At 36.6% G+C, this 125476-nt stretch overlaps 12 protein-coding genes and 1 long non-coding RNA gene across 23 annotated transcripts; 6 read left to right on the plus strand and 7 right to left on the minus strand.

The window, feature by feature from the left end:
* The first annotated feature begins 1887 nt into the window (after positions 1–1887).
* On the plus strand, positions 1888–2783 carry LOC140819885 (protein MIZU-KUSSEI 1-like). The gene has a single exon (XM_073180138.1). The coding sequence runs from the start codon at positions 2043–2045 to the stop codon at positions 2766–2768; it is 726 nt and encodes a 241-aa protein (XP_073036239.1). The 5' UTR covers positions 1888–2042; the 3' UTR covers positions 2769–2783.
* A 12971-nt stretch (positions 2784–15754) lies between these two features.
* Positions 15755–24338, minus strand: LOC140820113 (pseudo histidine-containing phosphotransfer protein 6-like). 2 transcript variants are annotated; one of them, XM_073180433.1, is made up of 4 exons: positions 24054–24338; positions 23823–23953; positions 16102–16245; positions 15755–15920 (listed from the first exon to the last, which is right to left on the minus strand). In XM_073180433.1, exons 1-4 carry the CDS (start codon positions 24120–24122, stop codon positions 15779–15781), a joined length of 486 nt encoding a protein of 161 aa, XP_073036534.1. In that variant the 5' UTR covers positions 24123–24338; the 3' UTR covers positions 15755–15778. The 2 variants fall into 2 exon arrangements, with proteins under 2 accessions (XP_073036534.1, XP_073036533.1); XM_073180432.1 differs by having other exon boundaries at positions 15761–16245.
* Positions 24339–35685: 11347 nt separating this feature from the next.
* On the plus strand, positions 35686–38102 carry LOC140819311 (protein POST-ILLUMINATION CHLOROPHYLL FLUORESCENCE INCREASE, chloroplastic). 2 transcript variants are annotated; one of them, XM_073179332.1, is made up of 8 exons: positions 35686–35884; positions 36197–36329; positions 36478–36562; positions 36641–36719; positions 36966–37079; positions 37157–37269; positions 37359–37469; positions 37795–38102. In XM_073179332.1, the coding sequence occupies exons 2-8, from the start codon at positions 36277–36279 to the stop codon at positions 37912–37914; spliced, it is 675 nt and encodes a 224-aa protein (XP_073035433.1). In that variant the 5' UTR covers positions 35686–35884; positions 36197–36276; the 3' UTR covers positions 37915–38102. The 2 variants fall into 2 exon arrangements, with proteins under 2 accessions (XP_073035433.1, XP_073035434.1); XM_073179333.1 differs by lacking the exons at positions 35686–35884; positions 36197–36329 and having other exon boundaries at positions 36449–36562.
* A 403-nt stretch (positions 38103–38505) lies between these two features.
* On the minus strand, positions 38506–40770 carry LOC140819310 (phosphatidylcholine:diacylglycerol cholinephosphotransferase 1-like). Its single transcript, XM_073179331.1, has 3 exons — positions 40260–40770; positions 39711–39848; positions 38506–39036 (listed from the first exon to the last, which is right to left on the minus strand). Exons 1-3 carry the CDS (start codon positions 40656–40658, stop codon positions 38737–38739), a joined length of 837 nt encoding a protein of 278 aa, XP_073035432.1. The 5' UTR covers positions 40659–40770; the 3' UTR covers positions 38506–38736.
* A 513-nt stretch (positions 40771–41283) lies between these two features.
* On the minus strand, positions 41284–43649 carry LOC140819012 (DCC family protein At1g52590, chloroplastic). Its single transcript, XM_073178997.1, has 5 exons — positions 43358–43649; positions 43074–43131; positions 41895–42002; positions 41631–41723; positions 41284–41553 (listed from the first exon to the last, which is right to left on the minus strand). Exons 1-5 carry the CDS (start codon positions 43632–43634, stop codon positions 41472–41474), a joined length of 618 nt encoding a protein of 205 aa, XP_073035098.1. The 5' UTR covers positions 43635–43649; the 3' UTR covers positions 41284–41471.
* A 562-nt stretch (positions 43650–44211) lies between these two features.
* On the minus strand, positions 44212–46506 carry LOC140819014 (uncharacterized protein At2g34160-like). The gene is made up of 5 exons (XM_073179000.1): positions 46232–46506; positions 46096–46144; positions 45250–45312; positions 45061–45125; positions 44212–44627 (listed from the first exon to the last, which is right to left on the minus strand). Exons 1-5 carry the CDS (start codon positions 46346–46348, stop codon positions 44538–44540), a joined length of 384 nt encoding a protein of 127 aa, XP_073035101.1. The 5' UTR covers positions 46349–46506; the 3' UTR covers positions 44212–44537.
* Positions 46507–46689: 183 nt separating this feature from the next.
* On the plus strand, positions 46690–53842 carry LOC140819013 (transport protein particle 20 kDa subunit-like). Its single transcript, XM_073178998.1, has 6 exons — positions 46690–46868; positions 52489–52613; positions 52723–52808; positions 52904–52964; positions 53302–53388; positions 53617–53842. The coding sequence occupies exons 2-6, from the start codon at positions 52533–52535 to the stop codon at positions 53707–53709; spliced, it is 408 nt and encodes a 135-aa protein (XP_073035099.1). The 5' UTR covers positions 46690–46868; positions 52489–52532; the 3' UTR covers positions 53710–53842.
* An 875-nt stretch (positions 53843–54717) lies between these two features.
* On the minus strand, positions 54718–55469 carry LOC140819583 (MAPK kinase substrate protein At1g80180-like). The gene has a single exon (XM_073179734.1). It carries the CDS (start codon positions 55213–55215, stop codon positions 54904–54906), a length of 312 nt encoding a protein of 103 aa, XP_073035835.1. The 5' UTR covers positions 55216–55469; the 3' UTR covers positions 54718–54903.
* A 9330-nt stretch (positions 55470–64799) lies between these two features.
* LOC140819847 (uncharacterized) lies at positions 64800–88391 on the minus strand. Its single transcript, XR_012115297.1, has 2 exons — positions 88268–88391; positions 64800–67111 (listed from the first exon to the last, which is right to left on the minus strand). It is a non-coding gene; the product is annotated as an uncharacterized lncRNA (long non-coding RNA).
* On the plus strand, positions 82596–85722 carry LOC140819846 (uncharacterized). 2 transcript variants are annotated; one of them, XM_073180085.1, is made up of 8 exons: positions 82596–82968; positions 83753–83878; positions 84364–84451; positions 84739–84822; positions 84985–85067; positions 85153–85207; positions 85304–85396; positions 85570–85722. In XM_073180085.1, the coding sequence occupies exons 1-5, from the start codon at positions 82858–82860 to the stop codon at positions 85059–85061; spliced, it is 486 nt and encodes a 161-aa protein (XP_073036186.1). In that variant the 5' UTR covers positions 82596–82857; the 3' UTR covers positions 85062–85067; positions 85153–85207; positions 85304–85396; positions 85570–85722. The 2 variants fall into 2 exon arrangements, with proteins under 2 accessions (XP_073036186.1, XP_073036187.1); XM_073180086.1 differs by having other exon boundaries at positions 82597–82968; positions 84739–84823; positions 84987–85067; positions 85304–85722.
* A 7571-nt stretch (positions 88392–95962) lies between the features above and the next one.
* On the plus strand, positions 95963–99712 carry LOC140819845 (uncharacterized). 4 transcript variants are annotated; one of them, XM_073180082.1, is made up of 10 exons: positions 95963–96315; positions 96922–97047; positions 97528–97615; positions 97900–98015; positions 98097–98285; positions 98458–98597; positions 98749–98907; positions 98997–99077; positions 99163–99217; positions 99351–99712. In XM_073180082.1, exons 1-10 carry the CDS (start codon positions 96205–96207, stop codon positions 99534–99536), a joined length of 1251 nt encoding a protein of 416 aa, XP_073036183.1. In that variant the 5' UTR covers positions 95963–96204; the 3' UTR covers positions 99537–99712. The 4 variants fall into 4 exon arrangements, with proteins under 4 accessions (XP_073036183.1, XP_073036184.1, XP_073036185.1 ...); XM_073180083.1 differs by having other exon boundaries at positions 97900–97985; XM_073180081.1 differs by having other exon boundaries at positions 95965–96315; positions 97900–97985; positions 98067–98285.
* Positions 99713–113105: 13393 nt separating this feature from the next.
* Positions 113106–113940, plus strand: LOC140819785 (uncharacterized). 2 transcript variants are annotated; one of them, XM_073179994.1, is made up of 3 exons: positions 113106–113276; positions 113396–113760; positions 113794–113938. In XM_073179994.1, exons 1-3 carry the CDS (start codon positions 113220–113222, stop codon positions 113852–113854), a joined length of 483 nt encoding a protein of 160 aa, XP_073036095.1. In that variant the 5' UTR covers positions 113106–113219; the 3' UTR covers positions 113855–113938. The 2 variants fall into 2 exon arrangements, with proteins under 2 accessions (XP_073036095.1, XP_073036094.1); XM_073179993.1 differs by having other exon boundaries at positions 113396–113940.
* Positions 113941–117281: 3341 nt separating this feature from the next.
* LOC140819919 (uncharacterized) lies at positions 117282–121681 on the minus strand. Of its 4 annotated transcripts, none has more exons than XM_073180193.1 (10): positions 121524–121681; positions 120900–120972; positions 120309–120423; positions 119228–119264; positions 119029–119098; positions 118819–118923; positions 118297–118447; positions 118028–118110; positions 117689–117782; positions 117282–117607 (listed from the first exon to the last, which is right to left on the minus strand). In XM_073180193.1, the coding sequence occupies exons 1-10, from the start codon at positions 121602–121604 to the stop codon at positions 117535–117537; spliced, it is 882 nt and encodes a 293-aa protein (XP_073036294.1). In that variant the 5' UTR covers positions 121605–121681; the 3' UTR covers positions 117282–117534. The 4 variants fall into 4 exon arrangements, with proteins under 4 accessions (XP_073036294.1, XP_073036293.1, XP_073036295.1 ...); XM_073180192.1 differs by having other exon boundaries at positions 120900–121042; positions 121519–121679; XM_073180194.1 differs by having other exon boundaries at positions 120900–121042; positions 121524–121628.
* Positions 121682–125476: the final 3795 nt, after the last annotated feature.

A 125476-nucleotide genomic window follows, 5' to 3' on the forward strand; every position in this document is an offset into this window, starting at 1 on the left:
ACTATGATTCATCACTAATTTCTATCAGAATTCTATGTTCTCAGCATTTTAACATAATCTGATATTGCATCAAGCAGCATTGCTTTACTGCAGCATGATTGCGCAACGAGATAAGCGAAAAGAAGTAGACAAATATTAAGAATAAGACGATAATGTTGTTATCTACCCATGTATAACTTTAATCATATGAGTTCTGTTGGGATGCAACTAAAGTCCCACATTGGAAGATCTAGAGAAATATCATGGGTGAATAAAGATGGAATGATATCTCCATTGGTATGAGACCTTTTGAGTGGTTCCAAAAGCAAAACCATGAGAGATAAAACTCAAAGTGGACAATATCATATCAGTGTGGAGATATCCGGATTCCATTGGTCATAACGAGTCCAAAAATCAAAAGCCTCATGAATCTTCAATCATATGTTTGTTTTATTGTATTAATCAAAATGTTTTTGCGGACATTCGAAGGAATACATACATGCATGTTCTCAAACCATTAACGCAAAATAGAAGCACAAGTCTCGAACTAATTGCTGTAGCTCCGGTGAAAGCATTGTTACCTCCTCCTTCCTTTCACACAGGAAAGATAACAGGAAAAAAAAAGCCAATTTCCTATGTTTCCGGAGCATCTCAAATTCCTTGCACGATCTGATCAATAGGCTAAATCGGCCCGTAAGGATACTAAATTAAGAAATACAACATACTCGAGTTGACAATACTAAACCTAAATAGAGAGTTAAGTCATCGAGAACTAAGTAAGAGAATAAATTGAGCTTATATACAGTTATAACAAGTCAAATGATAATATCTCAGTGCAATAATTCAATATGAAATGACATATCTATAATAACATATCGTTATTGAAATATCTTTGCTCCCACCAACACGTGTAACACTTTTTCTCATGTATTCAAATAAGATTCCGTACAATCGATCATTAACGAGTCAATGTGAAATAATATTTTCGAAAAAAAGTCACGTTATTCAAATAACCATATACTCGGTTTAATTGTTCATTGAACTCACTTTTCGCACCAAAGTCACATTTTCCAGTGGACTAGCAATCTGGTACATTGATCGTTGTCCAGGGCTCTAGTCATGCAGTCATTTAGCGAGTAAGTAGTTGATCGGTAATTATTCAAGAACTAATAACATTTCGGAATTCTAATGTGCAGAACAATATGTTTAATAAATGTGAGATCCACAATATGGCTCAATAGATACGAATAAATCGATAGTTATGAAATTATACAGTAAATTTTGAGTCGAATATCAAAAAGACCATAATTGAAAGGAAACCGATGATAAACCTGACGATTGAAACTTCCTGGTATAAATCATTCATTAATAACAATGTAAAAAGTTAATGCAAGGCTGATATTTTTGGACTTAGTGAAAATATGGTCCAAAATTAATAAGATAAACAATTATAATAACATTGTATGACTTATATTTAGATGTGATATTAATTATAAGACAAAAACTTGTGTGAGACGGTCTCACGGGTCGAATTTGTGAGACAGATCTTTTATTTGTGTCATCCATGAAAAAATATAATTTTTTATGCTAAGAGTATTACTTTTTATTGTGAATATGAGTAGGGTTGACCCGTCTCACAGATTAGTATCCGTGAGACGGTCTCACATAAGACCCACTCTAAATATAATATATGTGAAAAAATATTGTTAGGAAATAATATGGTAACCACTATATATGTGAAATATGTGAAATATATATATATATATATATATATATATACATATATATATATATACATATATATATATATATATATATATATATATATATATATATATATATATATATATATATATATATATATATTGAACCATGCATGTAGAGGATATATATCAAAAGAATAGGAACCATAAACTTGATCAGTTGTGGATCCTCCCTCGATCTTACCCCGAATTTCTTGGAACAATCAAGAAACAAAGCAACAAGTTTCATTTCTTCCCTGATGTAAAAATTCATTAGCATTCATCTCATGGTTGGGATCATCCTCCTTCAGGTCCCGTGACATGGGAGATCAAACTCCACCACAGACGCCGACCTCGTCCTCTTCCTCCTCGTCCGCGGCACCACCGCCCCAGGCTTTGACTCTCCTTCAGCCCTCTTCCAAGAAGAAAACCAAGCCAGTCAAAGTATTCCGCGTCTTCCGCTCCGTCTTCCGATCTTTTCCCATCATAACCCCTGTCTGCAAACTCCCCTCCCTGCCAGGCGGCCGCCTCCCAGAAACACGCGCCGCCGCCGCTGGATCCAGAGTCACCGGGACCCTCTTCGGATACCGTAAAGGCCGTGTCAGCCTCTCCATTCAAGAGAACCCCCGAATTCTACCTATGCTGGTGTTGGAGCTGGCAATGCAGACCCAGGTTCTGCAGAAGGAGATGAGTTTAGGCATGGTGCGCATCGCCTTGGAATGCGAGAAACGGTCGGAGAAAGACAAGACGAAGCTGGTGGATGAGCCTTTGTGGACGATGTTTTGCAACGGGAAGAAGATTGGGTACGGCGTGAAGCGGGAGGCTACGGAGGAGGACTTGCATGTGATGGAGGTGCTGAAGGCGGTGTCCATGGGGGCGGGGGTTCTTCCTGGGAAGTCGGAGGTGGAGGGACCCGACGGGGAAATGGCGTACATGCGGGCTCATTTTGAGAGAGTGGTGGGATCCAAGGATTCAGAGACGCTATACATGTTGAGTCCAGATGGTAATAATGGACCTGAATTGAGTATTTTTTTTGTAAGGATATGATGATTTTATAGTTAATATATATATATATATATATATATATATATATATATATATATATATATATATATATATTATATATCTTGAACATTTATTGTAAATCATAACATATTAAAACAAATTTTTTTTGTTCGGAAATTAGGATATCAGCTTGAGGAAAAAATTATTAAATTTTGAGAAACCATGTATATGGTTTCTGTCCACCTATTTTTTTTTAAGTAGATATCTTGTGAGACAGTATCACGAATCTTTATTGTTAGACATGTCAATTCTATCGATATAACAATAAAAAGTAATACTCTTAACATAAAAAGTAATATTTTTTCATGGATAACCCAAATAAGAGATACGTCTCACAAAATACAATATGTGAGAACGTCTCACACAATTTTTTACCTTTTCTCCTTTATAAATATGATTTGAAAAATATTTAACTCGATCATTATCATTAATATTCATTCAGAAAAATTAGGAGTTAATAATATCCAATTGATTTTTAAATCTGAATTGGCGAGATTTGATTGCTAATTTTATTAGTGTGTTGCCACGAAAAAATGAGTGACTTAGGATCCAAGTAAAGCAAAAATAAAATAAAATAAAGAAAAAAGGTACTAGTCCGTTACAATAATAATAATAACATAATGTTGCATTTGATTGGATTTGAAATTATGGATTTGAAATTCATACTAATATATGTATTGGTAAGTGTAAGCAAATTCACTTAAAAAAATATTGCAAATCCCAAATTTTAATTTTTTGGGTCTTTGCAATTAATTTCAAAATTATTTCAATACTAAGTCATTTCAAATTCTCAACTCAAGTATTTCTTAAAGTCCAAAGTTTTCAATTCAAACACAACCATGGATTATTGAAAACTTTCAATATTAAGATCGGATTGAAACTTAGTTACTCCATGCTATATAAAGTATTAGATTATGTTTAGGAAAAATATTTTTTCGGTCTCTTATGTTTATACGCTTGCGATTTTATTCGGCTATATAGTCAAATTATATTTTTAGTAATGTATGTGTTAGAGTAAGGATTGGTGTCTCAGATTGGTATGCATGCCATAAGTGATAAGTCAATGGGAACTCTAAGCTGTTGATTTAGTTAAGTCTGTTGTTCTCAGGCAGTTGAGGGAGTTAGCCGTTATCTGTTGGGGAATTGCTTCGGCTGTGAGGAAAGGATCACAGGAGAAAAGCTACTGCCAACACATATATATAGACATATATGGGAGGGAACTTCGGAACTGGAGATCGAGAGATAACAACAAGAGAGAAAGACATCAAACCAGCAAGGACTTACGAAGAGGTTCAAGCACTCGGATAAAGAAGTGATCAAGGATTGTAAGCTTGATTGTAAATCTTTCTGGAGAGTGATCCAAAACTCTGTAAGTGTAATCTCCTGGTGAATCAATAAAGCAAGTCTAATTTCTTCCCGTGGATGTAGGTCATTTTACGGCCGAACCACGTAAACTTGTTGTCTTGCATAGTTTTCTTTTCTTTCTCTGTTATATGATTGATCCTGGAATGCAACTAAAGCTAGAACTCGAAAGGGCTTCATCAAAATGAATTGTGATTAAGCCCAACAAGTGGCGCCGTCTGTGGGAAGCAATTCTTACACATAATCCACTGATACATCTAGAAGATGGGGTCTATGAAATATGACATTGAGAAATTCACCGGCAACAACGATTTTGGGTTATGGAGAATCAAGATGCGTGCAATCTTGATTCAGCAAGGACTTGCTGGAGCACTGGAGGGGGAAGAATCACCTGATGTAGACTCAAAGGAGAAGATGGTAAATGCAGCGAAGGCACAAAGTGCCATAATTCTTTGTTTAGGTGATAAGCCTCTTCGTGAAGTCTCCAAGGAAACCACAGCATCTTCTATGTGGGGAAAACTTGAGAAGTTATACATGACCAAGTCGCTAGCTAACAGACTCTACCTGAAACAAAGACTGTATTCATACAAAATCGAAGAAGGCAAAGGGATCTCTAATCAAATGGATAATTTCATCAAGATTCTTGATGATCTTGAAAATATCGAGGTTAAGTTGGAAGAAGAGGACAAGGCACTGATATTGCTGAATTCCCTCCCAAGCTCTTATGAACATTTCAGAGATGCTTTGTTGTATGGAAGGGAACAATCCATCACCTTGGAAGAAGTTCAATCTGCCATCAAAGCCAAAGAATTACACAGAAGTGTTCAGACTCAAGGGCAATCTCATGGTGAGAGTCTGAATACTCGAGGAAGGACTGTAAGAAAACAATACAATGACAAGAGAGGCCGATCAAGATCCAAAAGCCAGATCAGATATAAGTGTTATATATGCCACAGAGAAGGACATTTTAAACGTGACTGTCCAGAAAGGAAGAAGAAGGGTCCAGAAAGAATTAAGGATGATGGTGAAGCATCAGTGGTTTCTGATGGGTATGAATCGGCTGAAGCCCTCACCATATCAGACCAAGATAACTTGAATGAATGGATTTTAGACTCAGGGTGCACATTTCATATGTGCCCCACAAAGTCTTGGTTCGAATCCTTGCAAGAATCAGATCTAGGACTGGTTATCTTGGGCAATAACAAGTCATGTAGAGTCAAAGGAATTGGGACTATAAGGCTAAGAATGCATGATGGGGCAGATAGGATATTACAACAAGTGAGGTATGTCCCCGAACTCAAAAGGAACCTCATATCACTAGGTACTCTTGAATCCAATGGATATGCTTTCAAATCCGACAATGGAAACATGAAAATACTTAAAGGATCCCTAGTTGTTATGAGAGCTACAAGAAAGAACTCCTTGTACATTCTATCAGGAAATACAGTGCTAGGAGGATCTTCACACATTGAAAGCCAAGTCAACAAAACTAAACTTTGGCACAATAGACTTGGACACATAAGTGAGCATGGATTGGTTGAACTGTCAAGACAAAATCTACTCTGTGGTGATCAAATACAAGGTCTGGATACTTGCGAATTCTGCATTATGGGTAAGGCAAAACGAGTGAGTTTTGGAATTGGAAATCACACCACAACCAGACCCTTTGAGTATGTACACTCGGATGTGTGGGGACCCTCAAAAACAGTCACACATGGAGGTGGGAGGTATTTTATGTCTATATTGGATGACTACTCAAGAAGGCTGTGGGTGTATGTGCTCAAGTCCAAGGATGAAGCATTCCTTAAATTCAAGGAATGGGTGATAATGACCGAAAATCAGTTGGACAAGAAACTGAAATACCTTAGAACTGACAATGGACTTGAGTATTGTTCAGAACAATTCAAAGAATTCTGCAAAAGCAAGGGAATCATAAGGCATAAGACTGCCCCTGGAACCCCACAGCAAAATGGATTGGCAGAAAGGATGAACCGAACACTACTTGAAAGGGTAAGATCCATGATAATAAGTGCGGGTCTACCTAAATCTTTCTGGGGAGAGGCAGTGACTACTGCCTGTTATTTAATCAACAGAAGTCCTTCAAGTGCTTTAAAGTACAAGACACCTATGGAATACTGGAATGGAAAACCAGCGGATTATTCAAACCTAAAGGTATTTGGGTGTCTAGCCTATGCACATGTAAAGCAAGACAAACTAGAACCCAGAGCCTATAGGTGTATATTCATCGGCTATCCCACAGGTGTTAAAGGGTACAAGGCATGGAACCTAGAATCTGTTGGCCCAAGGTGTATCATCACAAGGGATATAACGTTTGATGAGTCAAAAATGGGATACTCCCACATCAGAGGCAGCACTTCTACGAGTCAAGAAGAAGTAACACCCCCTGATTCCCAAGTTGAGGTGGAGAATATAGAGAATTCAATAAGCCTGCCTCAAAACCAAACAGAAACAGATCAAAGGACCTCACAACTTGAACAAGATACTGATTGTGAAGAAGAAGAAGAACAATACATGTTAGCCCGAGATAGGCAAAGAAGACAAATAAAACCACCAAAAAGATATGCTCAAGCAGACATGATATCTTATGCACTTACCATAGCAGAGGAGGTGGAGACCTTTGAACCTTCAACATTCAAAGAAGCCATGAGGTGCCAAGACAGAAATAAATGGCTGGAAGCAATGGATGAGGAGATGAAATCTCTGAATAAAAAACAAAACTTGGATCCTGGTTGATAAACCAAAAGGGCAGCGGGTAGTAGGCTGTAAGTGGATCTATAAGGTGAAGGAGGGAGGAACAGGCAGCTCTGATACAAGATACAAGGCAAGATTAGTGGCAAAGGGATACACACAACTAGAAGGAATTGATTTTAATGAAGTATTCTCTCCAGTTGTAAAACATTGCTCCATCAGACTCATGCTAGCCATCGTCACTCAGCTGGACTTAGAATTGGAGCAGCTTGATGTTAAAACCGCCTTCCTCCATGGAGAACTTGAGGAAACCATATTCATGGAACAACCTGAAGGATATTCAAGGGATGCAAACAAGGTGTGTCTGTTGAAGAAGTCACTATACGGTCTTAAGCAGAGCCCTAGGCAATGGTATAGGAGGTTTGATGAGTTTATGACAAACATACACTTTTCAAGAAGCAAATATGATAGCTGTCTTTATATGAATGGAGATAGTACTCAACCGAGTACATTCTTGCTAATATATGTTGATGACATGTTAATAGCAAGTAAGAAAAGGGAAGATCTGGAATCTCTCAAAAGATTGCTGAGTTCTGAATTTGACATGAAAGAATTGGGGGAAGCAAAGAAAATGCTTGGAATGGAAATAGGCAGAGATCGAGGAAAGGGGACACTCTTTCTAAGCCAACATCTGTACATCAAAAGAGTGCTTAAACGGTTCAGAATGCACGAATGTAAGGATGTTAACACCCCATTTGGACAACACTTAAAATTGTCCAGTGACCAGTCTCCAACAGACAATGAAGAAAAGAGTCTCATGGAAAAGGTACCTTATGCCAGCGGGGTGGGTAGCTTGATGTACGGGATGGTCTGTACAAGGCCTGACCTGTCATATGCCATGAGTGTGGTCTCAAGATTCATGACAAATCCAGGAAACACACATTGGGAAGCATTGAAGTGGATTATGAGATACTTAAAGGGACTGCCCAATCAGGGGTTACTGTTTAAAAGGAAAGATGAAACAGCTCAGCCCTTGGTCGGTTTTGTTGACTCTGACTACGCTGGAAATCTAGATACAAGGAAGTCTATGTCGGGTCTAATCTTCACCTTGTATGGGACTGCCATAAGCTGGAAAGCTTCCCTTCAATCTGTGGTGGCTTTATCCACAACCGAAGCGGAATATATAGCTTTAACTGAAGGAGTAAAGGAAGCAATGTGGCTAAAAGGAATTCTAACAGAACTTGGGATTGAACAAGAAACCGTATCGGTGCATTGCGATAGTCAAAGCGCGATACACCTAACAAAGCATCAAGTGTATCACGAAAGATGTAAACATATCGATGTAAAGTTACATTTCATACGAGATGTTATAGCAGAAGGGAATATCAAGGTGGAGAAGATTTCGACACATGAAAATCCAGCAGATATGATGACAAAAGGATTACCACAAGTCAAGTTCAAGCTATGTTTGGACTTGGTAAACCTGGTGACAGTGAATTAATCCCAAAAGGGAGGAGGAAGGGGGTGATGACATGCTTTTTTGGTGAGACAAGGTGGAGATTGTTAGAGTAAGGATTGGTGTCTCAGATTGGTATGCATGCCATAAGTGATAAGTCAATGGGAACTCTAAGCTGTTGATTTAGTTAAGTCTGTTGTTCTCAGGCAGTTGAGGGAGTTAGCCGTTATCTGTTGGGGAATTGCTTCGGCTGTGAGGAAAGGATCACAGGAGAAAAGCTACTGCCAACACATATATATAGACATATATGGGAGGGAACTTCGGAACTGGAGATCGAGAGATAACAACAAGAGAGAAAGACATCAAACCAGCAAGGACTTACGAAGAGGTTCAAGCACTCGGATAAAGAAGTGATCAAGGATTGTAAGCTTGATTGTAAATCTTTCTGGAGAGTGATCCAAAACTCTGTAAGTGTAATCTCCTGGTGAATCAATAAAGCAAGTCTAATTTCTTCCCGTGGATGTAGGTCATTTTACGGCCGAACCACGTAAACTTGTTGTCTTGCATAGTTTTCTTTTCTTTCTCTGTTATATGATTGATCCTGGAATGCAACTAAAGCTAGAACTCGAAAGGGCTTCATCAAAATGAATTGTGATTAAGCCCAACAGTATGTTTATATTTTTGGCAAATTCGGCCTTAAAAACAATGTTCGTTGGAGTTTGATGATTTGACGTTGAAGCTTGCCTACGTGGTAAAAAAAATCTAGTATCTTCCAAGAAATACTTCAAACTGATTCAATAGCATATTCTTTTCCAAATCAACATTTCTCAACCCCAATTTGAAAGATCCTCAAATTTTTTGCCATACATATGCAAATTCTGATGTCAAATCATCAAACTCCGATAAGTCTGGGTTTTTCTCATCAAAATTTCCAAAAAAAATAAATGTACATGACTAATACTATAATTTGACTATATAACAGAATAAAATCGCAAGAGAACAAAATAACAGAAGAAATTTTTTCGCCTTATTTTTATTAATGGTAAGAGGCGGAACTTGTTTATTATGTTTCATTATAATCTCAAATAATCGTTAATAAGTGATTAAGTTTAAATTAATTATGATTTGATGTCACTTTTTAGGAAACGTTCATTTGTTCAGTGGGTGGCGAGGCATAATTAATGCATTGACCAACCAACCATTCATATCCATCTGTATCAGTTTTTCCACGGAAAATTTGGCAGTCTGAAAACCAATTTTTTTTACACGAAAACTCTTGTATGACCGTCTTACGAATCAATTTCGTGGGTCGTATATCTTATTTGAGTCAATAATGAAAAATTATTACTTTTTATGTTAAGAGTATTACCTTTTACTGTGAATATCAATATGGTTGACTCGTCTTACAGATAAAGATTCGTGAGACCGTATACAAGACTTACTCTTTTTTTTTATTCTATTTGAAATTATTATATGAACAAACCTTAGTTTCAACACTGATGCATCGCATCATTTCACAGATTCGTGGTGTGCAGTCAATTTTAATTTGAGCTTTCATCTCTTCTATATATATATATATATATATATATATATATATATATATATATATATATATATATATATATATATATATATATATATATATATATATATATTATATATTTTAAATTGATCTACCTGATCTAATATCATATTATTCCAAAATTATACAAAATTTACATACAATTTTTTTAAAAATATATTTTTTTAATATTTTAAATTGACCTACCCGATCTAATATCATATTATTCCAAAATTATACAAAATTTACATACAATTTTTTTTAAAAAAATTGGATCACTCGAGCTATATGTATGTGGCTCCGCCCCTGCGCACAATAATAAGAGTTAGTTTTTGCTAATATCATGAATAAATCTCTCAAATTTTTATAAAAATTGAAATATATGTTAATGATTCAAGTACTAAAATTTGATCATATCATAGAGGGAAGAATAATAATACTTTTAGGCTATGTTTGGTGTGTAGGATATTATAATTAATTGGATTGATGTCAAAACTCAATGTAAGGATATACAATTGGATTGTCAATCCCTCCAAAACAATGTGATATCTTTTCAAGCAAGTATGTTTTTTTTATCATGAACTTCTTGATTAATTGGACCCATAAAAAATGAGACAAACATAAGTTTAATAATCTATTCTTTACTTATCACACACACCAAACATACCCTTGTGTTATTAACACAAGAAAGATATCATCTCCTAAATGATTTGTTCGCTGGGTGGTGTAATCTCCTCTTGAGTTTATAAGACACTTTTTTATTAGTTTAATATGTACAATTGTAACAATACTTCTTACTCAAATGATATTTATTACACACTACTAAAGAGAAGTCATTAATGTTTTGATTTTTCCGGCGTTACAATTCGAACACTGGATAGTTGAATCTCTGGTAAAGAATCCCTCGATGCAAAACTGTTGAGTGTTGGTTAGTTAGCTTGTTAGTTAGATAAGAAACGTGTTTTGATTACTTTGCATTTTTTCCTTTCTATCAGCGACTTTACGGTTATAGGAATAGTATTTGTATACGATACTTTGGACGATTGTTCATTCAATTCAATTCAAGAGATTTCATCTCCAGTTCTTTCTACTTCATTTAACATGGTATCAGAGCGGGATCGATTCGATCTTTAGATACGCTCGAGGATTTAGCATAATCAGCTGGAATCATCCTTTGTGCAATCGTCACAGTTGCATATCAAATTTGAGGAGATAAACAGGGATCAGAATTGAAGCAACATCTAGCGATTAGCTTAATCGATCTGTGCCTAATTCAATCTATGGCGAATTCATCAGGTAATTTCAATGATCCTTTATTTTTACATCCCTCTGATACACCAGGAATGAATCTGGTGAACGATCACCTGCTTGGAGTAGAAAATTACGGAATTTGGAGTCGAGCTATGATCATTGCATTGCGAGCTAAGAATAAAATTGTATTCATTGACGGATCGTATCCACGACCTACGATCGGACATGGTTCTCTACCACAGTGGGAGAGATGCAATGCTTTGGTGCTTTCATGGCTCATGAATACTGTGTCAAAAGAAATCTATGGAGGAATTGTATACTCGACAGATGCGTCGATGGTATGGAGTGATTTGAAGGAACAATTTGACAAGGTGAATGGTTCACGTATTTTTTCTCTTCATCGGGATATCAGTCGCTTAACACAAGGCAATAGCACGATTTCAGCTTATTATTCGAAACTGAAGCATCTATGGGATGAGTATGCTTCGTTGGTGACACTTCCTTCTTGCGAGTGTGATACAGCAAGGAAATATGTGAATCATGATCAGCAACAGAAACTACTCCAATTTCTCATAGGGTTGAATGATAGCTACATGGCAGTTCGTAGTCAAATCCTTATGATGAGTCCACTTCCAAGTGTAGGACATGCATTCTCTATTATTTCACAAGAAGAATCACATAGATCGTTGATATCAGTAGCTTCGCAACCTGCATCCGTGTTCTATTCTACACAACGCAAACCAGAGGAATCAAAGAGAAATCCGCCTTATTGTGAATATTGCAACTGGACAGGACATACCAAGGCCACATGCTACAAACTTGTTGGATTTCCTCCTGGACATCGCTTATATGGGCAGCAACCTCGTGTGGACTATAAGAACTACTCAAAAGGCTTTGTGAAACCGAAGAAACCCACTGTGGCTGTGACCTTAGCTGAAGAAAGTGTTAATGCTGATGCTCCTAAGGAATTATCGACAGGGGATAATATTTCTCCTGCTCCAGTCTTTACTCAAGAGCAATATGCTGAGATAATAAAGTTGTTGGGAGGCCATAATATGAATAACACAAGTACACCAGTCGCCAATATGGCAGGTAATGTACGTTCAAAAGATTGTGCAAATTGGATAATAGATACCGGTGCAAACGAACATATGACTGGATGCCTCTCATTGCTACAAGATGCTAAAACCATGGCTAATCCATCTAATTCTGTTAAGTTGCCAAATGGTAATACGCTGCCCATCAGTCACATAGGATCAGTGTTTATATCTCCTTCCCTTACCTTGCATAATGTGCTTTGTGTTCCACATTTTCAATTCAATCTCTTATCTGTTTCCAAGTTTACCACATCCCATAACTGTTCTGTTACTTTTTATCCTCGATTTTGCTTGTTTCAGGACCTAACAAATGGGAGGATAGTTGGGATTGGTAAAGAAAGGAATGGGTTATATCATCTTGTCGGTCAGCTGCTTCAACACTTCAACTTTTCTCATATTGTAAATTTGTTGCCATTTTCTGTTCCTAGTTGTAATACCTTACATTACCAGAATAATCTTGTGAGTAGTAGCTCATTCTCGGTTGATTGTGATATTTGGCACAAACGGTTAGGACATATGTCTATCTCTAGGATGCAATTGTTGCCTTTTTTGACAAAGAATATGTCATTGAAGCATTGCTCAATTTGTCCTTTGTCAAAGCAATCGAAACTCTCATTTCCCAAGTTAAGTTTGACAAAAAGCCTGGTGCCCTTTCAATTAGTGCACATGGACATTTGGGGTCCTTTTAATACACCTACATATAATGGGGAGAGGTATTTTTTAACCATAGTTGATGACTTCTCTAGAGGGACTTGGGTTTTTCTGATGCAATCAAAGCTGGATATATTTAGAATTCTCCAACATTTTTTTGCCATGATAAATACTCAATTCTCAGCTCAGATTAAGTCCATTCGGTCGGACAATGCATTAGATTTTTTCAAGACCGAATGTAGCAATTTTTTTGCCTCACACGGTGTTATTCATTTCAGCTCTTGTCCTTACACTCCACAACAAAATGGTGTGGTTGAACGTAAGCATAGACACATTCTTGATATAGCCCGCTCACTAAGATTTCAAGCCTCTCTTCCTCTAAGATTTTGGGGTGATTGTGTGATGACATCGGTTTATCTCATCAATAGAACACCAAGCCCTTTACTGGGAAACAAAACACCTTTTGATATCTTGTTTCATAAAAAACCAGCATATGATCATCTTAGAGTCTTGGGGTGCCTTTGCTATGTTGCATCTCCCACCATTGAGCATAAATTCGTTGCCCGGGCAACAGCTTGTGTCTTTCTTGGATACTCAAATGTCCAAAAGGGATACAAAGTTATGAACCTTCAAACCAAGAAATTTCTTGTTTCCCGAGATGTTGTATTCCATGAACACTTATTTCCTTTTGCTGAGAATGTACCAGCTGCTCCTCCATTCCCTCATTCATCTCCTTGTCCAGACACCTTCACTGAAAATGAGTGTCAGTCTCAATCCACAAGTGAGTCTTCAAATTTACCCTCACAGCCTCTTGATCAGGCACCATCAATTAGAAGATCTTGTAGAACTAAAACCATCCCTCGGTGGACCAAAGATTTTGCTTGTCCTACATTACCTCAAAGTAATGCCTCTCATTGTCTATATCCTCTCTCTCAACATATTTCCTATTCCAGATTTTCACCAGCTTATCAAGCCTTTGCAGCTGCACTTTCTTCTTTTTCAGAACCCCGTTTTTATCATGAGGCAATTAAAGATCCTAGATGGCTAAAAGCTATGGAATTAGAACTTGCAGCTCTGGATTCTAATCACACTTGGGATGTGGTTAATCTGCCTGCTCATGTCAAACCCATTGGCTGTCGTTGGGTGTACAAAGTGAAGCATCATTCTGATGGTTCAGTGGATAAATTCAAAGCCCGTTTGGTTGCCAAAGGGTATACTCAACAACCGGGAGTTGATTTCCATGACACGTTTTCTCCTACTGCCAAGATTGTCACAATTCGTTGCCTCCTTAGTATAGCAGCAGCCAATAACTGGCCATTAACACAAATGGATGTGGCTAATGCTTTTATTCAAGGTGATTTGGATGAGGAGATCTATATGACGCTTCCGCTTGGTTATCACATTCAAGGGCCTCAAAAAGTATGCCGTTTGCGCAAATCATTGTATGGTCTTAAGCAAGCCTCGAGGCAATGGAATCATAAATTTGCCGGAATAATGAGAGATGCTGGATACACACAGTCTCATCATGATCACTCCCTCTTTACTAAACGTGATTCTCAGCATATAACTATCTTAGTTGTCTACGTGGATGACATTGTCATCACTGGAAGTGATTCAGATTTGATTACTGACTTGAAGAATTTCTTGCATTGTCATTTACAAATCCGTGATCTTGGTCAGCTGAAGTACTTCTTGGGCATCGAGATTGCTCGATCACCTGAAGGCATATATCTCAATCAACGCAAATATGCGTTGGAACTTATTGAGGATTCAGGCATCGCTGGGAGTAAGCCTTTTGAGACACCAATGGAACAAAATAAGAAACTGACTACTACGGAACTCGATTGCATTATTAATCCAGACACCCATAGTAATGCAACTCCTCATGATCCTTTGCTGTCCACTCCTGATTCTTATCAGCGGTTGGTTGGTCGATTGATCTATCTCACCATCACAAGGCCTGATATTTCTTATGTTGTTCAGCACCTTAGTCAATTCATGCATTCTCCAAAAAAGTCTCACATGGATGCAGCTATTCGCGTAGTGAAATATCTGAAATATTCTCCTGGTTTGGGCATCTTATTAAAGGCTCACAATTCTATGGTTCTTTCAGCCTACTGTGATTCCGATTGGGCTTCTTGTCCCATGACCAGACGCTCTTTAACTGGATTTTGTATCAAACTTGGGGATTCCTTATTATCTTGGAGAACCAAGAAGCAAAATACAGTGTCACGTTCTTCGGCCGAAGCAGAATACCGAGCCATGGCGACTACTACATGTGAAATCGTTTGGATTCGTGGTCTGCTACATGACATGGGAGTGACACTTCACCAACCAACAACTCTTTATTGTGACAATCAAGCCGCACTTCACATTGCAGCTAATCCTATGTACCACGAACGCACTAAACATATTGAGATCGATTGTCACGTGGTCCGTGAAAAAATCATGTTGGGATTTCTGCAAACCGCTCATGTTTCTACTACTGATCAACTTGCAGATATCTTCACCAAAAGCTTGGGCAAGGATCAGCATTTTTACTTACTCTCCAAGCTTGGTACTCGAAACTTGTACCAAGCTTGAGGGGGGTGTGTTGAGTGTTGGTTAGTTAGCTTGTTAGTTAGATAAGAAACGTGTTTTGATTACTTTGCATTTTTTCCTTTCTATCAGCGACTTTACGGTTATAGGAATAGTATTTGTATACGATACTTTGGACGATTGTTCATTCAATTCAATTCAAGAGATTTCATCTCCAGTTCTTTCTACTTCATTTAACACATTAGAAAAACTATTTTAAAGAAACTAATTAATGTGGGATATCTTTTTATTGATTCTTTGGAGATCGCTTCAGCACTTTTTCCCTTGGTATTAAAATGCATGTCTCCTGCTGAGGGATCTCTGTGAGTTAAGTTGTAGGGTTATTTGGCTGCATGGGGTATCTGACTGCTGATGCCAGGATTCTGTGCTGTTCAATCTGAAAGAGTTCATGCAGTTTGCTCTTGAGGTAGCAGTACTCGTGTTCCAAAATTTCCAATGCTCTCAAACACCTGGCAATACCAAATCATTAATGTATCAGTTCTTTCTGACAACGTATGTAGTTGCCAAAAAAGAAAGCGAACTCTAGTGGAACACCATCTTTCATGGTAAGAAAAATGCAAAGATATGTATAATTCTGGTAGATGATACTTAATAATAGGAGTATTTTCTAATGCGCAAAGAGGGAACAACCCGGGTCTGTTATTTTGCTGGGAAATGGCACGGAAGGCGACGCACACATTTCGAACTCTTTTGGCACCAATGCTGGAACTGCTCCCCACCAGCTGATTCAAATGGATTCCTATTTTCTTGTAATCCAACAACTCTATATCCACCCTGTTTGTGCTAAAAATAATTACTTAGGAAGCCCGACTTAATCATAGGCCCAATTATATTATATGGGCCCATGAGCTGTAGCAGATTAATTTGTATCGATTCAAACTGATCACGACGTGGGAGAAAAGAAATGGAAATCGTGCTAAGGTGGTGGGAAAAATCATGGGCTCATGGGGGAGTGGAATAAGCTACCTTTCACAGCGAAGAAAAGAAGGGATCGGCAAGAACAGAAACACACACACAACACAACTCTTCAACACAGACAAATCTGCAAATACTCTCTGCAAAATTTCCAATATTCAAGCAATAGTCTTTTTCAAGCTTTCAAGCATATTTCTATTTACGTCTTCTCGTTTGTAGATTTCAGCAACTTCATATTTTATATTTTTATGTCTTGTAAATTTCTACAGTTTATTGAAAATATAAACGATGTCAGAGATTTATTCCTCAAATCCCAATAGTTTTCTTTATTTTGGCGTTATAGTTGTTTTAGGAGATTAGAACCGACGATCAAATTTAGAATTCACAATCGCTTGTTTTTAGAAGTTAGATTTTATCATTTTTACACAAATCGGTGCACTTCGCACCTGGCACGCCCGCAACACCAAATATTGTGCAAACATATTTTTGGCACGCCCAGTGGGACCATCACTATGCCGCCAAGAAGGAAAGAAAACGTCAATCAAAGAGACGGAAAGTTTCTACCAAGCCAGGAAGAGACTCATGCTCCACAGATAGAACAATCGGCTTCTGAAGAGCCGACCAGGGAGTTGGATTTGCATCCAAGTCATGTTCCAGAGGTATATGCTCATATTTCAAATGATTTGGTTGAAACGTTGGCTGCGATAAAATTTGAAGAAATATCAGAAGCACTGTCCAAAGCTGTGTCTGATTGCTTGAAGACAGTATTGGGTAAACCGAACCAATCAACCAACAAAGAGCAAAATACCATTGTTAAAGAGGCTGATCAGGGGAGTAATCAATTCACTGAACTCGACCAGGGAGCAGGACACTCAATGGCTGGCGATCCTCGCCGCCCAGAGTTGGCACTCCCAAACCAACGGGAAGGAAGTTACACACTATCACATAAAAAGGAGAAAACTTTAGGTGGAAGAGTTCGGCCATATCCACGTACAGATGGAGCAGGGAGTTTGAAACAACCTGTCAACCAAGTCCATGCGATTACTAATCCTTTGTATCAACCAGGAATGGATGATGATATACCACACTTGGGTTATCATGGAGTTGATGGAAGTTTCCAAGGATGTAATGCTGGTTACAGTACAGAGGCTCAGACTCGGGGGGCAAACTATTATCACCATCTGCTCCCCAACAAAAACGCAGCAATGATCGATCTTGATATGGTGAGAGAAACTGTGCAAGAAATGTATGGGCCGGCTTTGAGACAAATTGGCCGCCCAGAATTTCACAAGCCATACCCCAACCACATAGATATCAACAATCCATTTCCCAGATGTTACAAAGTACCAGATTTCAGCTTATCTTCTGGAGAAGATAGTCAATCTAGCCTTGAGCACATTGCTAGGTTCACTATAAGGTGTGGGGAGCTGGCGAACTTGGAAAACTTTATTACTTTGAATTTGAGATTGTTCCCAAATACCTTTACTGGCACGGCATTTTCGGGGTATGCCGCACTTCCTCGAAACTCAATCTTAAGTTGGAAAGATATGGAGAAGCAATTCCTTACTCAGTTTTACCGAACTGAGCCTGAGGCGTGCATAGCTGATTTGTCAAAGATATCTCAGAAAAAAGGAGAAACAGCTGATATGTTCATTGATAGGTTCAAGAAAACAAAGAACAAGTGCAAGGTGTTTCTGCCAGAGACTGAGTTTGTCAAAATAGTACAAAAGGGGCTAGACTTTGAGCATAAGAAGAAGTTTCAAGATATGGAATTCAGAGATTTCTTTGAACTTGCAGCAAAGGTTGGGGAGTACGAGGAACTATTGACAGATGAGTCGTCTAACAAGAAAACAACAATGGAATCTTATTACCAGGAGGTGGAAGATGTTTTGGCAGAAATTCGATCAGCTGGTTCATACACGGTTCCCCTGCTAAAAATGAAGCTGACAGAACCTGAAAAGAAGAATAGCTCCCAACCTCCCAAGGACATGCAGTACACATTCAATATTTCCAAAACAGATGACATATTTGATTTTCTGGTTAAAGAAAAGTTCATCGCTTTTTCACCTGATCATCGGATGCCTACTAAGGATGAGCTGAAAAGTCGAGAATACTGTAAGTATCACAACTCATACAATCATTCCACTAAATTGTGTTGGGCTTTCAAGAATGTTCTGCAGGAAAGAATCAACAAAGGAATATTGAAATTCCCTAACAAGCAAGAGTACATGGCAGTGGACAATGACCCATTTCCTCCTGCGGCATCGGTAAACGTGAACGTCACAAATTTGAGAAATTTGTTGAATGACAAGAGAAGAAGCCGATTCTTTGCAATGAAAGACCGAATAATTAAGAAATGTTGGATTCCGAAAGGTCAACTATTTGAGGCCGCTGTAAGGTATAGTACTAATCAACTAAGAACATTTCAGCAGCGTTTTCCCAGAAGTGTTGGTGGATCTGCGGCCTCTAGGCCGAAGAACCAATATTTATTCAAGAGACCAGTGCTTGAGAATCAATTGTTTAGAGGGGAGTCGTCTCGCAATCAGCACCAGAGATACTCGAACAGGAGGAACGTGAACAGAGTTGAACCACGAAAGATAGAAATCAGGAAGAAGTCACTTTATCATGATAAAAGTCAGCGTGTGAATGAAGCTCCGGTGAGAAAGACTGTAGAGGTCAGGGAAGTTCGACCCAGATTTGTACGTCCAGCCAAAAAAGAATTCACCCACGAATGGAGAGTGGCCCAACACAGAAAATTCCCTAGGCCACCAACTCGAACCCAGAAAAGAAGGCTGTTGAGGGAAAAAGCGGCTGCAAAAAAGGAAGAACTTTCTAAGGTAGACAATAAACCCATACATGATATGCCAGTCATCGAATCACAAGCGGGAAGTAGGTCAAACTTTGGTAGGTCCGCCACTGAAGATAAGTGGGTCGACGAAGACGATGATTTACCGAGTGATTATGAGAATCAAGAAAGGAAAACATTCAGTTTCTGTATAGGGAAGTTCCACATATCAGTGGACTGTGCCACAGGATTGACGATACTACCAGAAAGGTTCAAACTTGTCGAGGAAGAATGCGGGGAGTCAGTGTCTGAAGTAGCTGTTGAAGAGATGAAGGTTTGCAACAAACTCCTCGAAAGAGGTTCAGGAGTTATTATCAGAGAAGATCACCCTAACAAGCCTAAGCATGTGATTTTGGAAAAGACAACAGCCGATATGACTAATGACATAAGGTCTTTATACATCAAGGCTCATGTGAATGGCAAGCCAGTGTCCAAAGTGTTAATCGACAATGGCTCGGTAGTGAATGTCTTGCCAGTGAGGATGTTTAAAAATTTGGGCAAAAATGAAGAGGACCTAATCTCCACAGAAGTTTCTGTTGCTGCGTTTACGGAAAAAACCACCAAGAACATTGAGTTTTTCCCAGCTGATGTTGTTGTGGGGAGTATTTCGTCTATTTGCGCATTTTTTGTTGTGAACTCATCTGCCAACTTCCAAGCTTTGTTAGGCAGATATTGGATCCATGCAAATCAGTGCATCACATCCTCAATGCACCGGTTCTTTTTATTTTGGAAAGGAGATTACGTGGAGATTGTGGAAGCCGATGCACAGCCTTTCCAAGCTCATGCCAACACAGTGGAGGCCAGATACTATAACGGGGATTTCGGGCCCATAAAAGTCTGTGGCAAGGATAGAAAAAAGAGTCTAGTTTACATGCAGTCCCTAACCCCAAGTTCAGTGTTGAACCAGATACTTAAACCTACTGTCTTCGGGCCATATAGGCCGATGATTCAGCCGACGATCGAGGAGATCGATGATTGAATACAACCAAATGGAGAAAGAGGTGGCTGCAGCCTTCGTGTGGAAAGTCTACATGCAGCAGGTTTCGGATAGAGTATGCGATGAGGAACAATGGAATATCCATGGGACGGAAGTGGTTTATGAAGATGAGTTCGAAGAGGAGCATGAAAAAGATGAGATTCAAGTTGACGAGTTATTAATGGCATCATCTCAACTGGAAGATGGCCAACATGAGGTACAAGACCCGTTAGAAGAACCAGAGGAGCTGAGAATCCAAGCGTACATTGCTATAATGTTACAGAAATATAAAGTAGCGAGAATCTACAACAAAAGAGTTAACAAGAAAAGCTTCCATGAGGGGGAAGTAGTGTGGAAGGCTATACTGCTTTTATGAACAAAAGATAGGAAGCTGGGCAAGTGGTCTCCCAATTGGGAGGGACCATTCAAAGTACATAAGGTGTTGGACGGAAACGCATATTGGCTATCAAGTCTAGATGACCAATCACACAAAAGATGCATAAATGGCAAGTATCTCAAGCCTTATTTTCCAAGTATGAGGGAAGAAGTAAGAAAAGCTTGCCAGTAAAGCAATCACGAAGGCTAATCTTCATTGGGGAGTTGGCATTCTTCAGTGGGGAGTTGGCCTTCGGGGCCACTTTTGTATATATTAAGTTCCTGATTTCAAGGTGTCATGTGATGTAGGCCCTAGGGCCACTGAAATAAACATATTTTGTTTATGATTCAACAATAAAATTGATCGGGGAGAGTGGGACAATAAGCCACCTTCATTCATTATGTTGAAGGTCCATTATTTCACTAGGGAGTCGGCCTTATGGCCACTTATTTCCAATGTTTTTATTGTACCAAAAATCATGGTGGAATAGACCATACTGCCATTATAAATTGGTTGTTTGCATGTGCAGTGACAGATTCATAAAGTAGGCCTTGAGGCCACTTAGAATATGGGAGGAAAGGAACACAACGAGCGGGGAGTTGGGATCACCGAACGGAATAATGAGTAATAAAAGAAGAACTGAAGAGGACAAAGGCAATATGTAAACCCCAAGAGGACCCAGAAGTTGACTTTGGAAGAAAAATAGGCTGACCAGCCATTTTTGTATGTTCTAGCTTCATGTTCATGTTGTACGATTTTATTTGAAGTAGGCCTTAGGGCCACTAATGTAAATATTTGTTGGTTATGATTCAAAAATTACAACGATCGATTAAAGTTGGCCAGTAGGCCACTTTTATCATACTGGATCCATTGTGTTTCGATAGCCAATGAAGGGAGAGAATAATCTCGAGTGGGGAGTTTTAAGCCAACATATGGTTTTGATTGAAGCTTTCGAAAATGAGTTGGGTTAAGTGAATTAAGAACGAATAGAAACTCTTTCCCAACATCCAATACACAACACCCCATACAAATCCACCTTCGTACCACACCCATCACCCAACAACCACAACATCAAACCAAGAGTCAACAAATCAAAAGCGGAGTCACCGCATGCAAGAACAGTAAGTAAACGTGTATGCGGGATAAGGGGTCTGACTGAAGTGCAAATGCATATACGTGTATGCGGGATAAGGGGTCTGACTGAAGTGCATATGCATATACGTGTATGCGGGAAAGGGATCCGACTGAAGTGCAATGCATAATGTAAAGGAGAAGGGAGTTGTCTTGAGTGGATGCAGCACGTAAGAGCACATAAGAGCACTTAAGGGTTAAGTCTTACCTGTGTTTCAAAAAGCCTCAAACGACACCAAGGCTTAGGTGTCGAATACACCGGAAAACTGAGGCCAACTCATGGCCAATCCATGCTACCTGCTAAGAATAAACATGCCAATGTACACGAAAAGAATGAACCAGCAAAAGGAGATACATGGGAATAGCAGCAAAGATAGAATCGGAATCAGTAGATCGATTGGGGTCAAAAACCACTGCATCTACGCAAGAAAGATTCAGAAAACCAATTGATATTGTGTATACTACAGGGCCAAATAATGGCCACGTTACTGCACCTACAACGCCAAAGCCAATGTATGGCCAGATAACACCGAAAGTTAAGCGTAAATGTTTATTGTGCCACTCCTCAAATACAAGACCGGGGAGTCACCCTCTTTTCTCGAACAATCAAGGTTAACCGCACAAAGCAAGAGATAGAATCGCGAATCAATCAAAACGACGAATAATATTTAAGGAATCAAGAAACACTGAGTAATTTTTCAAGAAGATGAATGAGGAGATACCCATGGCCATCGTGGGGTTCTGTCCCGAGCCGAGGAGAGCACTCGCCCTTGCGGAAGAAGGCTGGCCAAAACGCGATGGTACACCTGTGGATAACCCAGAGACGACGGCGAATGAATTGGGGCCAAGGTTGGAGCCGGCGAACGCCACGGATGATGTGACAGCGGCGGTGCAAGGAGCAGAAGCTTCGATTGGGGAAGAAGCAACGACCGCAGCGCTCGGCTCGGATGAACTCGCCGGAGAAGAGTCTTGAACCATTGTAAAACCATCAGGCAGCGACAGCGACGGCGGCGAAGCGAGCGGGGAAAGTTTCAGAGCACAAGAACGCGAACGAGCAACGCCGCAGTGAAGCAATCGGACGAAGCGGCGTCTTCCACACTCGTGATGAGAGCAATCGGGCGGCGCGGCGGTAGAGAAAAATTGAACATCGTGAGGGAGATGACCTTCCGATGACAGCGGGGAGTGAGAAGCGGGGAGTGAGAAGCGGGAGAGAAAGGGCCAAAGATTGGGGATTTGAATTGGAGAAGAAATCAGACGTAAAGAAATCCAAATTGGTATTGGCCCAAAATTGATAGCCCACTTCACAATAAAGGCTTGTGGGTGACTCCAAATAAAGAAGATGGAATGGGTTTACGTTCAAGCATATTGGCCCAATGGGCCAATGCTTGCGGGGGGCAATTGTTTGTGCTAAAAATAATTACTTAGGAAGCCCGACTTAATCATAGGCCCAATTATATTATATGGGCCCATGAGCTGTAGCAGATTAATTTGTATCGATTCAAACTGATCACGACGTGGGAGAAAAGAAATGGAAATCGTGCTAAGGTGGTGGGAAAAATCATGGGCTCATGGGGGAGTGGAATAAGCTACCTTTCACAGCGAAGAAAAGAAGGGATCGGCAAGAACAGAAACACACACACAACACAACTCTTCAACACAGACAAATCTGCAAATACTCTCTGCAAAATTTCCAATATTCAAGCAATAGTCTTTTTCAAGCTTTCAAGCATATTTCTATTTACGTCTTCTCGTTTGTAGATTTCAGCAACTTCATATTTTATATTTTTATGTCTTGTAAATTTCTACAGTTTATTGAAAATATAAACGATGTCAGAGATTTATTCCTCAAATCCCAATAGTTTTCTTTATTTTGGCGTTATAGTTGTTTTAGGAGATTAGAACCGACGATCAAATTTAGAATTCACAATCGCTTGTTTTTAGAAGTTAGATTTTATCATTTTCACACAAATCGGTGCACTTCGCACCTGGCACGCCCGCAACACCAAATATTGTGCAAACACACCCTAAACACATACACATAAACAATAATTTACACAAAACCCACATTCAAGAATCAAATGACAAGAAGGGAACGAATTAATACGTACAGCAACTCTCTGAGGTTTCTCAAGAGTTTCTCCGTCTCGTGAAAATATATGTTGACCACCTCAGAAACGAAGTCCGGAGACGATTCATCTTGCAGCTGTTGCAACTGCAAGAACTGCTCGTCCAACACTCCCTGACAAACATCAAGATTTTTTGAATACAGTTCAATCATACATGTATACCGAACCCAAGAAAGAATAGATTTTGACGATGAGTCAACAAGGAAAATAGACCTGGTGGAAGAGTAAATTGAGAAGCCGGTTCATGTCAGCCCGTAACAGCTCCTCATTGAGACCCAACATCCACAGCGGTAGACCCGTCTTGTCTGGTTTCTAAATTTGAATCCCACAAGCCTATCTACGCAGAACAAGTCAAAGATGAAAAGAAACAGAGATCACGATCAAATTTTCGTTCTTCTTTTCACCTTTCCTCGAGGTTTATTAATGGAGAATTTGCCGTTCTTCGCCGGTTTAGGAGTTGGTTACTCGTGGTGATGTAATTGCAAGCTAAGGGGCGGTTAACTTAAAGAGTGGGGATGGATTATAGCACCAAGTTAATGATTTAGTCTGGCATATTTTAGTCGATAGGGTATTTGTATAAGAGTAGGTCTCTTGTGAGACGATTTAACGAATCTTTATCTGTGAGACAGTGAACCTTACCGATATTCACAATAAAAATTAGTACTCTTAACATAAAAAGTAATATTTTTTAATGGATGATCCAAATAAAAGATCTGTCTCACAAAATACGACCCATAAGATCGTCTCACACAAATTTTTATCTTTGTTATATTGATTAAAAGGTCTTGTGATCGAATCCTATTGTTTCTGTCTTCTCATTAATTGAGTTTGTTGCACTTAACTTATAAGTACAATGTAATAGTTCAAAATGATTTACAAGTTATTGTGTTGATATAATTGATTTACTCAAAATGCGGAAAAAAATTTAGCGAAAACAGTGTTTCGTGTTTCGGAGAAAAAAATAAATGATTTAGTCTATGTTATAATATTTTTTTAGATTTTTTATTTATCATTACTATTAAGGAATAAATAAAATGTTAAAATAGTTAATTTGAATACAATAAACGTTTTTATTTTAATATAAAAACATGTTTCTTAATTTAATTTAGCTCCCACATTTATTAAATTAAATTCACGTTCAAATTATATTATAGTGTAGGAAGTTATTAGCAGGGGTAGGGGGCGTGGTGGAAATCGAGATGAATGTGGGGAATCTACACGACCAAAGTTGGTATTTAGTCCTTTCAAATTTAGTGGCAGCTACTAGGTTAGGATGTCTCCAATTATTTTAGTAAAATGAAATTCCATTTCAAATTTGTAGGTTGGTAGTTTATATTTATCTAGATTCGATAACTAATCTTGTCAAATTTAAATAATCTATATGCAATTTTTGTATATATATAAAAAAGTAATTTTCCTAAGGCGTTGATATGACATCAATGAACCATCTTACAATACCATGTCAGAATCCCAATTAAAGACAAAAACTTATGTGAGACGGTCTCACGGGTCATATTTTGTGAGACAGATCTCTTATTTGGGTCATCTATGAAAAAATATTACTTTTTATCCTAAGAATATTATTTTTTATTGTGAATATCGATATGGTTGACCCGTCTCACAAGAGTCCTACTCCCATTGAAAATGCCTAAATTATATATATATATATATATATATATATATATATATATATATATATATATATATGCACCCCTAAAACTAATTATATATATAAAATCAAGAATGGAAAAAAGATATAAATCAAAAATACAATTTTTTCGTTTATATATATTGAAGTTTGAAATAGTTATATAAGAACTATTTGAGCTCGATGTAATCAAACTTGGATCTAAACCAGCTCTGAATTCAATTCTAGAGCAAGTTAAAGCTTTACCGGTAGAATTTTTTTTCAAACCAAGGTCGTGTAAGGGAGTGCTCGCTCGACTTTGGTTAGAATCAATAACATGACTGCCTCACCCATTTTGAAAATGATAATGTATAATAATTATATTTATTCATATAAAAATAATTGAAAATTGAAGAAAAAAGGTTTCATAATATAATATTATGAAACTATTTACGAAGCCTGGGTGATATATAAATAGATCAGTAGCCAAAAAGGTTGGCGTGCATTTAGGCAGCAACCTGGCTGCAGGAGTGCGCGGCGGTAATGCCTGACTCCCATCCCTCCCGACAGATGCCTGTGCATGCAGCCATTGCCCATTCGTTCACTCATTCACATTTCTGCTCTTAATTAAATTAACCCCACCTGACAGACTTTTCCCACACACGTCCCCCCTACTGAACGAAGCATTGGTTTGTCCGGTATTGTTATTTTATAATATATAATCGTAAACCTTTTAGCATCGTAGTTTGAGCACAGGTTTCATGCGCCTGGTGAAAGAAAGGAGGACTGGTAATGAATTTTGACAACGCAGGAGAGTTAGTGGACACGTAGCGGGCATGGTGGTGCTGGTGCATTTTCATTAGTTTTCCACCTTCTCTTTTCGTTTCTTTTTCCATTTCTTTTATAAAAAGGTTGCATCACTTTTCTTTCTTGGAGAATTTCTTTACATTATGGATGTGCTATATATATATTGAGATACAGTAATTTTCTTTAGGTGCAGCGCCAAATGAACAAAAACTCAAATGTATTGGAAAACAAATAGGAACCCGCACTACAAGAAAAGTGGGTTTCCGCAGCGTGTAATATGCGCAGCGGAAAGGTGCACGTTGCGACGCACGCTGTAAAGTTGAAAGCCGTCTTAAGTTTGACACTATTGGCGGCGTGCGATTTACGCTGTGGTTTAGTCTAATAACGACGTGCAGAGTATGCTGTTGATAGTTAAACTATTGGTCGCGTGCATATGTACGCTGTTAATACAACTTTTTGCAGCGTGCACATATACGGGCGTTTAATGCACGCTGTTGATCGATGACGTGCTACGGAAAATCATTTTTGTTGTAGTGCCGTTAGCCTAAGGATGGACTGATCCAAAAGCCCATCTTTGCTTGTGGTTTGTGGTGGGCAACTTGACATCGGAGGCCAACCCTATGGCTTGAAGAAATCAAAACCATGTCATATCGCTTTGCCACCATTTGATCCCATGCCTTGCCGAGTACTCGAAGGCGTGGTGATTATTATGCTAACCCTCACCAAACGCAAGCAATGTACCCACCTAGAAATTCAAATTCAATTCAGTAATGGAGATGATCAATTAATTGTTTCCAAGAATGATAATCCCGCAAGCAATGGACAATTGACGATTTCATTTCCGGTTCCGGACTTCGCTACTTTAAAGAATAGATAGAAAATAAATAAATAATGAACGGCCAACTACAGTTTTGTCGATTCTACCCGTTCAGGTAGGATTGAATAGGATGACGACAGATTTTCAAAGTCAATGGAACAAAATTTATATTCGAGTGTGAAAGTGAGTCTCATATTGCATGTTATTTAAAGAAACTTGTAAAAGAGTTGTTTCTCCAAATCACCAACATTGTAACCAACTTACCATTCCCCACACAATGTAGGGGAACCTCCGAGTGCATATAGTAGAGCCCCAAGAGCAATCGGATGGACTACATAAGTTCTTTGAAGAAACTTGTGCAAGGGTTGTTTCTCCAAATCACCAACATTGTTGGGATTCCCGCATTGCAAAATATACCTATGAACACTCGCGAGAGATTGTTTATATGTTTGTATTCAAACAATTGCAATACTGAAAATACCCTTTCAGTTATACTGCGCTGGTGTGAGGTATGGAAAGCCAACTCATGTTGCTGAACCAGAATCCTTCGAGGGGGCTGTGAGGGTATTTCTCTGTATCACAGAACTGATAATATTGGTGGTACGTACCGATGTGTGCTCACTCAGTCAGTTGGATTTCAAGACAAAAAACAAAGCGCAAATCTTTATCTTTTTTTTTTTTTTTTTTAATCTTTTTTAGTGATTCTACATCATGCGAAATCTTGGTTTTGTTGTACCAGCCAAAAGAATCCAACTTGAAGGGCTTGAACACCACAGTACGCGAAGAAGTACTCCAGCAATTTGGAAAGCTTGAAACTCCGGTGAGAAAGATTGCTCGGAAAGAAAGAGTGATGTCCAAAAGGCCCGAGATGGCATACAATCTACGGCAACAGAAAATGCTCCCCAATTGAATGTGAATATGGAGTGGCAATACACAGCAAATGCATAGCCACAACTACCCCAACTGTGGCCATATCCAAAGAATTCCACTTTCTGCCCAATTAAATATTCTTCCTCCCCTTAACTACAACATCGGATAGCAAAATCATGCCAAAGCTAGAATCTTTTTCATTTCCCGAAATTTGAATTACTTATTTGAATTTTTTTTTTATATTTTTAATATGAATATTGATAGGCTCGTAATAGTTTGTGGCGCCGTCTGTGGGAAACTTGAGCTCGAGACGAAGATATGGTTTTCATTCAAAAACAAGTCCAACCTTGCTCGGCACCTCAGTAAGCCCAACTCTGTTTGGCAAACATACAAGTCCGACCAGCGCGTCACTCAGATCTTGTATGTAGATTTTATATGGGCTCAAAGCTCAGCAGCTATCCCAGATTGGCGTGGAAAAGCATTTGCTATGCACTCAGTAGCATACAGCTATATTAGTCAACTAATTTAGCTCAACCAGAGAAGTTTCACTCTACCGAGAATGAATTCTGATTCAGTATTTCCAGGTTAGTGATTTGGTTTTTAATAAAACTAATATAACAGGAGAAGAGGAAAAATTGAAAGTCCGGGAGACATGAGGCCCCGACACATTCCAGAGAGCCCGGGCAGACCATGCAGACAGCCCGGGCAGACCATGCAGACAGCCCGGGCAGACATCCAGACAGCCCGGGCAGACCATGACACAGCCCGGGCAAACCATCCAGACAGCCCGGGCAGACCATGCCACAGCCCGGGCAGACCATGCAGACAGCCCGGGCAGACCATCCACAGCCCGGGCAGACCATCCACAGAACCCGGGCAGACATACCAGAGCACCCGGGCATACCATGCAGGCCACCACAGCACCTTCTTGAAAGTCCGGGAGATATGAGGATCCGGCACATTATCTTAAAGTCCGGGAGAGACGAGGCCCCGGCACAGTATCTTGAGTCCGGGAGATATGAGGCCCCGGTATTCTTATTTAAAGACCGGGAGGCATGACGCCTCGGCACCCTTATCTAAGCCCAGGGAACTACACCCTGGCTCGGGGCCACACACCTCGACCATTCCCAAGTCCCGGGACATGCTCCCGGCCCAAGGCTCCGCACCTTGGTTCTTAAAAGCCCAGGGAACTACACCCTGGCTCGGGGCAACACACCTCGACCATTCCCAAGTCCCAGGACATGCTCCCCGGCCCAAGGCTCCGCACCTTGGTTCTTAAAAGCCCAGGGAACTACACCCTGGCTCGGGGCAACACACCTCGACCATTCCCAAGTCCCAGGACATGCTCCCCGGCCCAAGGCTCCGCACCTTGGTTCTTAAAAGCCCAAGGAACTACACCCTGGCTCGGGGCAACACACCTCGACCATTCCCAAGTCCCGGGACATGCTCCCCGGCCCAAGGCTCCGCACCTTTGTTTTTAAAAGCCCAGGGAACTACACCCCGGCTCGGGGCAACTCATCTCGACCATTCCCAAGTCCCGGGACATGCTCCCCGGCCCAAGGCTCCGCACCTTGGTTCTTAAAAGCCCAGGGAACTACACCCTTGTGGGGCCCTTAACTCCTAATCGTTATTACAATGCAATCTGATTAGGGTTTAATTAATCACAGCGGAAAACGGGTTTAAAATTTCTTTACAATGAGCCCAAAATATCTCTTCTGATATTTAAATACTAAAAATAGTATCTAAATTCAAATCATAAACACGCCCACACGTAATCAATCACATACAAACATCTCATATCCTCGGGACATGCCCCGGTATATAGATATATATACATATATATACTGGGAACAAGACATAAACATAAACCTCAGCCCAAGCTGTGGCTCCCACCAGAAGTACCCTCTCTGGTCTCCTGATATCCTGGAGTACCTGCCATTGTCCACACACAAAGACAACAACAGCCCCCCTTGGGGGTGAGCAAAGCTCCGTATGGAACAACCACAATATATACCACAAGTATCTAAACAATGATATATGGTATGCAATGCATGTATGTCGTGGAGGTATAGGGTCAAATGCCCATCCACTGAGCACATGTCAGAATCAATCGAATCGCTATCAAATCAAATCAATGCTCGAGCTGGCACACCGGCCGATATGGGAATACACATATGATAGCGTCGACGAAGCGCCATCAATCCCACATCTCATATCCAATCATATGGGGCCACAATTGTCTTTGCTTTACGGGTCATATAATACCGGCATAGCGATTGTGTTCACAAACCCCGGAATCCAATCAAATCATATCAGGGTATCCAAGGATCATAGCTCAACGTGCATGTCATGTATCGATGTATGCATAAAATGATGTGTGTTAACAAAACATTTATTTTATACATCGACACTCCAATCTCCATGTCATGTATGCCACATTAAATCAACAAATAGGCACATAGACACGTATTCCAATCCAATCAATCAAATCAATCCAACATATATCATATAATACAGATACCTGTCGTATGTTACCCGGTCGCAACATACCTTAATTCTTCGTTCCAGTTGATGTAGCCTGAAGATATTGATATAATACTTTATCTACATCCATAACATATTCATTCCAGTCAATAACATACTCCAAAATCAATAATATGAGTTTCAAATATCATTTGAAACTTCAATAATTCATATCAAATCAAAATCATATCATAATTCAATTCCGACTTCGAATATGAGTTTCTTGTCGGTTATTCTACTACATATCAGAAATTCAACTTCAGATACATGCTATTCCAGCACTTGGATATTTAAAGCTGCTGAAACCAGAAGAAAATTACCTCAGTCAGAAGCCTTCGACGCGACGATAACAAATATATAATTTGTTTCGCGTTTAGACAACGTTTAAAAGTCGAATCGGACGAAAGAAATCGAATTCTCTAACTTTCCCTCGAAGTTATCGTATAAGAAATGGCGAAGGAAAGAGAAAAGAAAGGATTCTTATCCTCACCGCTCTCGCGCTCGGGCGGTAGAATTCTCGCGCCCGAGCGCGAGACATTCTGTCCCCGAGAGTTGCTTGTACCGCGCTCGAGCGGTCAAACATTACCGCTCGGGCGCGGCATGTTCTGTCCCATGCCACTCGCTTCGCGCTCGGGCGGTCACAAACTACCGCTCGGGCGCGAAGTGTTCTGCCCGAACATCAAGTTTTCATTCCTTGGCGCTCGGGCGGTCATTTTCTACCGTCCGGGCGCCACACGTTCTGTACAAATAGTTATGTTTGTACTAAATTGGCGTCCGGCCTCTCAAATCAATTCGTACAACCTCAATTCATATACAATATTCATTTTCTCAATTCATTGTCACGATATACATCAAATACATAATCCATGACAATTTCATTAATTATCGATAATCATATAAGATTTACGATAATACGATACACGGTCCTTACAACCCTGGCTCGGGGCAACACACCTCGACCATTCCCAAGTCCCGGGACATGCTCCCCGGCCCAAGGCTCCGCACCTTGTTTCTTAAAAGCCCAGGGAACTACACCCTGGCTCGGGGCAACTCACCTCGACCATTCCCAAGTCCCGGGACATGCTCCCCGGCCCAAGGCTCCGCACCTTGGTTCTTAAAAGCCCAGGGAACTACACCCTGGCTCGGGGCAACACACCTCGACCATTCCCAAGTCCCGTGACATGCTCCCCGGCCCAAGGCTCCGCACCTTGTTTCTTAAAAGCCCAGGGAACTACACCCTGGCTCGGGGCAACTCACCTCGACCATTCCCAAGTCCCGGGACATGCTCCCCGGCCCAAGGCTCCGCACCTTGGTTCTTAAAAGCCCAGGGAACTACACCCTGGCTCGGGGCAACACACCTCGACCATTCCCAAGTCCCGTGACATGCTCCCCGGCCCAAGGCTCTGCACCTTGGTTCTTAAAAGTCCAAGGAACTGCACCCTGGCTCGGGACAACACACCTCGACCATTCCCAAGTCCCGGGACATGCTCCCCGGCCCAAGGCTCCGCACCTTGGTTCTTAAAAGCCCAGGGAACTACACCCTGGCTCGGGGCAACACACCTCGACCATTCCCAAGTCCCGTGACATGCTCCCCGGCCCAAGGCTCCGCACCTTGGTTCTTAAAAGCCCAAGGAACTGCACCCTGGCTCGGGACAACACACCTCGACCATTCCCAAGTCCCGAGACATGCTCCCCGGCCCAAGGCTCCGCACCTTGGTTCTTAAAAGCCCAGGGAACTACACCCTGGCTCGGGGCAACTCACCTCGACCATTCCCAAGTCTCGGGACATGCTCCCCGGCCCAAGGCTCCGCACCTTGGTTCTTAAAAGCCCAGGGAACTACACTTTGGCTCGGGGCAACACACCTCGACCATTCCCAAGTCCCGGGACATGCTCCCCGGCCCAAGGCTCCGCACCTTGGTTCTAAAAAGTCCAGGGAACTACACCCTGGCTCGGGGCTCCGTACCTCGACTATTCTTAAGTTCAGAAGATATGAGGCCCCGGCATCTTATGCAAATACCGGGAGGCATGATGCCCCGGCATCTTATTTCAAGTCCATGAGACACGAGACTCCGGTATTTCATCTCATTTCTGGGAGACATGAAGCCCCCGATGCTTTTATAGAACAAGATTAATTATCTTTCCAGTGAAGTCCAAGCATGACTAATCGGGAAAGCGAGTATGACTCTAGTCCGACTATTTAAGGAGGGAGTGATGATACCCTGGAAAGGGCTCGGGTCATTCTTGGACTCGTGCGGAAAGAGAACTTACACGAGTCAAATTCCAAAATTGCTGAAAAGAGTAGAGCATGGGTAAAATTTGACCAGGGTAAACAGGGCCCGACCAGGGTAACCAGGGTTCTCCAGCCCGACCAGGGTAACCAGGGCCCGACCATGGTAACCAGGGTAACCAGGGCCCGACCAGGGTTCTCCAGGGCCCGACCAGGGTAACCAGGGTTCTCCAGCCCGACCAGGGTAGCCAGGGTTCTCTAGCCCGACCAGGGTAACCAGGCCCGACCAGGGTAACCAGGGTTCTCCAGCCGGACCAGGGCGACCAGGGTTCTCCAGCCCGGCCAGGGTTCTCCAGCCCGTTCTCCACAAGACCCGAACAGTGTCTATGCACTATAATCGAGGTCATCTTCTTCAGCAGCCGGGCAGGGAGATGCCTGGGCTCTACTCATCCCGGGCAACCAGAAGCTCGGGCTCTCGTGCAAGCTCCCGGGAACTTTCTACTCGGGCTACCTCGAGAAGGGCACCACACTCGAGTGTATCGGTATGAGCAGTCTTATCTGTCAGAACTACAGGGGTTTGGTGTGTCAGAGAAGCTATCAGAAGTAGGATGGCTTGACAGGAAGTCAACATCAAAGGCTATGAGTGGTAGGTGTACACGCAAGTCGAGGTAATCATCATTATTTCTCCTACTATAAATGGCAGATATGTTTCTCATTTAGAGGGGGCTGAATCTTGAGTATTGGCACTCACATATGTTAACACACATATTTACACCAGTAGTCTTTATTTCTCTAAAAGCTACACTGGTTATCATCTTATAACCTGCTGACTTAAGCATCAGAGTGGTCACGTCGGACACCCCTCCGGCGCCCATTCACGAGTTCTTTTCATTGTTTGCAGGTCACGATTGAAGCCATCTACCTTGTTCATTTTCCTAAACAACACTATAAATTGTTGATTTGATCCGTTGGAGCTCCTTACCCGGCTCATCCATTTCAACTGGATCACATCAGTTCATTGTTACCACTACCAGCGTGCTTAATTGACACATTTTTGTGTGATTTTATTGTAGGAGGAAGTTTTCTGCTCTTGCGATAAATTCGGGCTAAAAAGAGTGATTTTATATCACAATTAAAGTTGCCGATATAATCTTAGTGGAAGACGTGGAGCAGAAAAATTCAGAAGATGTTTTTACATAAGGCGTGACCACGCCTTGTGACTACTTCTCGGCTGCCTAGTGAGAGTTGAGGAATATTCATAACAAGGAATAAATAGAAGATAGAGTTTTTTCCATAACAAAACTCTATATTCTTAATAGGATATCTCCTAAGATCTTTTATTTTTTAGTGATTAGGTTTAAATTTAGATTATTAGACTTTTATAATTTTGGGCCCAATTTGTCTTTTAAACCTACAAACTAACGTGAAAGAGGGGAGGCGGCAGATTTTCACACAATACACAATTCCTTCCACTAATCTCACGTGAAGAGAAGAAAAGAAAGGGCAAAGATTTTCTCTCCAGTTCTCTCCACAACTTAGGATAAGTTTTATTTCTATTCAGGGGATATTTTTACCATTTCAATTTATCACTGTGAGGCTTTTGTGATTTAATTTAATATTCGTGTTTTGTTCAAGTATTTGTTGATTTATGATTTATTTATACGAAAGTTGTATCTTGGTTAATCTGACAATTTAATTCAATATATAATTTTCTACTGCTATCCATGAATTCAGTGATCCGTAATTGTCATGAACGATTGGTACATGAGTAGCTATAGATTAGGCGTGTTGTGCTATAATAACATATTTAATTTAAATAAATCAACGAAACTCGATCTATCAATTGCAGCTATCTCGATTGTTAGATTTTAGGATTAATTGTTTTCACAAAACGAAAAATGCTATTTTTTATTAATATGGAACGCTATCGTGCCCAGTTAATTATCAATAAGTTTTGACTGGATGCTGGGTTTGGTCAATTAAATTAGGAAAACACAAGGATTTTAGCGGCTATCCCTATAATTCTAAGGTTAATTACTTGTAACTGCATGAATAAATATATGTTAGCCGATGAACAGTGATACAATTGAATAGTATAAATCCCTTGAATCGAGCTTGGTAATATTAATTTACATTTAATTAGTTATTCATCTTGATTTGTTATTTCTTCTTGCATGTTAAATTAGTTCTAGTATTTTATTAGTTTTTATCAAACAGAAACCCCCTTTATTTGCATTTTACTCGAAAGAAATAAATCTCCCGTTCTCTGTGGATTCGACCCTGCTCACCATTACACTAATTTTATTTAGAGAGTAGGAATTTAAGTTTGGTGGCACAACGACAACACACCAAATATTCATTTATTAAAAAACATAAATTAGAAAGAAAAAAATACGAACATTTGATATTAAATAAATAATACAATACAAACACAAAATTATTGATCCAAATCTGCTTGAATATGCTAAAACTCAACAACAAATAATTTAGCAAAAAAAACTTGAAGCGGAAAACGCATTAATAATTTAATTTGGTTGTTCGTTAAATTCATAGCTTTTATAGTTAATTAATTTCAATTCAAAGTCTTAAAATTTTTATAATTAAAATCTTATAATTTTCAAATAAATTAATTTAATATTTATTTATAATTACAAAAATAAAAATAATAATATAAAATTTATTATTTAATTAAAATATAACAAAACTACATGTAGGCAGCAAATTTTTTTTTCTCATTTTTAAAATAGTTTTTACAATGTTGCGCCACATGTTGCTCCAATCCAACGTCAAATGTGCTGCTTATTCTTTAAAAAAATAATAATAATAACAATAAGGCGGCAGCAGGTTTTGTGGGGTTGAATTGGAGACTTTGCATGTATCTTGTGAGGCTGGTGATGGAAAGATCAAGATTTTTTAGGTTCACACAAGATATATGCAAGTCGCTCGAGCCTTTTGTCCTTTTCTGTTTGCTTAGAGATATTTGGGAGTGCAAAGTTTGTGTTGTGTGGTTGTGTTTATATCTCTAGGAACTTCATCTCTCCTTCTTTATCTAAGTCCTCACTCCCCAGACAGATACATCTGTACATTGCTTGAGAAATGGCTGCGACATCTGCTACAAGTGCTGCTCTGTTTAATTCTTCCAAACAAATTGTATCAAACTCTACTTCTTCAGGTACCCTTTTTTTTTGTTGAAAGAATAATGATCTCTATGCGATCTTGATTCGTTGTCTGATGTAACAAAGCGTATAACTAGTCTGTAATTGCTTGGATTGGAATTAGATCAAGGTCTTAGTGAATAGGATTCATGGTTGTGTATCGAATAAATTTCATGTTTTTTATGGTTGAAGAATGCTAAAAATCACATTTTTAACGTAGGAGTTTGATAAAATTTTACTAATCATTACCACTATTTTTTCTTAAGCTTCATATTCATCAGTAATTATCATGAGTATCTTATCTTATCGAACATAAAATTTTCTTGTAGCCACTAGTTTTTGGGGGAGTTCTTTGCCTAGAAATTATCCAAGTAAGAGAGATTAATTAAGATTAGAGGGCAAGTAATTGATGCTGCCTGCTACTACTCCAGTTGCAGATGCCCCCATTATCGAAACTAAAGAGTAAGTTCACTATAAATTTGCACGCCTCCATTTTTTTTACAAGATTAGAATGTCAGTTTCGAGTTTTGTTTAACTCTTTATCTGTCAAGACAATCGCATTCGTGTCCATGAAGTCTCATGGTATAGTTTCTTGAATGCTGTTTTATAGTTATGTGCTTCCTAGATGGGCCACCTTTGATCTTGGAAGAGCTCCAGTCTACTGGAAGACCATGAACGGCCTTCCCCCTGCTGCTGTATGTTAAATGTTTAGCTCTCAACTTTATTTCCTCTGTATTCTGTTCATGTGTGTGATTTCTTGAGAAAATTAACAGGGAGAGAGACTAAAGTTATTCTATAATCCTATGGCAAACAAACTTGTTCCCAACGAAGACTATGGAATTGCTTTTAATGGTAATTTCTCACGCTCCATCCAAAGTTGGCTTCACTAGACTTTGTTGCGTGTCATTCGCTTTCCAATAAACCATGCAGCTGGGTCAGTATTGTTGAAATGCAAATTCAATTATTGATGTCGTACGTGCTCGAATATATAAGCTTGTGAATGGTGCATTTACCACTCCATTGTCTTTCACTCTATCTTGAATTATGTGCTGTATCTTTGCATGTGGCCGGCGTTCTGTTAATCGACGCATTCTGTAGGAGGGTTCAATCAGCCCATCATGTGTGGTGGTGAGCCACGAGTAATGCTCCAGAAAGTAAGAGGAAAGGCCGATCCTCCTTTTTACACAATCCAAATATGCATCCCAAAGCATGGTATACCCCTTGCACAAATTCATTCTAGTTTATAAATTGCGGCGTATTTCATTCTCTTGATGTTCTCTATTTTTCAGCATTAAGTTTAATATTTTCATTTACGAATGGAGTCGATTGGGACGGTCCCTACAAGCTACAATTTCAAGTGCCAAAGGCTTGGCGGAATAGACCAATGGACTTTTTCTCTGAGGTGACAAACTGTTCTTAATCCTGTTTAGGGAATATTTACCTGCCTTAATACCAACTATTTCATCGTAAACATTTAATTTTTGTTCGCAGGGTCTTGCCAAGGAGCTGAGTAAAGAAGGTGCATGTGACAAAGCAATATTTCCTGATAATAACATAGTGGTCACTAGATGTGCTATGATCGGTAACTTAACTTTGGAAGGAGTAAGTTTTCTTTTTCTTCCCTATTTTACATCACATTGTTGGGTAATATAAGTTACCCCTACTGTTCGGTGTGGCTGCCTATGTAGCACAACTACCGAAAGTGGTGCTTTTGGTTCTGTATCAGTAGCTTAAGTAGAGTACATACATGCTGAAGATCAACTCCACTGCCCCTATTTCGAAATGCAATATAAACTTTTTTATTGTCTATGAAATCGAGAGGGTGATTTAGAACGTCTAAAAGATGCGTAGATGATTCTTGGTTTGTTAAGCATCCAAAAGATACAAGCATAAAAAACCTGAAACTAAACTTTTGTCATGGATACAGGGTGACCGCTGCAATCTTGATCTCGTACCTGGATGTACTGATCCAAACTCGCTCCTTTTCAACCCACTGGCCAATGTGGACGATGGTTCTTGCCCTCCTTACTTAGATTCCGAGGACTAGCCACGACACATAGGATTCCAGCTCGTACACCAGACGCTTTTTGCTGTTCGTAATTCTTAAAGGCTTGTCTGTAGAACACATCGAAATTGGTGACAGCATCAGTATATACATGTAACTTCTATTGGTTGGGCTGTGCTTGTATATAAAGCAACTTGGGATCAAATAAAGGCGTAATTTTATGTGATACATCTCAGATTGTCAATCTTTGCAACTCAATATTGCATGTGAACATAAGACTGGTGATTGCTCAATCAACCCTTTGAAGGGTATTTTTGCTGTTCCTTAAGTTTCTGGATTTGTTGATCAAAACTCATTTTCAGTTTAAGACATGTTGGACTGAATTAGTCGCACAATTAGTTGTGTGATGTTCAGCAAAGCAAAGGTTTTAAGACTTGTCCGAATCCCTAAATGTTAATTTGCATCCTTGTTGGAGACAAGATTCATATTTAATAGTAATAAAGAAACTATTGGTCAAGATTTTATTTACTGGTGGCAGGGAGCGGCCTAATTAATAGGATGCTCAATTGGATTTGGCTGGAAAATTAGGCCAGGTTAAAGTCAAATCACCCATTTAGTATACCAGATGATAGCCATGAAACAAAAATACTAGCAACTTTCTGGGGAGAAAACTCTTGCCACCTATTTACATGGTTAGATACATACATATACCTAAATCCTATTTCCAACTTCCCAGAAAATCACAAGCATCTTTATAAATCACACGAATTTAACGTTTCTAAACATTGCATTGCACATATTTTCAGGATTCTTTTTCAAGCATAACAGCTGAATATCTTGTGTTTGGGGAATTACATGAGCCACTTAAATCATTTCATTACAGCTCACGCCATTTTCTTTCTTATGTTCATACTTTCCGGCCAGAGAATCGAAGAGTATCCCAGCCCCAACACCAACTGCCAAGTCGATCGTGTAGTGACCTCTAGTAGTTAGTAACCTAATGACTTGCAAGATGTTTAGGGCATCAAATGTGTATGCGAATTCCCATCTTTGCATCCGTTTCATGTCTAAAGAAGCGATCACTGAGGCAGCTACATGGCCAGAATAAAACAAGAAAAATGACACATTCCCCACAGGAAAATCTGCACCTGAACCCAAGAATTCCTGTCAAGAAACGATCAAAACATCACAAATGCTTGTTTAGATCACATATGTAACAGATAGACAACACTGTGCAAGTTATTGATTCTGGATCGAGGTTGTGCCCTTGTCCTTAAATATATACTAAATTGGCAATCTGACAACTAAGAACAATCTAGTTGTCCTAATCCCTACAGATGTTCAACTCTCTTATACCAGTTGATTGTAAACCTTTTGTTAAATAACTAATGTTTCTTGTTTTAAAAGTATTAAAAAATCCATGCTTGTCCCGTGAACTGGTTGACCTATAAGATATTTGATATCATATTTCCATCTATGCAATGAGATCACTCAATTATCGACTCAAACTTGATTCTGATGGAGCTCAAGCTGTTTGAACCATTGTTTAACTTGAGCTCGAGCATATGTAATTTAAGCTCGAGTGTCCTCTGAGTTACACAAGTCTTGTAGATAAGAGTTTAGTTACTTCAAGTTTTGTAAAAAATATGAACTTTTCATTCTTGACCAACTAGATCCAAGTAATCGTGGATTGGATTTGAATTCACAACTCATGCATGGAACTCGACTCCATTTGTATTCAACCCGGTCAATATCTCAGTTATGCGAATAATCTTCCACAAATTTGCATAAAAATTGAATTTTGAACATAGTTTCAAGGAACATATATAAATAAGAACCTGGGGCACTGGAAGCTGTGTGACATATCCAAGAATTCCTCTACATGTGAACATGAATAGCGCTGATAAGGTAGCTCTTGGTCTACCCTCAATCACAAAGGTACCTATTATGTAGGCCGTTTGCATGCCCACAAACACCTAAACCACAAAGATTCGAAATTTGGAAAATCTCATTAAACAATTCAATTTTATAACTTGGTATACATTTTTTTTAGTATGAACCATCAACTCCAAAGCAAGTCCATACTCAATCCTAATCCGTGGGACCATTTCCATTCAAAATATATTATTATATGTAGCAAATCTAGATATAATGTAAATGGAGCTTGTATCATATGTCAACATCAAAATTCAAAGGTAAATGCACCACCGCACTTTCTGCCATTTGCAATCAGCAACATCAACTGCAATGTGCAATTCACACATCGAATTAAAGTCAAAGCCACCACTCAAAATTATTTACAAGTGAAAAAAATCCCATGAATAGTCTAAAATGGAAAAAGTAGTAATATTTTTAATGGAGGGAATGAAATGCAATATTAAATTTACCGTATTAAGCCCAGCAAGAAGCGTATTGAGGTCGGGCTTGGAGGCGAGAGACCGGTGGAGAGCTGCGGTGGCGACAAAGCCCAGATCAAACGGCGGAGCAGTCGACGGAACCATGTTTAGCGTGTACTCAACCACCATGAAGAACAGGACGCAGGCAGCGAAGGCGAACGGCACGGGGTGATTCCTCGCAGTGACGTACACGTCCCCCGCCGTCCATTTCAAGAAATGAGCGTTGCTCACGTGGCAACGGAGATTTTTATCGAAGATCGAGGACGAGGCGAATCTTTTCTGGATCATGTCGGGAGAATCCGAGGGTTGCTTGTGGACGCCGTTGGTGGGTGCGGACTGTGTGGGTCTTTTGTTAGTAGAGAAACGGAGGCGGGTGGTGGCTCCGTTCATCTCCGGTGGTTGCTCCGATTGTCATGTAGAATAAAGGGGATGGCACTAGTTTGTGTGTATTTATGCGTGTGACGGATTATACAAGGTGGTGGTGGGGTTGAATGAATGGTTGTGGAAATGGGAAATTTAAGTCAAAATAAATTGAAATATGTACTGATTAGTTCCCATTACTTTTCATTTTCTTTTATTTTTTAACAAAAAATCATGTGAAACAATCTCACGGACTGTATTTTATGAGACGAATATCTTATTTGGATCATTTATGAAAAATATTACTTTTTATTGTGAATATCGGTAAAATTAACTCGTCTCACAGATAAAAATTCATTAGACACATCTCATAAAAGAACTACTCTTTTTCTTAGTGGCATACCTCCCTAAATTATGTAAATTATTAGTTACTAAATTGCATTATCCTCCACCAAACGTACCGTGACATACGCTTGTGTTCCGTTTATAATATGAAGAAGAAAGTAGATATTTTATAAAAAAAATTAGGTCTTTGATTTCTTTGATTATTTTGGTTAAATACACAAATGTGATGAGTTCTTTGATTATTTTGTTATCAGCCTGACCAGAAAATGTTTGTATCAGATTAGTGATTGTGTGTTGTTATGTTCTCTGGTAAATATGAAGTTTTGCCTCTTTTGAAAATCCGAGTGATCCTTTAGCCGAGTAAGCGCTGATACTGTATCCGGTTCTAAGAAAAGATGCATAAATTCTTCTGTAAGGGAACTTCTTTCAAAAGGGAAAGGAGGTTCTGAGTTATTTATAGGTTAAGTGATACATGTGGATCATATGGTAGCATGCTAGCTACAAGTCACATGAATCCGAGCGGCCGAAAAAACTGTATCTGTTATCTGCGACGTTGTCATATACAAAATCTCGAATGAATCTGCAAAAATTAATAGCAAGAATGAAGTAAAACGAGAGTGCTTATTTGATTCTTGGAAATGGAACAACACTACTTACAGTGGTATGAATTGCAGAAAGAGAGCAAGCTGGGGAAAGGGCAAGTTGATGTATTGCATTATCTTTAGTACAGCTTCTGACTTGATATATGACCTGAAATCAATGCTCAAATACTACTGAGTTACCCCCTGGGAACGTGACTTTGCTTGCTGGGGAAAATCTTTTTTGATCGAAGTGTTTTGCTTGGAAGGAAAATGTGAAGCTAGCTTGAATATTGCTTTCAAATGCCAACTTTAATAGTAAAAGGAGTGTTGGGAGATATACCTATCTTTATCAACAAGTACAACACTTGAAATATCATCTGGTGCTCTTCCAGATCTCTGCAACAGTTTTTTGCCTGCGTCACTCTGTAGAGCTTCAAATCTAATGTTCCTGGAAAATAATTTCATGCAAAGTGATGGGAAGAAAGTCACTTGAATGGAGAATCAACATACCTTAGTCCAAGAGGGGTCAAATATGAAACAGATCCATCATAAGGGGGTGGTTTAAATCAAATCCAACTATTTACCAAGATACTACCTTTTTCCTGCAGATAATCATAGAGAGCCGCCGATGCACCTCTATAAGTAATCACTAGCATGTCATTTTTAAAGTTTATAAGGATATTTAAGCGAATCCGAGTTGTCTCATGGAATTGTCTTGATAGACATGGTTTTAGAAAGTCTGAAGATCACATACACAACTTCAGATAAAAAACAAAGTCAAGATATGGATGGTTATGTTTTTTAGCAACAGATATCAAGAAAGTGAAGCCCACAAAACAGAATTAAATTCAGCAATTCTTGGAATGATTTATCAATACCAGCACCATCCAAATCCAAAAACAGATGGAAGAAGAATCCAAGGACAATACTTGCTGGTACACTCTTTATTTTCGTACATCATACTTACAATCCAGCTGTATGACGGCGAGTTACCAGTATAGCACAGTAAAATAATGATTCTAACACAAAGACCTATCCTCAAGCAATTAAACCGAAGGATCAACAGCAGTGCAGTCACCTCTCTTGGAAAATTCGATCATGCCCTCCGTTACTATGCGAAGGCAAAATCCACAACCCATGTGTTGGCCATGGGCCTGATCAATGTTGATCAATCCTTAACACTTGGGACACTGCTAAGATCGAATTTATCCATCTCTCTTGTACAAACAAATTCCAAATATATTACCCAAACTTCAATTTAAAGAACTGCATATTATAAGCCACTGAGCAAGATATAATGACAAGTATCACTCCAACTTATCTAGATTTAAACAAGCTTACTCTACAGAGTCAGATTCAAAATATTATACAATTCTCAGCACCTGGCAAAGATGAAATTATCAAGAAAGATAAGCTTTTTCATGTGCAGCCAGGTCAATGATTAAAAGGGCATATTCCTAAAATTACAAAATAACCGCATTTACATTCAATGTTTCAAAAGAAGGTGAGGTGTTCCAACCTTTTTCGATCATTGTTTCGGACAAACTTCACGCCTTCATTACATAAATTGCAAACACCTGCCACCCAACAAAAGAAAATTTACGAATCCCATATATTTTATCTGTAACCTATCTAGTGATATCTTGAGTTTTACTGAGAAAACCCCAAAGAAAAATCTAATCTTTAGCAGGAACCTGAAATCTTATGAGAACAACTATAACAAAAAACACTACGATGTCGTACACCAAAAATCTATTGCGAATTTTTTTTTTTACAGCAATCGTTCACTAAATTGGACAGTACCGTCGAACAACATGATCGGTCGAGGGTCCTTTTCAAAGAAGCTCGAAGTTTCTTTTAACCAGTCCACCTCCGTCGAAGGCGACAAACTAGCGGAGAGGATAATCCCGCGACGGCGCGGGCTAAGGTGCGGTAGAAGGGGCACTGCCACGCTCGAGCACTTGGCAGGGGAAATGAGCGCCATACCAGTAAGGGAACTGTTGAGGTTCGTTCGTTCACAGTATCTGATTCTGCGAATGGAGAAGAAAGCAGCAGAAATTGAAATGACTACAAGCACCATGGGAGGCCGAAGGGAAGTGCGTAACATTTGGAATTTCTCAGGGGTAAAATAGTAGTTTCAGCTTTCTGAAGTTAAGTCACTCGACTTGTGCGACGTGGAGTTTCCTGCAACTCTACTTGTTAAACAAATAATAATAAAGAAATTCTAATCAAGCTTTGCTTAAAGAAAAATGGTAAATAAAATAATCGAGCCACGCTATTTATATTTTATTATCTTCTTTTAGTAAAGATCTTTTTTAACAATAAAACTAAGTACATTTTTAATATAAAAATGAAAATGTCTCAAGATATAATAAAAAAATCTCATGTTCTTTTTTTTTTTAATGACAACACACACGGAGAGGAAGGATTGAACTCAGAAAAGGGAGCCACCTAAAGGTATATTGAGTGCACTTAAAAAAATAACAATATTGAGTTTCATCGTCATAAAAATAAAATAAAATCTTGAATTTTCTATCAAGTCTCCTCCCCTCAAGTGGATAAAATTCTCTTCTTTAGGTGAAGTTTCTGAACACAACACTAGAATTGTTGGGCATCGGTAGTGGGTCAGTTCTTTCTTGTGTATGAACTATGATGAATCACGTAGTAACTATCCAATTACATTACACATGACCAACGCTTACCACAAGTGCAAAAGAAGACAAGATCCCCCGTTCACACCACATTTAATTTGATTTGCAAACAAATATAAAATAAACTATGTTCAGGACAAACATACAGCATTTTGAAAAGGAAAACAAAAACATGAGTCCTAACATCAACAGTGTCTCCAACAAGAGCGCAATTTGTAATAATATTAGGACACAATACCGCTACTCTACGTGGACTCAAAACTAAGGTAAACATTCAAAACCATACACCTATGGAAACATGATGGTCTGCGATTACATTTTCGCAGCTAGCTCTAATCGTCACCATGGCCATTCTCGCCATCCTCCTGCGCAGCAGCCATTAATTCGTCGAAGTTTGCTGTTTTTCCCAACACTATTTCAATCTGCAGCAATGAGCTTTATTAACGCGAAAACTCAATAAACAGTATATTTAGCCCATGATTTTGCTAATCAACCATCTTATTACTCTGCAATAGTGCCATACAGAAACCGATGCAGGCTTTTGATTATTGATTAGATATGCAGTGTCAAATAACTTGCACCAGTTGGGAGCTGCTGTACTTAGAAGTCATTTTTTATTATTTGGCAGTCGGTGAGATTGAGATATTATATTTCCTTCTACTTCCATGAGAAAGCTGCTATAGCTAGCGTCCATGAACTATAAAATATTAAACAAGAAGCATGAAACTAACTCTATACATGCAAAGGTCAATATAAACCTAAGAACTCGTGCATTTCACCAACTTAAAAGATTTTTATTAGTCAAAATAATTCTGAACCAACTAAAAATGCTCTATTGTAAATAAGGATATTTACCTTCGCTTTTTGAACGGGCCTGCCCCTTGAATCATCCTTTATCTCCACTGTGGATGTCATGATTTCTGAACATGGTAAATTAAAAAGTGTAAAATACATCCGAAACTTATGATATGCTTCACGATTTAAAATCTCTACGGAGTTAAAGAGCCAAAAAAAATGGCAGGGCTGTATGTACTGAAAACTCACTCTTCTCAACAGCAAAACCATTGTTTTTCAATATTTCAGCTATCGAGATAACTGTTGAAATTGCTGCAATAATATAACCAAAATAGAGAATCAGTACATGTATACCAAATAGAACAATTAAAATCGTCATTCAGAAGCTCAAAAGAGAGAGCCTTTGACAATCAGCAGCGATACACAAACAATGGGTATTCATTCCAGTTACTCATTGTTGGAGGGCTGTGTTGCACAATCTGCATTAATAATCCGCATGAAATTTTTACAGTGATCGATTCATTAGTTTACGAGGCAGGATCAACAACTGGAATGATATTGTTTCATATATTTATGACAATATCATAAACAAAAGAGTCTTAAAATCCTTCCCTTCCCTTCATCCTTCCACATAGCTCCATCCATGATTCATGTATCAGCATTTTCATTTACATATCCTAGGTTACCACAGAAGGTGGAACAATCGTATATCCTATGCACACACATGAATTGACTTGAGAACATTTCTCAAATTGTTGAAAAAGGCCTTTTACTCAGCTCAGATTCAAGAACAATACCCAAAAAGAAAAGTTTGCTTCCGCTTCCTAAAAATAATACTAAACTTAAAAGAGCATACTTAAAATCTATGAACATCTTCTGTTAACCAGCATATTTTTCCTACGAGGCATCATGTTACATTGTTTAACATCAGCTAAAGAATTTTGATGGTGGCGTCATTAGACATGTCATCCAAATCCGACCAGAACTAAAAACTTTAACTCGGTAACCAATCATTAGCTTCTAATCAGCCAAACTCACACTAACTTAACATAACGAGCAAACAAATACACAATAAGTACGAGCAATCGTAATTACCCATTCCAAGAGCCGAAAGCTCCACCTCATTGTACTGTTGCATGTATCTCTACACATTTATGAAAGGAAGACACAAATTAATAAACCTAATTTCGATAGGATTCACATTTGATCACAGGAGCTGAGATACCAATACCTTGGTGAGATTGACGTAAAAGAAAAGAGGCTTCTTGGTATGGGAGACTTGAATCCGGTTCTTCTTCTGGAATTCCACGATGTTCATCTTGTTCACTCCCTCCGTTATCTCCTCCATTAAATTCTCGATTTGAAATCAAAAATTCAACCGCTCAGACACTGGAAGATAGCGCTAAAACTATGCACCTCAGCTTGCCCCCGGTCTTCCTGCTCAAAGTTTGCGGCTGAGATATGATGATGCTAGGGTTTTTTTAAAATCAGAATTGGGAATTTGCACCAGTTTTACGGGATACTTGGATACAAGGGAAACCCTGCCTATTGGGCCTTTCAGCCCAATATCTATTTGACACTTTCAATTTTTTTAGGCTGTGGACCAATTTATATCTGGGCCATATTAAAAACCCATATTTACTTTAGGCCCAGTAAAGCGAATACGGAAATGTAGCAGGCCCACCCCACTGCCACGTAGTCTTACACATCCGTTTTCAGCTGAATTTTCGGGGAGAGCTTCCAACTCTCGCAAGCCAACCCGGGAAGTGAGTCCGGTTCTTTCCAAATCCCGACCGGGCGTGAGGAAGCACACTAGAACGAAGGGCGGAAAGGTACGGCCCAAGGTGGTGTTGGCAAACCCATTTCAGGTGAGTTTTCGATTTGTGGTTTCTTTGTTTAGGGATTTATGATCAATGAGGACTTGATTCGGGTGTATTGGATGTTATAATCGGGAGAAATGGTTGATTTTATGGTGTAAAATGGCTTTCGAAGTTATAGTCGTCATTTGCATTTGATAAAGATTCGTGTTTGTTTGCTGAGTAAATATTTTATGTTTTCAGCAAGATTTGGAAATGAGGAATCTTTGAATTGAGGTTTTTACCAATATTTTTTTAATTGAATAGATACGCGGAATCCTAGTTTTGATAGTGCCATGGTTGAATGAATAGATTAAAAACATTATAATTATAATATCTAAAATGGGTGTTTGAATTAAACAATGGCTTAGCCAACAACACCATGGTGGGAGGGGGATTAAGAAAGTTGAAATGGGATGCTGTTAAATAAATAGATTACTTGTAGATTACTTGGTAAATAAGTAGTCAATGAGCTAATGCTACGAGTCACACACATATACAATATCTCGTGTATATATACGGAGTCAAAATGTAAAAAATAAAATTCAATCATTTTACAATAATACAATTCTGATATTTTCCCTGAGCTCTGTGTTCATCAATGGCTGCCTAATGCACATCAATGGCTGCCTAATTCAAACTCTAACATGGTATCAGAGCTACAATTCCGCATCTAACTGAATAACAGAGCCTCCTTCTTCATGGCAAATCATGCCGCTTCGTTTGGATTCAATGATCCACTTTATCTTCATCCTTCGGATGCTCCGGGGATATCTTTGGTTCAGGATCCGCTCATTGGCGCGGACAATTACAATGTCTGGAGCAGAGCAATGTTGATTTCTCTGCAAGCGAAGAACAAATTGGGATTTATCAATGGATCTTGTGTTCGTCCAGCAATTGCGCACCCGAACCTGCATCAATGGGAGCGATGCAATGCAATTGTTCTCTCCTGGATCATGAACTCAGTTTCGAAGGAAATATTCCGCGGTATTATCTACTGCACCGATGCTTCCAAAGTTTGGGGCGATCTGAAAGAACGGTTTGATAAGATCTGTGGATCCAAAATATTTTCTATTCATCGAGAAATTGCGCATCTTACTCAAGGATCTTCTTCCATTTCTGTATATTTTTCTACACTCAAGCGCCTATGGGACGAATTTACCTCATTAGTAACACTTCCTTCTTGTGAATGTGCAAGTGCTAGGGCGTATATGGAACATGAGCAACAAATGCGTATTCTCCAATTTCTGATGGGATTGAATGATAGTTATGGACACATTAGAAGTCAGATCCTCATGATGAATCCATTGCCTTCTGTCAATCAAGCTTACTCAATTATTAGTCATGAAGAATCCACACGTCATGTGCTTTCTTCACAACCTGTTATTGACATTCCAACAGCTGCATTCTACTCTTCATCTACTAAGAAATATGAGTCAGTGAAGTGTGACAATTGCAATATTTTAGGTCACACCAAGGAGAATTGTTTTCGGCTGGTTGGATATCCTCCAGGCCACAAATTACACAAAAAGTTTCCTCAAACAAAAGGATTCAAAAGCCATTATTCATCTCCTAAGGTTGCTGCTCATTCTGCCTTTGAAAAGCAGTCCTTACTGCCTTCTTCTTCACATGAAGACTCACGAGCAGATAGTGCCTTGCCTAGACATTTTACTGATAACCAATATCAGCAGATACTGAAGCTTTTGGATCATAACTCATTAAATGCACCACAAGGGGATAATGAAGTCTCGGCAAATCTTGCAGGTAACTTCATGAGTTTAATGACTATCAATGATGCTAATGAATGGATTTTAGACAGTGGAGCAAATGCTCACATTGCAGGTTCTTCTAGTGGCATGAAAGACTCGCAACCATGTGACTCCGCCACTGGATCTATCAAGCTACCAAATGGTAACACCACTCAAATTTCATCCATTGGTTCCATCCATATTGCCCCCTCTGTTGCTTTGTCCCGTGTCCTTCATGTCCCTGATTTTAATTTCAACCTCTTATCTATTTCCCAGTTCACTAAAGACCATCGATGTTTCATTAGCTTCTACCAACATTTTTGCCTTTTTCAGGACCTTTTGACTGGGAGGATTATGGGGATTGGTAAACAAAGGGCTGGACTGTACTACCTTCATCAATTTTTTTCAGCTAAAGAGCCAACTCTATCTACACAATCTGATAAGCAAGCCAATAACCGATACAAGTCACATATACCAACTTCTTTAAATACCTGTACACTTTCTCATTGTAGTGACATTGACATTGATATATGGCATAAACGATTTGGTCACTTATCGGTGTCTCGTTTACAATTCTTGCCCTTTATTAAGCAAAAATCTCTCACACATCATTGCACGGTTTGTCCCTTATCTAAGCAAACCAGACATGTATTTCCCCCAAAAGCTAGCTCATTATCCCCCCATGTTTTTTACCTCTTACATATTGACATCTGGGGTCCCTATAAACATCCAACTTACAATGGATTCAAGTACTTCCTTACGGTAGTTGATGATTTTTCCCGAAGCACTTGGGTTTTTCTCATGCACTTCAAATCAGACACTCTACAAATACTTAAGCAATTCTTCGCCTTTGTTTCAAACCATTTTGATAAACCCATAAAGCACATTCGGACTGATAATGGTTATGAATTTTTCAGTACTGAATGTCGAACATACTTCTCTTCAATGGGCATCATTCATCAAAGCTCATGTCCCTACTCCCCACAGCAAAATGGGATAGTTGAGCGTAAGCACAGACACATCCTAAATATTGCTCGAGCCATAAAATTCCAAGGTTCGATTCCAGATTCGTATTGGGGCGAGTGTGTTCTTCATGCAGCTTACCTAATTAATCGAACACCAACTCCCTTACTTACCAACAAAACACCTTTTGAGTGCTTATTCAACAAACCACCGAACTACTCACATCTCAAAGTTTTTGGTTGCCTATGCTATGCATCCAATCTTAAGCCTAGTCACAAATTCGATGTTCGTGCCAAGCCGTATGTGTTTATGGGTTATCCTGCTAATCAGAAAGGTTTCAAACTCCTTGACCTCTCTACTCAAGAATTCATTGTCTCTCGAGATGTTGTGTTTCATGAGGACATGTTTCCTTTTTCCTCACAACATCATGACAATACACCTTTTCCATCTTCATCACAGGTTGATACTGATTTTTCTTCCCTTGACTCTACTCTGCTGAGTTCTACACCAGCACATACTCCCACAATGGATGTACTTCCAACTCCCTCTACCTCTTCCTTAAGACCTACCAGATCACATCGTCCTCCCCAATGGACTAAGGATTATGTTTGTACTAACACTTGCTCTACCCCCTACAGCCTTCTTGCTCATATATCTTACAATAACATATCATCCTCACACCGATCCTTCTTGGCTTGTATTTCTCAAACAACTGCTCCCACCACCTACTCCAAGGCAGCTGATGATCCTAAATGGCGTGCAGCCATGGAAGCTGAGATTTCTGCTCTAGAAGCTAACCGCACTTGGGTGATTGTTCCTCTGCCCCCGGGTAAAAAGACTATCGGTTGCAAGTGGATATACAAAATCAAACACAAAGCTGACGGCAGCATCGATAGATTCAAAGCCCGCCTTGTTGCCAAGGGATACACCCAACAATATGGCATTGACTACATTGACACATTCTCCCCGGTTGCAAAGATCGTTACAGTTCGATGTCTTTTAGCCATGGCTGCAGCCAACAGTTGGGCCTTGCATCAAATGGATGTTACCAACGCTTTTCTCCAAGGTGATTTAATTGAGGAGATCTACATGTCTATTCCTCAAGGATTTGACAGACAACGCCCAAATCATGCTTGCAAACTCCTTAAATCCTTATACGGCTTGAAGCAAGCATCTCGCCAATGGAATTTAAAATTTTGTGACATCATGCGGCTTGCTGGTTACTCCCAGTCACTTCATGATCACTCTCTGTTTTACAAGAGAGATGATAGTTCCGTCACCTTACTCCTTCTCTATGTTGATGATATTGTAATCACAGGCAATGATTCTATCGCAATTGCTGCTTTAAAAGATTGTTTGCATAAGCATCTTGCCATTAAGGATCTTGGTCCTCTGAAATACTTTTTGGGGATTGAGGTTGCTCGATCAAAGGCTGGTATTTGTTTGAACCAGCGTAAGTATACGCTGGAGTTGCTATCAGATACAGGAATGACTGGTTGTAAACCATTTGATACTCCAATGGAACAACACTTGAAGCTCACCACTCTTGAATATGATCAGCTCATCAAGAATTCGAATACTGATCTTCCTTTAGCTGATCCAGTTTCATATCAACGTCTAGTTGGCCGTTTGATCTATCTCACGATCACTCGCCCAGATATATGCTTTGCGGTTCAGTCCCTCAGTCAGTTCATGCAATCTCCCAAGCAATCACATATGAAGGCAGCACTTCGAATTCTCGCATATCTCAAGGGTAGCCCATCCTTGGGCATTTTCTTGTCTGCCACTAGTGATTTACGCCTCTCAGCATATTGCGACTCCGATTGGGGTTCTTGTCCAATGAGTCGGAAATCCTTGACAGGATATGTTGTCAAACTTGGTTCTTCGGTGATTTCTTGGAAAACAAAGAAGCAAAACACAGTTTCTCGTTCATCTGCTGAAGCTGAATACCGTTCCATGGCTACAACGGCTTGTGAAATCACTTGGCTACGCAATCTCCTGGCAGACATGGGCTTGATTATCACTTTGCCTACTCCTCTTTTTTGTGACAACCAGGCGGCCATTCACATTGCCGCAAATCCACTATATCATGAACGGACAAAACATATTGAAATCGATTGTCACTTCATCCGTGAAAAAATTCGTTCTCACACAATTGCCACTTCTCATGTCCATACTCGTCAGCAGCCAGCCGATATATTCACCAAGCCCTTGTGTTCAGAACAACATCGACATCTTTTATCCAAGCTTGCCATGTTAAACATATTACAAGCTTGCGGGGGTGTGTTAAATAAATAGATTACTTGTAGATTACTTGGTAAATAAGTAGTCAATGAGCTAATGCTACGAGTCACACACATATACAATATCTCGTGTATATATACGGAGTCAAAATGTAAAAAATAAAATTCAATCATTTTACAATAATACAATTCTGATATTTTCCCTGAGCTCTGTGTTCATCAATGGCTGCCTAATGCACATCAATGGCTGCCTAATTCAAACTCTAACAGATGCTTCTGGTTTTAGATTTAATTTCTTCGAATCTGTTGAAACAGAGAGAAAAAATTTTTGTTGAGAGAATAAATGCAGTTTATGAGAAACTTAAGGGAACAGAGGGAATTAAAAAAGGCGATGTGAAGCAGTTGAGAGATTGTTGGGAAAAGTTGAGAAAATCTGAGACTCTCGGAGTTATTTATTTTAGTTTTGAAAGCTGCAGAAACGCAGCAAACAAAGAACATATGATGCTGAGGCAAATTTTGAAGGAACTTTTGGTGTAACATTTTGGTATCAGAACAGTTATTTTAATATGCTCCACTATTATAAAATAGCAAATTAGAGATGTCTATATATATCAGGGTGCAATATAAAAATTACTCGCCATGCTCATGTTTGCTGGCCACTCATTAGTATGTTTACAGAGAAGCTAAATTCATAGAAGACAAAGAAGAAGAGGAAGAAATTGATGGCAAGTACTGCGTGCTTCATGATAGTAAGCAAAAATGATATCCCCATTTACGAAGCTGAAGTTGGTACAGTTCCCAAAGTATGATTCTTTTCAATCCCCCATCAATTTTAGATTTTTTTTTTAAATTTCATTTTCACATTATGGCATCACACAATATGATTTATTCTGATAATTTTGAGATCTGAAGAAAGAGGATGCTGCTCATCTACACCAATTCATATTACATGCTGCTTTAGACATTGTCCAAGATGTGGCATGGACTACAAGTGCTATGTGAGAAACCTACATGATTAATTTGGAAAAAATTCATTGTTTATTGATTTTATTTGTAGTGTCGGCACTCTCATCCCTTTTTTTTTGTGAAGTAGGTTTCTGAAAGCAATTGATAGATTTGATGATTTGGTGGTGTCTGTACACGTAACTGCAGGTCATATCCTTTGATTTTTTTTCATTAGCTCAATCCTGTGCATCCTTTTTGGAAAATGTGTGGATGATTATGATGCTTATTTTTATTACTGTATAATATATGGGGCGAGTAGAGGATCTGGCTCCCAAATATGAATAAAATGTCAGTTTGATGCTTAAAATTTTCAAGCTACAAGCTTTCTCATGTTGAGTTGGATTTCATTATACTTCTGTTTTGATTGATGTGGATCTTGATTTATCTCTTTCCCCATTGGTATTAGTGGGCATTGATTATATCGAATCAGTTTTAGTAAGCGTCATTGATTCACTTTATATTTTTCCTTAACCAATTATGGTCATACATACTCGACTGATGCTGCTCCACGATTCTCGTAATGATGATGGAATTAAGAGCTTCTTCCAAGAGGTTCATGAGTTATACATGAAGGCAAGTTTTATTATGCACTATGTATATCTGAAGTCTGCTTTATATTCCTAATGAAGTCTTATGGTAGCTCGCTTTAAGTAACTGGACTATATGCTACTTGTCATCGTTCTATACTACAAAATTCAATAAAGGAAATTAGAGTAAAGTTAAGGTGTCGAGTTGCTCCTATTTTCTGTGCTGAGATATTTGTTCGAGCGAAATTGATGATTCCTGTGTTGTTATTTTCAGACTGTTCTCAATCCCCTTTATCTTCCTGGGAGTCGCATCACTTCATCACATTTCGACACGAAAGTTCGAGCCCTTGCTAGAAAATATCTGTGAAGCTTTCCTCATATTTGAGTGTCTCATATTAATTTGGAGTCAGATTTGCTGTGTAAACCTATATTGCTGTGAACTTTTTGTTTCAATACAGTCATTACTCTTCAATAAATTATCAAGAATTCTTCATATGGCATCAGCTATTACTCATTTACTGTAGAACTACATGAGGATCTTTTGTTGTTTCATTTTGTTACCATTTTTTGCTATGAAATACGTTGGTTTTGTGAAGTTAATCAAAATTCACATCCCCAAATTGTTGACATTTATGTCTATGCGCGCGCGTGTACATGTATATATGTGTGTGTGGGCGAGCTCGTGCCGATACGACGGATCCCTTAGAAAAGGAGTCGCGTGCCTACAGGCTACAACCGTGTATGCCAAATATCTATACTATTAATAAAACAAGAGGGTTGAATAGTAACTAATTTTGGTGAAACCGTTTTCTTAACATGTATTAAAAATCCATTTAGCTAAATCAATAAAATAAAAAATAAAAAAAAAAAAAAGATTTGAACTTCACCAAATATAAAATCATTCAACAATTATATGAATTTCAAGCATTCTATTTGATGTCGTCCAACATTTGTGCATCCACTCTCATATTTCCGAGTAAGATGCTCTATTTAAAATTCTAATGAGATCGTCTCATACGACACTTACTTTTAGTGAATAATAAATAAATAAATATATGTATATCTTAAATAATATTTAAAATGCGAACTTTTATCTTAAATAATATTTAAGATGCAACTTCTAAAATTTTCATTAAAAATTAAATATATCATGAAACTAGAATTATTTTTATACAATTTTGAGATAATTTTATTCAAATATGATATAATTGTTTTAAATTTTTCTTAGTGAAACTTTAATGTTGTGATTAAATTTCTGAATTATTTTGAAATATATACTTTTATAGTGATCATTCTAATAATGATTCTATATAAAGATTTGAATGGATTTAAGATCTTGATTCAACAAGCATATTGCCCAAGGAACAAAGGAATAATATATATAAATTCATATATGATAATTTCACTGAAAATTAAGGAAAAACAAGCTAAAAACAATTGAGACAGTAACAAAAAGAAACTAGCAAATCATCGTTCAACACACGATCGTCCCAAGGGATTGAAAAAGAGAAAAAAAAAACTAGTTTCTGTTAAATATTTTACATCTTACATGATCTAAAAATCACATCGAGCGCTTACCGGACCTCGGTGGCCGCGGATGGCGGTTCTTTTGATCATGTTTTCCGAAAGCGGCGGCGCAGAACCCACAAGCAGAAACCTTCGGAGACGGTGGCTCAGCGGCTGAAGTCATCTTTCCGGAGCTGAAACCCTTTTCTCCTCCTGTGGATCGGCTCCTTTCGATCCTTAATCCTGTGCCGGTTGCCGCTGCGTCTTGATTTTGTTGATTAATGAGCTGATTCAGCTTCTCGTTCCATACCAATCCCGAGGATCCTTGTCTCCTGAATGATACTGCAGATCTCTGCAAACCTGCCATCAAGAAAAATAATAATGAATTTATATATTTATATATATATATATATATATATATATATATATATCTTTTTGCCCTCTCCTTGTAGCGATGTTTTAGTGGGATTTTCTTCAAAAAAAAAATCTTGGGGAATTGATTCTTGCTATCGTTTTCTATCTTTGGGAGCTTGGAGGTTTTTGGGGAGATTTGTTGTTCGAGGGCTGTGAATTATCATTGGATTTGCATGCGTTGGGGGACTTTATTAGGATTTGAGTTTTTGTTATGATGATAATAATAATGATGTTTTTGTATTATATATGATTCTTTTTTTTGTGTGTATACCGGTATACGTAAATATATATGAGTAAGTTTCATGTGAGACGGTTTTATGAATCTTTATCTGTGAGACGGGTTAACTCTACCGATATTCACAATAAAAAAGAATACTCTTAGCATAAAAAATAGTATTTTTTATGAATGACTCAAACAAGAGATCTGTCTTACAAATACGACCTGTGAGACCATCTCACATGAGTTTTTTCCTATATACAAATAGGTATAAATAAATAAATACATGCAACATTTACTTTGAATATATGTTTAAAGTAAAATAATAATGATATTTTGAATTTTTCCTTGCATACATATTCTTTAGTCAAAGGAAATTTTAATTTGATACTCAAAAACCTCTCGTCAAGTTTTTCAAATTTCAAGAATATGAGTCGTGTACTCCATTAAATTTAATTCAACACATACTAAAAACAATAGAATCTTATTTTTTTGAAACAAAAACAATAGCATCTTATGAGAACAAAGTCAATAAAGAAATATTTATTTAATTGCAAGTTGTGGTCAATTCAAGAACCAAATATAAGCAAAGTTCATTAATTTATATATTCTGATTTCGGGAGTTTGAAAGTTATGTAAGGAGTTTTCTTTTCGGGAAAATTATTTTTTTCTTCTTGTGATTTTGATATTTTATATCATTAAATTTCGGTTTAATTATGCGTATCTCGATTTTGGCCAATTTTAGTTTTCTCTTAGCATAAGTGTTGATGTGACATTATACATATCAACGATACATCAACATAACATTGCATAGATTTCATTTTAGCGTAATGTCGGAAATGATCTTGAAATTGTTAAAAATAATAATAATAAAATAAAGATAGCGTAATAAGAGTGAAATTTGATATTATAATATATAAAAATCATAAAGAGACAAACATACATAACAAAAAAAAACTACTTTTTGTTTTCTTTTTTGTTTTCTAGTTTATTCACATTGTTTTTAAAATCGGACCAGACCGTCCAGTTCGATCAGGAACCAGCCATGGATCCGATTTGAACCTAGTTTGTAAACTGTTTTAACTATCAAACCGATCAAAACGATCAAGAACCGATGGGATATGTGAATCTATTAAAATCAATCTGACCGGTTCACCACTTTTTTAACTTTTTTTTAAAAAAAATTGAATATTTTCTTATATTTTAAATTTATTTTTAGTTATATATATAATTATTTAGATTTTAATTTTGTTAAAAATATTATTTTAGTAATATTAGAGCTTATTTTTGTGTTTTTAAAATAATATAGATATAATTATATTTGATTATATGTATGTTTTTTAGATTTTATATTTTGATAAATATTTTTTTTATTATTTATATACATATTTAAGATTTTAAAATTTTAAAATATGTTATTTGCTAATTATAATATTATTTTATATAATATAACAGTTTTTGGTCTGACCGTCCAATTGAACCGTTTTTACAAAATAAATCGGTTAGATCTCTGTTACAATTCCATATCATGCATCATATTGCACTATTAAAACAATCACTAGCTTATGTATTATCCTTTTTCCATTAAATTAATTTAATAAAATATATTTTAAAAATGTATGACAAAAACTTGTGTGAAACGGTCTCACATATCGTATTTTGTTAGACAGATCTCTTATTTGGGTCATCCATGAAAAAATATTAATTTTTATGCTAAGAGTATTACTTTTTCTTGTGAATATCGGTATGGTTGACCAGTATCACAAATAAAAATTCGTAAGACATTCTCACAAAAGATCTACTCAAACTTTATTGGGTATATATGCAGGGGCGGAGCCAGGATCTTGGTTCAGCGTAGGCAACCATATATTATAATTAATAAAGCAAAAAAGAGAGCAATAATTAATCGACAACTAAAAATAATGTATCATAAAGTTTGAACACAAGTTACGCACAGCCAGTAGCATTGATAATTGATAGGAAAACGTCAGAAAAATGAGGAACAACGGCGTGTACAAAATCCAAAATCAAAACAAAATATGATATAAAATATACGTTCGAAAAATAAGCATTAATTCATTATCGATTGGAAAAAGCATAAAATTATAAAACAATTGAATGATCGACAAACATTGAACGAAACAACGAACCTAAAATTTGGTAACATTTTGGATTTTTTTAGAGATTATGAAAGATTAAGCAGTAATTAAAATGAATTGGAATGATTGTTACTCAAAGTATATGACGTTTGTGACTCGAGAAAAAAAAAACACATACAAAAGGCTATATAGAGTGTATACTTAGATACTAATAACAAGTAAAAAATTGAGTCTAAAATTTGGGTCTACAAATTATTAAAAAAAAATTTGGATCAGTATAGACAGCTAAAAATGTAATAATAGCATACAAAAATTAAAAATTTAGACATAAATATACATACATATATATATATATATATATATAAACATATAAAAAAAATTTGGCCCAGTGTAGGCAGCAGCCCACACTGGGCATATGCTGGCTCCGCCCATGTATATATGGATGATATGGACAAGCAATTTGGTGCCCATAAGATAAGGGATATGTGCTAATTAAAGAAAATCTAAAGAATATTTAGCTCATCCACTAAAAGTGGACCTCGTCCTCTTCTTTACTACAAATCCTTTTGTTATGATTAATCATTTGTCTTTAACTTGGTTTTTTTAAAAATTTTAAAATAATAAGAATAGAAACTATAAAAGTTTGAATTATTGATTGTTCACTAATTCTAACATCCAATATCAATCTAAATTCCAAAGCAAGAAGGATGCAAACTACCTAATCAAAATATGACACAGAAATGTTGAATTAAGATACTTGTTGTTTTGTTTAAGAATCTTATAATAAAATTACGTTGAATTACTATTTATCAATACTCACGGGTTAGTCTATGGTACATCTGACCCAAATTTTTTTAAAAAAAATTTTTCCCATGAAGTGGAATCTCAACCATTGATTTAGGGTGTGGGCACTGCCTCCACACCCAGGATCGAACGAACCGTCCACCAAATGATCAGTTGATCAATACATCATTATATTGTATTAAAACATAGGATCAATATATGTATGTATGTATGTATCTATAGTATCCAACAAAAGGCCTCTATTGAACAAAGTCCATAAATTTTTTTTCTCAAGTTGAGTGAAAATGTAATAAATGACTACTTAATGAGAACCTAACCTCTTGAAACATTTCAATTCCAACAAGAAAACAAGCATTAATTACTATTTGTAATGAGTTGAAAAAGATGTTTTTGACTTCACCAATTAAATAACCCATACCGTATGCGAGTTGAAAAAGATGTTTTTGATGAGATAAATGGTATAATAATGGAAACATCATGGCAAGATTTTAGTCCCCAAATATTCCTTAGATCTCCTTTTGTGTTTATCAAGAATACCAATTGAGGACTTGAATGAGCTAGAGCTTCAACAAAATTGCGAATCGAGTCGAGCTCAAACATGATATGTCTTCCGACTCAAAGCCAACTCAACGTGTGTACACTCTTACGCCAAAATATTAAGTTTTCTTCCTATTACCACTGCTACTAGAGCATTTAGATCCCTTAGACATGAAGGCATCCACCGCTGCCAATATCTGAACTTGTAATTTGTGATTCTTTAAAGCTCCCCTCACCTTCCGAACGACTTGCTGCTTCATAACCTTTCGTTTTGTCTGAGTAAGATTCGGATGGAAAAGATAGCCAAATTTAATTATGTCTTCTAGTAGAGCGGAAATGTTGATTCTTTTCCTAACAATTAACTGTGGATCAAATTATTTCCACGATATCTATATCTATAATAACAATAAACACATAAAAAACGACACAAGAATTTTTACGTGCAAAACCCAAATTACAAAAAAAATCATGAGACCGAAGTCCACAAAAAAAAATCTCTATTATATCAATAATGGGTACAAAACAATGCTACAACAACAGAAGATAAAAAATTTCCATCGAACAACTTAGGGGAAACATTACGAGCAAAGTGAGCCAGGCAAAATCATTAATTTTTCTAAAATAAATCAGATGATAATGTTCATATTAATATCTCATAAGTGTTTGAGATATGTATCAAATAAGTCTAATGTCAAAAAAAATTTTTACCTCAGACTTGCAAATATATCAAGTCCCTTCTACCAAATGAATGTATTAAAATGCATAAAAAAAAAGATTGTAAGCGGGTTGTATTATGGCCAGAGGTAAGGTAGGATAAAATGAGATAACGAGCAATGGAATTGGAGAAATGATACCACAATTTTTTTTTTAAAAAAAGTTGTATCCAGGTGACAATAAAAACTCTTCAAGCTCATTATAAAATATAATAATACTTTTCTTCTTCGTGCTCTTCTTTTCTTTCGCACTTTTTTTTTTCCCTTTTTTTTTTCTCCTTTTTTCATTTTTTTTTTTGTTTTTTGTTTTCATCGTGTTTTTTTAAGATCGAGAAAATTAATATAAAAATTCGTGCTTGGATAACTAAATCTCAATAATTCACATTGTCTTGGAGAAAAATGATGCTTATGTGAAAAGTTTACAAGATTGTCCAATTTAAGAATGAAAAAGGAAGTATAATCAACAAAAAGGATTTATCGTGACTTCTAACGTGGTTACTTTCTAAAGAAAAGGTTTAGCTTCAAACTTGGCTCACAAGCGATCTATGAATCAGGGTAGACTCACAAGAACGACACAGATGATGAAAAAGAAAATGGTTCAAACCTAATACCCTTATTATTTTTTTATGCACCTAATTCACCACAAAGTGTTAACAAAAGCTTGTATAACAATGCAATTTCTAGAAAAATCAACTACGCAAAACCAACACATAATAAAAGAACAGAGCGTTATATAATGATTGCTCGTAGTCTCAAAGGTTACTAAAGAAATAGTATATGTATTAGACCTCATACATTTGCCTTTCAATCAATCATTAAGAGAAACTATCCATAATGCAATAGTAAGAATGCAACATCAATGCACACAAAAATAATGCAATAGTAAGAGTGATGCCGTACAACGGTTACCATCCCACCGTATAAAGGTCATAGTTCGGAAATCTTTTCTCATATCCAATCAAATCCTTACAGTGCTTTGAACATAATAACTTGACAAATCTTGAAAAAAAACATATCATGTATGCTTGAACGAACTTTCAAAAACTGAAGGGAGATTCGGACACAAATTATAATTTTTTTAAACGCAAGCCCACTTCAAAGAACAAGTGTGGCAAACAAAAACTCACTTACGAAAGAATATATACATAACAAAAGCGCACTTACGAAGAAGAAGTGTGCAAATTATAGTATAACAAAAATCCACTTACGAAAGAATATATGCATAAAAAAAAAAGCACACTTACGGAGGACAAGTGTGCAAATTATAGTATAACAAAAAAACCCACTTACCTTGAATAATTCGAAAAAAAAATATCCGGTGATGATAGGATTTCGAAATCGAGCCTGGATCTGGACTGCTGCAGAGCTTCGATACTCGTCACACTAAGAGAGCAAAGTCTCTAAAATTCCTAGGGAGAACTAGAGAGGAAATTTCAAAAATATGGAGGTGTGAATTTCTAATGGCATGGCTCTCCTATTTATAGGAGTTGGTTGCTATCCTGATCGTGTATTATCCTCGCGTTTGAAATTTGAATCAAACTTTAAATCTAGGATAATTATCATATCTTATCAATCATTATCCTTATCCAATATATCAATATCATCTCAAATCTTAGATCTCTATATGGTATCCATATTATATCAAATCTTAGATCTTTATGTAGTATAAATATCATATCATATCAAATCTTAGATCTTTATCTGGTATCAGTATCATATCAAATCTTAGATCTTGGTTTATTTACCTAAAATTAGGTTTATCATCAAAATTCTTATCTCCTGAAAAAAATCGGGGTACCACTACCTATATCTAATATTGTCTTTAATGACAAAAATTAGATGCTCAACTAAAACAATAAAAAACACTAAGGTAGTTATTGTGCGAAGGGGTCGCAAGGTGTGCCCTTGTCTTGATAGAAATTGTATTATACATAAAGCTTGAAAGTCAAATATTTTAAATGATACGTTCTCTCTTTTTTTTATAATTTTTTTAAAAAAAATTATCATCCACAATTCCACATGTAATGCTAAAAGAAACATAATTTTAATATATTATATATGTATTGTATCTTACCATATATTTGTTTGCACGATTTTCATATATAAATCGCATAAAAATGAAATTATATTCAGATCTCTTGATGTAAATTGAGGTTTCTATTCAACGTTGACAATTAAATGGAGGAGGCTCATCAATTATTCAAATAATTTGGATTGGTCTGACAACTAGAAAATACTCAAACTGGTGAAGGTCGTGTGAAGTAGAACGTAACCCGTGAGTGGGGAAAACTTCCAAGAGTTTGAACGAAACAAGGGAGAATCAACACAAACAAACAAAACATCAAACTAAAAAATTATCGAGCAATTATTGAAAATTTCAATTTTCAATGTTCAACTTCTTTTTATTTCTAGTTTGTCGTCCTAGTAGTTTCATTTATAGGCTTGATCTCAATTTAGCAATATTTCCACTATTTTGTCTTCTTTATCATTCAATTTCAAGAAACTCTCATTGCGTTTTCATGTTCATTTTAGATTCCTTGTGAATGATAGGAATTTTATTTTTTCCAGCATCATTTTTTTTTTAAATTCCCTTGTTTTAGAGTTCATATTAGCTTGAGAGACTACAAATAACAGCTTACAATTTTTGAAGTTTTGTAACGAATTAAAACCGTCGTCTTCTAAATCAAGGTATTTTCCGGATTTTGTAATGTAATCAAGTTATTTAAATTCAAACAATAAAATTTTAAGAAAATAAATACAATTTTTTTTCTCAAAATTATGATAATAATTTGAAATCACAAAAGTTTTATATTCATTTGGATTATTAATTGTAATATTGTTATCATTATTAGTATTATTATTATCATTATTATAGGTATGATCTGTATTAAATTACAACCAATATCAAATACATTTTAGACATTTATTTAGAAATTACGTGTACGTTTCGTATTTCCACCTTTTGCACAATTAAAAAAAGGTTGCATATATCACTTTTCTTTATTATATATATAGCAACATATTAATTAGTTTTCCAACTTCTCTTTTCGTTTCTTTTTTCCATTTCTTCTATAAAAAGGTTGCATATATCACTTTTCTTTATTAGGGAATTTCTTTACGTTATGGATGTGCTATATATTTAAATATAGTAATTTTCTTTAATTAGGTGCAGCGCGAAACAAACAAAAAAACTCAATGTATTGTGATGATACCTAGGGATGAACCCATCAAGATCCGGCCCAAACTACCGGCACATCTCTAAGGCCCACAGGTGAATGGCCCATGACAAGCCCATGTATTCTCCTATAAATACCAGGTTTGAGTGTTAGTTCATGGATTCGATATTGTTTTCAGCAGCACCCTTAGCTGCTCCCCCATATATCATCAGTCACTGACTTAAGCGTCGGAGGGGCTATGCCAGGACACCCTCCTGGCCCCTAACTTCAAAACCCGCGTCTGGATTAGTGGCACTTTCTAGAATCGGACTCTAAATTTCCCGTGAGTATCATATTGGAAAAGAAATAGGACCACCACGTTTGCCCAAGGATGGATATCGATTTGCCACCATTCGAGCTCATGCCTCGCCGAGTACTCGAAGGCGTGGTGATTATTATGCCATGCCAACCCTCACCGAACGCAAGCGATGCTACCAACCTATCGATTCAAATTTAATTCAGAAATGGAGATGATCTATTATTTGTTTCCAAGAATGAGAATCCCACATGCAATGGACAATTGACGATTTCAATTTCATTTCCGGTTCTGGACTTGGCAACTTTAAAGAATAGCTAGATAAAAAAGCATAAATTTCTTTTTAATGCTAATATTGTCCATATATCATATAATTTTAATTAGTATAGCAACATTTTAAGCAATAAAAGTACTATATATTGGGAAGATTTCAGAAATGGTCCAAGAGTGATAATCCCACAAGCAATGGACAAATTCAGAAATAGCAACATTTTTACACAATAAGAACACTTATATTGCACTTGCTATAAATTATTGAAATATTTGCACCCCCCCTTCAATCGCACCACTACTGATTCATTTCTTATTCCAAATCTTTGTAGAAAGATGAGAGGCTCAATGTATTTGTTTTTCTTACTTGCGCCACAGTGTGCTGTATGTCAAGTTACTGCACCGGTCAAGGCACCATTTTGTGCCACGAAATCGAAAACAAAGCACTTTTGCACCTCAAGAAGATCTGTGGAGGAAGATCCATCCAGTTTACTATATTCATGGAATGCTACTGATCAATTTGATTGCTTCATGTGGGAAGGTGTAGTTTGCAGTAACTTGACGGTTCGTGTTCACGAACTGCACCTATGAGGTCGTCTGGGTTACAATAAAACATTTGGGGCAAAGAGTTGAACCCCTCTTCGCTCAGCTTGAAACGTCTTAGGCTTCTTGACTTGAGCCATAATTATTTTGGAGGAACAATCCCAACCTTTATCGAGTCATTCGCAAGCTTGGTTTATCTTGATTTATCTGACTCGGGATTTCAAGGAACCATTCCTTACCATATTGGAAACCTTTCGAATCTGCGCACATTAAGTATCAGAGGGCCGCTACTGGAGGTTGATAGTCTTGATTGGTTGTCTCATCTTTCGTGCCTGGAGCACCTAGACGTGAGTAAAGTGGATCTCGCCAAAGCTACAAATTGGTTGCAGGTTATAAATACACTCCCTTCTTTACTTGAGCTAAATTTTCGATCTTGCAGTCTTGGTATGATTGCTCCTTTAGATCATGTAAACCTTTCTTCTCTCACGGTTGTTGATCTTTCCATCAATAGTTTTCGAAATGCTACCATTCCAACTTGGATTTTCCAACTCGAGAGCTTACTTTTCTAAATGCAAGAGGGTGTGATTTTAGCGGTCCTATACCAAATTGCAGCAACATCACTAAGCTTCAGCACATCGGTCTTTCATGGAGTAGATTCGATACAGCCATACCAAATTGGGTTTACCTGTGCAACAATCTTGAGTTTGCAAACATGGGACAAAACTTTTTGCATGGAACGATTTCTGAATCCATAGCCAGTCTAACCTCCCTAAAATTCCTCGATTTATCCAGCAATCAGCTTTCGGGAAAAATATCACAAAAAATCGCAGTAATCATGTGCGATCTGCAAAACTTGGACTTATCCTATAATAAATTGGAGGGAGAAATACAAGATATACTTGGAAGCATGCCTAACTGTGACATAGCAGCTATGAAGACACTACAACTTCAGCACAACCAACTTTCCGGTCACTTGCCTGATATATTTGGAAAAGACTTTTTTTTTTCCAGCCGTCCATTGGTAGTCTTCACAGGTGAATTATTGAAACATTGAGGTAATATCCCAGAGAGATTATTGCCTGACAAATCTAATATTTGAAAAGAGCTTAGGTGGTAGAGTTGTGGAAGCAGTTTTCGACCCAACTTATTTGAACGTAAGATGAGAATTCTCAAATTTCGCAAACGTGTTCCCAACTATTCCGGTACATCTCCAACAAATTCGTTGTAGGAAATATCGATTTTGACTAATTGTGAGTAATTTTGCAATGAAGAAGGTATTTGTCTAGAGAAACTGTTATTGTACAACTTCACTGATGATAATGAACTAAGAAGTCCTATGGATTTTGGGATAATGTCTGACATCTTATTGTTTCTTAGATTCAAGAGACATTCTGATATTTTTCCAGATAATTTGTTTCCTTCTAAATTGCGAACTTTGAGGAACGACGAACCACAAAGGGCTTGTGTTATCCATACTGAAAATTAATTGTTTAAGAGATCTAGAGATTAAATTTTTCCTACTTGAGGCAGTGGGCCACTGAATCTGTTTGAACTCAAGAGTGTGTTCAGGGGAAAACCATTTTTCAAATCAATAATATTCCCATAAAATTGATTATGAGAGAGATCCAGTGACACACCAACTGAGCAAAACAGACTCAGTGGCCCACTGCCTTGAGTAGGAAAAATTTCATCATTGGATCTCTCTAACAAGTCATTTATAGGAGGGATAACATAAGCTCTTTGTGGTTCGTCGTCACTCGAGGTTCTTAATTTAGAAGGAAACAAATTATCTGGAAAAATAACATATTGTCTCATGAAGTTTGAGATGCTACGCTACTTGAATCTCGGAAAACAATAAGATGTCAGTCACAATCCCAAAATCCATTGGACTTCTTAGTTCATCATCATCATTAAAGTTGTATAACAACAATATCTCTGGACAAATATCTTTATCATTGCAAAATTGCTCACAATTAGTCAAAAACAATCTTTTCTACAACGAATTTGTTGGAGATGTACCGGAATGATTGGAAACACGCTTGCCAAATATGAGAATTCTCATCTTACGCTCAAATAAGTTGAGTCGAAAACTACTTCCATAACTCTACTTCCTAAGCTCTCTTCAAATATTGGATTTGTTAGACAATAATCTCTGTGAGATGTTACCTCATTGTTTCAATAATTTCACTGTGATGACTACCAATAGACGGCTGGAAAATCAAGAAAAAAGAGTCTTTGAGAGTTTCAAATATCGACCTATCAAAGCTAAAATAGCGCATTTGTCCATGCAAAAGGAAATGTATTGCATCACGACTCCACTCTTTTCTTAGCTACAAATATCGACCTATCAAAGAACAACTTTTCGGGAGAGATCCCCGAGGAGTTGACAAAGTTGGTGGTATTACGGTCACTCAATCTGTCACAGAATCGCCTGCAAGGATCGATCCCTGAAACCATTGGTAACATGTCGCAGTTGGAATCTCTTGATTTCTCACGGAACTTTCTCTCTGGTGAAATTACGAACAACATCTCAACTCTGTCTTCTTTGAATTTTCTGAATATGTTTTTCAACAACTTAATAGGAAAAATACCAAAAACACTCAACTCCAAAGCCTTTCTGATTCTAGCTTGATTGCAAACAATATGTGTAGCCTTCTGCTAACAAGTCGTTGCAACACCGATCATGCAAATGATACCCCTAATCAAGAAAATATCAACCACAATCACACGTCGAACTTTGAAGTTGATTGGTTTTTTTGTGTTCTTGGCTGCAGGATATGCAACAGGATTCTTATTGATCTGCATCACAATAATCTTTAACAAGACTTTTAGAGATGCATATTTTGGCTTTTTCTCAAACACATGGGACATGCTTTATATATGGTACAGGACTCGTTAAATGTTATGTATTGATCGAACTTGAGTATGGAAGTTCTGTGAATGGAATTTTGCAATAGAAAGTTTTCAAATTCGCTTTCTGTGAATATTGATGTTTGATGATTAAGTACTAGGCGAATCTATACTACGTAGAAAGATCTCACGGTTTTTGTTTTATATAAGATGATCAGTCGATCGTCTCATTTGAAAACAAAAAATATAAGGTCTATCAGTCGATCATCTTATACAAACACACCGAGAGATCTATTACCGATGTATAATAGACTCGCCTACTATTATAAATCTTAGTATTTGGTGCTATTTGGTGACATATCTTTGTAGATGCTTGATTTGCGCATTGCTTAGTTTCATATGACCCTAATATACAGGATAAAACTTATGAACATGCATGGTGAATGTCACTGAAAAATAAATTTAGAAACAAAATAATATTCTTCCCGAAAAATTTATTTATTAAATTTGTAGCTTTTTAATGTTCTCGTCCTATATTAAATTTGCTCACTTGATAAGAAGTATTCTGAACAATTAAATATTTTAATACTGATTCAATAAATATTATACAATCATGGGTAACTTGTTGGATATGACGCAATTATGAAGCACCAGCATTATTCCCAAACATTACTAAACCAAAAATATGTATTTATTATTATTTTATTTTAAATCTCATAAAGATATAATTTTTTTAAAAAAAAACTGAAGTGTAAATTTCATTCTAAAAAATAAAAGCTAAATTTTATTTTCTTCAATTTATTTTAAAATAGATTAAAGTATAGATGGAAAAAACAAACAAGCAAAGCGAAGTATATTAATTAGTATAATTTACATTATTCATAGATGTTAATTTATTTAAGTTAAAAATAAAATTGACACATAAACTCCCGTGAGATTGTTTCGCTATCAACAGTCAAATTTCACCAACATGCATGTCAGATGATAAATCTCGACAAGGAAAACGATAAAGTTTCATGGCTACCTCTTAATCTCAGAGTTCGAAATGTAACAGACAGACACTTGAATTTCTAAAATTTTTGTCAAATTCCAATTGACAGAAAGGAAAAACTTATGGCGTCGTTTATAAAGTTTATGAACCGATGAAATTTAATCAGGTCCAGACAAAGCTTTGACACAATATCATGAATACTCGAAACGACGTCTACTTTGATATATAGTGAATGCTTACCAATTGAGTTGCATCACATTTGGATTGAACTTCTCTGCAACTGCTACGGCTCACTGATTTTGTGCATGCATGCAGATGAGACCATGGCCGACTATACCGAACTCCGGGCTTGCTTATCTTTCCGAAGTGAAATCCAGAAGCTGCTCAAAGGAGTGCAGGATTATTGAGAAAGGATGGAACAATTATTTTGTCCAGGAATTTATTATATAATGATATATAAAAACAGAACCAAAATTTTACGAGCAAGTGGTAAAACATACTGAAGCGATGATGCTACTTTTCACCAATGTCAGAGCAGCTGATAGAATCATTAAAATCATCCTCATCCTCATGTAAGAGTAGATGCCCTGCAAGCCAACGGTTGGCTAGGGAATTTATTGACTCAAGTGAAATAAACAATCTTTATTTTAATATAATTTAATTTTTAATGGTTTCGTTATACTTTATCTGTATACCCATGCAAGCAGCATAGATAAAGTCCTTGATTATGCTTTAATACAAATGAATCGTAATTCGATGTTGAAACTCATTTGTAAACACTACATATTCTAAATTCGTTCCTAGTCGATTCAGCCGCCTAAAACATGGATAAAGGTCGCTTGAGCTCGAGACTAGCATCTGTGATGTTGTGTACTGCGTTTCTTGGTAAGGGCATAGAGATGTCCAAACATACAGATGGGTAGTCATATGATGATTATACCGAACAACCCTCCCTCGGACTTTCCAAGTGGTTATCATTCATCGAGAGGATAAGTTCGTGGTTATGATTGTACACCATTAGTCCTTACGACCCGGGACAACACTGAGGCTCTATATGCTAGGGCTGTGCTTTGACTCGTTTACCGGCTCCAGGAGAGTCATCAGGTGGCGAGGTTGGGCACAGTTGCGACACATATAGGAGCCAGTGCATTGTAGTCGGGGATTCACCGCTCACTTACGGGTGTGGATATCCTATGTGATCTAATGAAATAATAGTGCATGGAATCTCTGGCCAGAGTACGAGATGTACGTTGGAGAAAGAGTTCTCCAAATAGTACACGCGATGCCACTATTATAGTTATCACATAGTTATCGAATTAATATGCAACCCTCGATGAACCAATGGTTGCAGATTCGATCGGGATATATGAGATGAAGGGACCGTACTGTACGTTAATCATAATCGACTGGTTCTTGCAGGCACTATCAGTGATACCTAGGGGATCATGGGGCGATGCTACTAGACGCTCTTACCATGATCCGATGGGTGCTATCAGAAATGAGTTTTGACATTCTTGATCAAGGTGTTGATGAAAAGAATGGGGCTAACTAGGGTAAGCCCGAATAAAGGATTATGTCCTGAATCACAAAGAGTTGTGAGCCCACGGCTAGCTGTATCCCTGAACCATTGAGGGTCACACAAGTACTGGATTGTTTGTTCCCATTGAGAGAATAAATTCAAGGAGTTGAATTTATATTATGTTATAGTAAATTCAAGGAGTTGAATTTATGATAAATAAATCTTGAGAGAATAAATTCAAGGAGTTGAATTTATATTATGATATAGTAAATTCAAGGAGTTGAATTTATGATAAATAAATTTTGAGAAAATAAATTCAAGGAGTTTATGAATTTATAAAATTCGGAGAGAATAAATTCAAAGAGTTGAATTTATAAAATTTGATAATTTAATTTATAAAACTCAAATGTTGGGTTTATTAAATATTAAATTTTGGAGGTGATAAAAATTCAAGGAGTTGAATTCATAATTTAAATAATAAATTCAAATGTTGAATTTATAATGTATTTAATTTATTAAGCTCAAAAGTTGAGTTGATTAATTAATAAATTAAATATGGTGGATAATATGTTTAATGGGCTTGTAGGGGTACAAGTCCAACATATTAAATAATTAAAGTTTTAATGGGCTTTGATTAAATTAATTAAACTAGTTTGACTAGCCCAATTAATTAAATCAAGCTCATTAACGTTAATTATATATTTTAGGCAAATTCTAAAAACCTAGCCTCCACTAAGCATGGTGATTTTCGAGAATCACAATAATTATTCCTCCATATTTTAGTTTACTTAATTAATTAGATTAATTAAGTAAATGATGATTAAAGAAATATTAAGATTTCTTTATTCCCTTTTTGCATAAGATTCATTCGAGAGTTTCCAGAATTGAGAATTCTTTTTCGGCTCTTTCAATATGCAAAAATAATTTTGTACTCTCAAAAAGAATTTTTGAGCCGCCTCTCAATTATTTTCTCTCCTACGAAAAACTTCTTTTAATTCTCTAGTGCGAATTAGAAGAGGAACAAATCATCTAGTCGTGGACCTGATTAGAAGAAAGGAGTCTCTTAAAGAAAGTTCGTAGGGATTCATCAAGAGCTAGATCCGCTAATACCGGAGTAGTTGGAGCCACGTGATTTATTCACCAAAGGTATAATTTTTAGCCCCCTATGAATGTTTAAGTTAAAATCATACGAGCGTCCAAACAATTTTGATTGTCAAAATAAAATAAAATTTTAAAACTTCCGCTGCGTTTGGGCGTGTAGAAAACCAGATCCAACAGTGGTATCAGAGCCAGGTTTTCTGAATCGTATGATTTAAATTATATTGAATAATTTGTTTCTAACCACACAAGAAAATTTTCAGAAAAAATCGATGCACCATAAAATTATTTTTCGGAAAATCAAAAAAAAAAAAAAAATTCGCGATCTGCCCGGATTTGTTCCAGGCAGACCGCGCGGAGCGCGCAGCGCCCTGCGCGCAGAAGCGCGCAGCATGCGCGCGCGGCGTGCGCGCGCGGAGCGGCGCAGCGTGCGGAACGTCCGCACGCTGTGCGCCGCCCTGCGCGGCGCACAACGCGGCGCAGCGTGCGGAGCGTCCGCACGCTGCGCGCACAGGTGGCTGCCACTGCCCGAATCGTTCGGGCAGCGGGCGGGAAGCAAGGGCGACTGCCCGGGATCGTCTCGGGAAGCGTTCTGATTGGTGGGCTTGAATTTTTTGGGCCCGTGGTACAATTTTCTGATTTTTCAAAATTTTGGGTAAAATTGATATTTTTGAAAATTGGTTCAATTTTTATTTTGGAAAATTAATTTTTGAAAAATTTATAATTTTCTTGTAAAATAAATAATTAGAATATGATTTTAATTATTTATGGTAAAAATGAGTTTTTACAAGAAATCAATTATTATTGATTTAATTGGAAATTAAATAAAAGAGTTTATTTAATTTATTAAATTATTTAATAATTGTGGTGGTTATTGATAAAATTATTAGATATATGATTTATCAATTAATTAAATTGTTTAATTAAATTGATGTTAATATTTGATATTAAATGCATGAAGGATGATCGAGAGCCTTGACCAATGTGTTAGGTGTATGTTAGGATATTTTACTGTTTTTATTCAATTTTATAATATTTGATATTATTAAAGTGGGCCTGGTTTATGGCCCGTTCTCACCCCCATGAGATGTATCCCTTATGTGCCATGGCTATTCAAATGTAATAATTAGAAATAGTGGGAGATCAAGACTGGAAGATGGTGGGCCCGATGATCAAGATGAAGACATGTAAAATATTGGAAGCTTTTGTAATAAGTTGCATTTGCATCCCTGCATTCACCTAGGTTTGGACCTGGATCCATGTATGGCTCACATGGATCTAATAGTGTTGGCAATCGATCATCCTTATTTATTGTTGAATGACATATTATGATATATGCGATATATAGTAGTATGCATGTATGTATATTATTAGATAATATAGTTGCATGAATCCGGCAAACATACAAACTCGTGGCACACGATTTTTAAATTAAAATGATGAGACAATTTTAAAATTAAAATCCCTCATTTTGAATAAGATTCAAAATTTATATCAAACCGAAAAAGTAAAAATTAAAGGAGTTTAATTTTTCCTTGCCTTCCATCAACCGTGGTTGCATGTTGATCGCTACCCGCGGACAGTGTCTGGCTCATATTATTGGGGAGGCCTGGACGCCGGAAAGCTGTGACTTCCACCGGACATATGATGTGAATTGAGTGGAACTCCCATGACTTCGGCTCATATTATTGGGGGAACTCATGGCGACCGTCTACTACAATTCAATATTGATGGGTCAGTTTGACACGCGAAAATAAACGGCGTCATATTATTGGGTCCTTATTACACGTGAGGCAAAACATGCGGAGGTTGCATAGGGATGCAATTGGACTCTACCTTTTAGAAATTATAATTGGCTGATATTATTCGGGATTATAATTGGCTAATTGGACTTTACGTGCCTACTAAGGAAATACGATTTCCCTTTTTCATCAGAGGGTGGTGGAAATGTCAAAATAGTAGGAGGGTAATTTATAAAATGAAATCCATATTTTATATCTTAAAATTATTTTAAAATAATCAGCAACCATTATTCTGTTTCCGTATCAGTATATTTTCGATTTCGTCACATAATCAATTTTTATTATTAACAAGCTAACCGAATCTAATTTTCAAGACTGGTTGGGAAAATTGTTCTGAGTTCGGAGAAAATGGCATACACACTAATGTCAGTCCTGCTGAACTGACAAAACATGCAAGATGGTAGGACCATAGTATGCAAGCTAAAGTGTAACATGCTCGCTTTTACGTCAAATGAACTGTAGGGACAGTTTGAGGAAAATTTGAATGCTGCTGACATTCGAATGCTCGTGCAAGAGTTGCATGGTGCATGAAACTATGCACACCACTTTCAATGAGCTCATGACTACACGCACGCAAGACAGGGCTTTGGCCCATGAGCATGGTGTACGTATGACTGGGCTTGCTAAGAATGTGGTGTGTCTGGAATATGTGATTCCTAACGAGTTCCTAGATAACATCAATTTGTTATATTTCTCTTCCTCATTTGATGGGGTTATGGTGAATTGAATAAGATAGATGACAACCACAATATATACCACAAGTATCTAAACAATGATATATGGTATGCAATGCATGTATGTCGTGGAGGTATCAGGTCAAATGCCCATCCACTGAGCACATGTCAGAATCAATCGAATCGCTATCAAATCAAATCAATGCTCGAGCTGGCACACCGGCCGATATGAGAATACACATATGACAACGTCGACGAAGCGTCGTCAATCCCACATCTCATATCCAATCATATGGGGCCACAATTGTCTATGCTTTACGGGTCATATAATACCGGCATAGCGATTGTGTTCACAAACCCCGGAATCCAATCAAATCATATCAGGATATCCAAGGATCATAGCTCAACGTGCATGTCATGTATCGATGTATGCATAAAATGATGTGTGTTAACAAAACATATATTTTATACATCGATATTCAAATCATAATGTCATGTATGCCACATCAAATCATCAAATAGGCACATAGACACGTATTTCAATCCAATTCCAAACAAATCAATCCAATCATATATCATATAATACAGATACCTGTCGTATGTTACCCGGTCGCAACATACCTCAATTCTTCGTTCCAATTGATGTAGCCTGAAGATATTGATATAACACTTTATCTACATCAATAGCATATTCATTCCAATCAATAACATACTCCAAAATCATTAACATGAGTTTCAAATATCATTTGAAACTTCAAAAATTCATATCAAATCCAAATCATATCATAATTCAATTCCGACTTCGAATACGAGTTTATTGTCGGATATTCTACTACATATCAGAAATTCAACTTCAAATACATAATATTCCAGCACCTTGATATTTAAAGCTCATGGAACTGGAAGAAAATTACCTCAGTCAGAAGCCCTCAACGCGCAGATAACAAATATATAATTTGTTTCGCGTTTAGACTGCGTCTCGAAGTCGATTTGAACGATAGAAAATGAAAATCTCTCGTGTTTCCCTCGAAGCCTCTGAAATGAAATGAAAGAAACGGAGGAAAGAATTGTTCTTATCACCTCACCGCTACCGCGCTCGGGCGGTAGAATTCTCGCGCCCGAGCGCGAGACATTCTGCCCCCGGTTTCAACTTACACCGCGCTCGAGCGGTCAAAAATTACCGCTCGGGCGCGAGGTGTTCTGCCCGAATATCAAGTTTTCATTCCCTGGCGCTCGGGCGGTCATTTTCTACCGCCCGGGCGCCACATGTTCTGTACAAATTTTAAGTTTGTACTAAATTGGCGTCCGGCCTCTCAAATCAATTCGTACAACATCAATTCATATTCAATATTCATTTTCCAATTTCATTGTCATAATATACATCAAATGTATAATCACATGACAAGTTCATTAATTATCGATAATCATATGAGATTTACGATAATACGATACACGGTCCTTACATTTCTCCCCCACTTAAAAGATTTCGTCCTCGAAATCTCAAACATCTCTATATACATAACATTGGCAAACATATATATGTCACCAGTTATAGTACATATCAAAACTAAAATCAGAATAAGGATCAGAATACATCGAATACAATGGAACAGATGTCATAGAATCAAACAAATGTGGATACGAATCTCGCATCTTGCTCTCCAATTCCCACGTCGATTCTTCAACACCATGTCGTGTCCATTGCACTCGTACCAGAGGAATCGATTTATTTCTCAATATCTTTTCCTTTCGATCCATAATGCGAACAGGTTGTTCAACATAGGAAAGAGAAGGATCCAGCTCAACCTCATCAGGTGCAAGTACATGTGATGGATCAGGTTCATATTTCCTCAACATAGAAACATGAAACACATCGTGAATAGCAGATAGAGCTGGTGGCAATGCCAATCGATACGCAAGATCACCAACTCGATCCAGAATCTCGTATGGACCAACATATCGAGGAGATAACTTCCCTCGCATGCCGAATCGAACAGTGCCTCTAAAGGGAGATATCTTCAAAAACACTCTGTCACCTTTCTGGAATTCCAAGGGTCGTCTTCGTTTATTCGCATAACTCGTTTGACGATCCTGAGCAGCTTTCATCCGCTGCCGAATTAACTGAATCTTATCGTTCATTTCCTGTATCATTTCAGGTCCAGTCAATTGTTTCTCACCAATCTCATCCCAGAATAACGGTGATCTACATCGTCTCCCATATAGAGCTTCAAACGGAGCCATACCGATACTCGTCTGAAAGCTATTGTTATAAGAAAATTCAACCAATGGTAAGGCATCTTGCCATCCCATTCTAAAGTCCATCACCACAGCACGCAACATATCTTCTAACGTTTGAATCGTACGCTCGGTTTGGCCATCAGTTTGAGGATGATAAGCAGTACTCATAGCCAAACGCGTACCCATCGCTTCCTGGAAACTACCCCAGAATTTAGAAGCAAACCTGGGATCACGATCAGATACAATTGAGACTGGCACCCCGTGCAGTCTCACAACATTCTCAATGTATAAACGGGCCATTCTCTTATAAGAATAAGTCCGTTCATACGGAATAAAATGTGAAGATTTCGAAAGCCGATCAATAATCACCCAAATAGCATCACAGCCCTTGGGCGAACGAGGTAAATGAGTTACAAAATCCATAGCGATATGCTCCCAATTCCATTTCGGGATTTCAAGACTATGGAGCAATCCTCCAGGTTTCATTCTCTCGTCTTTCACTTGCTGGCAGACAAGACATTTAGAAATAAATTCAGCAATGTCCTTCTTCATACGTTTCCACCAAAATTGAGGTCTCAATGTCAAATACATCTTCCGACCTCCAGGGTGAATACTATATTTGCTACAATGTGCTTCTCGAAGAAGGGTAGATCTCAAATCAGAGTCATCAGGAACTACCAGCCGACCATTAAGTCGTAAAAAACCATCAGAAGAAATCTGAAATCCAGACTGATGTCCAGCAGATATAAGTTCTTTCGACTTTTGAATCTGAGCATCGCTTCGTTGGGCCTTTCGTATCTTCGATATCAAACTCGGCTCAATTTGCAATGCTGAGACAGTGACAGAATTCCAATTCGAGTGAAAAGTCCAACCAGAAGTACATATATCTTCATGTACCTTGGCGACACTGACAGAAGCTAGAACAGAATCATAAACTTTACGGCTCAGGGCATCCGCAGTAACATTCACCGATCCAGGATGATATTGAATCTCACAATCAAAATCCTTCAGGAGATCCATCCACCTGCGTTGCCTCATATTCAAATCAGATTGAGAAAAGAGATATTTCAGACTCTTATGGTCCGAATAGATAACAAACTTTTCTCCGTACAAGTAATGGCGCCAAATCTTCAAAGCGAACACAATGGCGGCCAATTCGAGATCATGAACAGGATAACGAGTTTCATGAGCTTTCAATTGACGAGACGCATAACCAACCACTTTGCCATGTTGCATCAGAACACAGCCCAACCCTTTACCAGACGCATCTGTACACACCACAAATCCTCCGGTACCTGAGGGAATAGTAAGCACAGGTGCTGTGGTCAATCTCGTCTTCAATTCAAGAAAACTAGCTTCACATTCATCTGACCAAATGAATCGCTGATTCTTCTGTGTCAGTTGAGTAATCGGTTTAGCTATTTTCGAAAATCCTTCAATAAAACGACGATAATATCCAGCTAAACCCATGAAGCTACGGATCTCAGGAACATTCGTAGGTCTCGGCCAATTCAATACAGCTTCGACCTTCGTAGGATCAACAGATATGCCATGTCTCGAAATGACGTGGCCCAGAAATACCACTTTGTCCATCCAGAATTCACATTTGGACAATTTGGCATACAAATGACTAGTACGAAGAGTTTGAAGTACCAGTCTCAGATGTTCAGCATGCTCCTTCTTCGATTTCGAATACACAAGAATATCATCAATGAAAACAATAACGAATCGGTCTAGATAATCACGGAAGACACGATTCATTAAATCCATAAAGATAGCAGGAGCATTCGTGAGACCAAAAGGCATAACCAAGAATTCATAGTGGCCATACCTCGTACGAAAAGCAGTTTTGGGCACATCTTCGTCTCGAACTCGTACTTGATGATACCCAGAACGAAGATCAATCTTCGAGTATACAGAAGTACCCTGAAGCTGATCAAACAAATCATCAATACGCGGAAGTGGGTACTTGTTTTTCACAGTAGCCCGATTCAGCTGCCTATAGTCGATACACATTCGCATCGTACCATCTTTCTTCCGAACAAATAAAACTGGAGCTCCCCAAGGTGATACACTCGGTCGAATATATCCCTTATCGAGAAGATCCTGTAATTGTTCTTTCAATTCTTTCAATTCCAATGGTGCCATGCGATAGGGAGCTTTAGATATAGGTGCAGTCCCCGGCACAAGATCAATACTAAACTCAACTTCTCGATGAGGAGGAAAATCAGGAATCTCATCGGGAAATACATCCGGAAATTCTTTCGCAACAGGAATCTCAGATAAGGAAGACTCCTTCTTCGAAATATCAATAGCGTAGATAAGATAACCCTCATCTCCGCTATTTAACAATCGAGACATCTCCAAGGAAGATACCAATGGAATTTTGGCTTGGGAACCCTTGCCATAAAAATTCCACTTGGGTCCATCAATCGGTCGAAATCGAACCACTCCATGACAACAATCAACAGTAGCTCGATTCGTCATCAAGATATCCATGCCAACAATACAATCAAAGTCGTGCATAGGGAGGACAATCAGATTCAGAAATATCACATTATCCTCGTATATCAGTACACAATTATGCACAACTTTCTCAGACAAAATAATCTTCCCTGCTGGCGTGGCTATCGACAAAATATCATACAACGGGGTACACTCAATATCGTGAGATGCAACAAATGCATGAGATATGAATGAATGAGATGCTCCTGTATCAAATAAAACACGTGCAGGATAATCGCAAAGCGTGCAAATACCTGCAATAACACCACCAGGAGCTTCTCTCGCCTGATCTTCAGTCATGACATACACTCTCACTTGAGGAGGAACTGGGGCACTCTGACCAACTGGTCCTCGATATCGTGGGACATTCGACTGCTGAAAAGATGGAACAGGAACAGCAGGTCTCGTCATACTAGAGCCACCTCTAAATCCTGGCTGGGGTTGAGCAGAAGTCGTACCCCTGTTCGGACATACTCGAGAGAAATGGCCTTCCTGCCCACATTGATAACAAGTACCAAACATACCTCGACACTGCTCGATAGTATGTTTGCCTCCACAATGACTACAGTAGGGAGCTATCACAGGACTCCCTCGCTGTGATCCACTAGAGCTCGAAGAAGACGAAGAAGCAGATCCAGTCTTCTTGAACTTCTTATCCCTCGGTCGCAAAGTAGGCTGCTGAGCTGACACCGGTGGTGGAGGAGTATACTATGGACCTCCCCGCCTAAGTCCAGCCTCGGCTGCCTTGGCTCGTTCAACTGCCTCTGCGTAGCTGGTAGGCAATCCAAAAACAACATATGTATACAAGACAGGATGTAAACCATTTACAAACCTGTTATATTTTGCCCTCGCATTCCCAGCTACGTGAGGTGCATACTTCAACAAAGTAGAAAACTTTGAAGCATACTCTGCAACAGACATTGTTCCCTGCTGCAGATTATTAAATTCATTCTCCTGAGCAGTATAATAAGAAGGAGGGGAATACTGCTCCAAAAACTGGGCCTTGAAGACATCCCATGTGACTTCAGTCCCGGCCTCTTTCAATCCAATCTCAGCGGCTTCCCACCAAGATTTAGCTCGGTCTTTCAACTGATAGAGAGAAAGTTTCAGTCTCCGAGCCTTGGAATACTCAACAATATTAAACAAGTGCTCGATATCCTTCAGCCAGGCCTCAGCTCTTTCAGCACTCTCAGTGCCAAAGAACTTCGGTGGTTTCAGATCCTGAAATCGAGCCATCACAACATCCATGGACAATCCTTCAAATTGCCCAACAATCCTCTCAGTACTGCTACTCGCAGTTTCATTTGTGTGATCCATCTACAAATCAAAAGATGAATATCACAATTTCATATCAATTTCATAATCTCGTCGTCTCATATCATTATCTCATATCATCAATCTCATCAGATACTTACTCAAATCAAATCATATAAGAGCAAGTAATACAAATAAGTCAAACACATACGCACAATTCATTTGTGCCTATTCAAGTGTACACAAGACTCAACAGAGCATTCCCAGCTATGCTCTGATACCATCTAGTGTGGGGTCCTTAACTCCTAATCGTTATTACAATGCAATCTGATTAGGGTTTAATTAATCACAGTGGAAAACGGGTTTAAAATTTCTTTACAATGAGCCCAAAATATCTTTTCTGATATTTAAATACTAAAAATAGTATCTAAATTCAAATCATAAAACATGCCCACACGAAATCAAAACCAATCATATACAAACATCTCATATCCTCGGGACATGCCCCGGTATATAGATACATATACATATATACTGGGAACAAGACAAAAACATAAACCTCAGCCCAAGCTGTGGCTCCCACCAGAAGTACCCTCTCTGGTCTCCTGATATCCTGGAGTACCTGCCATTGTCCACACACAAAGACAACAACAGCCCCCCTTGGGGGTGAGCAAAGCTCCGTATGGAACAACCAATCATATATACCACAGATATCTAAACAATGATATATGGTATGCAATGCATGTATGTCGTGGAGGTATCAGGTCAAATGCCCATCCACTGAGCACATGTCAGAATCAATCGAATCGCTATCAAATCAAATCAATGCTCGAGCTGGCACACCGGCCGATATGGGAATACACATATGACAACGTCGACGAAGCGTCGTCAATCCCACATCTCATATCCAATCATATGGGGCCACAATTGTCTATGCTTTACGGGTCATATAATACCGGCATAGCGATTGTGTTCACAAACCCCAGAATCCAATCAAATCATATCAGGGTATCCAAGGATCATAGCTCAACGTGCATGTCATGTATCGATGTATGCATAAAATGATGTGTGTTAACAAAACATTTATTTTATACATCGATATTCAAATCATAATGTCATGTATGCCACATCAAATCATCAAATAGGTACATAGACACGTATTCCAATCCAATTCCAAACAAATCAATCCAATCATATATCATATAATACAGATACATGTCGTATGTTACCCGGTCGCAACATACCTCAATTCTTCGTTCCAATTGATGTAGCCTGAAGATATTGATATAACACTTTATCTACATCAATAGCATATTCATTCCAATCAATAACATACTCCAAAATCATTAACATGAGTTTCAAATATCATTTGAAACTTCAAAAATTCATATCAAATCCAAATCATATCATAATTCAATTCCGACTTCGAATACGAGTTTATTGTCGGATATTCTACTACATATCAGAAATTCAACTTCAAATACATAATATTCCAGCACCTTGATATTTAAAGCTGATGAACTGGAAGAAAATTACCTCAGTCAGAAGCCCTCAACGCGCAGATAACAAATATATAATTTGTTTCGCGTTTAGACTGCGTCTCGAAGTCGATTTGAACGATAGAAAATGAAAATCTCTCGTGTTTCCCTCGAAGCCTCTGAAATGAAATGAAAGAAACGGAGGAAAGAATTGTTCTTATCACCTCACCGCTACCGCGCTCGGGCGGTAGAATTCTCGCGCCCGAGCGCGAGACATTCTGCCCCCGGTTTCAACTTACACCGCGCTCGAGCGGTCAAAAATTACCGCTCGGGCGCGAGGTGTTCTGCCCGAATATCAAGTTTTCATTCCCTGGCGCTCGGGCGGTCATTTTCTACCGCCCGGGCGCCACATGTTCTGTACAAATTTTAAGTTTGTACTAAATTGGCGTCCGGCCTCTCAAATCAATTCGTACAACATCAATTCATATTCAATATTCATTTTCCAATTTCATTGTCATAATATACATCAAATGTATAATCACATGACAAGTTCATTAATTATCGATAATCATATGAGATTTACGATAATACGATACACGGTCCTTACATCCAACATATTAAATAATTAAAGTTTTAATGGGCTTTGATTAAATTAATTAAACTAGTTTGACTAGCCCAATTAATTAAATCAAGCTCATTAATGTTAATTATATATTTTAGGCAAATTCTAAAAACCTAGCCTCCACTAAGCATGGTGATTTGCGAGAATCACAATAATTATTCCTCCATATTTTAGTTTACTTAATTAATTAGATTAATTAAGTAAATGATGATTAAAGAAATATTAAGATGTCTTTATTCCCTTTTTGCATAAGATTCATTCGAGAGTTTCCAGAATTGAGAATTCTTTTTCGGCTCTTTCAATATGCAAAAATAATTTTGTACTCTCAAAAAGAATTTTTGAGCCGCCTCTCAATTATTTTCTCTCCTACGAAAAACTTCTTTTAAAATCTCTAGTGCGAAGTCGTGGACCTGATTAGAAGAAAGGAGTCTCTTGAAGAAAGTTCGTAGGGATTCATCAAGAGCTAGATCCGCTAATACCGGAGTAGTTGGAGCCACGTGATTTATTCACCAAAGGTATAATTTTTAGCCCCCTATGAATGTTTAAGTTAAAATCATACGAGCGTCCAAACAATTTTGATTGTCAAAATAAAATAAAATTTTAAAACTTCCGCTGCGTTTGGGCGTGTAGAAAACCAGATCCAACACCTCATTGCCAGTAGGAGGTTCTAACACACTCAAAGCATTCCTTTGGAGCTTGACCTCAACCCCATTCTTCAAAACCTGGTTAAACGAATAAAAGGAAGAGGACAAAAGATGAAGCAGAGAAGAAACCGAACCATGAAAAAAAAAAACAAAAACAAAAACAAAAACAAAAGTGTACTTTCAAAGAACCACGCTGGACAGAAGTAGTTAATATTGCTTTCTTCCATATGCGTTTAAAAAGCTGATTGAATAAAAGGAAACTATCATCTTCGGGATTAAACATTCCCAGTTGCGCACAGCATTAGCAATTCAATGGGCTATTTGCCATTTTAGGAGACATGATAATAGTGAATTATCAGACAAATAATACGTGAGTGAGAAGAAGCTATACTCTAATGTGATGAAAAGTAAGCAAGGATGAATGGTCAAACATGGGCAGTAACGCAGCATATAGTTCTATTTAACAAGTTTGGTGAAAGAATCTATAATATTTCGAATTTTTTTAATCTTTTTCATTTTTAGTATATAATGTCATTTTCTAATAATATATGAGGACTTCCGTGTGATATTGGCTTCTTTTTTTTTTTAGTAACAGATAATTTCTTTATATCAAATCAGTTCTTACAGAGAAGCATTACAAACGAATGAGATTATCCTCCCAAATAAAGTCAAGCCTAACTAAAAGTTGAGCAATAATGCTAATCACTCTGTTTTTGAAGAAAAAAAAATTACATTTTGACTTAAAACTCTTTAACTTTTTTCGAAAAAATATATTTTATTGAATGAATTCTTTTTTTAAACCATTTTCTTAATAATATGATTTAAGAATAATTTCTTAAATTTATTTCAGTGTAATTTCCTCCATTTTTTTTTTTAAAAAAAAACGCTCATTATATTATGTTCTATGTATTGATGTCTCGATTTCTTCATCTTTTTGTTGTTTGTTATCTTTTTATTTTTAAAAATAAAATAACATTTAATATACTAATTATATAAAAAAGTTATTATATACTGGTAGGTACAACACTAGTGGAATTGGAATTTGGAATATCAAATTTTCAACCCTCCATCCTCTGTACTCTACCTGGTGCAGTTGTCCGAGGACTCCAATTCAATCCCGATTCCTTGTTTCGCGTCTCTGGCTGGAAGTAGAATCAGATCGTGAAGCCGTTTTCTTTGCAGCATTTCTGGTCTCCGAGGAAGAAAACCCTAGTTTCTTTTTATGAAATAATTTTTCAGACAAATTCAAATAGAGGGGGAGAGAAGATGTCTCTAACGAGGGTGAAGATGTCGGAGGAAGTGTGGTTGACATGTCTGACTCATGCATTGTCAACTGAGACTGAGGAGATCATGGGCCTTCTTCTTGGTGACATCAAGGTTTTTTTTTAAAAAAAAATTATCTCTTTTCGCCTTTTTTGTGGATTTTTAGCTTTTAGCTGTATTCTAAATTGATGGTGCGGGGGAAGATTGTATTTTTTTGGTGTTTTACTGCTGGGTTCCCTAATTCTTGTTTCACAGCTTTTTCTTTCAGTATTTTTTTAATTGAAGTAGAGTCATTGAGTGAGTTTGGGATCGAGCTCGGAAAGAATAGAGATTTTTGTAATATGTTGTTGTATATGTTCTCATGGCACAGAATTTAAAGGCAATCAGGAGTTAGCTTTATATGCTTTTTACCTCTGCATTTAGTGTACCTATTGATGCAAAATTTGTTTCAGAACACGGGTTATGACAGTATATTTTGGGTTGAATTCTGAAATTGTTACTAGAAAAGGAAAATTTGTCCCCCCTTAATGCTCTGAAATTGTTATGACAGTATATTTTGGGTTTAACACGGGTTATGACAGTATATGCTTTTAGCTCTGCATTAAGTATACCTATCAATGCAAATTTTGTTTCAGAACACGGGTTATGATAGTATATTCTGTGTTGAAATACGGTCAATTTGTCCCCCCTTAATGCTCTGAAATTGTTACTAGAAAAGGAAAATTTCAACTCCTTTTAATCTTGTATATCTGTCTGTCACTGGATGTTTGTAGCGGTTGTAACTGCAGCTGCTGACTTATGGTGTCAATCTGTGCTCTGCTAAATTTACTTGGTTAAAGTCTAAATGCAATCTTTTTTTGCAAGCAAAGTAGAAATTTAGTTACTTGTTTCTGTTCAGCATTCAAGGAATGGTAATGTAACTGCATTCATATGGGGAGCTCTGCCACAACCACGTTCTGATCGGCAGAAAGACAGAGTAGAAACTAATCCGGAGCAGCTGACTGCTGCATCAGCTGAAGCTGAGATATCCTTTTCTCTATTTTTAATATCATTGAGCTCATGAATCTGAATGAGTGATGATTACAAAAGAACTGTGTTTCCTTTAATCGTTGAATCTTACGCTGCAACAAGCAATGGACTTTTCTATGTTCTATGTTCCCAGAGAAATTCCAGAGGGAAAAACTAGTAATTAAGGCAGCTGTTTTCTCAAATGACGGTTGCGTGTATAATTTTTTAAGAAATCAAATGGCATGTAAGTAAACATGGGCCCGCTTCTATTTTATATTTAGAGAAAATCTGTACTTTTTTTGTTTTTCCTAGCTGGTTTTTATTAAGTTAGAGTTACTGATGGCATGAAGTTGATTTCATCTAAATAAACAGCCTCTTATGGCCTTTACTGTGCCACTTGTAGGCAATTTCGTGGTCGTGGCTCTTGGTGCCTATCGGCTTGTATATTTTCTTTTGTGAGTATAAATTATAAAATGAATTTGTAAATTAACTTTATAGCACAGAATGACAATAGCGACAGGAACTACAACCAGAGTGATTGATTGGTATCATTCCCATCCTCATATCACAGTACTTCCTTCTCATGTTGGTGAGTTTTAATTTGGTACAAAATTATAAATTCTTCTGTTGTAACGATTTGGTTTTTCATCTGATGATTTTTTTCATCGAGTGAATGGGGCATGATTATATCCAGAAAGCAATAGCGATTCCGTAATGATCTTCGCATGGGTTTGCTATTGCCTGTATGTTGACAAATGGTTAATTTATGCTGGCAAATAGTGTGATTTTCAAGTTTTGGTCATAATGGAAAAAAATTTATTTTGTCATTTGTTTCCGAGCATTGTTTATTAAGGTTAATGAATCTCAACTTTGCAGATGTTCGGACCCAGGCTATGTACCGACTATTGGATTCTGGATTTGTTGGGTTGATATTTTCTTGTTTCAGTGAAGATGCCCAAAGGTTAGGGTGAATCAGATAGTCCATGAGAAAGTAACTCTGCTAAATTTTCTTTCCGATGTTTAATTCAAATAAATATTATAGGTTGGAAGGATTCAAGTCACTGCTTTTCAGCATTTTGTATTGCTCCGTTTATTGACCATATAATTTCAATGCATCTCTGTAGGGATGGTTAAGTTCACCCTCTTTCTTTCATTCATCACACTTCGACATATCAAGCTTCCATTTGCAAAATGATTGAATATTGGTACGAGACCAAAAGGTCCTTCTTTTCCCTTATCTTGATAGCTTGTTGTCTTGCTAATAATTGTTTTGTTTCACAAAATCTGCAGCTCGAGTCCCGCCATGAGTGCTCTCCAAGATCGCTTGAGAGAGAATGAAATTCAGGTAACAGTCTGCTGAATATAGTGTTTCATAAGAACGAATAAAACCAATCAACTTCAGAGTTTGACTTGTGATTGTGGTTGATATTTTCTTGATTAGGGGTATCATTTGCATGATCGGTGTTGCAACGATTTGTTAGCGGATGCCACACAGATTGTTTCCAATGAAGCTAGAATCAGGAAGGCTTTGGAGGTGAGTACTTTCTGGTATTCTTCCTGTTAAGTTGTTGAAATACAGATTCAGAAAATTCAAAGAATACAGAGTTGAGATGTCCGGAATTTCACTAGAGAGAGAGAGTTCCGTGAGAAATCAAGAGATTCCAACTGTGACATGTTACCAATGATTTCACGGATTGATCCTTGCAGGGGATTCTGTGACAGATTGAGTGACCTTAATACCACCAACCTTGTCAACTCCTCGGGGATCTCTCTCGAAAAGTTGTTCTTTGATAGGTCGATATTTGTAACTAAGAAAAGAATGGAGTCGTAATGTATTACATTTCTTTTTTCATGGACAAATGAGCTATCTGATAAAAAAGAAGACTAAAAGAAAATCTCGAAGACGTTTTTTTTAATTTTCCAGCCATCCATTGATAGTCATCACAGTGAAATTATTGAAACAATGAGGTAAAATCCCAGAGAGATTATTGTCTAACAAATCCAATATTTGAAGAGAGCTCAGGTGGTAGAGTTGTGGAAGCAGTTTTCGACTCAACTTATTTGGGCGTAAGATGAGAATTCTCAAATTTGGCAAGCGTGTTCCCAACCATTCGAGTACATCTCCAACAAATTCGTTGTAGGAAAGATCGATTTGACTAATTGTGAGAAATTTTGCAATGAAAAAGGTATTTGTCCAGAGAAATTTTATTATACAACTTCAATGATGATAATGAACTAAGAAGTCCTATGGATTTTGGGATGGTGCGTGACATCTTATTTTTTCCGAGATTCAAGAAGCGTAAACATCTCAAACTTCGTCAGACAATCGGATATTTTTCCAGATAATTTGTTTCTTTATAAACTAAGAACCTCGAGCGACGACGAACCACAAAGGGCTTGTGTAATCCCTCCTGAAAATGAATAGTTCGAGAGATCTAGCGACAAAATTGTTCCTACTCAAGCAGTGGGCCACTGAATCTGTTTGAACTCAAGAGTGTGTTCAAGGGAAAACCATTTTTCAAATCAATAATATTGTCATAAAGCTGATTATGAGAAAGCAACAATTGACCAAAACAAACTAGGAATATGATCAAAGATTAATCTAGTACCAGAAAAGTCGAGAACTTCAATGTGCTCCTTTTTTTGTCCCGAGCCATATGGGTAACTGATTAGTGCCTAAGCTCCACGATTGGGCTAACTTTCAAAGTAAAATGGTTCCCGGAAGCTTCAAAAATTGTTAATTTTGTAAGATTTTAAAAATGGTTTTCCTTAACAATCCCTTCTATTGGCGTGTTACTGGATCTTTCTCACAATCAATTTTATGGGAATATTACTGATTTGAAAAATGGTTTTCTCTGAACATATTCTTGAGTTCAAACAGATTCAGTGGCTCATTGTCTCGATTAGGAAAAATTTAATCGCTAGATCTCTCAAATAATTCATTTTGCGGAGGGATAACACAAGCCTTTGCGGTTCGTCGTTGCTCAAAGTTCGTAATTTAGAAGGAAACAAATTATCTGGAAAAATACCAGATTGTCTCATGAAGTTTGAAATGTTACACTACTTGAATCTAGGAAGCAATAAGATGTCAGGCACTATCCCAAAATCCATAAGACTTCTTAGTTCATTATCATCATTGAAGTTGTACAATAACATTTTCTCTAGACAAATACCTTCTTTATTGCAAAATTAGTCAAAATTGATCTTTCCTGCAACAAATTTGTGGAGATGTACCGGAATGGTTGAGAACACGCTTGCCAAATATGAGAATTCTCATCTTAAGCTCAAATAAGTTGAGTCGAAAACTGCTTCCACAACTCTTCCACCTGAGCTCTCTTCAAATATTGGATTTTTCAGACAATAATCTCTTTGGGATATTACCTCATTGTTTCAATAATTTCACTGTGATGACTCCCAATGGATGACTGGAAAAAAAAGTGTCTTTTGAGGTTTTTTCTTGATCTTCTTTTTTATCAGATAGCTCATTTTTCCATGAAAAAAGAAATGTATTACATTACGACTACATTCTTTTCTTAGTTACAAATATCGACCTATCAAAGAACAAATTTTTGTGAGAGATTCCCGAGGAGTTGACAAAGTTGGTGGTATTAAGGTCCCTCACCACAGAATCGCCTGAAAAGATCGATCCCTGAAACCTTTAGTAACATGTCGCAGTTGGAATATCTTGATTTCTCACGGAACTTTCTCCACGGTGAAATTCCGGACAACATCTCAACTCTCTTTTTTTTTTTGAATTTTCTGAATCTGTCTTTCAACAACTTAACAAGAAAAATACCAGAAAGCACTCAACTCCAAAGCCTTCCTGATTCTAGCTTAATTGGAAACAATCTGTGTGGCCTTCCGCTAACAAGTCGTTGCAACACTGATCATGTAAATGATATCCCTAATCAAGAAAATATCAACCATGATCACACGTCGAACTCTGAAGTTGATTGGTTTTATGTGTTCTTGGCTTCCGGATATATAACAGGATCCTCAGTGGTCACATTAATCTTTAACAAGACTTTTAGAGATGCATATTTTAGCTTTTTCTCGAACACATGGGACAGGCTTTATGTATGGTGCATGACTCGCTAAATGTTAGGTATTGATCCAACTTGAGCGTGGAAGTTCTGTGAATGGATGTTTGTTATAGAATGTTTTCAAATTGGCTTTATGTGAATATTTATGTTTGATGATTAAGTAATGGGTGAGTTTGTACTACACTGAAAGTAGATATCACGGTTTTTGTTTTATATAAGATGATCAACCGATCTTCTCATTTGAAAACACAAAATATAAGGCCTATCAATTGATCATCTTATAAAAACATACCGAGAGATATACTATCGATGTATCATAGACTCACCCTTAGTTACTGTCATAAATCTTAGTATTTGGTGACATAGATTTGTAGATGCTTAATTTGCGCATTGCTTAGTTTCATGTGACCCAAGTATATATGTATAGGATAAAACTTACGAATTGGCATGGTGAATGTCACTGAAAATTAAATTAAGAAACAAAATATTATTCTTCACGAAAAATTTATTTATTAAATTTGTACCTGTTTAATAATCTTGTCATATATTAAATTTTCTCACTTGATAAATAAGTATTCTAAACAATTAAATACTGTAATACTGATTAAATAATTAATATATAATCATGGGTAATTTGTTGGATATGACACAATTATGAAGCACTAGCATTATTCCAAAACAGCTTAACCGTCAACTACATGGATTCAAATAATAATAAATAAGCAGCATGGTTTGCTAACATAGTAGTAAAGAGTGCCGATGTCACGTCCTGTGACTGGAGCGTACGACACCGACGTTATTTAACACTTCAACATCGAAATAAAAAAATCTTGTAGTAGTAGGTAATAATTAAATCAATCTATTTTATAAAAATCATTGTCTTTATCATGCAAGAAATTAAAAGAGTAATAGATATATGTATTGGATAAAAACTTATAAATAGAAAAGGATATATAATTTTTTTTTAAAAAAAAATCGAAAAATAAAGCATGTAAATGTATCAATTTTGACACAACTTATAGTCATTTCCTAGGCATTTTCCAGTGTCTATTTATTCCTAGCTTGTCTTCATCGATAATCTTCCTTAGCCTTGATTAGCCTTTTTAACTAGCCATTATGCAGCCATGATAATTTTATCTTGATAAGTTTATCATAATTTGAAATTCAAAATATTTCACCAAGCTACAATTTAAATTCAAACTTATTCGATGATTATACAATCTCTATAAATAGTGGTGTTTGGGATCCCTAATAATATGTTTGGACAAGTAAAAAAAGGATTTGGAATTGGAATTGGAATTGGAATTGGATTTAAAATCCATGGGTTTGAAAATCTATTTGGGTGTTTGGTAAAAATTTTAAATGTAAATTGGAATCTGTTTTAATCATTAAAACTAATTTATTCTATATTAAAAAAATATTGTATTACTATTTTTTAATATGATTTGTTTATTAACAATATTTATATAACTATTCCTATTTTTTTATCAAGAAAATTTTTTTTGGAACATATAAAAAATTTAATTGAATAATTTTTGTAATAAATGCAAAAATTATCAAGTTTATCATTAAAAATTAATTTATCAAACTTGGATAAATTAAGTTTTTACTATTAAAACAACAATTTTTTTAATATAAATGTCTTATTTATAGAACTTTTTAACATAAAAATATTTAAAATTCATTTTGAAATAATTTCCTCAAAAATATATATATGATATAAATGTTTGTGAATTGATAATATATATTTTTTGGATAAATGATAGTTTATAAAATCTGAGAAGAATATTTAAAATTTATAAGCAAGTTATAAAAATTTATTAGTAGAAATATTTTTATTTCTTTTCACGACTTATTTTACAAAGATAACGCAGGATCATCAATTGTGAGATTTGGAGTACATCTTGAAGAAATTCAAGGAGTTGTTCAAAACGTTCTTCATATTCAATGAATGAAGGTAACATTCGATCTATTTTTCCGAATCAAATATCATGTCATTAAGTTTAAAACACGAATAAATTTATTACAACAAACACTAACATATATCCATAATCTTATTGAAACACACAATATTGCTCCAATATGATAGAAATATCATGCAACCGTACTTATATTTCCCCAATCTCTCATTTTTTTATCTTGAAGATACACACCATCATCACGAGCATACCAAAGGCACTTGTTCAAACGGCATGTCGGAACCAGTGTATCAGTAAATGATACGAAACGTACTTGTTTCGACCCCCACACGAAATGGCAAAAACAAGCCTTGGGGTCCTGGGGAAGATGGCAAAGATCCCAGAATAAAAATTGGTCGTGCTTGAGATTTTTACTCTCGACAACTCCATCTGTGCAAAAACAACTTGTTTGTAACGGCGCCGGATCTTGAGAGAGACGGTTGAACACGAAAACTCGGTAATGATGAAGGATGGCGCATACGGATGAGTCGATTCTAGTTGATTGAACGACGACAGCCATTGAATAGAGGAAGAACAAGAAGCTTCCCATACCCAAATATCTCATTGTTCAATACAAAATTATGAGGTGTCATGTATTTTGTAGGTATTTATAGAGTGAAAAAAAATATAGATTATTTAATTAGGAAAGTGAAACTTAATCTGATTTCTTTCTTTTCAATTGTAAGAGAATTTCAATCAGAATACTGATGGTATGAACGAATACAAAATAATATTTGTTCGAAAAATTTATTGGTAATTAATGTAATAAAGTTGTGATCACTGTAATAAGAAATTCAGTTTTTGTCAAAAAAAAAAGAAGGTAATTTTTAATGGCACATGAAAATTGGATGGGCCCGTGATAATGATGGTCCACTATAGAGTAGACATCCCTGTGATGTGTAGGGATACCTCCATGATAAATAATAAATTATGTGAAATGACATTATTGCCTCCATTTCTCTAGCATTGGGATTTAAATTAGTTTTAGATATTTTTTTCGAAAAACAATTGCTATTGATATTGTGTTAGGACATACATAATTTATTAAATTTTAAAAATATAAAACTAAATAGTTAGTATTAAAATCAATTTAAAATATTTATTAAACTTGAGATATTTTGAAATTTCATCTTTTTAAAATATCCATAATCAAATTATAAACTCATGAAAAATAAAAAAATATTAAAACGTAAACCATAAATAAAATAAATATATAAAAAGGTGAAAAACGAACTAGCGTATTGCACACATCAAATTAAAAATTTAAAATATATAAGGTTATTTGACAAATACTTTATTTATAATTGTTTTATGACAATGAAACATATATATACACACACGCATATATATCGTAATTTAAGAATTGAGATATGCAAGTGCATGATCAATGAAAAATAAAGTTTTTATGATAATGTTAATTTTGTCACTAGAATCCAATATATAAATTTAATCACTCTTGTTTAAAATCATATCAAACATTCAATATATTATCGTACCATCATACTTATCTTTGATTTATCTTTATATTATATATCTCATACTTATTATATCATGTGTACAAAATTGTGCCTTAATGTATATGCATATAATTTTTTTAGGCAAAATCATATTCATTACATTTTCATTGGATACGCACGATTTTTCATACCAATCTAAAAAAAAAAAACAAGATCTTCTGAAAGATTATATGAAACGATAGAATAAGAAATTTTTTATTATGAGATTGAACACATGCGTAACAAGATAGCTATAGTAAAACAAAAAATCATCTGCTCCTGATTTTATTATTTTCATGTTAGAAAGTGAATTTCAAAGTTTTAAGGCAAAAACTTGTGTGAGACGGTCTCACGGGTCGTATTTGTGAGACGGATCTCTTATTTGGGTCATCCATGAAAAAGTATTATTTTTTATGCTAATAGTATTACTTTTTATTGTGAATATGGGTAGGGTTGATCCGTCTCACAGATTAATATCCGTAAGACGGTCTCACATGAAGCTCACTCAAGTTTTAAAGGGGATTTGAATTCAATAGAGACCTCGAGGAAAAAAGGCAATTAATTTTGAAATTGAATCTCTTTTTGGTATGATGTCATTGAGCCACCAAACTTAAGTTGTTACTCTAAAAAAATGAGTTTTCATGAAGCTATTCAAAATCCACACAACCTTTCGCAAGGGGTAAGTCAACTCTTTGAAACAACACATTATTTTATGACACATTTTCATGAAAGAACGCACTGTTTCATGAAGAGTCCCGTCCGTTCTGAATCAATGTTTCATCTCTATATATATGACATCATTAGTTCAAGAAAATGATTCGAATTCTGATTTGATTTAGTCACCTACAAATTCAAAATAATTACATTGTATCCTGAAAGAAATTTTTCACATCCATGTGGCTAAAGTGAGGGAGAAAACATTTCTTAAAAAAAAGCGTTACAAACGTGTCTTAGAATTCATTCACACACTATCCAAATTTCGAAATAATCTCTCAATAGTCAGTGCCATATTAAATACCCATCTTAGCGTAACTGCATCCAAACCTTTAAGGATCGAATAAAGACACAATTAGAACAATCATGATTCCTGAATGTTGCTGCTAAATTATTAAATCTCTCCCACGTTGCGTAGAATGGATCTTCGGTTTGTTGGGCAAAAGTTGTGAATATTTGTCAATGAAACATCTCGAAATATTTCACAAAAAATCATTCTCAAATTTTTCTTGTCTTGATGAATCACTCGTACGAGAAGCATGAAACATCTCGAAATATTTCACAACAAAGCATTCTCAAATCTTTTCACTCGATAAAATTCAAACTCGATTAATTTTCCATTCACCCTAATTGATAATCGAGAAATAATCATGCTCGTCACGTAGTTCGTTTGAATTATTTTATCGATTCTAAATGAGTACAAAACTCATTTTTCTAACAAAATTAATCCTCAAAAAAACTATAAACAAATGCATACCATATCTTCCCAGTTCAATAAAAGTAGCAAACCACGTACATCTTAATTTTCAATAACAGAAGAAACAACTTGCTACTACTTCAGGTATCTGAATCTTGAATTTCTTACTCAGTTTTTTACATGGCTCATGAAATGTTTCAATCCATTACTCGTTTGATTCATGTCAGGTCACTACAGGAACCTACCTTTGTGTAGCCGAAGCTGTTTTCGGTCCGATAAGAAGTGGAAGAATGAGTTTCTTTGGTTTAAATATTGTCACATGGGGTATATGTATGTAAGGAAATTTTTGTGGGAAACATGTCATGAGACGTTCTGCGGAAGCTTGTTGCATATATCCGGTGATGATTTTTGTTATGGTTATCGCGTTCTATTCTATAAAAAGGGATGTGAGAAGAATCATCAGAAGCTGCAAATCCAAGAAGATCGCTAAAAATCTGAGAACTCATTCTTAAAGTAAATGTACAAATGATGAGTTGAGTTCAACGTCAGCTTATTAGTTTTCTGTCATTGGTTACTCTTTTGCCCATTCTTAAGTCTCAGAATTAGAGCAAATTGTTTCCTGTTTTTGGAGTACCATTTTGATGATTCTTTGAAGATAACCATTCCAATATTTTGATGCTAATTCCGAAACAGGAACATTCATTGACATAATTGTGAGATGGTGAGAAACTCCAACTGGTAACTTTTTCCTTAAGAGAAGCGATTGTTATATACCGAGACAAAGGCTCTTCATCAGATTTGAGGATGCCCTTCATCTGATTTTCTTGAATCCATCGACTGTGGAGGTGCCTTACAGACAAAACACAAAAAGGAGGCACAGGTATTAGTCATTTCACATGGAGAACAAAGGGCCAAATATGTTCATCACGTCATTTTATTTGTGGGAATCAATTTGCAGGATCTATGTTGGTAAAAGTTATAGATGTTAGCCACAGTTGAAAATTTACACTGTAATAAGATGCAAGTCTCATGATTCAAGTGCGAGTCAACCCACTCGAGCCTATATTAATTGGGAGTTGGGAATTACATTAATATATTATCACATTCCCAATATCATAAGGATTTGTCTTTTTTTCTTCTACTTTTAATTTCATTCTTTACAAAAGATCAAAAACTAGCAAAAGATATGCACAGACTTGACTTTAGCTCCCAACTTTGCTCAAAGGACAGGGAGACTATTCGTACTATCCATCCAATCAGCGTAAACACGACTGTCAAGATTCCACTTCATAAATGGCCTCTTGCCTTCAGCTTGCACCTTGTGAGCAGTCTCACATTTTATTTTAGATGCTGCTGCTGCTGCTGCTGCTGCAACTTTGGATGGTGAAGGCTAAAGTTTCAACCTAGAAGAAGTAAGGCCATACACAGGGACTGCATGGGAACTGATCTTCTCAAGTTCTATCCATCCAAGCCAGCAACAACAAATAGGAAGAAGTTCAGTTATGATTAGAAGAAGTAAGGTCGATCAGAATCTTCAACATTTTGGGCCAAGTTCTATGCTATATATAACTAGATATTCCCATGTGTGTCACAACATAGCAAATGTCTCAAGAAACCTTTAAATGGCGGATTAAGCAAAGGTTCAAGCTACATGGAAGAAGATGTAACACCAAATATCGCCAAAGATGTGAGTGTCTAGATGTCATAAAGTTTCAAATAGCCGCGGAATCGATCATAACAAAGTATATATACTATATAGGATCTTCATTGATTTCAGGACCATGTGAAATCTCAGTTCATCGAGAATTTTGAAGAACCCATCCAACATAATAATATCATCCACGCCTATAGAGTCACTCAAGATAAAAGTGAGGCAAAACCAACTTCCTCTATGTAAGCTGCAACCACAACTTATCTTTCACTACAATATTTAAAATAAACATAAGATCAAGATCAAACAACTACTCAGATTAAGAATTTAGAACAAGATGCAGAAATGTGATAAATTCAAGCTAAGAACAAACAGAAAACCACCTGCATTTCCATGAGCAAAGATACACTTCACCCCGTAAGGGCAGTTGCCGAATTTCTCCCACATGTTACAGAGCTTCATGTTTTGAAATATTCCCCTTTCATAATCTCCATCAGCATTCAAGCTCTCACATTCAACACGATCACATTTATGAAGAAACTGATCATTATCACCATATGGCCAGATTTCTCCATTTGAAAACCAACGGCATCTTGTTATTTTACCAACATTACCATTTCTGTAAACTAAATGGCGACCATTACGAACAACATCGAGTCCAGAGGAACTATATTTTTGGTTTCTCTGAATGATAAATGTCAGAATTAGATTGACCGGCAGAAAAATGTTGGTTATGAATTCTTGATTGAGGGTGAATGAATTCATCATGTCGTCCATTTTCAAAAGATATCCAAAATCAAGAAAATGGGATTAGCCAAAAATGAAGTTTTAAGAATGAAATTGATGGAGGTAGAATTTCTTCCCACCAAAAATATGTGAGTGAGAAGAAGCTCTACTCTAATGTAATGAAAAGTGAGAAATGCTAAATGGTCAAAGCAGTAACGCAACATATATTTTTATTTAACAAGTTTGGTGAAAGAATCTATAATATTTCGAATATTTTTAATCTTTAAATTTTTAGGATATAATGTCATTTTCTAATAATATATGAAGACTTACATGTGATATTGGTTTTTTTTTAATTAACAAATAATTTCTTTGTATCAAATCAGTTCTTACAGAGAAGCATAACAAACGAATGAGATTATCCTCCCAAATAAAGTCCAGCCTAATTAAAAGTTGAGCAATAATGCTAATCACTCTGTTTTTTGAAAAAAAAAATTACATTTTGACTTAAAAACTCTTTAACTTTTTTCGAAAAAAAAATATTTTATTGAATGAATTCTTTTTTTAAACCATTTTCTTAATTATATGATTTAAGAATAATTTCTTAAATTTATTTCAGTGTAATTTCCTCGATTTTTTTTTATAAAAAAAACCTATGTTCTATGTATTGATATCTCGATTTCTTCATCTTTTTGTTGTTTGTTATATTTTTATTTTTAAAAATGAAATAACATTTAATCTACTAATAATATAAAAATAAAATAACATTTAATCTACTAATAATATAAAGAAAATTTATTATATACTGGTATGTACAACACTAGTGGAATTGGAATTTGGAATATCAAATTTTCAACCCTCCATCCTCTGTAATTTACCTGGTGCAGTTCCGAACTCCAATTCAGTCCCAATTCCTTGTTTCGCATCTCTTGCTGGGAGTAGAATCAGATCGTGAAGCCATTTTCTTTGTAGCATTTCTGGTATCCGAGGAAGAAAACCCTAGATTATTTTTATGAAATAATTTTTCAGACAAATTCAAATAGAGGGGGAGAGAAGGATGTCTCTAACGAGGGTGAAGATGTCGGAGGAAGTGTGGTTGACGTGTCTGACTCATGCATTGTCAACTGAGACTGAGGAGATCATGGGCCTTCTTCTTGGTGACATCAAGGTTTTTTTTTTAAAAAATATCTCTTTTCGCCTTTTTTTTGTGGGTTTTTAGCTTTTAAATGTATTCTAAATTGATGGTATGGGGAAAGATTGTATTTTTTTGGTGTTTTACTGCTGGGTTCCCTAAATCTTGTTTCGCAGCTTTTTATTTCAGTATTTTTAATTGAAGTAGAGTCATTGAGTGAGTTTCGGATTGAGCTCAGAAAGAATAGAGGTTTTTGTGATATGTTGTTGTATATGTTCTCATGGCACAGAATTTAAAGGCAATCAGGAGTTAGCTTTATATGCTTTTAGCTCTGCATTAAGTATACCTATCAATGCAAATTTTGTTTCAGAACACGGGTTATGATAGTATATTCTGGGTTGAAATACGGTCAATTTGTCCCCCCTTAATGCTCTGAAATTGTTACTAGAAAAGGAAAATTTCAACTCCTTTTAATCTTGTATATCTGTCTGTCACTGGATGTTTGTAGCGGTTGTAACTGCAGCCGCTGACTTATGGTGTCAACCTGTGCTCTGCTAAATTTTCTTGGTTAAAGTCTAAATGCAATCTCAGTTATCTTTTTTTGCAAGCAACGTAGAAATTTAGTTACTTGTTTCTGTTCAGCATTCAAGGAATGGTAATGTAACTGCATTCATATGGGGAGCTCTGCCACAACCACGTTCTGATCGGCAGAAAGACAGAGTAGAAACTAATCCGGAGCAGCTGACTGCTGCATCAGCTCAAGCTGAGATATCCTTTTCTCTATTTTTAATATCATTGATCTCATGAATCTGAATGAGTGATGATTACAAAAGAACTCTGTGTTTTCCTTTAATCGTTGAATCTTACGCTGCAACACGCAATGGACTTTTCTATGTTCCCAGAGAAATTCCAGAGGGAAAAACTAGTAATTAAGGCAGGTTTTCTCAAATGACAGTTGCGTGTATAATTTTTTAAGAAATTATATCTTTCAAATGGCATGTAAGTAAACATTGGCCCGCATCTATTTTATATTTAGAGAAAAATCTGTACTTTTGTTTTTCCTAGCTGGTTTTTATTAAGTTAGAGTTACTGATGGCATAAGTTGATTTCATCTAAATAAACAGCCTCTTATGGCCTTTACTGTTCCACTTGTAGGCAATTTCGTGGTTGTGGCACTTTTGGTGCCTATCGGCTTGTATATTTTCTTTTGTGCTTATAAAATGAATTTGTAAATTAACTCCATAGCACAGAATGACAATAGCGACTGGAACTACAACCAGAGTGATTGGTTGGTATCATTCCCATCCTCATATCACAGTACTTCCTTCTCATGTTGGTGAGTTTTAATTTGGCACAAAATTATAAATGCTTCTATTGTAGTGTTTTGGTTTTTCATATGGCAATTTTTCATCGAATGAATGGCGTATGATTATATCCAGAAAGCAATAGGGATTATGTAATCATCTTCGCATGGGTTTGCTATTGCCTGCACGTTGACAAATTGTTAATTTATGCTGGCAAATAGTGTGATTTTCAAGTTTTGGTCATAGTGGAAACAATTTATTTTGTCACTTGTTTCCGAGCATTGTTTATTAAGGTTAATGGATCTCAACTTTGCAGATGTTCGGACCCAGGCTATGTATCAACTATTGGATTCTGGATTTGTTGGGTTGATATTTTCTTGTTTCAGTGAAGATGCCCAAAAGGTTAGGGTGAACGAGATAGTCCATGAGAAAGTAACTCTGCTAAATTTTCTTTCCGATGTTTAATTCAAATGATTATCATAGGTTGGAAGAATTCAAGTCACTGCTTTTCAGTCTTTAGATGGGAAACATAATCACGTGTTGAGACCTGTTTCAGTCTCCCATGTGCTTAAAAGTTCGGTCATAGATGTTGAATCATCTTTAAGTTCCTCAGACACAACGACGGTTGCATTTGGCTCTGCCAAAGGAGAAAATTTAGAACAGGACACTGGTGATTCAAGAGCAACTGCTACAACCTTTAAGGTAAGGCTATATCGTCGCGGATCTTGGCTTTTTTACCTTGTCTTTTCTACCTTTATGAGTTCTTCATGTGTTTGTATGTTCAAAATTTATATATTAAGTTTAGGGGCTATTAATCTGATACTCTTAGAATCAATTGACTCCAATTGACTGCTGATTCATTTTGATTGGCTAGGGGGGACTCTTATCGAATTATTCCAGAATGGGAAATAATTCCCATGTCAGCAGTGTAAATGATGCAATCCATGATTTAGATCCGATGGATATGTCAGAAGGTATGCAAGAAGCGATGCATCTGTCAAATTTGGAGATGAGGTAATGTGAGTATGTCTGAAGTCATTATATTTTCATTTTAAACTGCATCTGAAAATATATTGTTGTTTTATTACGATAGTTCAGTGAACTTTATCTAATGGCCTGAATCAATATTTTGTTGAACTGTTGTTGATCTTTATGTTTTTGGCAGTGGTGCAGAATTTGTCAGAAAGGAAATCCCTCTTCTGGTTTTGCCCTCTTCATCCCTTCTTGTTCTTGACTCCCCTCTTTCATCATTTACAAACCTTCAACGAGTGCTATATGAAGAGGAAAGAAGTGCGTATAACCAATCGTTGATGCAAAACAGGAGGTGATATTGATGTATTCTGTTTCCTCTCTTACCTCAGCATTCTGTATTGCCCCGTTTATTGACCATATAATTTCAATGCATCTCTGTAGGGATGGTAAAGTTCACCCTCTTTCTTTCATTCATCACACATCGACGTATCAAGCTTCCATTTGCAAAATGATTGAATATTGGTACGAGACCAAAAGGTCCTTCTTTTCCCTTATCTTGATAGCTTGTTGTCTTGCTAATAATTGTTTTGTTTCACAAAATCTGCAGCTTGAGTCCCGCCATGAGTGCTCTCCAAGATCGCTTGAGAGAGAACGAAATTCAGGTAACACTCTGCTGTATATAGTGTGTCATAAGGCAGATTTAGTATGAGATGATCAGATACATTTCTTTATAAATGAATTTTTTTTGAAGTTTTCTCGAGATATAATTTTCAACAACTTTTTTTGATCAAGCAGTTGAAACTGCTGGGTGAAGAGGCCAAGATTTTGGAGTCCGAGCTTTTGGCAGGAAACAAATCAAATTCAACCCTGTCTCGTTCTCCATCTCATGGTATTGCCTCATCTGCACACAAAGACCTGTACCCTGTGGACTCAACCCTTGTGAAAAACAACACTGGAAGTCGTAGCAGAAAAGGATCTTAGCTCTATACTGAACTTAATTATGACTATGTACTACGCTTGCCCTTTTTTGCTTGAATCGGCATCCCCTTTTCTTGATGTTCCTTGTTTTAGACCAAAATCATGCTGACTTTTGTACTTTGTCTTCCCCTGAAAGCAGGTTTTCGGGTTTATATTTGTGTATATCATGTGTTTTCTATTGTGAAGTGAGCCAAGGGATATACAACTAAAGACTGATCTTTATGGGTTTACCTTGTATTTCCTATGTTTATTTATGAAGATGATCAAAGAAATCCCGGTATAATGACGATGAGCGACTAGTACATCTACTTTCGACCATTGGTGGTAAAACGACACCTATGCTACACCGAGAGTTTTCAAATTCGATAAAGGTTGGTTGATAGTATATTTCATTATAGTTCTATCATCCGAGGGTGAGAACTGCATCGGTATTTGATCTATTGTTTTTTCAATGACATTATATATACTAAGTTAATCTTACAAATCATTTTCCAGTTGTTCGTATGCCCAAAAAATTGGATAAATGGCAAATCCTAACGAGTTACTTAAAAAGGTAATTTTAAAAAGAAAAAGTGGAATGGAAATAATTTCGAAACAATCCACGTATTCACGTAATACTGTCACAATAAATGATACATTGCGTATTCAGTCTCAATTTGTTCTCAATAAATGCCGACATATTCCACAAAAAACAACCCCCAAAAAATTAAATTAAATTTTTTATAAAAAAAAACCATTTTGTGCCAGTTCGACATAATTGGTTTCGAAATAGTATGTGTACAACTGTTGGGTTAATGCAATTAAAGTATTGTAATTAGATTATATATTTATATTATTAATAAAAACGACATTTATTATTAAATATGTTTGCATAAAATTTATTATCTTAAATATCAGAACAAAATCACTAATTTATTATATGTAATCATGATTTTAGTGTATTTAAAAGTTATATTACAACATGATTAAAATTATTGTAAGATCGAGTGCTTGCCGCTTTACCAAAAGCTATAGCTAGTAGTAATGGTACAACTCTAATTTTTTAAACCGCACAACGGTTCAATCGTTCTACCAAGTATGGACAATTATTGCACCCAACAAAATTAATAATAAATTTAAATTATGTGATGAAATTAATTAAAATATGAGATTTTTAATTAAATCATCACTAATACGTACGTGACCATCCTGTCTGGAATGTTGATGTGAAGACATCTAGATGATGACATTTATATATAATGAGATTATGTCGGATTTGGACCGATTTAATTAGACATTTCATATAAATTTCGTTGTTACTATGAAATTCAAATTAAACATAAATATGATCATATATGGACAAATCTTAATCCTGGTGTGATTATAAACTCCTTTTTCATTTTAATGTGATTCTTGATTTGCTTGTTTAAAGTTTGCAAATATGAATTCGTTCTTGAGAGAAGTAGAAAGATGATTATCTCATTTATTAATTCTGAAAGTGAGTGTTGGGTCAAACTAATTTGTAATTGAAATATGAATTGAACAACTAAGTAATAAATTAATGATAAACGAGGATAATAATTAATTGAAAAAATAAATGGAAAATTTCTAGTCTCAATTACGAATTGTCTACGGAAGATTAATCCATATGTAAATATTATAATTATTTTTTTTGCAGAGTAAGATATTCTATAGTGAAGAAGAATGCAATTCCATATTTTTATTGAAGTAATTATGAAATCAATAAGTTAAATAATTTATCTAATTTATTGAAGCTTTCTAATTACGAGTACATGGTTCCTACGTCTTTCAAATTAATGATGCATTATGAATACAATTTAGAAATCATACGTGAAGATAGAAAATTGTTTGCATAACTTCAAGGGTTTGAGGATAAATATAATTAATTGTGAGATATCAATTTTACATAAATGATAATTATAAATTTTTTATAATTATGGTAATACTCAAAAGGTGTTAATAAAATCTTTAATATATTATGAATTAATTTTTTGATATTATTTAATATTTAAAAATAGGATTTATGAAATCCAATAATTGAGTCCTAATTGATTTCTAGTTTTTGAGTTTCTACACGCTACCATCTACAGAAATGATCGTATTAAAATTTTGTGGTTTTTTTATGTTACTTGGATTCACAAATGGTGAAAAAATACCATAGGTTAGTTTTTTAAAAAAATAAATTTGTTTAAATTTATCGTTGTTTTATACTAATATGCTCGATTATAATTTCATTATGAAATTATATAATTGTATTTTGATTATATCAAAAATAATTATTTATTGTCGGAATTAGGGGGCTGTAATTCCCAACAACAGGCAAATTCAGTGGTCCGTGTAAAGATGTAATCGAGTCGAGCTGAGCCGAACTCTTGAATGTTTGAGCTTGACTCGTTTATAATCGAGCCGAGCTCAAGCTTTATTTAACGAATATATCCATGACTCACAAGCTTATTCAAGTTATTATCGAACATAAACGAATTTAATAAATATAAATTATACATTTAAATCTTCATTAAATTCATTAAAAGTAAATTATATATATATAAAAATATAACGTTCTTATTAAAATTTGTAAATTTAACAGATTTTTCAATATATATAAGTAACGTACAAAATCAAATATCAAAATCATTATTTTTTCATCTAAGAGATGACTCATGAATTTACCAACGAACATGTTCATGAGCTAACGAACAAAATATTTTAAAATTTAATCTTAGTTGGTTTATCGTAAAGAACATCGTTAAACGAGCTTTTATCGAATCGAGCTTCAAATAACTGATAAATGATTTGGTTTATTTGCATCCCAATATCCGTGTATCGAAACAAAATTAATTTTGGAGGGCTATAGAATGAGTTGTCCTCCTAATAATGGGAAGGCAACTTTCTAGATTACTGCCTTCTTCTCTCGATCACTTTATATAATTTATTATTTTATTTCATTAATCAATATTTTCGAAGCTACTTGTAATTATATTTAAATAATCTTTCTTTCTAGCAGTTTCATCATTTAATGTGTCATATTGTTTTTGATTAAAGTATGTGTACAAACCCATTTTAATTTTATTTTTTTTAATAGTCCTTTTAGTACATTTCCAAATTTTTATATCACATATAAATTTTTAATGTAAAATGTAGAGGTAGTGCATAAAAATGTATTGCATGTAATAATTGTTCTTGTTTAACAGAGCGATCAAACCGTGGTGCTTGACCTGTTATGCAGTTTAAAAGATTTGAGTTATACTATTAACACCAACGGTAGCTTTTGGTAAAGCGGTAGGAGATCGATCATACTATTGATATCAGAGTTAAGGTCAAGTGTTCAATTTTCATTTATTACAAAGAGTGCCATTATTGGGAGTGAAGTTGTTGGGTGCAATAATTGTCCTTGCTTGGTAGAACGATTGAACCGTGATGCTTGAGTTGTTGTGCTGTTTAAAAGATTTGTGTTGCATCATTATCATCAGTTATAACTTTTGGTAAAACGATAAGAGCTCGGTCTTACACAATGTATATGGCAAAGTGGGAGGAACCTCCCGAAAGAATAAACAAAAGAAGATTGAAATCATCATAAAGCTCTCGAAAATTTTATCAACTATCAACTCAAAATTATAGCAAATGATACTCTATGGAAATTTAATGAATTTTAGCCTAATTATGTCACATGTTTCCATTACATATTTTTTTGTCTCCTTCAAGTTTTAGCATATTCCTCACTCTTTCTAGATGTAAAAACTCATTCTGGTTCATATGCATAATTAAATTAGATATTGTTCATAGATTTCTTATGCAAATTTTATTAGATTCCTTGTTCAAATCTTATCTTTTTGGCTTACCAAAGATTTAAAACTAACAACCGAAATCGGGATTTTCGCAATGCTTGATCGTACAAGTGAGATATTCAAAACTTTGGCATGATTTTGTGTCTGGAACGCCCGAAAAATTCAAAGCAAACAAATACATTTAAGCGTTTATATTTGTTATATCATTTCATTTAATTTCGGTTATAGTTTTGAGTTTTGTGTTACTTTTATATATTTAGTTATCATTATTCTCATTCATAGTAAATAAAATATATATTTTATATAATTTTATTTTCAAATTTTTTAAAAGAGTATTTTCGTGAATTTTGATATATTGATTATTCGTAAATTGATGTTGTTGTTATTATTATTATATTAATTAAAATTTCAATATAAATATTTTTAATAGTTCTAAAAATAGTTAAAAAAATTAATCGAAATTTATTTATTTAATAAATAACAAAAAGATGACATTTTGATAAATATTTTATTTATTTAAAATTTGATAAATAAAATAATAATGATTTTTAGATATTTTTTATTAATTATATTTTTACTCAATTAAGATAAAGAAATGAAGATAAAATATTTCTCAATTGATATTAAAAAAGTTTTATATAATAATTTTTTATAATAATATTTAAAATTTAAATATATTAACTATATTAATAATATAATTAATACTTACTAATTTTAATAAACACTTGACCTTATAAGTAATCTACATACGTGGCCCGGCCCATAGACCTTCACACAAAGCATAATCAATCTATGAAAATGAAAATTCATAAAATAAACTTGGCAAAAACTTGTGTTAGACGGTCTCACGGGTCGTATTTTGTGAGACGAATCTCTTATTTGGGTCATTCATGAAAAATATTATTTTTTATGCTAAGATTATTACTCTTTATTGTTAATATCATTAGGATTGACCCGTCTCACAGATAAAGATTCGTGAGACCGTCTCACAAGAGATCTACTCTTGTGAAATTATATAATCGTTTTTGTTGTATTTTGATTATATAAAAAATAATTATTTATTGTCGGAATTAGGGGACTGTAATTCCCAACAACAGACAAAGTCAGTGGTCTGTGTAGGGATGTAATTGAGTCAAACTGAGCCGAATTCTTGAATGTTTGAGCTTGCACAAGCTTTATTTAACGAATATATCCATGGCTCACGAGTTTATTCAAGTTATTATCGAGCATAAACGAATTTAATAAATATAAATTATACATTTAAATCTTCATTAAATTCATTAAAAAGTAAATTATATATATATATATATATATATATATATATATATATATATATATATATAAAAGGTTCTTATTAAAATTTGTAAATTTATTATAATATATAAATTTAACAATATTTCAATATATAATAAGTAACGTGCAAAATCAAATATCAAAACCATTATTTTTTAATCTAAGAGATGACTCATGAATTTACCAACGAACATATTCATGAGCTAACGAGCAGAATATTTTAAAATTTAAGCTTAGTTGGTTTATCGTAAAGAATCTCATTAAACGAGCTTTTATCAAATCGAGCTTCGAATAACTCGTAAATGATTTAGTTTATTTACATCCCGATATCCGTGTATCAAAACAAAATTAATTTTGGAGGGCTATAGAATGAGTTGTCCTCCTAATAATGGGAAGGCAACTTTCTAGATTACTGCCTTCTTCTCTCGATCACATTTTTTTATTTATTATTTTATTTCATTAATCAATATTTTCGAGGGAGCTACTTGTAATTATATTTAAATAATCTTTCTTTGTAGCAGTTTCATCATTTAATGTGTCATATTTGATGTTGCTGAAATCGGTGATGCTCATTGGGAGGTCGGATTTCACTGGTGGAGCTCGGTTCAAACCTTCGAAGGGTGGTTGGGATGACCTCCCGCGCTTCCTTGAATGCAGAGTTCTCAATTAGATGGGCTACCGAGAGCGGGCCGAGCCCATCCTCAATCCGGGGGTATCACGAGTCCCCCCCTCAAGTCGAGCTGACGTTGTAAGCCAAAAGCTCGTTGTGGTTTGAGCTCTCGGTGGCCCATGGGCTGTCCTGAGATAGGTCGGCCAGGTACTTGGAGCTCGGCAAACACTAAATAATAACATGATGAGGTCATACTGAGAGAGGTCGACCGGGAGCTCGGCCCAACACTTAATGAAATAATAACACGAAGAGGTCATCCTGAGGGAGGTCGACCGAGAGCTCGGCCCAACACTTCATAAAGTAATAGCACGAGGAGATTATCCTAAGAGAGGTCGGCCGGGCTATGGGAGCTCGGCCCAACACTTGATAGATAATAACCTGATGAGGTCATCCAGAGAGATGTCGACCGAGCTATGGAAGCTCGGCCCAACACTGAGATGATAACCCGAGGAGGTCATCTCGAGGGAGGTCGGCTGGGAGCTTGGCCCAAATAATAATCCGAGGAGGTCATCCTGAGGGAGGTCGACCGGGAGCTCGGCCCAACACTTCATAAAGTAATAACACGAGGAGATTATCCTGAGAGAGGTCGGCCGGGCTATGGGAGCTCGGCCCAACACTTAGATGATAACCCGAGGAGATCATCCCGAGGGAGGTCGACCGTGAGCTCGGCCCAACACTTAGATGATAACCCGAGGAGGTCATCCCGAGGGAGGTAGACCGAGAGCTCGGTCCAACACTTCATAAAGTAATAATCCGAGGAGATTATCCTGAGAGAGGTCGGCCGGGCTATGGGAGCTCGGCCCAACACTTGATAGATAATAACCTGATAAGGTCATCCAGAGAGATGTCGACCGGGCTATGGAAGGTCGGCCCAACACTTAGATGATAACCCGAGGAGGTCATCCTGAGGGAGGTCGGCTGGGATTTCGGCCCAAATAATAAACCGAGGAGGTCATCCCGAGGGAGGTCGACCGGAAGCTCGGCCCAACACTTCATAAAGTAATAATCCGAGGAGGTCATCCAGAGAGAAGTCGACCGGGCTATGAGAGCTCGGCTCAACACTTAGATGATAACCCGAAGAGGTCATCTCGAAGGAGGTCGGCTGAACTTTTTAATGAAATAATAACTCGGTAAGATCGTACCGTGGGAGGTAAGTTTGGCCGTGGAAGGTCGGCACAACCCTTCACAAAATAATAACTCGGTAAGATCATGCCGTGGGAGGTAAGCTCGGCCATGGGAGGTCGTCACAACCCTTGAAAAAATAATAACTCGATAGGATCATGCCGTGGGAGGTAAGCTCGGCCATGAGAGGTCAGCACAACCCTTAACAAAATAATAACTTGGTAAGATCATGCCATGAGAGGTAAGCTCGGCCATGGGAGGTCGGCTGAACCCTTGACAAAATAATAACTCGGTAGGATCGTGCCGTGGGAGGTAAGCTCGGCCATGGGAGGTCGGCACAATCTTTGACAAAATAATAACTCGGTAAGATCATGTCGTGGGAGGTAAGCTCGGCCATGGGAGGTCGGCACAATCTTTGACAAAATAATAACTCGGTAAGATCATGCCGTGGGAGGTAAGCTCGGCCATGGGAGGTCGGCACAATCTTTGACAAAATAATAACTCGGTAAGATCATGTCGTGGGAGGTAAGCTCGGCCATGGGAGGTCGGCTGAACCCTTGACAAAATAATAACTCGGTAGGATAATGCCGTGGGAGGTAAGCTCGGCCATGGGAGGTCGGCACAACCCTTCACAAAATAATAACTTGGTAAGATCATGCCATGGGAGGTAAGCTCGGCCATTGGAGGTAGGCACAACCATTCACAAAATAATAACTCGGTAAAATCATGCCGTGGGAGGTAAGCTCGGCCATGGGAGGTCGCGCTGAGGGAGCTCAGCTCGGCCATGGAGCTCGGCCCAATACTTGGGAAAATTATGAAACTTTGAACAACGGATTTCTTGCCGAGCTGAGGTGAGTATTAACACCTGTCCATCGTGATCGTGGTCAGACGAGCTATGCTGACATCAGAGCTCCTGAACTGAGTGTAGATGAAAAACCTTGTAAACTTGGCGTAACCAAGATGAGATGAGCTTTGAGCTCCTGAACTGTCTAAGGGTGAAAACCCTTATAAACTTGCCGTAACTAAGATGAGGTGAGCTCTGGGCTCCTGAACTGAGATCGGGTGAAAACCCTTGTAAACTTGGCGTAACCAAGATGAGATGAGCTCTGGGCTCCTGAACTGTCTAGGGGTGAAAACCCTATTCAAACTTGGCGTAACCAAGATGAGCTGAGCTCTGGGCTCTTGAACTGACTGGGGGTGAAAACCCTTATCATACTTGGCCTTATCATACTTGGCGTGACCAAGATGAGGTGAGCTCTGGGCTCCTGAACTGACTGAGGGTGAAAACCATTTTCATACTTGGCGTGACCAAGATGAGGTGAGCTCTGGGCTCCTGAACTAGGGTGAAAACCCTTATCATACTTGGCGTGACCAAGATGAGGTGAGCTCTGGGCTCCTGAACTGTCTGAGGGTGAAAACAATTATCATACTTGGCGTGACCAAGATGAGGTGAGCTCTGGGCTCCTGAACTGACTGAGGGTGAGAACCTTTATCATACTTGGCGTGACCAATATGAGGTGAGCTCTGGGCTCCTGAACTGACTGAGGGTGAAAACCCTTATCATACTTGGCGTGACCAAGATGAGGTGAGTTGTGGGCTCCTGAACTGACTGAGGGTGAAAACCCTTATCATACTTGGCGTGACCAAGATGAGGTGAGCTCTGTGCTCCTGAAGTGACTGAGGGTGAAAACCCTTGTCATACTTGGCGTGACCAAGATGAGGTGAGCTCTGGACTCCTGAACTGACTGAGGGTGAAAACCCTTTTCATACTTGGTGTGACCAAGATGAGGTGAGCTCTGGGCTCCTAAACTGTCTGAGGGTGAAAACCCTTATCATACTTGGCGTGACCAAGATGAGGTGAGCTCTGGGCTCCTGAACTGACTGAGGGTGAAAACCCTTATCATACTTGGCGTGACCAAGATGAGGTGAGCTCTGGGCTCCTGAACTGACTGAGGGTGAAAACCCTTATCATACTTGGCGTGACCAAGATGAGGTGAGTTGTAGGCTCCTGAACTGACTGAGGGTGAAAACCCTTATCATACTTGGCGTGACCAAGATGAGGTGAGCTCTGGGCTCCTGAACTGGCTGAGGGTGAAAACCCTTATCATACTTGGCTTGACCAAGATGAGGTGAGCTCTGGGCTCCTGAACTGACTGAGGGTGAAAACCCTTATCATACTTGGCGTGACCAATATGAGGTGAGCTTTAGGCTCCTGAACTGACTGAGGGTGAAAACCCTTATCATACTTGGCGTGACCAAGATGATGTGAGCTCTGGGCTCCTGAACTGACTGAGGCTAAAAACCCTTGTAAACTTGGCGTAACCAAGATGAGGTGAGCTCTGGGCTCCTGCAAAACATGGTGAAAACCCGTGTAAGCTTCAATAATTTTGAAAGAAAAAGTGTAATTTTAATAATGTAACTGAATATAGCATCGAATACTTAGGTCCTTTCTACAAAAGTAACTGACAGAATAAAAGAAATTAAAGGTATAATATCTAAGTGATGTTATTTGCGGAGGTTGTAAGCATTTCATGGCCTCCTCAATTTCTTCTCTGCCAGATCTTCGAAGTAGTAGGCACCCGAGCTAAGCTTATCCATCAACTTGAATGGTCATTCCCATCTTGGATCTAACTTTCCCACGTCCACATCTTGAACCTTCTTCCAAACTAAGTCTCCCACTTGAAAGCTCCTTTTGAATGACCTTCCTATTGTACGATTGGGCTGTGCGTCTCTTGTAAGCTTCCATCCTTATGGCCGCGGCTTCCCTCTTTTCTTCCCAGAAATCTAAGTCTGCTGCTCGCCTCTCACTGTTTCGTTCATCATAGAATATTACTCGGGAGGTCTCTTCGTCATCTCTGCCGGGAGCACTGCCTCATTTCCATAAACTAAGCTGAAAAGCGTCTCCCTGATGCCAATCTTCAGAGTGGTTATGTACGACCATAGCATGCTTGGGAGCTCTTCCACCCAATTTCCTTTTGCATTCTCACGTCTACGTCTTTGCTCAATCTTCCCACAGACGGCGCCAATTGATGTTGCTGAAATCGGTGATGCTCATTGGGAGGTCGGATTTCACTGGTGGAGCTCGGTTCAAACCTTCGAAGGGTGGTTGGGATGACCTCCCGCGCTTCCTTGAATGCAGAGTTCTCAATTAGATGGGCTACCGAGAGCGGGCCGAGCCCATCCTCAATCCGGGGGTATCACGTCCCAACCACCCTTCGAAGGTTTGAACCGAGCTCCACCAGTGAAATCCGACCTCCCAATGAGCATCACCGATTTCAGCAACATCAATATTGTTTTTGATTAAAGTATGTGTACAAACCCATTTTGATTTTAATTTTTTTTAATAGTCCTTTTAGTACATTTCCAAATTTTTATATTACATATAAATTTTTAATGTAAAAATGTAGACGTAGTGCATAAAAATGTATTGCATGTAATAATTGTTTTTGTTTAGTAGAACGATCGAACCGTGGTGCTTGAGCTGTTATGCGGTTTAAAAGATTTGAGTTGTACTATTAACACCAACTGTAGTTTTTGGTAAAGCGGCAGGAGATCAGTCCTATTATTGATATCAGAGTTAAGATCAAGTGTTCAATTTTCATTTATTACAAAGAGTGCAATTATTGGGAGTGAAGTTGTTGGGTGCAATAATTGTCCTTGCTTGGTAGAGTGATTGAACCGTGATACTTGAGCTGCTGTGCTGTTTAAAAGATTTGTGTTGCATCATTATCATCAGTTACAATTTTTGGTAAAATGATAAGAGCTCGGTCTTACACAATGTGTATGGCAAAGTGGGAGGAACCGCCCGAAAGAATATACAAAATGTAATGCCCAAGATTTTATATCATGTTAAAATACGATTATAGAGTTTTAATCGAGATGAGTATGGAATACTAATTTAATGTGATTATTAAAGGGCTATTACGAGACAAGATTTGGCCAAACATATGAATTTCACATTTTGGGACAGAACTGTTGGCGCCCGAGCGGTGAAGATCGACCGCCCGAGCGCCAACGTCCAACAAATATGTGTCTCGGGCAGAATAGATGGCGCCCGGGCGGTAGATTATTACCGCCCGAGCGCCAAAGGAGTAAAAATTGGAAGGGCTTGAGCCGAGGAGGCCGCGCTCGAGCGGTACATTATTACCGCTCGAGCGCCGACCAGGATGCGAGAAATGAGACACGTTTCTCCAACATGCAACTTTAGTATATATATATATATATACGTACAGATAAACAGTTACATTCTCAGAGAAAAGAGAAGCACCGAGAGGTTCCGTGAAAATCCTTACGCCTTTTTATTTCAATCCGTCCGTTAGATTTTAAATCCGACTTCGTTACCGAGTTCCTAGCAACGTAGGCTACAACTGAACGTAAGTTTTGCTACGTTTTAACATGTTTTGAAATTATGATGTTTTTAGAATTGAATACACGTCATATATGTTGTTCTTGACATGTTAGACAGCGTAGAATCGAAGTCAGATTAAGATACAGACTGAATATGGAGTTGTTATGATTTTCAGAATGAAATTGACTGAGATGTGATGTCAGATTTATACAGTGGTTAATTGTAAATGATTGGAATTGATATAGACTGATATAGTATTATCAGTATCGCCAGATTGTACTGTTGTACTGTCAGAATTTGATAAAATAGAGATTTTGTGATTTGATTAGATTATTGATACAGAATATATTGATATTGTCATTGCCAGATTGAACAGTGACAGACTTTGAATCGAGACTTCGATTGTATCAGTATCGCCAGATTGTACTGTTGTACTGTCAGAATTTTCTTATAACTCGAGTTAGGTTTGACTTGAGTTTCCCTAAATCACATACTTTATTTTATTGCATAGATATTTGCAGATTATCAGATTGATATGTTAATGTATTGACTTAGAACAGAGTCAGAGTTCGAGTCTAGGGCAGACAGCCTAGCTAGGGCAGAACCGCCGAGTCTTTCTCAGAACCGATAAGACTCTAGACTTACGGTGTATCGAAGAGCTTCAGATGTAGATCGACGTCTATCTCAGACACATTCGATACAGCATACCAAAGTCTAAATTAGATTGGGATCCCTAGAATTGAGATAAGATAAGAGTAGATCACGAGTCATTGATTCATGTAGTCAGACTAGATACATGTTTTGATGTTTGTGTATGCTTTTATATATGCTTTATATGATTGCATTTAATACATTGTTTATACTGGGATATTTATATCTCACCGGAGTTATCCGGCTGTTGTCTTGTTTGTATGTGTGCATGGCAACAGGTGGGACAGGTTCAGGGTCACAGAGGTGAAGACAGATCGAGATTAGAGTGGTGATACCGGACTTGGATTAGAGCTAGGGTTTGAACACTTGATAGTAGTTGTTTAACCTGAGATGTAAATTATTGTGTGATGTTTGAGATTTATACTTTTATACTAATATGTATAGGAGTTTGATTCCATTACCTTCCGCATTTTTAAAAAAAAAAAATTTAGACCCTAATTATTATAATTGATTTAGTCCCAATAACGATTAAGAACATGATTAGCGTCCGGGTCCCCACACAAAAGAAGATTGAAATCATCATAAAGCTCTCGAAAATTTTATCAACTATCAACTAAAAATTATAGAAAATAATACTCTCTGCAAATTTAATGAATTTTAGCCTAATTATGTCACATGTTTCCATTACATATTTTTTGTCTCCTTCAAGTTTTAGCATATTCCTCACTCTTTCTAGATGTAAAAACTCATTCTGATTCATATGCATAATTAAATTAGATATTGTTCATAGATTTCTTATGCAAATTTCATTAGATTCCTTGTTCAAATCTTATCTTTGTGGCTTACCAAAGATTTAAAACTAACAACCGAAATCGGGATTTTCGCAATGCTTGATCGTACAAGTGAGATATTCAAAACTTTGGCATGATTTTGTGTCTGGAACGCCCGAAAAATTCAAAGCAAACAAATACATTTAAGCGTTTATATTTGTTATATCATTTCATTTAATTTCGGTTATAATTTTGAGTTTTGTGTTATTTTATATATTTAGTTATCATTATTCTTATTCATAGTAAATAAAATATATGTTTTTATATAATTTTATATTTTCAAACTTTTTAAAAGAGTGTTTTCGTGAATTTTGGTATATTGATTATTCGTAAATTGTTGTTGTTATTATTGTTATTATTATATTAATTAAAATTTCAATATAAATATTTTTAATAGTTTTAAAAATAATTAAAAAAATTTAAACGAAATTTATTTATTTAATAAATAACAAAAAAATGACATTTTAATAAATATTTTATTTATTTAAAATTTGATAAATAAAATAATATATGATTTTTAGATATTTTTTTTATTAATAATATTTTTACTCAATTAAAATAAAGAAATGAATATAAAATATTTCTCAATTGATATAAAAAAAAAGTTTTATACTATATCAATAATACTTACTAATTTTAATAAACACTTGACCTAATAAGTAATCTACATACGTGGCCCTATAGACCTTCACACAAGCATAATGAAAATGAAAATTCATAAAATAAACTTTAAAAAAATTTAATTTTCAAGAGGTTAATGTTTGCATGGGTACGTAGCCTTTCCACGCGTCTTGAAAATCACACACTTGGCATCTTCCTTAATCCTTCCCTTCCCCGATCTCTATATATATACAACCATCTGCCACTCTGTGATAGCTCAATCAAGCATATATCTTGCAACTTGTGAATTCATTACTCGAAAAGCACGTTTCGTATTATTAGCATTCTTGAAACTTTTTGTTTGCAGAAGAAAACTTGCGATTGAAAATGGCGTCCAACGATCAGATCAGCTACAAAGCCGGTGAGACCAAGGGCCATGCTCAGGTACTCTCTCGTTATTGATCATTTCATTATTCTGGTTTGTGGAGACAATGAATTTTTAGGTTCAGTTGAATGTGGTATGATTAATTTTGGGTGGTGATTAATTGTCTTTACCATTACAGGAGAAGATTGGACATGGAGTCGACGCTGTGAAGGATCACACCGAGGGAGCCAAAGAGAACACCGGAAACTTCTTCACTTCCGCCAGAGACAAGACTTCTGAAACCGCTCAAGCCGACAAGGACAAGGTGACCGGCGCAGGCCAAGCCACCAAGGACAAGGCTTGTGAAACTACAGAAGCCGCCAAGGGGAAGGTGACCGGCGCAGGCCAAGGCACAAGGGACAAGACTTATGAGACTAAAGACGCCGCCAAGGATAAGACCTGCGGGGCAGCCCATGCCACCAGGGATCACGCGTCAGGAGCGGCGGAATCCGGCAAGGAAACAGCTGAAGCCGGCAAGGAGAAGAGTGGCAACGTCTTACAGAAGACTGGGGATAAGGTGAAGGAAGTTGCCGGCGGGACGGCGGATGCCTTCAAAAATACCTTTGGCATGGGTGGGGAGAAGAAAACCGACGAATGAAGCCATAATCGATATTAATATTAGCTATGTTGTATTTGCTTTTGGTCTGTTGGAGTCTTATTGCACGTGTTTCATCTGCGTATATATATATATATATATATATATATATATATATATATATATATATATATATATATATATATATATATATATATATATATATATATATATCGTGTTATATATATGAGGAAACCTTCTCCCTTGAATTTCATTGAGGGGAGAAATTCCTTTACGTCTTTTCTATTTCTATTTTGTTAAAATAATAATTATTTGTGAGAAATTTATTTTATCGTATATTATGTTTGTTTATATTTATAATATTAACATATCGATGTACGTGTTACGTACTTGTACAATATTTTTTATAATTTATTTGGTTTATATTTAGATGAGAATCAAAAATTAATTATAAGAAATAGTGAGAGATTACGATATAATTTTGATGAAAAACAATTTTGGAAAATTTGTATATAATGGAGGAGCAAAAATAAATATACAAATTTTGATGTTTTTGGCAATTTTTATCATGTTCTCAATTTTAATTAAATAAAATAGATACAGGTGTGTTTTTCTCCAACACGAAATTCGTTGGAGTCATCCGGCGGATGAGTACCTTTTTGTTTTTGTGTGATTTTTAGATTGTTTGCTTATTATGATATTAATGATCAAATTTATGATATAATAAATAAAATATATTTAAATTCTTTTATCTAATAGTGAGACAAAAATTAGGGTTCTATTTCATTTTTATGTTGAATTTTGTTTCAGTCATGGTATATAGAGTAAAGATTTATTTTTTATAATTAATTTTACCTTCAAAGACCGACAACATACTATTTTTGAGTTAATTCACTATTTTAATTTTCAATTAATGATTTATCTTAATTTCAATATTAATGTGAAATTATTATTATTTAAAAGTTGTAACTCATTTTCATAAATTTCTTTCAATGTGATAATAACTTCTCCAAATTAAATTGTCAATCTTTCATGTTACTTTTGTGTATTATATAAATCTTCCCGACCTATTTTCATTTTTCTTAAAAGACGGTGGAGAGACAAGTCATAAACCCTATATTTTATCACCACCAAATTTCCTAAGTACTATTCCAATTCATTTTATGTTGTCAATTTGCCACGGCTAATTTATTCTCTTTCATACTAATATCTACTCATTCTTTTTATTAAATTAGAGTAGTGTCACAAGGATTGAAGGACACTAAAAATAATTGTCTTTTATGTGGATACATTATCGTGTCCTTGTGGATATTTAAGGATTTCTTTGTGAAATATAATTCTTAAGCTATGCAATGAAGTTGATGATATAAGATGTTCAATAATAATTTCCACTATAGAAGTTGAGATCAAGGTAAGTGGGCTTAAATATGTGTTTTAAAATAATGATGTTTCTGTTTTTGAAAATTCGATCGTACACTACTCGTTTCATGTCTTTTGATTCCATATATGTTAATCCACGTGATTCGTCTATTATTCTATGAAATCTTGAAAATGCACTGTTATGATTCGATCAAAAGTGACAAGGAAATTTTCGAAACATGATAAGATAAGATAATGTCCTGATGCGGTGTGTTATAACGACCGTTCATTTAGCCTTACCATTTAGAGGAGTAATAGGGAATGATCAGTAAATCATGAATAACGCCTTCTTTTGATATGTTTTGATGTCTTGTTTCAAGTTCTCCTTGTCTCATGTCTTGATTCATGCTGCGATATGTTTTGCGACAAAAGTGTTTTTCCCCCAAAAGAAAAAAGATAAAGAAAGACTTAAGTTGGTTGCTGCTGCTAGGGGTGTGGTAGTCAACAGTTTGGACTTTACCAAACAACTATTTTTCTCACTCGCTGAAATCCATATGATCTTTGGTAGTTTCTGCGCAGAGAAAATAGTTAGACGATCGGGAGGAAACTTAATCAAATGTTTTTTTTGTTTTTTTTTTTTTTATCAAACTAACCTGATATATTCTGGGAAGCTGATCTGTAAGTATTTCCGTTGTTTGGTGCCAGATGAATCCCGGTTAACTTATTGTACTAATGTGTTGATGCAGTGGAAATTTTTGGTCAGGCGTTCACTCAGCTTTTTCCAAAGACTTGTGTAAAAATACGAACAGAAAAACAATCCAGAAATCAGTATTTCTGCTATTGAGTGTTTGCCACCTCCTTAGTCCTATCAAATTGATTTTTTCATTAGATTTTTTTTCAATGATGTTTACACATTTTCCATCCAATTGCAAAAATGTTTATGGAATTTTTCTTTACCAGGTTTCATCTTTGTGCTTCATTCGATATTTACTGATGATAGCATCAATCTTAGTTGAAGATTGCATAGTAAATATGAGTTTTGCCAGGAGAGAAAAAAAAAACAAACAAATCGCACTACGAACATCTGTGCTACAAAAATCATGAATATTGCAGCTTAGTACCTTGATATCATACAGAGCACGAATTAAATTTAGATTGTTTAGATGATAAGTGCAGCATGGAAAGTGGGGATATGGCCATCCTAAAAGCTCATTGCTTCCTGCTGGAGATTAAAGAGAATGGAAAGAAGTTCGATTTTCCATCTGTATGGAGCCACCTCACGATATTGTCTCATTACTACGTTCTCTCAGGAGAAAGACTGTCACACTCATGCGTGACACAAAGATATCGACACTTGAGTTACCTTGATCAACTTTGCGAGTCATCAATTATGACATCCTCACTCGCTGCACCAGAGCAGCAAACTGAGCTTTTTTGCCAACTTTGGTGAGGATGGATCACTGAAGGGCGGGTTATCAAAAAGTCTGCATGGAGATTCACAAAATCTACACTAAAATGTTCTCTAGAAACATGTAAATTCAGTGGAAACTATTTCGAGTTAAGGAAGTATTCTAGGTTTGAACACCTGGTCCAATTAGTAGAATTGGATGATGATGGAGCATCACAGAGACATTGCTTTGCACAACTCTCAAATTTTTAGGATGACAATGATGGATGTCCTATATATCTTGGATGAATTGTGGGTAGATGATTTTGAGAGTGATGGGAGGTTTTTTAACTTCTTGATGCCTGAGATTTAGGACGAATGGATTGGCTACATGTTAAGAATTGGTGGGCTCTTGCTGTTGTGTTGCATTAATTTGTCAAGAAGTATTGACAGATCCAGAGGACATCGACAACAAAGCCACGTAATCAAGGAGAAATGTGTTGCCAAATCCAACATCAATATCGAAAATGATCAAGCAATTTCAACCTCAGGATGAAGTTATCAGAGGCAGAATGGCATGACAATTACAAGATCTATATGAAGTATTGCAGGAATAATGGTCGACCATATCAAAGTTAAGTTTAAGATCCAGATATAAATTTTATGGTTTTTTAGTGCGTGAAGCTTTTATATGCTGCGTAAAATGTTGTCAACACAAGGAAGGAAAGAAAATATGCATATACATCCATAAAAATATGCCAAATTGATTACAGAAACAACACACTATCACCAACAAAATACCCAATCCAAATCATACGTTAGTAGTTTACAAGAGCGACAACTCAAAACTTTATTTAAAGAGTCAAAACTGTAATGGATTAATATCAACTTCTATCACTCTGCAAGCCAATCTGTCCCTTGTTATTGCCTCTCACCAACTTTTCTTGTGCTGAAAAGCATGTTCGTAGTTCGAATCCTAAAGTCCCAACCTTGTGTGTAACCAACTGCTGACCTCATCCATCTCCTTAGGCACAGTATAATGACCGATCCTAAACAGCAATCAAACTAAATATAGTTAAATGTTGCTAAGATAACTGAGTATAAGTCTAGAAGAAGAAAGTCTCTGATACCCGTCATATGATTTATATACTAGATTTCGAAATCCAGCTTGGCTTAATGTATGATAGGACCTCTCGCCATATTTGTGAGGAACCACTTCATCACCTGTCCAAGAATCCAATGAGGTTAATGTGCTTATTTCTGAGATTGTCTGTTGATATACAACAAAGTTGTGTGATTCGATGTTATGCCATACAGGTTCTGTACCGGACAAGCTTACACGGACACAAGATCATACATAAGATTGTGTGCAAAATGTGTAAGATATTGGGAAACATTGACCATGTTTGGCATGGGATCTAACAAATGTTGTGAAATTTTAAATTCTTTTGACGAAAAACAAGACATACAAAGTCCATGGGAGAGCAATATTGGCAGATATGAAGCACGTCTTGCGGCTTCATGGGACCCCTCAATCTTATGTCTCACACTCCTGCAACAACAAAAGACCCGAGATTTTGATCACGAACGAGGCCAAGAAGATACAGAGATTCGAGTGTGTGGCCTGCTTTTTGAACTTTAGTGTGTGATATGTGATAATGGTGAATGTGCTTTGCTTATATATCTGATATGAGATTTAAAATTTATATGATTGAGGAGAAGCAAAGCAGAAACACACCTAGCACAGGGAAGCCAACCGCTCAGACCAACAACAGCCCTGAGGTTGACCGGGTACGGGCTGCCATTTCCATATTTTCCTTGTGCAAAACAAGTAGCAGAATAGAGAGCAGTTGCAGCACCCATACTAAATCCCCCAATACCAAGTTTAACTGCAATACACCGTAAACCAGGATTACAATAAGCATATCCAATTCCTTGTTTTGAAGACTATGATAATCATATTCGATTCTACAATCTCCTCTCCAAACAAGGAAATGGATTCTAGCATATGAAGATATAGAACTGAGGATGAAGACAATTTCGCCTTAATTCTTTAAGCCAAAAGCACAAAAACGAAATGATAAATGTGGAGTCTGTATGAGTAACGATTACTCTGAAGCCAGTGAAATGACATTTGGCACATGCGATTTGGCACTGATAAAATTTGAGTTGTGCTGCTATTATCAATTATTTCTCCATCAAAAAACAAGTCCTATGTGCTATAACGTAGAATAAGAATTTGAAAATTTGAGAATATTACTGTCAGCAGGCTCTGTAGACAACAAGTTAGCAATATGTGCTGCTGAAGCATCTAAACCTTCAAAATCATCTGGACCATCTTCAGAAAGCTCTCCCACATCAAACCCTGACAGATTAATCATAACGCACAAACTTGATCAATGTCACTTTCAAAATAAACGTATCCATGAAAGGAACTCGAATATCGTATTATTTATTTAGTTTCTCTTACATGCAGTACAAGGAAATCCTCCAAGTATAGCCACAGGGCGAGTCGGGGCAGTAGGGCATATCCATTTTATCTGCATGACATAGTTTAAACCATGCATTGAATTCTGGAAAAGGGTCTCGATTTGTTTGCAACAAAATGTAGTACAAATTCAAGCATAACAGAATATTTTAGATGATATTTTTAAGAAACCGAGTCTTACATTCGGGAGAGGAAGATTCTCCAATTGTTGTGACCAACTGCGGAAACAAATATAGAACAAGATTACTTATATTATTCTAATGCAAGGTGCTTAAGAGCATACGTCTATCTTAAATCTTCATATAGTTTTAGCATTTCCTTTTTATCTTCTGAAATAGGTAATAACAGTCGATAGCAAATTACTTTTCACATGACAAGTTAAAGTTGAATGAGAAAGAGCTAAATATAACTAGTAGTGGATATTAAAGTTGAATTTGCTATGGTTGGAAAAAAGATGAGCATGTTAAAAAAAAATATTATGAAAATTGCGTACTGCCAAATTTTGTGAATATTCTCAACAAAAATTGTTGCTTCTGCCTGTATATTGAGGTAAAACTTTGAAAGCGAAGTGATGGTGGTCCCATAGAAACATACAAAGAATGAAGCATATATGCCATAACTTATAGAAATTCAAAGAATAGGAAAATTTGAAATATAGTTCAAGTTTTGAGATGCCACTTGTTTCTTGGAAATCAAAATAAATAAATAAAAATTCATTTGAGTGGAGAGATCAACCCTTTTTGCTTGTTTTATCCTTGCATTACCGGTGGAATCTTACCTCATGGGATGAGTGTAGCCATTGACATTTGGCTTCGATGAACTTTTCTTATCTTCCTTTTGTGATGGAAAAAAAATCCCATTAATTTTCTCTCCACTTTATGATAAAGTAAAAACCAATTTTCGGAGAAAAAACAAAATATCAGCAAGATTTTGCTGCTGTGAAGTCTGTGGACACATTACCCCATGCTAATTTAAGGTTGTCTATTCTTAGCATCTTAGAATAATGATAGAACAATATAGGCCTCAACTTTCTATTACCTGCATAATTGATTAGACTAGTTACCATTTTCCTTGATAAAAAAAATATGTTACAAAGTCGAGATATTTTAGAAATGCATCGAGTTCACTGGTTCTTCATTAGGTGTACGTAGCAGATAAGAAAATGATCAAAAAGGGTAGTTTTGGTCTCTAAATTTGATTAAGTTGAAATGACTGTAACGCCCTTGATGATTAGGGAAAGCATGGAGAAAGAGAGATTTTACCTGGAACCATTATCACCAAGGCCATGCAGCCAAATTATTGTAGCTTGGTGTTTTCCTTTAGGCCTAACCACATATGTCCTCCCAAATTCAAATGTTTTTCTTGCTGTTCTGCTTCCTGAGAATTATTGTATAAGAATTCAGCTTTCTACGCGATTGAGTTCAACAAATTTTCTTGGTAAATTTTGGATGTGGGATAGGTTTGTACGAGCATAAGTTTCCCATTGTCATTCAGTATGGTTACTTAAGTCAGCATGACGATCAAAGCATGACATTTGAACTACTGTACTTCTAAAAAAATTTAGCTGGAGTGCTTTCTAGCTTCGGGCAAAAATTGGAGAAACAGTTGTGCATTTGAAATTTTGTAGCTCTTTTGGCTAATGGTAAAACAGAGAGCCAAATTTATTGAAGTTTTTAAGCCAAGACAAGAGAGAACTAAATGGCAATTTCTCACGAAAAATGCTTCTCAAAATATGAAGAGCCAGTGGCTTCACTCATCTAAAGGTGAATTTGGCCACCACCCTTGAATGATTTTACGTCAAATGACAGACATTCAAGAAAAAGATTCAAGAAAGATGGGATCTTGATGCTTACCAGAGCCCACTGATGAATTCGAATGGCTCATTCTTGCCGACGAGAGATGAACCTCGAAACTCTCAAGAATTCCCTTCACAAACGTGTGGTAAAAATGAACTACAAACTTGATGTATGATGTTAAGGAACAGCAACAGAGACTCCTATATTTATACTCGAGAGGGTTGGATGAAAATGGAATAAAACAGCTGCACCTTACCTAGCTAGAAACTCAAAAGAAAGAAAGAGAGAGAGAGAGAGAGAGAAAGGGGCATCCATGAAAAGGAAATGTAAAGAAAAGGGCACAAAGCAACCAATCTTTTCATCTGCAAAGAGAGAATCAAAACCAGCAAAAGTATATAGCTATTAAATAGAGTTATGTAATTCATTCAATCCATTATTTTCCCTGAACCGTTCAGGTTGAAGGGCTACTGTCAACCTTACGTGGCCCTGCAAGAGGATTCAGTACAACAGGATATCATTAACTTATAATTTACCACTTCGTTTAACAAAGATAACTAATGGAAAAATCAGACTTTGTTCATAATTATGTCATAGGAAGAACATTTAGGACAAGAAGGAAAACATTGTAATCAATTTTATTTTATAAAGAAAAGTTGGGAAATAGTGTCACATTCACCGAACTTGTGGACCATGAGTTGACAAGCATTTCATGCCATAATCTTCCTGAACCGTTGAGGTTGGAGGGGCTGAATTTTGCAGCATAGAAAGAGAATCTATGCTTTCTTGGGCAGTGGCAATTAAATAAGCATCCCACGTACTTACAATTTCAAGAATATTTCCTGAAAACTGTATGGAATAATTCATTTTGTGGGAAGGAAACATTTAAATCTTTAATTCAATCATTGGTTTATGTATTCCTTGTGACTGATGGATACCCGTTGTAGGCATTATATCCGTCGTAAATTTCAACTGTCTGTTTTATCATCATCACACTCACACAGTCAATATACCAGTACTTTGATACACGTAACCTTGTTCGGTCCGCTTTTTAACCAAAAATTAAAAAAAAATGAAAAAACAAAAACAATTGCATCATATTCATACCAAAAAAGGTCCCCATAATTACCATCAGATGTCATAAATATTCTATTTTTTGTGATTAAAAAAATGAACTTATTTCTTTAAATGTTTTCTAAAAAAATTATATTTTTTTACCAGCATATCGCCAAAGTAAATAGAGCTATGAACACGGTGAAGAACATGATACAAAAGCTGCATAGAATTCATGGTTGGGTTGAAAACTTGTAAGTATTAAGAAAAAGTATGTTCACTTTATATCTTTTTACACTTTCTTGTTTTACATGATTTTGTCGTTTGCATAAATTACTCCACTGATACTTAGAACATTTTATATGGATTAAATTTATATATATATTACAAATATTGCAAATAAATTTCAGCTATTTCTGCACATTTTTACGTGAAACTCACCTATTAGATGTATAATATTTTTATGTTTCATCACATCTGATAAGTGAGTGACACTTCATCGGTGCTCATTTGTGTACAGAGTATATCAAAACTCAATATATATGTGTTTTTATTTTACTCATACAGTAAAAAGTTACCAAATATTTGAAGTTATATATGAATTTCAAAAATTTAGCCTTTTATTACATGACACATATTGTGAGTGGAACTGGGCAATACCTTCTGGTGTGTCTCTTTGCCTGTTGGCTGAGCTGTTTTCAATATATAGTTTCATTAATTATTTGTGGAATTTAGGGACCTCCAGAATTTTTGTACACTGTATCATGTGGTGGGACTAGGCTTTATGAATTATTCTTATTATGCACCAAATTTGATATAGGGTTTGCCAGAATTATTATGAATTTGGACTTGAAATGGATTAATTTTGTGGATATTGAAGTTTTTATATATGTTTTTATGATATATCGCATAATAAACAGCTAAGCCGTTGAATATTCAATTAATAATTAGATTAGGTCTCTTGTGAGATGGTCTCACGAATCTTTATCTGTGAGACGGGCCAAACCTACCGATATTCACAATAAAAAGTAATACACTTAGCATAAAAAGTAATATTTTTCCATGAATGACCCAAATAAGAGACATGTCTCACAAAATACGACCCGTGAGACGATCTCACACAAGTTTTTGTCGAATAATTATGTAAGAGCGAATGTTTGTCATTTTACCAAAAATTGTGGTCATGTTGTAATGATTCGATTGCTCAATAACAAATTACACATGTGTGTCAAACTAAAGGCAAAATGATTATATGTATTGATTATTTATTTTTTTGGTAAAATTTATTAACTGAAAAATAAATAATACTTATTTTAAATGTTTTAAGATGGAGCTGCTAACAAAAACAAAGGGCCCTCACAGGGAGATTTACCAATAAGTGGGCCGAGTCAGAATGGATTCTATGGCCCATTAAATAGTCCTTTTCCTCGTCAGCAGCCGGGCCCATTAATATTTTTAATTATAATATCTTTGACTTTCATCAATTCTATTCATTAAATTAAATTATAATATTTGGAAGGGCACAAATTACAAAAAAGATCATAATTATGTACTATTATTAAACAAAGTAATTATTAGAAATAATCGGGAAAAAAAAATCCAGTGAAGATCATATTTTGGCTCGTTTGATCATTAGGAGCAAATTTTATTATATTTAAATCATGTTCGATTATCATGAATTTTTAATTTAAAAAAAAAAAACTTTAAATCCTATGTTACTACACTATTGGCAAATAAAGACATAAGTATTTAGATAAAGATACTCAAAATAAATATTATTTTAAGTCGAAGGTTGTTCAAAGTGAACCAAACCCGAGTTTTACACATGTTTTTTATACATCTACAAAATAAATATTATTTTAAGTCGAAAGATTACCGAACTAAAACAGAAGTTCAGAGTTAACCAGACCCGAGTTTTATACATTTTTTTTATATATCTATATGTGCTAATTTGATATTTCGACACGACATCATAAACCAAAACTCACCTAGGTGTAGAGAAATTGATCAAATAACAAAGAGCATCTTTACTTTTTTATCTACAAAAGACTTTGCAACCTAAATGCAAACCCTCTCCTATAAGGAGATCAAGTTAAATGCAAACTTTTTTAATGTCAACTTCCCACTATTAACCATTGTCCTTTCACATAGCTAGTGAAATTTCAAGACCTTAAATTTTTGTGTATATTTTATGTAAAGATAACGTTGATTCTGCATGCACTAATTCTCGACTAAATTTATTATAGATTTTAAATTAATTTGTTAGGTTGTACGTGAATCACATTACCAGAATTTGCAAATAGAACATGACTAGAAATAAAATGAAAAATTTGAGTGTATGCTATGCTGAGATGCAATTGTTGTCCTTGCTAGAAAAATATCGTATCACCAAGTATAATTTTTGATAAAACGACAAGAATTCAATCTTAAAATTGATATCAAAGTCAAGATCACATATTTGATTATCATAGATTGCAACGAACGCAATTATTGAGATGGTGGTTATTGGAGTACAATAGTTGTCCCTGTTATGAGAGCATCTGAATGTGCACTTGAGTTGTTGTATAATTTTAAAAATTTAAGTTACAGTAAACTATAACTTTTGATAAAATAAATCGATTATCGTACTGAAATATTTAGATAATGTAACGTCCCAGATTCGACGACTCTCATCACTGTATTAAGACGGGTCTTTCCAGCGTGCTTATGTTCTCGTGTGCCTTATTTTCGATAACTCATCACATAATAATTCCAAAGTTAAGCGTGCTTGACTTGGGACAATTTTAGGATGAGTGACTCTCTGGGAAGTTTCTCAGGTGCGTGTGAGTGAGGACATAAGCATGCTGGAAAGACTCTTCTTGATATAATGATGACAGTCGTCGAATCTTGGGTGTTACAGATAAACTATGAAAATCTATAGGTATAATTGATTAAACATGAGTTATTTAAACTCTTTATTTTTTTATTTTTTTTTGGTATAATCAGTAATTTTTTGTAGTGGCTTGAAAAATCATTGATTGTGGTCGCATGACACGAAAATCTGCTCGAAGAAGTCCAGGTTCTTATTTTATGTATCTCTTTCAAAAGTTATCGAGTGTGGAATAAATTCTCACCTTTAATGTTTTCTCTATTTACCTTTATTTCTCTTTTAAGAAAACAAAACTTTCGAAAAAAATGAAGTGACTAATTATTATATCGATCGCTACTTAGCAAACTGAAAATTCAAAAGAATTGGGAAATCATTTATTCGCGATTCCTTCAGTCAAATAAAATACATATTTAAATCGAATTTTATGTTTCATAAAATAAACGGTGGGGAGGTGTTATTCCTTTTAAATGGAATTTAATTTGGCGTGTATATATATATATACACTCACGGGAAATTTAAGACCCGTTTCCGGTAAGTGTCACTAGTCCAGATGCAGGTTATGAAATTACTCTGAGCCTGAAATCACAAATAAGATCGTTAGAATGGGGTCAGGACATAGCCCTTCCGACGCTCAAGTCAGTGACTGATAATATATGAGAAGAGCAGCTAAAGATGGGTCTGTCTTCCATTTGAGCTTGGGATGGACAAGAGGTAG

Source organism: Primulina eburnea, chromosome 18 (genome assembly GCF_022965805.1).
Source record: "Primulina eburnea isolate SZY01 chromosome 18, ASM2296580v1, whole genome shotgun sequence".
Taxonomy (NCBI): domain Eukaryota; kingdom Viridiplantae; phylum Streptophyta; class Magnoliopsida; order Lamiales; family Gesneriaceae; genus Primulina; species Primulina eburnea.

Excerpts from the sequence above, each read along its gene's own strand:
- LOC140819885 (XM_073180138.1), top strand. The coding sequence starts at position 2,043 with ATGGGAGATCAAACTCCACCACAGACGCCGACCTCGTCCTCTTCCTCC.
- LOC140820113 (XM_073180432.1), bottom strand. The coding sequence starts at position 24,122 with ATGTTGGGTCTCAATGAGGAGCTGTTACGGGCTGACATGAACCGGCTT. Across the intron at positions 23,954-24,053 it reads TCAATTTACTCTTCCACCAG|GGAGTGTTGGACGAGCAGTT; the intron begins GTCTATTTTCCT and ends GATGTTTGTCAG. Across the intron at positions 16,246-23,822 it reads AGAAACCTCAGAGAGTTGCT|GGTGGATATAGAGTTGTTGG; the intron begins GTACGTATTAAT and ends TAGCACAAACAG.
- LOC140819311 (XM_073179332.1), top strand. The coding sequence starts at position 36,277 with ATGCTGCCTGCTACTACTCCAGTTGCAGATGCCCCCATTATCGAAACT. Across the intron at positions 37,080-37,156 it reads AATATGCATCCCAAAGCATG|CATTAAGTTTAATATTTTCA; the intron begins GTATACCCCTTG and ends TCTATTTTTCAG. Across the intron at positions 37,470-37,794 it reads GTAACTTAACTTTGGAAGGA|GGTGACCGCTGCAATCTTGA; the intron begins GTAAGTTTTCTT and ends TCATGGATACAG.
- LOC140819310 (XM_073179331.1), bottom strand. The coding sequence starts at position 40,658 with ATGAACGGAGCCACCACCCGCCTCCGTTTCTCTACTAACAAAAGACCC. Across the intron at positions 39,849-40,259 it reads TTCTTGCTGGGCTTAATACG|GTGTTTGTGGGCATGCAAAC; the intron begins GTAAATTTAATA and ends TTTGTGGTTTAG. Across the intron at positions 39,037-39,710 it reads CACAGCTTCCAGTGCCCCAG|GAATTCTTGGGTTCAGGTGC; the intron begins GTTCTTATTTAT and ends GTTTCTTGACAG.
- LOC140819012 (XM_073178997.1), bottom strand. The coding sequence starts at position 43,634 with ATGGTGCTTGTAGTCATTTCAATTTCTGCTGCTTTCTTCTCCATTCGC. Across the intron at positions 42,003-43,073 it reads CGAAACAATGATCGAAAAAG|GAACATTAGATTTGAAGCTC; the intron begins GTTGGAACACCT and ends ATTATTTTCCAG. Across the intron at positions 41,724-41,894 it reads GTACTTGTTGATAAAGATAG|GTCATATATCAAGTCAGAAG; the intron begins GTATATCTCCCA and ends CATTGATTTCAG.
- LOC140819014 (XM_073179000.1), bottom strand. The coding sequence starts at position 46,348 with ATGGAGGAGATAACGGAGGGAGTGAACAAGATGAACATCGTGGAATTC. Across the intron at positions 46,145-46,231 it reads TTTACGTCAATCTCACCAAG|AGATACATGCAACAGTACAA; the intron begins GTATTGGTATCT and ends ATAAATGTGTAG. Across the intron at positions 45,313-46,095 it reads GCTTTCGGCTCTTGGAATGG|CAATTTCAACAGTTATCTCG; the intron begins GTAATTACGATT and ends ATATTATTGCAG.
- LOC140819013 (XM_073178998.1), top strand. The coding sequence starts at position 52,533 with ATGGCAAGTACTGCGTGCTTCATGATAGTAAGCAAAAATGATATCCCC. Across the intron at positions 52,614-52,722 it reads AAGTTGGTACAGTTCCCAAA|AAAGAGGATGCTGCTCATCT; the intron begins GTATGATTCTTT and ends TGAGATCTGAAG. Across the intron at positions 52,809-52,903 it reads GCATGGACTACAAGTGCTAT|GTTTCTGAAAGCAATTGATA; the intron begins GTGAGAAACCTA and ends TTTGTGAAGTAG.
- LOC140819583 (XM_073179734.1), bottom strand. The coding sequence starts at position 55,215 with ATGGCAGGTTTGCAGAGATCTGCAGTATCATTCAGGAGACAAGGATCC.
- LOC140819846 (XM_073180085.1), top strand. The coding sequence starts at position 82,858 with ATGTCTCTAACGAGGGTGAAGATGTCGGAGGAAGTGTGGTTGACATGT. Across the intron at positions 84,452-84,738 it reads AGTACTTCCTTCTCATGTTG|ATGTTCGGACCCAGGCTATG; the intron begins GTGAGTTTTAAT and ends TCAACTTTGCAG. Across the intron at positions 84,823-84,984 it reads TTTCAGTGAAGATGCCCAAA|AGGGATGGTTAAGTTCACCC; the intron begins GGTTAGGGTGAA and ends ATGCATCTCTGT.
- LOC140819845 (XM_073180082.1), top strand. The coding sequence starts at position 96,205 with ATGTCTCTAACGAGGGTGAAGATGTCGGAGGAAGTGTGGTTGACGTGT. Across the intron at positions 97,048-97,527 it reads CTGCATCAGCTCAAGCTGAG|AGAATGACAATAGCGACTGG; the intron begins ATATCCTTTTCT and ends ACTCCATAGCAC. Across the intron at positions 98,286-98,457 it reads CAACTGCTACAACCTTTAAG|GGGGGACTCTTATCGAATTA; the intron begins GTAAGGCTATAT and ends TTGATTGGCTAG.
- LOC140819785 (XM_073179993.1), top strand. The coding sequence starts at position 113,220 with ATGGCGTCCAACGATCAGATCAGCTACAAAGCCGGTGAGACCAAGGGC. Across the intron at positions 113,277-113,395 it reads AGACCAAGGGCCATGCTCAG|GAGAAGATTGGACATGGAGT; the intron begins GTACTCTCTCGT and ends TTACCATTACAG.
- LOC140819919 (XM_073180192.1), bottom strand. The coding sequence starts at position 121,604 with ATGCTGCAAAATTCAGCCCCTCCAACCTCAACGGTTCAGGAAGATTAT. Across the intron at positions 118,924-119,028 it reads AGGATTTCCTTGTACTGCAT|GGTTTGATGTGGGAGAGCTT; the intron begins GTAAGAGAAACT and ends TTAATCTGTCAG. Across the intron at positions 118,448-118,818 it reads GTCTACAGAGCCTGCTGACA|TTAAACTTGGTATTGGGGGA; the intron begins GTAATATTCTCA and ends GGTGTATTGCAG.